Source organism: Cetorhinus maximus, chromosome 7, assembly GCF_964194155.1.
Source record: "Cetorhinus maximus chromosome 7, sCetMax3.hap1.1, whole genome shotgun sequence".
NCBI classification, from domain to species: Eukaryota; Metazoa; Chordata; class Chondrichthyes; order Lamniformes; family Cetorhinidae; genus Cetorhinus; species Cetorhinus maximus.
In genome coordinates this window covers 82,051,105-82,187,739 of record NC_135885.1, presented here as the reverse complement: position 1 = coordinate 82,187,739, position 136,635 = coordinate 82,051,105, and the positions used below count along the sequence as shown (strand labels likewise).

General features: G+C 41.0%; 1 protein-coding gene and 1 non-coding gene across 4 annotated transcripts; both read right to left on the bottom strand.

The window, feature by feature from the left end:
* Positions 1 to 15,671: 15,671 nt before the first annotated feature.
* On the bottom strand, positions 15,672 to 130,997 carry cep295 (centrosomal protein 295). Of its 3 annotated transcripts, none has more exons than XM_078545766.1 (30): positions 130,887 to 130,997; positions 119,085 to 119,203; positions 116,825 to 117,025; positions 113,067 to 113,191; positions 110,958 to 111,051; positions 109,050 to 109,163; positions 104,969 to 105,109; positions 104,353 to 104,536; positions 101,472 to 101,648; positions 86,060 to 86,323; positions 84,865 to 84,971; positions 82,604 to 82,903; positions 79,253 to 79,353; positions 69,275 to 70,343; positions 59,590 to 59,815; positions 58,616 to 58,795; positions 57,365 to 57,595; positions 55,686 to 55,804; positions 54,365 to 54,421; positions 51,020 to 51,161; positions 49,260 to 49,502; positions 47,948 to 48,105; positions 40,955 to 41,126; positions 34,911 to 35,599; positions 32,440 to 32,595; positions 26,072 to 26,195; positions 24,237 to 24,425; positions 23,984 to 24,146; positions 19,590 to 19,689; positions 15,672 to 16,293 (listed from the first exon to the last, which is right to left on the bottom strand). In XM_078545766.1, the coding sequence occupies exons 2-30, from the start codon at positions 119,190 to 119,192 to the stop codon at positions 16,252 to 16,254; spliced, it is 5,976 nt and encodes a 1,991-aa protein (XP_078401892.1). In that variant the 5' UTR covers positions 119,193 to 119,203; positions 130,887 to 130,997; the 3' UTR covers positions 15,672 to 16,251. The 3 variants fall into 3 exon arrangements, with proteins under 3 accessions (XP_078401892.1, XP_078401894.1, XP_078401893.1); XM_078545768.1 differs by lacking the exon at positions 54,365 to 54,421 and adding an exon at positions 127,813 to 127,935 and having other exon boundaries at positions 24,041 to 24,146; positions 130,887 to 130,991; XM_078545767.1 differs by lacking the exon at positions 130,887 to 130,997 and adding an exon at positions 117,711 to 117,768 and having other exon boundaries at positions 119,085 to 119,206.
* On the bottom strand, positions 55,100 to 55,167 carry LOC144683150 (small nucleolar RNA U2-19). Its single transcript, XR_013577194.1, has one exon. It is a non-coding gene; the product is annotated as a small nucleolar RNA U2-19 (small nucleolar RNA).
* Positions 130,998 to 136,635: the final 5,638 nt, after the last annotated feature.

Genomic DNA, 136,635 nt, shown 5'->3' with positions numbered 1-136,635 from the left:
ACATGGTTCATCTCTGACACTTCCCTTCCCTTCTTTGACCTCTCTGTCTCAATTTCTGGTGATAGACTGTCCACCAATATTCATTACAAGCCTACCGACTCCCACAGCTACCTCGACTACAGCTCCTCACACCCCGATTCCTGTAAGGACTCCATTCCATTCTCTCAGTTCCTTCACCTCCATCGCATCAGTTCTGATGATGCCACTTTCAAAAACAGTTCCTCTGACATGTCTTCCTTCTTCCTTAACCAGGTGTTCCACCCACGGTGGTTGACAGGGCCCTCAACCGTGTCCGGCCCATCTCCCGCGCATCTGCCCTCACACCTTCCTCTCCCTCCCAGAACCATGATAGGGACCCCCTTGTCCTCACTTATCACCCCACCAGCCTCCGCACTCAAAGGATCATCCTCCGCCACTTCCGCCAACTCCAGCATGATGCCCCTACCAAACACATCTTCCGTTCACCCCCCCAGCAGCATTCTGCAGGGATCGTTCCTTCCGGGAAACCCTGGTCCACTCCTCCATCACTCCCTACACCTCAACCCCCTCCTACGGCACCTTCCCATGCAACCGCAGAAGGTGCAACACCTGCCTCTTTCCTTCCCCCCTCCTCACCGTCCAAGGGCCCATACACCCCTTTCAAGTGAAGCCGCATTTCACTTGCACTTCCCTCAATTTAGTCTACTGCATTCGCTGCTCCCAATGCGGTTTCCTCTACATTGGAGAGACCAAACGCAGACTGGGTGACTGCTTTGCGGAACACCTTCGGTCTGTCCGCAAGCATGACCCAGACCTCCCTGTCGCTTGCCATTTCAACCCTCCACCCTGCTCTCATGCCCATATGTCCGTCCTTGGCCTGCTGCATTGTTCCAGTGAAGCTCAACGCAAACTGGAGGAACAGCACCTCATCTTCCGACTAGGCACTTTACAGCCTTCCGGACTGAGTATTGAGTTCAACAAATTTAGATTATGAACTCTCTCCTTCATCCCCACCCCCTTTCCAATCCCCCTTTTTTCCAATAATTTATATAGATTTTTCTTTTCCCACCTATTTCCATTATTTTTAAATGTATTTCCATCCATTGTTTTATCTCTACCTTTTAGCCTATTTCGATCCCCCCCACCAAACTAGGGCTATCTGTACCTTGCTCGTCCTGCTTTCTACCCTTAATGTCACCTATTAGCACATTCCTTAGATAACATCACCACCTTCAACACCTTTTGTCTATGACATCTTTTAGCTATCTCCACCTATCACTGGCCCTCTATCCCGCTCTTCTTGTCCCACCCCCACCGTAAACCACCTTATATTTCATCTCTTTTCTATTTTTCCTTCCTTCTGTTGAAGAGTCATATGGACTTGAAACGTTAACTGTGTTCCTCTCTGCAGATGCTGTTAGACCTGCTGAATTTTTCCAGGTATTTTTATTTTTGTTCTCCATTTTCTGAAGTAGGCTTTCAGAAATCATAGATCTTGAATGAGTGTTTTCTCAATGTCCTGAAGTTCATTAACCTGGAAAGCCAGGGCCACGCCATGAGCATATGCAAAGATCCATGACTTTGTGGATGGGAGGTAACTGATATACATGTTGAAGAGATTGATCCCTGCTGGAGCCTGTTGTTGGTTATCTGTGAGAGGTTGATTTGATACCCAATGTGAACACCGAATGGTCGGCTGCTGAGGGAACTCGGAGGGAATGTGAACAAGCCAACTTCACATCAGGGAACCCAGTGAATGTGAACAAACCAACTCAATATCAGGGAACCCTGTGAATGTGAATTAAACCACTCTAACACCAGCAAAATCAGTGAATAAGAATGAAATAGTCATTTGGTAGTACAGAACTTGAGTATTGCTGAAAGAAGAGACATGTCAAAGCTTTTCTTCTTGCACTCATCAGGGCACTTTGCTAGAATACCAATACAAGGGGAAAACAAGAAGTTATACTGTATGAGAAGAAAGTGCTGATTGGTTGGCAAGTGGGGAGGGCACAAAGAGGTTGCAAAGAGATATAAACAGGTTAAGTGAGTGGGCAACAAAATGGCAGATGGGGTTATTCATTTTGGTCGTAAGAACAGAAAAGCAAAATATTTTTTAAAAGGTGTGAAACTTGTAAATGCTGATGTTCAGAGAGACATTAGTGTGCTCATACAAGGAATGCAGAAAGTTAGCATGCAGGTACTGCAAGCAATTAGGAAGGCAATTGGCATGTTGGCTTTTATTGCAAAGAAATTGGGAGTATTGGCATAAAGAAGTCTTGCTACAATTGTACAGGGATGTGGTGAGACCACGCAGAATACTGGGTGCAATTTTGGTCTCCATATTTAAGGAAGAATATGTTTGCATTGAAGGTGGTACAGCGAATGTTCACTGGGATGAGGTGGTTGTCTTATGTTGATAGCTGAATAAATTGGGTCTATATTCTCTGGAGTTTAGAAGAATGAGAGGCAATCTCATTGAAATGTGCAAGATTCTGAAGGAGCTTGATAGGGTTGAAGGTGAGAATTTGTTTCTGCTGGTTGAGAAATTTAAAACACAGGGGCGCAGTCTCAGGATAAGGAGCCAATCATTTAGGACTGAGATGAGGAGAAATTACTTCACTCAAAGGGTTGTGAATCTTTGGGACTCTGTACCCCAGAGGGTTGTGGATGCTCTATCATTGAATACATTTAAGGTTGAGGTAGACAGATCACTGGTCTCTCAGGGAATCAAGGTATAAGGGGAGTGAGTGGGAAAGTGGAGTTCAAGATCAGCCATGATTGTATTGAATGGTGAAGGCTTGAGCTGCCATATGGCCTACTCCTGCTCCTATTTCTTGTGTTTGCACTGTGATTATGTGGTTCAAGAACTTAGTGTTATTGTCCAGGAAGCTTCTCAAAGTCCTATACATCAATCTTCACCTTCAAGTGTTCCTTCACTCACACCTTTGCATGCATTGATTCCACAGAAAGCTTCACTTTAAGTATTTTTGTTTCTTCCATCCAACCATCCTCCCCCATTATGGTCTGCATAATGACACTTGATTTGGATTGCACCTAGTGTCAGGCAGCCTCTGTAATACACATAGCAAGGCAAAGCATGAGGAAAGATCTGCCTGGGCCATTACTGGCAGCCTTGTCAGAACTACATTGCAAATGCCATCATTCACAGTCTCCCTGCCCTGCATTAGTCCATAGATAGCTACCTGAGGGACAGCAAACAAGTGATTAAGAGCAGTGTGGCCAATAGAATCTGTGGCATTGGAGGTGAGTTTTTTAGGGGGCGGGGGTGTGGGGAGGTGTGTGAAGCAACAGGACTCAGATTCCACATGTCAACTTTTAAGGAGAATGCTTGCAGAGCATTCTGTATGGGTGGTCTCTTAAAACATTGTGCAGATGGTAGGTTATGTGCAAGAATTCAAGGCCAGCATTCACTCCCAAATGGACATGCTGCAGGTCACTCAAGCATGTAGCAGCCCCAGGCTGACTCAAAGCAAACACTCTTATTTGTTAAGGTAGGTAGAACTGCCTTTGTATAGCACCTTACATGTCCCCAGCATGTCCCTAAACACTTCACAGCCTATGAAGTACTTTTGAAGTATAGTCACTGTTTTAATGTCAGAAAACACAGCAGCCAATTTGCAGAGAGCAAAGATTCACAAATACCAATGAGATAAATGACCAGATAATCTGTTTTAGTGATGTTGTTTATAGACTAAGGGCCAGATTTTCATGCCTCCATCTATGTCAGAATGGTGGAGGGTGAGATTCAAAACTGATGGAAGGGACCTGATTCCAGGATTCCTGCCCCCATTCCCAGAAAGTGGGATGTTTAAGGATGCTGGCTAAGGTGCGGGTGGTGAGCCTGCCACAACACTCCAGCCCTTGCCGGCTCCATTTCGGGGTGGGGTGGGGGCAGTGCATTTTGGATCCACTGCTACTTCCATGGATTCAGGCCCATTGTCAGGGGCTCAGAAGAGTTGTGAAACATGGAGAAAGCCTAGTCTGGAGTTGGGAACCTTTTGACAAGTAAGTTCAAAAGATGCTGACAACCTCCCAGCATAATGTAATGATGTATGCTAAGTTAAATATGTTTTAATACAGTAATTAATGATAGGTCTTTGTTTGAAAAAGGTAAGTGCCCATTAAATTGACCAGAATTATGAAAGTTTTCAGATGCATTAGATTACTTCACCCACAGATAAAGTGCTCTTCTGCATTCAACAGTATTGAGATTAAGACTTCAATGTTTCACTTGGACCATGTGATCTAATCTTTTCTTTGATTGACATTCTAGGCATCTGTTGCACCTCTGAGATAGATGAACAGATGACTGTCTTCTTTTGATTGACACTCTAGCTGTCTGTTACATTTTGTGAAGAAATGCAACAGATCTGTTTCACTACTTCACAGGTTTTAATGTATTCAGCTCTGGAGGTTTTGTTGTTACAGCTGTCCAATGGAATCACTTTGAATGCTTGGCTGAGCTCCAAACCCCACTAGTGGATTCAGTTGAGCAGGAGTTGTTAATGAAGCTGTCAAAGGTAATATGAGCTTTGTTTATTTTGCCAATTTTATTAGCACTTAAGAGGATTAAGTTTTCTTTCCAAGTGGAATTTGAATGGCTGCACATTTGTTTAACAGTTTTATGAGCTCCTAAGAGGACCAGGGTTTCTTGAAGAAGTTTTTGAATGGCTGTTTGTTTATTTTGACAGTTTCATGAGCATCTCAAAGCCATCCCAATGTTATTGTAGGAATCATAAATTCTGTCTGTGGTGGATACTGGGTAAATGAGCATTGTGTATATGAGGAGGCATGGGGGTATATAGGGGGCATGGGGAATATAGAAGGGGTATGGGGGATATAAGGGGGGGATGGGAGGTGCGTGGCAGTGCTGGTTGAGGGCTAGGGTGCTTAACAATCATGTACAGAACTGGACCAAAGTCCCAGTGAACCAAGGGGACCTTTTAACCTGCCTACCTTAGCATCTGCTCGCCTCTGTTCCCACTTTGGGCCTGTTTATGGAGGTGGTAGCTCCGACTCCAGTCCATCCCCACAATAAAAATAGTGTGGGCGGAAACTACTAGTCAGGAGTTGGGATTGTGATATTGGAAAATGACCTGACTCACGCTTCCCACCTCAAGGGTGAAAATCTGCTCTTAAATATTGGCCAGCACAACTGGAGAACTCCAATGTTATTCCATTAATGCCATGGTATTTTAATGACCAACTGAGAAAGAAGTCCAGTTCCCAGTTTAGTATCCCATCTTAAAGACAGCATCTCAGACAATGTAGCACTCCTCCAGTACTGCATTGAAGTGTCAGCTGAAATTACATGTTAATTTCGAGTGAAGCTTGAACCAACTCAAAGATAAGTGTGTCACTGCTGGGCCAAGACTGACAGAACTACCTTCTGCCATACATAGTCAGACTGCTGCCATGCAGGCCTGAAATGTTAGATTGGAAAGAGTCATCTATTCTAGCTTCTAATGGTTGCAGGCCATTGCTTATCTGATTGTTATCATTAGGCCTGCTTTTCCACTGATCAATGGCTATTTGGAGAAAGTTCTTAAAACTAGTGCGATTGTATACTACACTCATGAAACAATAGGGAGGTCTTGTAACGCAATGGTAGTGTCCCTACTTCTTGGCCAGAGGCTTTGGTTCGAGTCCCACTTCAGAACTTGATGGCTAGGGCAGGTGCATTCATAACCTGGCCAAACAGGTTGATCATTAGCCAGTAAATCCTTCCAATATACCTGATGGCAGATCGTGAGAGCAGGAGTGTTCCCTGGTCAGCCAAACTGCAGAAGGCAATGGCAAACCACTGCAGTTGCCAAGCATAATCATGGAGCAATCCAATGAAAGTCCACGTTTGCCAACGTCATCTGAGGGCATGGTATGAAGAGGAGGAAGAGGAGGACTCATGAAACTGCTGTATCTCAGGAGAATAGTACATCCACCAGCCCTTCAGGTGCCTAGACAAGTGACAGGAAAAAGGGAGAGCCAGGATGTTTATGCAACAGCACAAGAATTGCAGGCTGCAGCTGGTTAATTCCAGAGCTTAGCTACCAATAGACAAAGGCCTCCCTAGTGCTAAGAGATTTCTATTAGAACACGAAACTAGGCAGCTCATGCACAGCTAGCATTCAGATTAGTACCTAGGAATACCGGATGAAGAGTTCCAGTATCATGTACTGGTATCTAATAGAAGAATAATGGTAAGAGGCATTTGGCACACAGAGCACAGTAAGTAAAAGTTACGCATACAGTGAAATTACATGTGCAAATGCTGTTTTGGCAAGGGTTGGAGGGTGGCTTCAGTGAGATGAAAGGCATAGGAGCAGAGTTCATTCACGTGCTTGGGCATCACAGGATTTATATGACACATAGCTATTGCTACTTCTTTCCAGAGTATACAAATTCATCCAGGAGCTATGCTTGCAGGATCTACACTTTACTCGGAAAGCCATGAGTTGTGACATGTGCTACTACATAACCAGAAGTCATTGCAAAATGACTGACATCTGGAAGCATAGGGTCAGGCTTGCAAATGAACGGAGGTGTCCTGTAAAGTGATTACACAGTCTGCATTTGGTGTCCCAAATGTAGAGCAGACCACATTGAGCAGCAAATAAAGTGTACTAAATTGAAAGAAGTACACGTAAATCGCCGTTTCACCAAGAAAGAGTGTTCAGGGCCTTGGACGGTGAGGAGAGAGAGGGTAAAAGAGCAGGTGTTGCTGTTAGGGTGGAAGGTAAGTTTAAAGGGAACCCTATTCTGGCTCTGCAAGGCAAGGGATAGGGTTAGAGCAGGCGTGCAACAAATGGGACAGACACACTCGAGGGCCCTGTCGACCATGGTGGGGGGAATGCTCAGCTGAAGAGAAAGGAAGACTTGTCAGAAGCATTGCTATGGAAGGGTGTATCATCAGAATGAATACGATGGAGATGGAGAGACTGCAAAAATAGAATGGAGGCCTTACAGGTAACAGGGTGTGAGGAAGCGTAGTCAGGCTAGCTGTGGGAGTTAGTGGGCTTAGTCAATATTTGTTGATAGCCTGTCTCCATTTCTGGGGACAGGCTGAGAAGTCAAGGAAGGGAAGAGAAGAGTCTAAGGTGGACCATGTGAAGGTGAGAGAAGGGTAAAAATTCAAAGCAAAGTTGATGGACTTTTCCAGTTCAGGGCAAGAGCAGGAAGCGGCACCAATACAGTATTCGATGCACTGGAAAAAAAGGTGAGGTATGGGGCCTGAGTGGGACTGGAACAAACAATGTTCCATATATCCCACAAAAAGACAAGCATAATTCAGACCCATGCAGGTACCCATAGCAACACCTTTTTATTTAGAGGAAGTAAGTGGAGTTAAAGGATAAGTTGTTCACTGTGAGAACCAAGTTCATCCAAGTGGAGGAGGGTAGTGGTGGATGGAGGCCATCCTAGTGGGAGATGGAGGTGTAGAATGATTGGGTATCCATGGTGAAGAGGAGATGGTTAGGGCCAGGAAATTGGAAACTCTTAAAATGATGGAGGGCACCGGAAGAGGCATGAATGTCAGTGAGAGAAGACCGAACTAGGAGAGAAAATGTAGTCAAGATAGGAAGAAATAAAGTCAGTGGGGCAGCGGTAAGCTGAAACAAGAGGTCTACCAGGGCAGTCCCGTTTGTGAATCTGGGAAAGGAGGTAGAAGCGGGCTGTTCAGGGTTGGGAGCCATGGAGGAAATGTCTCCAGATGATATGAGGTCAGTGACAGTCCTAGAAGCAATAGCTTGATTTTCAGTGAAGGGGTCAAGGTCCATGGGCAGTTGGGAGGAAGTATCAGAGTTGGCACTCTGTCTCTCTACACGATAAAAGTCAGTTCATCAGACAATAACAGCTCCACCCTTGTCAGCAGGTTTGCTAACTTTAGGGTTGGATCTGAGAAGCAGAGTGCAGTAGGTTTAGAGGGAGATAGAGTGAGTGAAGGGGGTGGAAAAATTGTGAATACCGATGTCAGCTGGCAGTTTTCAATGAAAAGATCAATGAGAGTAAGAGACCAAAAGGAGGGGTCCGTGTGGAGGGTGAATATTTGAGATGGGTAAAAAGGTCTGCTCTTCAGGAGGGGGTGGGTGACGGGGGTCAAAGTAGTGGGTGTGGAGGAAATGGAAGAGCTCAGCATCATGTCAAGCTCAAAATTCATTAAGGTGGGAACACAAGGGGATGAAACTGAGATTTTTGTTAAGGACATATTGTTCAGGGTCAGGGAAGAGAAGGTTAGAGGTTATTGTGAATCCACAGCAAGGGGTGAGATTAGAAGAAGGGATGGGGTCAGGCAGAAGTGAAAGGGAAAAAGATCTAAAGGGATGTTGGTACCAATAAACTTTTGAAGCTCACAATCTTTCATATCTGAAAGGAAAAATTGTACTGTTGATGCAGTGGATGAGGCAAAGGATGAAATGAAACTGCAGGCCAGGACAGCTTTGAGACAGTGAGATGGTAATGCTGACAGAGGTTGAAAGTATGCATGTGGTGGCACATGGCATTGAGTGTGGATGTTAGAATGCCTTGAGAACGTTGATTCAAAGAATGCAGAATATCTAGGAGATACCTGTAATCATGGGTAGTTCCCAAACATGAAGGTTGAAATTTTTGTTCAAATCCAAGTAGAATAAGTCCGAGCCAGAGACAGTTGCTGAGGCAGGAGATGTGGCTGCAAAAGCAAATTTTAATAGATAGCTGAGCAAACACATGAGAAATAGAAAGCAAAAGGTGATGAAGATAAAAGGTGAACAGAAATCTCATTGGAGAGAAGAGCAGAACTTCTTCAAGGTGGGAATACCTGGAGGACAAATGGCAGTGAATTAAACACAAATACAACATACTGCCACTGCAGGAAATCTGAAATAAAAACAGAAAATGCTCAATAGGTCAGGCAGCAACTGTGGAGTGAGAAAGTGTTAACATTCCAGATCAATAACCTTTCATCAGGAGAGGTAAAAGTTATTAATGTAATAGGATTAAATGCAAGTAAAATGGGGGAGAGTAGGAAATGAAAAAAGGAAAGGGCTACCACCCCGCCACCCCTCATGATCCGTCTGCTTCTGCCCCCACCAAAATCAGACCCTCTAGATCTACTTGCTCTCAGCTCAGCTTGGTTGTGGCATTGTGTTGCTGTAGGAGTTCATGTCAGACAGGCCTCTGGCCTGTCAATTAGGCTGGATGTGGGCAGGAAACTACAAAAAAAATGATTGAAAGATGTCCTGCAGTTAAAAATTGCAGGATGTTCGGGAAACAATACCTGTGGGTTTACAATCCTCAAATCAAAGACGCATGGAGTCATTATGGCATAGAAAGCCTTTTAGCCCATTTAGTACATGCCGGCTATTTGTAGAGCAATCCAGTCAGTCGCATTGCCCCGCTCTATCACCGTAGCCCTGCAAGTTTATTTCACTCAAGTACCCAACTAGTTTCCTTTTGAAATCTTTGATTGCCTCCACGTCCACCACACTCATAGATAGCAATTTCCTGTTCATTACCACTCACTGCGTTAAAAAGACTTTCCTCACATCCTCCCTGTATCACTTGCCCAAAGCTTACCCCTGAAAGAAATGTGCCTCCAATCTAAAATCCAGACCAAAGCTATAGAGGTAGTCACAATGGAGTTCTCAATGTGTCCTCTGTAGAATAGGCGAGTGGACAAACAAATGCAAGTCTCGCTGCAGAAGACAGAAAGGCGGACGATGAAGTAGTATTCAGTATGTAAGGTCCCCTTACTTGAGGAAGGATGTAGTTGCACTGGAGGCAGTTCAGAGGAGGTTCACTAGATTGATTCGAGAGATGTGGGGCTTGTCTTATGAGGAAAGATTGAGCAGTTTAGGCCTATAGTCGCTAGAGTTTAGAAGGATGAAAGGAGATCTAATAGAGATATATAAGATGCTAAAGGGGATAGACAAAGTAGATGTGGAGTGGTTGTTTCCCCTTCTGGGGCATTCTAGAATGAGAGGCCATAGTTTTGGGTAAGGGGTGGTAGATTTAAATCAGAGATGAGGAGAAATTACTTTTCTCAAAAGGTCATGAATCTGTGGAATTCACTACCTCAGAGTGCAGTGGATGCCGGGACGCTGAATAAATTTGAGGAGATAGACAGATTTTTAATTAGTAATGGGTTGAAAGGTTTTGGGGAGAGAGAGGGCAGGAAATTGGAGTTGAGGCCAAAATGAGATCAGCCATGATCGTAATGAATGGCAGGGCAGGCTCGAGGGGCTGAATTGCCTACTCCTGCTCCTAGTTCTTATGTTATGGACATGGATGGTTCCCTCTTAGCCCACCGTTCAACTGATCGCAGATAGATGTGTTTGAAAAGGAAAGTGTGTTTTAATCCCCTGAGTGTTGTGACTCCCAAGAACAGACAAAAAGACACGTTTTCTCATAAGTTAAAAAAGTGAAGAATACATGTTTATTTTCTTAACACCTGAACATATTTGCAACAGCAGCCATTCACAAGCGCGCACACACAAGAAAAGATAACTACAAAAGAGGCAGCATGTACTTAGGTTTTTAAAACATCCAAAAAATCACTGTTGTACTTGAGTCTTTCGAGATGGAAGCTTGAAATGTTGCAGGCTGGGTAATTCCCTTTGGTTCACTGAAGAAATGGAGGTTGAAAGTTTCTGGTGATGTATTCATAGTGGTTTACTACTTGCAGCAGCAGGTTTCTGGCTTTGTTCCATTCGAGCTTCTGTTGCAAAGATCTGACGTGGTTCTTCAAATCAGTAGGTAAAATGGCTAGCTCCACTTCTCTGCCTGTTAGTGGACTTTAGGTAGGGTCCTTCCTTTGCTGGGTAGGATCCCTTCCCTCTGACTCTGTCTTCCAGACTGACTGATAGCAGGCTGCTCTCAAAATGTGCATTAATAAAAGTTCCTGACCACAAGCTGGTTTCTGTCAGGTGACCATAGTATCTGTTTTCCCATTGTCCACACAAATGGTTCCTGATGACTTGAGTATTGACAGACAAAAGGGTTTGAGTTTCAGCCATTTGTGTATCCATGTGATTGGATGAGGAGAACTCATTCTTTATGTGGAATTCCATTCTGCAGCCAATAAGTTTGTGGGGTCATTGTGCACTAGTTTCCGTAGGTATTTGGACAAAAGCAGCTGTTAAATCCACAGGAAAGATCTTTTGCATTTTAATGCACTCTCAAATGGCCCAAAATGGTAGTTTATATTTTAATGTCCTGACCAGACAAATGGGCTAACTTCCAGCCTTGGGTAGTTTCATGTACATTGGCAGACAAGGAAGGTCACCTGACCTCTCAACTATATCTTGTTTCAATGCAGATTGCCCATACTCCATGTTTTTAAAAGCAGTGTCCATTTTTCCATAGGTTTGTGGGTATAACTGCAAGGGTGTGATAAATAAATCCTAAGGCAGATATTTATTTTAACGGACTCACACGAAGCGGAGAGGTCAGTAGTGGATCAGGAACCCATTTGATCTGTCAGCTCTAACTCAGCCACTGCATTGACATTTGCAACCAGAAAGGATGAGCAGTATGACATGGCAAATCTGTCAAATGAAGGAATTCTAGTTAAAGGATCCTGCAGAAGTCAGAATGGTTGAACTGTTACATTGATTCCTGTGGCTTCAGCAATCACAGGAATGGAAAGGAGACATAGGAACATAGGTGGGTTAGGAGTAGGCCATTCGGCCCTTTAAGCGTGCTCCACCATTTAACTGGATAATAGCTGATCATCTACTTCAACTATTTTTTCACATTATCCTATCATCCCTTGATGTCATTGGTATTTGGAAATCTATCGACCTCTGCTTGGAACATACTCAATGACTGAGCCTCCACAATCCCCTGGGATAGAGAATTGAAAAGATTTACCACCCTCTGGACTGAAGAAATTCCTCCTCAGCTCAGCCCTAAATGGCCTATCCCTTAATCTGAGACAGTGTCCTGTGGCTCTAGACCCCCACAGCCAAGGGAACATCCTGCATCTAAACTGTCGAGCCCTGTAACAATTTTACACACTTCAATGAGGCCACCTCTCATTCTTCTAAATATTAGAGAATACAGACCCAGTTTCCTCAGTGTCTCCTCATAAGACAATCTGCCAGTATATGGCCAGTTTTTCCTACCTTAGGTAAGGAGACCAAAACTGCACACAATACTCCATGTGTGGTCTTACCAAGGCTCTATACAACTGCAGCAAGGCTTCCTTACTCTTGTACTCAAATCCCTTTGCAATAAAGGCTAACATACCATTTGCCATCCTAATTCCTTGCTGAAACTACATGTTAGCTTTCAGTGACTCATGAATAAGTACACCCAAATCTCTTTGGACATCAACACTTCTCACTTTGCCCCATTCAAAAAATACTCTGCATTTCTGTTTTTTCTACCAAAGTGGATAACTTCATATTTTTCCATATTGTATTCCATCTGCCATGTTGTTGCCCACTTACTTGGTCTGCCTAAATCACTTTGCATCCTTCTCACAACTCATTCCCATCAAGTTGTGCCCTCAGCAAACTTGGAAATATTACATTTGGTGCCCACATCCAAATGATTGATATAGATTGAATAGCTGGGGCCCAAGCACTGATCCTTGTGGTACTCTCCATTAGTCACAGCCTGCCAACCTGAGAATGATCCATTTATCCCTGCTGTTTTCTGTCTGTTAACCAATCTTCAATCCATGCCAGTACATTTCCCCCACTTCCATGAGCTCTAATATTGTTTACTAACCTCCTGTGGGTGACCTTATCCAAAGCCTTCTGAAAATCCGAATACACCAGATCCACTGGTTCTCCCTTATCTATTCTGCTCGTAACATTCTCAAAGAACTCCAACAGGTTTGTCAAAATTGATTTCCCTTTCATAAATCTATGTTGACCCTGCCAATCTCATCACTATTTAAGTGTCCAGTTATCACATTCTTCACAATAGATTCTAGCATTTTCCCTACTACTGATGACAGGCTAACACGTTTGTAGTTCCCTCTTCTTAATTAGTAGGGTTACATTTGCTATCTTCCAATCTGCAAGGCACCATTCCAGAATCTATACACTTTTGAAAGATGACCTGGGAATGTTGGCCCCGGTATTTGAGGGACTGATTTTTGCCAAGTACAGGAGGAAAAGGCCAGCCTCTCAAGGATGAAAGTGGCTGAGGGAGTAAGCAGCAGGAGTGTGGTCCCTTGAACCCAGGAACAATGCCCAAAGAAATTAAAGGGCTTCAGGAGGGCAGGAAAGGTGAGTGGCATAACTCTTTCAGGGGCCAACACCCACACCATTCACAACACACCTTGCAGCTCCACATATTCCTCCCTCTTGAGGCATTTCCTCACATTCCCACCTAAATAGCCAACATTCACATTCACCCTAAAATTTGAGGTATGGGTGTAAAATAGTACAAAGTCAGTTTCTCAAAATGTTGCCCTTCACACAACCCATTTCTCAGACTTATAGCTCTATTTTCTTTCCTTGCAGGAGTACAGAACTCCAAGGAGAGTACAGAGCTTCCTTTTTGGCCACTGTCAATATATGCCCACCTGGTTCACTGAGGAAGAGGTCTTGTTCCAGGGCCGTGTCCTAGGCCTAACCATCTTCAGCTGCTTTATTAATGACTTTCCTTCCAACAGATTCAGAAGTGGGGATGTTTGCTGATGATTGCAAAGTGTTAAGTACCACTCATAACTTCTCAGTTAATGAAGCAGCTGGTGTCCATATGCAGTAGGATCTGGACAATATTCAGGATTGGGCTGATAAGTGGCAAGTAACATTTGCGCTGACCATATCCAATAAGAGAGAATGTAACCATCTCCCATTAATGGCATTAACATTGCTGAACCTGCCACCATCAACATCCTGGGACTGACCATTGACCAGAAACTTAACTGAGCTAGCCATATAAATACTGTGGCTACGAGGTCAGGTCAGAGGCTGCGAATTCTGTGGTGAATAACTCACCTCCTGAGTCCCCAAAGCCAGTCCAAAATCTACAAGGCTCCAGTGATAAGTGTGATGGAGAGCTTTCCACTTGCCTGGATGAGTGCAGCTACTGCACCCAAGAAGCTTGACACCATCCAGGACAAAGCAGCCATCCACCACCTTAAACATTCACTTACTGCAACACTGCAAAGTGGCTACGGTGTATCATCTACAAGAAGCACTGCAGAAACTTGCCAAGTCTCCTTAAACAGCACCTTCCACAACATCCACCATCTAGAAGGGCAGCAGATGCATCAGAACACCACTGCCTGCATGCTCCCCTCCAAGTCACAGCATCATAACTTGGAACTATAATCGCTGTTCCTTGACTATTGCTGGGTCAACATCCTGGAACTCCCTAACATAATACTGTGGGTGTACTACACTAGATGGAATACAGTGCTTTAAGTTGGCTCACCAGCACCTTCTCAAGAGAAATTAGGGATGGACAATGAATGCTAGCTTTGCCAAAGATGCTTATATTGCATGAACAAATAAAATAGCTGCAGACGTCATCAGTGACTTGCTGTGAAAGTCTGAGCATCCTGAGTCACAGGTTCTCACACATATCCAGAGTGCTCATCTTCTACCTGTAGATCCCATGTTAGAAGCCTCGTTTCCTTCAAGTTGGATCTCTGTGCCCAACCCCTCTATCCTATGGAACAATATGTGCCTGAGAAGGCAGTTGGTGTTGCTCTTGGTGCTTTTGCTCCTCTCCTTCCTCAAAGGCATAAGGTAGAACTGCATAGCTATTCCCATGCCATGTTGAAGGCCAAGAGCAGAAAAGTGTAGATCAAGGTGACTGAAGTCTAAGATGGGTGGGAACTGACTTCCAAATAGTTGGAAATCACCTACCAAGCAATAAGAGCACACTTTTCAAAAGTTCTGTGAGCACCAACCTATCACGTAGGCATGGCTGCAGCTATTCAGTTTTGTTGTTCAAAGACCTCCCAACATGTCAGTTTCACAGAAGCAGCATTCCCTGCTGTGCTCCTGCCTGGTTAACCTGGCTAGTTCCACACAGCTCAAGAGGCCTGTGTAGCAGATCTTAAATCGAAAATGCTGGGTACGTCTTCAATTAATTACTTACATGGCAGCTCCAGAGGTTCCCAATCATTTGCAAACCGACCTGAGGTAAATTCGGAACTGAGCAGATCATGTTGAGTTCCTGACCTGCTGCCTGTAGCTTAGCCTGCCTCCCCTTGATTGTTGATCATTACTTAACAATGAGTCAGCCATTTTCAGATATATTGTATTATTAATTTATTTTTAATTATAAAAAGGTGGTATATTTTTGCAGAAGGCAAAAGCAAACCACTGCAGTACTTTGCCAAGCTTAATCATGAATAATCCAATGGAAGTCCATGGTCGTTAATGTCCTCTTGGGGCATGGTTCCTGAAGAAGTGTATTTTTAGAAGGAATACACATTTGAAATTAAGGATCTCAACCAGAAGGTTGGTCTTTTCTAAATTTTTTATTCTTTCACAGGATGTGGGCGTTGCTAGGAAGGACAGCATTTGTTGCCTATCCTTAATTGCCCTGGAGCTGAATGGCTTGCTAGGCCATTTCAGAGGGCAGTTAAGAGTCAACCACATTGCTGAGGTTGTCACAGTTATTCCACAAATATTCTAAGTGCAGCCAAAAGCTTTTAAAATTAGAACCACTGGTGTCATTTTTTAAAATCTCTAAACTAATCTAAAGCAGTCAGGCAATCCAGCACAAATGCTAGTTTTATTTGTGGCATATTATCTAAGAATTAGTATGTTTGGACACACTGTACAAATTCACAATGTAGTATTTGATATTAGGTATGATTTCTCCTATTTGCATTATTACACCAGAATGCTAACCAATAGTTGGTACAATGGAAAAGCTTCCATGTAAAAAACTAATAATATTGTGGATGAGGTACAAACTTGAACAAAAGATAACATTTATTGAGTGATTCAATTGAAGAAACTAATTTTCCAATTTGTATATAGTGATAAGTATTTTTATAAAAATTGTATTAATTTAGCCTATAAAATGGATAAATATGAAATTTATTTTATAAATTCTTACTAATATAATAAAACTAATACAAAATTTACAAAAAAATGAGAAACCATCTAAAATTCTAATCACCATTTACAGATATCTTCATCGGATGGAGCTTAAAATAAAAAATTACAAATAAGGTATTTATAATAAAATAGCATTAAACAACAGACCACTCAGAGAAGTTTATACATTAATACAAATATTTGGATAAGGTTGTAGGCTGTTCTTGATTGATTCATAGATCGTACAGCATCACTGGTGCATTTTTTTAGCTCTTAGTTTTTCCAAAGTTTTCTAGGGGAAAACAGAAACACAGCTTTCAGTAGTTTCATACATAAGTTTAAAAACTGGCCCTAGTAATCACAGTGAATGCACGTTAAATGTTTTGAAAGACTATTCCACCACATGATGAACCTGTATCGAACATGTATTTTATGTATTCCTTTAGTGTGACCAAAAGATATATCTGATTAACAGATGGGAGGTATTGATGTAACCTCATATGTACCTTGACTCATTGGCAAAGATACTATTAAGCTTTACAAAATCATTAGGTATGCATGGAAGGAGGAAGCATTTTACCCTTACTGCTGTGCTAGAAATTTCACAATTTGTTAAATGCATTAACTACAGCCAAAAGTGAGTTGAGGTGAGAGATCAAGGCAACATTTGACTGACCATCAAGGAACTGCTCGCCGACGTGTAAAATGATGCGGGATGACGTCGGGTGGAGCTCCTGACGTCACCCCGCGTCATTTCCATTTTCGGGTCGGCAGGGCTGCAGCTGAGTCAGCTGTGCGCCTGCCGATCTGTCAACGGCCTTTGAGGCCATTAATAAAACAATTTAGGTAATTGACAGAGCTGCCCGTCCAAGCTTAGGGTTGGCAGGCAGGCTGGGAGCCCGGGCGGGCTTAAGAAAAAGCATGAAACCTCATCCACGCGCAGGATAAGGTTTCATGAGGGTTTTAAAATATTTAATAAAGGTTTGGGTTAAAGTGATGGGCATGTCCCAACTCATATGAGTGTCACATGAGGGGACATGTCAGGGAAATTTTTAAAAAATATTTACCTTACAAGTTTTAATTCCGAGTTGATCTCCCTGAGGCAGCACTTAGCCTCAGGGAGATCAGTGCGCTCTTTTGCGCGCATGCACGAAAGAGCGCACTCCGTGCTGAGGGAATCCCACCCCACCCCCACACAGAGAGCACATAGCGCTTCCTGGCGGATGTCACGCTGGGCGGGCCTTAATTGGCCCGCCCACTTAAAATGGCAGTACACCCCCAATTGGGGGGCACCAATCGGAGACGCGCATGCCCGCTCCTACACTTCCCCGCCCAACGGGGGTGAAAATTTTTCCCTATATCACCATTCCTTCAACATTGCTGGGTCAAAATCCTGGAACTCCTTTCCAATAGCACTGTTGGTGTACCTATACCAGATGGACTGCAGCAATTCAAAAGAGCAGCTCACACCACCTTCTGGAGGGCAATTAGAGATGGGCAATAAATGCTCGCAATGTCAGTGATGTTCACATCCCATGAAAGAATAAAAAAAGTAACAGGTTGTTCAGCTGCCGCAAGATGAGAAACTGTCCATACTCACAATAGGGGCCACAGGACTATGGGCAGAATCTTACAGTTCCTGCCATTAGGTTTTCAGGTGGGGGGCCGTGCAATTCTGCTGGTGTCCTTGCTACCACCTACCCTTCCAATCTCGCAGCAATTTAATGGATTGGAGGGGGAGGGGGGGGGGAGGCCTTCACCCCAATTGAGGCTCTGGTAGCCACTTAAAGGCTGCTTCCTGCCTAACCGCAACTTTTAGGCCGGGGGGGGGGGTGGATGGGAAAGCCCAGTAGGTTTGCTTGGGCTCGCGTGGGAAGCGAGGTGGTTGGGGTGACACCTCCCTAATGGGCCCACTTTCCCGATCAGAGGGCCCCTACCAAGGTCTGCCCCCACCCTCCCCCAGGTGTACCCTCTCACCCTAGCCTTTGCAATCTGGCCCCGGTCTCCACAGAGTATTAACTGGCTGGGAGGCAGCCATCAGCAGCAGGAAACCCTGTCATCAGAAAAAGTAAAACCCAGGCAGAGTAGAAGCTGAGAGAGCAAGAGAGGCGCCACAAATGGGGTGGAGGCTTCTTTCAAAAGACACCTTCCAAATGGACACAAACTCTACCCAGAATGGCACAGGTAATAAATATTTTCGGTTCTTTACTGTAAGCTACTGCCACTGTTGACTCTTGTGTGTAAAACCTAAGAAAATACTGCTGTACCATACTGAAGTCTCGTCAATCATTGGGAAAGGGTAAAAAAAATCCAACATTTTTCATCAAAAAACATCAGAATTTTTTCGCAATTACTGTTTTCTTAGATTTCCCCATGTCAGACACCATCCTTGGTTGATAGAAAGGGAATATGTGTTTTGTTTCCAGGCCTCTGCTCATGATGTTCTATAAATGACTATTATCAAGTGCATGATAATATGAAGGGAAATTCGAGCTAATTATTTTTCTCCGTGGTGAACTACTGGTTAAATTCAAGTTTCTCCAAAATGCCATAGATTAAAGTTGGATAACTCACTGGGAAGATCAGGGCAAGTAGGGTAGAAATTGGTTTGGGTCTGATTTAGAGGCTGAAGGGTTGATGGATATTAGTCCTAGAGTCTCATCAGTATTCTCAGCATGATCTCATGAAAAACTTTTTCATCCAGAGGGTGGTGGGCGTCTGGAATTCGCTGCCTTTATTGGTGGTTGAGGCTGAAACACAACTCATTTAAAAGGTACCTGGATCTGTATCTGAAGTGCTGTAACCTGCAAGGCTACGGACCAGGTGTTAGGAAGTGGGATTAAAATGAGCGGCTAGTTTCTTTATCCTCTTTTTGGCTGGTGCAGAATGGCCTCTTTTTGCACCATAACTTTTCTATGGTTCTATCTAGTAGCGTTGGTCATGCCTCCATCGGAAGCTCAACTGCTGACTTCTCCAACAGCAGGCTTTGGGAAGTCCTGCAAGGGCTGGATTGGAATGGATGGGCGACTGCAACTCAGGAAGTTACAGGAGCACTCATGTTTGTCCTGGCTCCACAAGAACATTAAATAAAAAAAACTTATTTTTCATTGACCACCACCAGGCCACTCAGCGGTAACTAATCTCACAAGGGGTCCATCAACAGGTGTTAGTCCCTGATTTACATAGAACACCTAAAGAAAGAACCCCATAAATTTAGCAATGGGACAAATGCTTGTGCAGATTGAGCTACTGCTACTAACTTGGTATGCTCTGCGCCTGAATATCGGGCTAAACGCAAACCAATTTCTAATTTGTGCAGCTACATTACAGCTCTGTTGTTTGCCATTATTAAAAGTACTATTCACCTATAAATAAGTACTATAGTTATTCAAGAGAATGGAATTAAGCCACATAACCTCTACCTAGCATAAGCAATTATTCAAAGAAAAGCACACCAACCTTGTCATTGGTCTTTAAAACTAAAATATGAGGCCGGGAAAGCAAGGAAGCAGCAGGCAGATTATCCTTCCTAAAATTTATTTGGATTCCTCCTACGTCATTTCCCAGAAATGCAGACTGAACATTTACCTTTTGGAATTCTTTTGCTTTCTCACGATTTCTGGCACATACTATTTGTCTGGTCACCTCCTTTTTCCTGTTTTTCACCTCATCAAGCTGGCTGTAGAGACTGCAAAGTATGAATAATATGCTAATACAAGGGAATTAATAAGTACCAGCACAGAGCAGATATGGAGACATTAATTAAAATTAGTTTAAACAAGGTATCAACTAGATTCTAAAAAAGGGAATAGAACTTAGATGGATCATGGATGAGCAGCTGACACTAGTTGCTTGCAATTGCTGCACTATGTGGGAACTTCAGGACACTTCATGTACCTTGGGTGACCAGGCGTGCAGGAAGTGTCTCCAGCTTGAGCTCAGAATTTCCGAGCCTGAGGGGCAGCTAGAGTCACAGTGGAGCATCAGGGAGGATGAGAGTTTCTGGATTGTACGTTCCAGAGGCAGAGAGATCAGGATAGTAGATGGGTGGTCATCTGGAAGAAAAGGTAGAGGCTGGAAGTTCAAGAATCTTCTGGGTGTGTGACACTCTCAAACAGGTACTCAGCAAAGGAGACTGCTGGGAGTGACAATACCTTGAAGGAGTGCAGCCTAGACCATAGCACCAATGAGCAAGGAAATGCAAAAATGGGAAGAGCAAAGAAAGGAAATGCACTTGTTATAGAAGATTCCATAGTTATGGGATCAAGCTGGTGCTTCCGTAACCGTTATCGTGAATCTCACATGGTGTGCTGCCTCCCTGGTGCCAGGATAAAGGACACCACAGAGAGGGTGAAGAATATTCTGCAGGGAAAAAGGGAGTGAGCCAGAAGTTGTGATGCACTTCGGTACCAATAACAGAAAGAGAGCAGGTATTGAGGTCTTGCGGTCAAGACTTTTAGCAGCCAAGGAGCAAGTTAAATAGTAGGACCTCAAAGAAGGTAGCAACCTCTGGATTACTCCCAGTGCCACACGCTAGTGAAAGTAAAAATAATAGGAAGATAGGGAGAATCAATGCATAGCTCGGAGCATGGTGCAGAAGGGACAGGACATTGAGAACTGCTCTGAGGCAGGAAGCGCCTATTCAAAAGGAACAAGTTGCACCTCAACAGGACTGGGACCAATGTGCTCACAGCAAAGTTCACTAGCTTGGGTTTAAACTAATTTGGTAGGGAAATGGGAACCAACACAGAAGTAGAAAAGAGGAATAAGGTGCATAAAGGAGTGATTGTTATGGATAGTACTGGGGAAGAAACTAACAGTATGTTACATAGGAGCAGACTAAGAAGAAATACAAAGACAGGTTTACAACGTATGTAAATGCACAAAGTATGGTGATCAAGACTGGTGAGCTACAAGCATAACTAGCCATGTGGAAAAATGATAAAAGAGCTCTCTCTAGAGAGCGAGCGAGAGAGAGATAGATAGAGAAGCAAATCTGCAGGGAAATGAGAGATGTGCAAGAGCTACAGTACAGAGTGGTGATACTGGGGACTTTATTACCCAACTACGTACTGGGATAATGTTAGAGTTCTCTTTGGAGTAAAGGAAATTGAGAGGGGATTTGATCGAGGTGTATAAGATTATGACATGTTTAGATGAGGTAGGTAAAAATCTGTTCCCATTCACTGATTGTACAAGGACTAAAGGATACGGATCTAAATTTTGGGCAAGTAATGCGGGCGGTGGGGGTTATATGAGGAAGAACAACTTCTTACACAGTGAGAGTTAAAGACCTGGAACTCTCTGCACCTATGTGGGCGATGGAAGTGGAAACAAAGAAATTCAAAATGACATTGGATGGGCACTTGAGCGAAATAAACTTAAACGCTGCAGGGGAATGGGACTGATTGGATTGCTCTAGAGTGCTGGCAAGAATTTGATGGGTCAAATGGTCTTCTGTGCTGTAACAACTCTACGGGCAGGGTTTTCAACTCGGCGTGCGGATGCGCGCTTGGCACGCACAAGTGTGAAATAGCGGCGAGCCCATTAACAGCCAACCAGCGTGAAATCGCGGGCGGCGGACCATTGCACAGCCGCTCCCGGGCCTGCCTGCTGTGCCTGCCCGACAAGGGGAAAATCCTACCCTGTGACTCTGATAAAAAGAGACTAACAATCCAGGTACAGAACTTAGTTTCCCAAACATTTAAAATGAATTCATGAAACTAGTTGAGCAACTAGGGATCCTTTTTGTGAACCATAGTATTAAAGCGTTAATATGAAAGTTACTAAGGTGCATGATTTTTTTGTACTTGTAATTAACAACAGCAAAATCAGAAGTGGTATTGGCATTTTTAACCTGGTTACAGTGATTAAGATCAAATTTCTCATTTCCACCTCATTCAAACACAAACGCCAAGGAGTTATGCTTGGGATTTTCAGAAAACCTAATTAAGTCTACCTACATTTATTCCTTTACATAGTGGTATTGAAGGTACCTAAGAAAACAACTTGCAAAGCAGGCAGGTTTGGGCCAGGTTCAAAGTAAAAAACATAAAAATCAGCAACTGGGGTGGTGCAGGAAAGAGGCGGCAGTGGTAGGGGGTGAAGTTAGACCATGAGGGGGTAAGTGAGGCTGCAAGCGAGAGAACAGTTTTAAACCTATCAACAAAGGAATACTCAGCTAGCTGGGAGCTGAAAAACTTGAAGTCACCGAGTTAATTAAATCCTTGCAAATGAATGTGGAGTCTCTAGCTTAAGGCTGCATAAATTCAGGAGTTAGTGCCATTGCATTGGGGAAAAAGTACTAGATGCTATAGTAGTGAACACTTAACTGGATAATTTAATACTGAACAGTTTTATTTCATTAAAAAGATTTGCATTTATATGTTATCACATCTCAAAGCATTTCACAAACTGAATTACTTGAGGTACAGTGACCGTATTAGAGACAAACATGCAAACATTTTGCATATACTAAGATCCCACGCAGTAATGAACAACTTGTATTTTTGTAATGCGTTTTATGATCTCCATACATCCTAAAGTACTTTACAGTAAATGAAATGCTTCAGAAGTGTAGTCATTGCTGTAATGAGGGAAATGTAACATGGTAAATAATCAATTTAGGGGAGTCTAGGACTAGGAAAAATAATCTGAAAATTAGTACCAAATCTTTCAGGAGTGAAATTAGGTAACACTTCTACATACAAAAGTGGTAGAAGTTTGGAACTCTCCTCCGCAAACACCAGCTAATGCTTGATCAATATTGATGGTAGTTCAATATCAATGCTAGATTAATTGTTAAATTTAAATCGGAGATTGAGATCTGAGATGCAGTGAACAAGGATAGCAACTTTTAACTAAAATCTTTTGGCTTTTTTCACATGCACAGCTGTGTTTAGGGCGATGGGTCAGTTATTTTGGGGAAAAAACTTTTGTTGCTAACTTATACTTGCGCTAATTTAAATAGTGATGTCTAGGAAATTCATGGTTTCCTTGTGTGTTGTAGTTTTACATTTAATGGAGGGGTGATTGTTGAGGATATTGTGAATTCTTCTAATTCTTCTTCCGTGCAAGTCCAAATACCCAACATGTCAATACAAATACAGAAGGTAATGTTACTACGTGACATCACCTAGTAAAAGAGAATAAAAAAGTAGCCCTTGAGAAAATCTGAAGAAGATCCCTTGGGGGAAAAAAAACCCTGATTCTAAAAGGCCCTTGATATGATAGTACAAGATAGACCAATGAATCAGGTCAAAGCATGTCAAGTCAGGCAACATACAGCAGAAAGGATAACTAGCTGGCTGAAAGACAGAAAGCAGAGAGTAAAAGACGATCTATCCAGAGTGGCAGATGGTGGGAAGCAGGGTTCCACAAAGATCATTTCTGGATATGTTGTTGTTTTTCCTTTGGAATGAAAAGCAATTATTTCTAAAGTTGCAGATGACGCCAAATTGGAGGGATCGTCAACTCTAAGGAGCATTGCAATAAGTTACAAGAATACATTAATAAGCTTTCAGAATCTGCATATATTGACATACAAATCTCAAAAGAGATAAGTGAGGCAATCACTGCCTTGGCTCTAAGCTCTGGAATTCCCTGCTTAATCCTCAGTCTCTCTCTACTGCTCTCTCCTTTAAAGTGCCCCTTAAAACCTATCTCTTTGACCATCTGCTATAAGATCTCACACAGCTTGGTGTCAAATTTTGTTCAGTAATGTTCTTGTGAAGCTTCTTGGGATAGTTTACTACATTAAAAGATGCTATGGCAATGCAATTTGTTGTTGACATACTGATGAAACATCTAGTCACCCTTCAGATTTGGTTTTTGGTTATTCAGTTGTGGTTTAGATTTATGTATATGGCTAAACTTCAATATGCAATCTAATCTAAATTTATTAAAATAACAATGGGGCACAGAAAAGTATGTACTAACTTCAATTGTGATCACGTTTGCTATTATTTTTAAGTACATCATACCTATAATGTAAGGGAGTTAAATGGTTTAACAGAATTCTACATCCACTTCTACCATACCGAAATGTTCTTTGTCGCATCTCTACTTCTACAGCCTTTCTGTCTTCGGGAGTAGAGACTTTCACTTCCCCCACCATCTTCAACTGGGCTGTTACTGACGATGATGCTGACGAGTACAGGAAAATGAGTGAGATTAAGACTGTATGTCAACTCGTTTTTGAGCAAATAATGAAAAAAGGTACAGGACAATTCTTACCAAACAAAGTCTGTTCTTGTTTTAAAGGCATTGATTTATTGCGTAGTTCATTAGAGTTCACTACTCCAGATTTTTCCTTTCTTTTCATGTCCTCCACTCGTTTTGCAGAATTTGCAAGAAATTTATGTTTTTTCTTCAGAATTGCTTCGTTCAAAACCTTAGCAGGTGATTCAAACTCAAATATCATAACTGGAAATAAAAATTTGGTGAAAGTATTTAATAAAAATTCTCTCTATCCTGAAACAAGAATCAGGTTGTTGTGAGCTATTGTAACAGAGGGATTGACCCACTTAAAATAAATAGTTAAATCCCGTTAAAACTGTGGACAAATTGTGGAATTTCATGTGAAAATGTCCACTATTGAAAATAAATTGTTTAAACTTCTGTTACAAGTTAATTTTGCACTATAATTTCAAGGACTTTTAAATGATTGCACAGATGATTTCCATGGCTCCACCATTGCTTCTGCTAGCCTTCAACTTCCCTTGCCTCATCTCTATTTTACGAACGCTACTATAACAAATGCTCTTTTGAACTTTCCTCTCCTGTTCCTCGGCTTGAAATATGAAATCCTTTCTCTCATCACAGGTGCCTGTTTTATTTCAGATTTCCAACATCCATGGTATTTTACTTTGCTATACATTTGAAGTAAATATCAGAAGGATAAGAGGGGAGTTGAGGAGGAATATTTTCACTCAGAGGGTGATGGGATCTGGAACTCACTGCCTTAAAGAGTGGTAAAGGCAGAAACACACACTGCATTTAAAAGAACAGTTAAGGTAACCACTTGGGGCAGAATTTTGCCGATGGCGAGCAGGGGGCGGGGCCCGCTTGCCGACGTGTAAAATGATGCCGGATGACGTGGGCGGAACCCCCGACGTCACCCCGCCCCATTTAAAATTTTCAGGAAGGCAGGGGCGCAGCAAAATCAGCTGCGGGCCCACCAACCTGTCAATGGCCACTTAAGGCGATTGACAGGATCATTTAACCATTTAAAGGACCTGCCCGTCCAACCTTAAGGTTGGCGGGCCAGCCAGGAGCCCCAGCGGCAAATAGAGAAAACATGAAACCTCATCCAGCAACGGGATGAGGTTTCATGTAGGGTTTTAAAAATTGTAATAAAGTTGTTCTGTAAATTATGAACATGTCCCAACATAAGGAATTTTTCTTTTCTCTATTTTTAATAGTTTTAAAAGTTGAAGCGGTCTCCCTGAGGCTGTACTTAGCCTCAGGGAGATGTGCGCTCTTGTGTACAGGCACGAAAGAGCCCACTGTCGATTTTAGGGATCCCCCCCCCGCTGCACAGGGAACGCATAGCGCTTCCCGGCGGACGTCATGCTGGGCGGGCCTTAATTGGCCCGTCCACGTAAAATGGCGGCGCGGCCTGCTTTGCTGGCGGCGATCGGCTCAGCGCCCGCCGGCGATTGGGTCGGGCCTGCCCGCCCGACAGGCAGAAAATTCTGCCCTTGAGGTTTTCGTAACATACAGGGCTGCAGATCAAAAACTGGGGTTGGGATTAGACTGATAACTTTTATAGCTGGCATGGAGATGATGGGCTGAGTGGCCTTCCTCTGTGTTGTAAATCTTTCAATGTTTCTAATTAAACATTTAGTTTTTCATGTAATTCATCCCATTGATGAGTTTATTACTTCCTGTTACCACCAATAGGCAGAAAGCAAACAACCTTTCTAAAGTCATTTGCTATCAGCAAAAAGAAAAATGTACAACATAAAACTTTATTTAGAAGAAACAATGCAATGAATCAATTGTACAAGCTAAACATTAAAAAGTGTCAGCATTTTCAACATTAGCATTCTTAAGTTATTTTTTCATACCTGCTGGACACTTTTGAAATGAAGATTCTTCGTTATTTACTTTGTGATTTGCAACTGTTAAGTTGTGCAAGGTAGAAATTCTGTGATCTGTGGTATTAGACTTTGATGGCTGCAACCCACTTGACTATGTAAAAAGATGGAATACTTATTATTCTATATGACTTACAAAAACAAAAATATTAGGAAACAAACAAGTTATAACTCAGTTGGAACACCACAGTTGAAATGGATTCTCTAACACCTGGGGGAGATGGTGGCATAGTGGTAATATCGGATATTATCATTAGCATTGCCAAAAATATTACAAGACATTACCTGCTCTTGCCTTGTTTCAATTTCATTGTTTCAATTCAAACTACAAAAACGGATGTATTCCAAAGCACTATGTAAAGATATAAAATTATCCTCTGGAATTTCAGATGCACATTAACAAATAGTTGTGTGTTTCATAAGTGAATGGATATTTGTAGAGATACAATAAGTTTCAAATACTGGCTTAAACCAGCTTTTGAACTAGAGATTTGAGGTTTGGATTTGCTCTATTTACGCCTCTTTTAATTCATCCAAATGAAGATGAACACCACTGTTGAAATGGATTCTCCAGCACTTTCAGGCTTTGCACATCAACAGCCATACTAGGGCTATGTTCAGGCATATTCAGCCCCCCATCCCCACCCCGTTTCTTCCCCCTCCCTTTTGTTTTTTTCAATAATTTATATAGATTTTTCTTTTCCCACCTATTTCCATTATTTTTAAATCTACAACTGTAATACCTTGTCAGCCTTTCCACCCCACCCCCACTAGAGCTGTACCTTGAGTGTCCTGCCATCCATTCTTAATTAGCACATTTTCTTAAATAATATCACCACCTTCAACACCCCTTTGTTCCTTTTGTCTGTGACATCTTTTGATTATCTGCTCCTATCACTGCTTACTTGTCCCTACAACCACCCCCCCCTCAATTTTTCTCCCCCCTCCACCTTAAACCAGCTTATATTTCACCCCTCTCCTAACTATACTCAGTTCTGCTGAAGGGTCATGAGGACTCGAAACGTCAACTCTTTTTTTCTTCTCCGACGATGCTGCCAGACCTGCTGAGTTTTTCCAGGTAATTCTGTTTTTGTTTCAGCCTTTATAATCTACTTATACATATAGGGCAGAATTTTCTGCCTGTCAGGCAGGTGGGCCCAACCCAATCTCTGGCGGGCAGGGAGTCGATCCCCGCTGGAGAAGCGGGCCCCGCCGCCATGTTAATAAATTTCACAAAAACTTTAATAAACTTTTTTAAAACCTTCATGAAACCTCATCCCGCCGGTGGATGAGGTTTCATGTTTTTTTTCAGAAGCCCGCCGGGGCTCCTGGCCTGCCTGCCAACCTTAAGGTTGGACGGGCAGGTCCTTTAATTGTTTTAATCGTGTCAATGGCCTCAATTGGCCATTGACAGGTCAGCAGGCGGACAGCTGATCGCGCTATGCCCCTGCCTTCCTGAAGGTTCCGCCCCCCCCGATGTCATCCCGCGTCGGCGAGCAGGCCCCGCCCCCTGCTCGCCGATGGAAAAATTCAGCCCATAGTTAGAGAGTAAAAGGAGACTGAGTGTCATAAAAACTAAAGCATATGTGCAAAGATATTCAGCGTGTGGAAATTAGCACTCAAACTTTGAGTGAAAAATAAAATCAGGGTTTTGTTTGGAGTGACAAAATAGATAAATAGATAAGGAAGAAGGATGCCAATTTTAGTGGCATTTTAATGTTTAGCTTCATTCCTGCTGACAAGACAATATAGTCAATTTGATAAGAGATCAGGAGATATAAAAAGGAATATCACATCGCCTGGGACTCTAGTACAGACTCCGTAATTGTGGGAAGGAAATAGAAGAGAAAATTTGCACACAAATAGGAATAATAAAATTATCTTTCCAGAAGATTTTAATTACTTACTCAAAGAAAATTGAATGGAGTTCTTAAACCACCTGCAAGACTCCTTCCTTAAGCACTACAAAGGACAGATGCCTTGCTATATCCAGTTATCAAAAACTAATTAGATCAGGTACATGATTTAGGAACAGGGGGCTTGATCTACCATATAAGCAGATCATGGTTGACCTGCACCTCAACTTGACTTTCCTGTCTTTGCTCCATAGCCCTTAATGCCCCTAACTAACACAAATCTATCGATCTGTCTTGAAAGCTCCAATATCAGTGAGCATCTCAAGATTAGAGCTGCTAAAATTATATGCTTAAAAAAAAGGTACAAACAGAAATAAAAAGATACAAAAACCAAGGGCACTAGATTGGGAAAGGGTAAATTTTAGGAAGCTGAGGAGGGAATTTGCTGAAGTGGAGTGGAAAGTGAAATTGGTGCACAGGGCTGTTGATCAGCAATGGGATATTAAACGGGAAATAAAAGCCTGAGCTCAATCCGTCCACTTCCTGTTTTAATGGAGATGTGCAGGGCACTGGCAATCTACTCACTCCCAAGAGACACATCACTCATTTAAGTATTCAAATGAGGCTGTATACCTCAAATTTTTTTTCCTCTGTCCCAGCCTTGATGTTGTCTCGCCAGGTTTCCTGGGCCCAGATAACATTCCCTGGTAATGATGTATTCTACATGTTTTATAGAACCGTGGCTTACATTATACCTGAATTTCAACAGCTTGTAGATAACTACAATGCAAACAAATGTTAATTCAAAAGTGCAACAACATTAAGTTATTCATGTCTGAATATTTAGGTTCACTAGCATGCAACATATCAAGAACAATCACATGGTGCCTATTACTTCTAATATTTTTCCTTATGATTTATTATAGTCCTGGTCAGACTAATAACCCAGCAACTTTATAAAAAGGGTTTTGTAAAGGAAGCATCTCAGAACCTGATCTGCTGATGTAAAGCAGTGGAAGGAATGCATTGCCTCACATGTTGCGAGGCATTGAAGAGAGAAGATGATAATGGATTACATTTTTTAAATTTTAAAAAGAAACCTTTCTTCTGGTTCTTGCCTAGATATCATGTCATTTTTTAAAATCTTGATGCATTAACTATACTATTGATAGATACTTTTAATTTCTGGAATCTAATGAAGGAAGGTACCATACCATGCAGTGCTTTTTATAATTCACAAGTTACTTGGCAGCACATTCACCCAAAATTCAAGTTACATAATTCTTCACTTCCCAACACACTGGCCAGGATTTTCCCATCGGCGGTTTGGGGGCGGGGCCGGCTCACCGAGGGGAAAATGACACGGGATGACGTCGGGAGGAATCCTGCAGGAAGGCAGGCAGACAGCGAAATCAGATGTCCGTCCACCGAACTGTCAATGGCCAATTAAGGCCATTGACAGGCTAATTAACCTTGTTAAAGACCCTGCCCGTCCAAGCTTAAGGCTGGGGGGCAGGCCAGGAGCCCCAGCAGGATCCAGATTATTCATGAAACTTCATCCACTGGCGGGATGAAGTTTCATGTCCGTTTTTAAAAAACTTAATAAACTTTGTGTTTCTTATTAACATGTCCCATCTCGTGTGACATTGTCACATGAGGGGGACATGGTAATAATTTTAATATTTCTCTATTTTTTGACTTTTCTTACCTGTCAGTAAACTCCGAGACAGCACTTTGCCTCAGGGAGCAGTGGGCTCTTTGACAGGTGGGGAATCCCTCCAGCCCCCGCACAGGAAGCGCTATGCCCCGTTTCGGCAGCGGAGTTCGGCTGCTTGCCCGCTGCCGAGCCAGTGGGACCCGCCCGCCATCCGAGGGCAAAATTCTGCCCACTAGTTGTATTGGTCACCTTATTTAAGGAAGGATGTAAATGTGTTCAAAGGTTTACCAGACTAATACCTGGAATGGGTGGGTTGTCTTATGAGGAAAGAATGGACAGGCCAGACTATCAGCTGGAGTTTAGAAGAGTAAGAGGCGATTTAATTGAAACATGAGATCCTGAGAGGTCTTGACAGGGTGGATGTGAAGAGGATGTTTCCTCTTGTGGAAAAATCTAGAACTAGGGGTCACTGTTTAAAAATAAGGGGTCACCCATTTAAAACAGAGATGAGGCGAAATTTTTTCACTCAGAGGGTCGCAAGTCTTTGGAACTCTCTTCCTGAAAAGGTGGTGGAAGCAGAGTCTTTGAATATTTTTAAGGCGGGTTGGATAGATTCTTAGTAAGCCGGGGGTGATAGGTTAGCAGGGGTAGATGGGACGCAGATTTCAGGTTACAATCAGAGCAGCCATGATCTTATTAAATGGTGGAGCAGACTCGAGGGGCTGAATGGCCTACTCCTGCTGCTTGTTCGTACGTGACCTTTGATCTTTCATAGCCTAAAAGTGACACTTTTTAGGTCAGCTCTCAGCTGTAATTCAATATCTAGAAAAAGACATTTTCTGACAATAAGTGGAAATTACTCAAAACATCTTAATTCTAGCAAAGGATAGTGGCGTTACTGCATACAGCCTAATGTGCTCCAAAGCAGAGCTGAAACCATTGCACAAACCTAAACATGGAATCAGAAAAGCTTCAAAATTCCACAAGGTCAATTATTTAAAAAGCAGTTTGGGGATTCTAAATCAGAACAATAAATAAATGGTTGTAATACAAAATCGGCTAATTTTAAAAAAAAGCCAAGTTTGAACACAAATATTCAAGGGTCAAAAAGTTCTGTACATAAACAAATTAATTGTTGCATTTCACAAGAATGGAAATATTTATTCAAACAACATTATTGGGCTCCAGAAGAACTATTTTTTCAACAAAATAATAAAACCAATTGTGGCTTTGTTTCTCATGTGGTGTATCATCTGATTAATTTTCTTAAATGCAGTAGCCCAAGGCTAGTACACCCCATTCAAACATTAGATAATTTTTTTGTCTTTAAATAAAAACAAAAATTAAATGCACTGCAATAATTCACCATGGCTTCTAAGACAGCACCTTACAAACCCACGACTGCTACCATCTGGGCAAGGGCAGCAGACACATGGGAACACCACCACCTGGAAGTTCCCCTCCAAGTCACTTACCATCCTGACTTGGAAATACATCACCATTCCTTCACTGTTGCTGGGTCAAAATCCTGGAACTCCCTTCCTAACAGCACTGTGGATATGCCTACACCACTTGGACTGCAGCGGTTCAAGAAGGCAGCTCAACACCACCTTCTCAAGGGCAATTAGGGATGGGCAATAAATGCTGGACTAGCCAGCGACACCCACATCAGATGAATAAAAAACATCTAAAATATTTGCATCTGATGAAAAAATGGAGACCACATAGATGTATAGAGAGTAATATTACATTGAGTAATATTGCAGTTGTACACCATGGTTATGTGCATTTATGGCAGTTGAGATTATGGGTAATTGAATCATCTTTAAGCATTGAAGGGATTGACTTTGATTCGCTATTGTCGAAGTTTCATAAAAATTTCATTGTAGTTATCGAGCAAAATGCCTTTCTCATCTTCAACTTTGCAATAGTTTAGTGGACAGTCACTAAAAATCCTTTTGCCCCATAATGTTTCTTTATTCAATTTTAGAAATTAATACTTGATACAGCATCTTTTCAACTTCAATCATATTCAGTCATAGATTAGGTACTGCTAGCGTTGTAATATTTTGCTGTATTTCTAAATTTCCAACTCTGTGGGAAAGCACTGTTTTCAACTCTGCTTTCATCCACATACTTCCAACAAACCATCAAGGACAGGGGAAAAATGAACTTGCATCGAATAATTTTGTGGTGTGTACAGTATTGCTCCAGTGTACTGTACCAGCTCTAAATAATATGCATTGCAAGTTTAATAATTTTCTAGCAGTGACGTAAGGGCAGAGATGCATAACCAAAACAAACAAACCTTCCCAGTAAAAATGTAGGGTATAGCACCTTCAGTACACTTGGAAATTATAATCATAAATATCGCATACATGTCAATTTCCAATGACCATCAACTGGCAAGGTATATTTAGTACATAACATGTATCCCAAATATGCAAAAAAAGCCTCTTAACACTCTTAAAAAAAAAAAATTAGTAATGCAGATACAGTTATGTTTGTCTCTCATGGTTATATATGAGCTGCATTTTCTTTTAAAAACTGCATATAGGTATCAGACTTTACTGAATTTTAGTTAGTTACTTGGCCAATTGAGCAATACAGTCATTTAGGGCTACATTCATCATGGAGTTTGACAGCAAAAGTTATTATGAGCTGTCAAACTGTCGTGCATAAAATTGTAGTCTCAAAGTTAGTTATATCTATTAACATTATAAGTTGACCCGTGCAGCTGAATTTTGCTTACGGGTAGGGAATACAAGACAATTTGTAGATCAAAGGTGTGAAGCCAAAGGAATAATGCTTATTTGACATTTCACCTGAGAAAAAGCTTGGAATTCATTCAGTTCATTTTTAGTTGTCAGATTTTCAATTGGAAACTCCTTTCCTAGTTCATCATCTACTAAAGTTGAATCATTCAACGTCAACTGGGTCAGTTCAGGTTCTTCCAGGATCCCAACATCTGGCTCAATCTCCTAAAATGAAATTTATAAAATGGACCATTAGAACTCCCTGACATCAGTTGCATATATATATATATATATAATGAAGGAAAAATCCCAAGAACATGGCTGATAAAAATGAACTACATTCAATGCCACAATCAGGCTTCCTAATATTACAACAATAAAATATTATAAAACATTTCCTTGACAGCAGTGCTGTTGAAGCATTGCTCAAGAATGACTGAACTGTGCCCCCAGGAGATTAGTGTTTTTGAATGCTTAAGTTTTATAATTAACAATTCTTCAATTAAAAATCATTACCATTGTAAGTCCTGCTCTGCCAAATTTGTAGATATTTGTACATATGACTGTTTGATATTCAATGTATTTTGCCAGTCATGAATTGTGGTCCGCTTATTTTAAAATAATACTTTTAGAACAAGTAAGTAATATTTATGTAAAAGGAAAACACATTCACAACGACAGCCAAAAATAGCTTGTATATAAACAGTCGCTTCTATAGCAGAAACATTTAAAGAAAAATCTAAGGGGAACAGAAAAGCACAATTTCTCCCACAATACTTTTTCCTCCCTCTACCCAGATCTCTCTACTTTAAACCTCACTCCCAAAATAGTTTAATGGGCAAATATAAAGAGGAAGAAAGCCATTGGAAAGGATTTAACATTTTTCTTATTGTTTGGTTATTGTTATTTCAGCAGTAGTTTGTAAACTTGAAAGCTAGGCCCAAAAGGAGGGTTTTAAAAGTAAAAATAAAGATTTTCTTTAAAAAGTTAGGAAATCCTATACATAAATAAGTTGCAAGTTTGAAAGGGGCAATATTGCCTGTTCTTTTTTTCTCTCTCACATTCCCTCTCTGTCACAGACACAGCCAGAGTCACTTTACCTGCACCGGATCTGCCGTCATCTTGGCTTCCCTTTCTCGTCTCTCCCATACTCCTGCAATAACAATTTCCTCTCCCTCCTGCCCTTGCTGTTCCTCCAATCATACATTCTGTCTCTGGAGGAGCAGCAGGATCAGGGGAGAAGGAACATGTGACTGGAGAAGCTGCAGCAGTCAGCATGGGAGAGACAGAAGTTGTGACTGGAGGAGCAGCTCCTCATTTTCTGTCCCTCACAGTCACTGCTCCTCCAATCAAGCTCTGCATTATTTTCCCATTCTCAAAAAGATTCCTGTGCCTGCGATTGTTCAGCCCCAGATCATGGAGGAGCCATAATGTAAAGTAATATTGTGACTTCTCTTGAATTTTTTGCCTGCCCTGCCTTTACTTTGTTATGGGCTATGTATGATGTTACGGGCAAATTCGCTCGCCGTCCTGTGTATTTTGAATCTTGTTTGGCAGGCACTGACAGCACAGGATCAGGACCATTCAGTCCCTCAAGCCTGCTCCATCATTCAATTAGATTATGGTTCATCTGCATATCAACTTCTGTTTCCTCTTGATACTCATACTTCATGAAAAAAAAGTGATATGTGACAGGATCACTCAACTGAAATTAAGGGAACAATGTGATCCCTTAGAGAAAATAATGATTGTGTTCTTTTGTTTGAAATAGTACAAAAATTATTGTGTCAGAGACATGTACCACACACACATACATACATATATGCATACACACACGTGCTATATCACAACTGTGATATGCAACATCTTAAATTTGTTAAAACTATAAAATATATTGGTAACATTTCGTTCATTACTAATATAGGCAAAGTTATAAATTCAATTCCTTTAATTGCAGTAAAGTTTAACTTAACATTAAAACTGAAACATGCATCTGAAAGATTGGGGAAAAAATCTGAACTTCAAATTTGGTAGGATGGTGTTATAATGGAGGGGATGATCCAGTGAGTTATCATATTTTTAAAAATTTTCTGTGACCTGGGTTCATACTTCACTCAGGACAATGATATCAAAGTATCCTCTTTGCTGGTATGAATAAGCTGGGCAGTATTGATCCAGTTCCTATTGGCCACGAGCCCACAGCACAGAAGTGGCATAGCAGGCAATCTCATTCAGAGCACAACTATAACTGGCTCTGGAAATACAAAGTAAAAAATCTTGGTGCAATAGGAATGGAGATACATTCTTGAGACAACGGAGGAGCTTTACTTTGCTGCAGTTTGACAGTTTGCCTAAGTGACAAAATGTAATGGGTTATAAAACTGCCAATTCTTTCAACAGAAAGAAATATTTTGCCATAATAAAAATACACCAACTTGCTATAAATAAAATGGTTTATACAATGGAATCAACTTAATCAATTCTTTGTTCACAGGCACAACCATTGATTTTTGAACCAAATATATACATTAAAAACATACCCACACTGGCATAATACTCTGCCACGTGTAAACTTTTGATGTAAGGGTTGAAGATCGAGGCTGATCCTCTTCAGCCTCAAATTCAAGTTTATTTCCCAGTATAGCAGCAGTTTCTTCTCTTGCATGAGGTAACTGCTCAGAATGCATCATGTGATTCTGCTCTGAAACATGTTGCACTTCACTGCCAGTGCAATACTGCTCCTCCGGTAACATTAACTTAAAGGGTTCAATAGGTAGATCATTCACCTCATTCGAATTTATCTTCTTGGTAAATGTGATGACCTGTGAAGTTATGCACTCACAATCCTCCAGCTGTCTTCCATTTTGATCAGAAATATAATGGTCACCATTGTTTACTGAACTCAATGTTGCATTTAGCTGGATGAACGAACCAAAATGCTCCTGTGAGGTTTCTCTATCATCTCCTTGCAAATTTTCATTTGCTAAGTCAGAACAAGTTGATTGGCCTGCGGATTCCAGTGTCCGTGAACCAGCAGCCACAGTTCCTGGTCTAATAAGGTGAGGTGGAGGAAGGTATTCACTGTTTATTGAAGGTGCTTCATTATTAAATCCATGTTCTGAAGTTCTGTCAAATGTTAGACTTACGCCAGAATTGTCCGTGTCCAAACTGCACTTACTTGGAGAAATTTCCAGTTGAAGTTGTTGAAAATATTTCAACTCACCGTCTTCTACAAAATAGAATCATCTTTAGACACATAATACACAGCACATTTTCAGCATACTATATCCTTGCTATTGTACACCAAAGCATTTGTTTTGTCTACTGTATTTGCTAAAACTAAATTTTAATATATGCTACATAGATTTATGAAATAATTCAATGAAGCACTTCCTGGTTTCAGTTACTAAAAGGGTGAATTATTAAGACAATTTACTCCTTAGACAGGTGAATGGAATACAGATAGTTTGAAGAGTGCTAAGTTTCAAAATGAATCAAATTAACTGATGAGGAAAATGGCACTTAAATACTGCTAAAATTTGGTGAAACATTTATATTTTCAACAAAGACTTATATTAGTCAACAAAAAAAAACAATAAAGGCAATAATGGTCCATTTTTGTCTGTCTGGATTGTTTTGATTAGTCAGTTTAAGGGGTTTGTCTAGGACTCGAGAGTGTGATGCACCTATGGCTGTTGGTGGCAGCGATGGCTGGGTGGGGTGGTTAGTGGAGAACAAAAACAGTAGAAGGTAGGGGAGCCCAACAAAGATACCCTGGCTGGAGAGATTGTTACTGTGAGGGATGGAAGGAATGGGATGGGAATGGTATGACAGGGGAAAGATGGAATGATATGGGGGAGGGAGGGAATGGCATAGGAGTTGTGGATAAAATGATGGAATTAATGAAGTGTGGCAAAATGGCAGGGACAATTATTTGATACAAGTTATTTGAAAGCTATTCGATGTGCCAAAACAGAAAATTCATTAGATTTGAATGAAAAAGTTTTAGAAAAAGCTATCAGCATTTATTCCATAGGCAAAGGGGATGTTAACAGTTTATACCTTCCTGAGTTTCTATACAGTTCAACTCCAATGGGCATGCCACCACACAAAGTTAAGACACAAGGAAGGAGCAGTTATCAGGCTGCTATGAAACTTGAATCCTAAACAAGGACTGTGTCATGCAACATGATTGGTAGTTAGGAAGCAGTTTTACACACGTTACACATTCTGCTATTTTGCTTTCAGACAGCGCTGACCTTTATTCTGCTATTTGCATCTACTCTGGACCAATGCTTTGTTCCTTTACTGTCACCATTCCCAATCTATGCTTTTTGTTCTATGACATCTTTGTAATTTAAACTCCTCTGCCCTCGAACCTATCCCTGGCATTTCCTTTTTGCTCCACCTGACCCTTCCCCTTTTTCAAGAGCATAAAACCCATCACATTTCTGTCTCGCTTCAGTTCCAAAGAAGTCCAATTGGACTCAAAACATTACCGCTGTTCTTTTCTCCGCAGATGCTGCCAGATCCACTGAGTTTCTTCAGCACTTATTTGTTTTTATTATCATTTTGTTGATGTTTGAGAGTAGACTGATTGGCAGTAATTGGTCAGATTGGATTTCCCCTGCTTTTTGTGGACCTAGGAAATTATCCAACATATCATGTAAATGCCAACATTGTAGCTTTACTGAGTGCTTCCGGGTGCGCGCCATGCTGGGCGGGCCTTAATTGGCCCACCCACATAAAATGGCAGCATGCAGCCGATCGCGGGCGGCGATCGGTTGTGCGCCCACTCCCGCCCATTGTGCTTGTGGTATGGATAGTTCTGGAGTACAAGTCTTCAGCACCACAGCCAAATGTTCCTCATGGCCTTTGCTGTACCCAGTCTGCTCAGCAATTTCTTGATGTCACAGAGTGAATCAAATTGGCTGAAGACTGGCTTCTGTGATAGTAGGGAATCTCAAGAGGAGGCCAAGATGGATCTTCCACTTGGGACTTCTGGTTGAAGGTTGCTGGAAATGCTTCAACCTTGTTTTTTCCCCCCACCATCATCGAGGATGTTTATGGAGCCTCCTCCTCCTGTTAGTTGTTTAATTGTCCACCACTGATCACAACTGGATGTGGCAGGACTGAGGGCTTTGATCTGATCGACTGATTATTGATCACTTAGATTAATAGTATGCTGCCTCTGCTGTTTAGCATGAGTCTATGTCCTGTGTTGTAGTTTCATCAGGTTGGTATTTTTTAGGTATACAAAGGAGAGAATTTTCTCCCCATCAGGTGTGCTGGGTAGGAGCGGGCGCACAACTGATCGTCTGCGCGCTGCCATTTTATGTGGGCGGGCCAATTAAGGCCCGCATGGCACGCACCCAGAAGTGCTCAGCACTATCTGTGCGGGTGGGGGGGGGAGGAGGAAGAGTTGGGGCCTGTGCACTTTCATGCATGCGTGCAAAAGGGCGCAGAAATCTTCGAGGCACGGAGCTGCCTCAGAGAGATTAGTTTGATTGTGAAAACTTTAAAGAGGAATAAAAAAAATTATTCAGATATGTCCCCTCATGTGACTGTCACATGAGCTGGGACATGTCAATGAATTTTAATAAAAACGTTTATTAAAGTTATAAACCCTTCATGAAACCTCATTCCACCCATGGACAAGGTTCCATGAAAAATGCGAAGGCTGCCTGGGCTCTTCGTCTGCTCGCTAACCTTAAGGTTGGGCGGGCAGCCCAGAGAACTACTTCAATTAGTTGATTAATGGTCTTAATAGGCCTTTGACAGTTCCGAAGTGCCGAACTGAAGATCGGAAGGATGTGCAGTGACATCGGGATGCACGCCCGATGCCACCATGCATCATTTTGTGTGTCGGCGTGTGGGGTGCGCCCCGCACGCTGACCAGAAGATTCTGCCCAAAGGTGCTGCTCGTGACTTGCTCTTCTACACTCCACACTGAACCAGTGTTTATCCCCTGGCTTTATCAGTAATGTTAGTGTGAGGGATATGTTGGGTCACAAGGTTAGAGTTTGTGCTGAAATACAATTCTGTTGCTGTTGGCCTACAGCGCCTCATGATTGCCCAGTTTTGAGCAGTTAGATCTGTTCTGAATCTATCCCATTTAGAATGGCGCTACTACCGCACAACACAATGGTGGTTGGGGGGGGTCCTCAGCGTGAAGTTGGGACATTGTCTCTGCAAGGACGATATGGTGGTTACTAAAATGGATAGATGGATCAACAAAAGATAGACTGGCGAGGATGGGGTCAAGCAGACGTTTCCCTCTTGTCGGTGTTCTCACCTCCTGTTATGGGCCCAGTTGGGTAACTATGTCTTTCAGAACTTGGACAGCTCAATCAGTTGTGGTGCTACTAAGTCACTTTTAGTGATGGACATTGAAGTCTCCCACCCAGAGTACATTCTGTGTCCTCATCAACCTCAGCGCTTCTTCCAAGTGGTGTTCAATATGGAGCAATACTGCTGATTATTAGCTGAGGGAGGGCAGTAGGTAGTAATCAGTAAAATGTTTGCTGGTCAGTGTTTGACCTGATACCATGAGACTTCATGAAGTCCACAGTAAATGTTGAAGACTCCTAGGGCCATGCCCTCATGACTGTATACCACTGTGCAGCCACCTCTGGTGTGTCTGTCTGTCAGTGGAACATGCCATACCGAGGGATGGTGATGGAGGGGTTTGGGACATGGATGAAACTATATCAGGCTGTTGCTTGGCTACTCTGTGGGATAGCTCTCCCAATTCCAGAAAGTGAGAAAAATTTTGCAGGGTCAGCTGGGCTGGGTGTGTCTTTGCCGTGCCAAGTGCCTAGTGCTGGATTGTCTATCTGGTTTAATTCTTAGGCTTTTTCGCAGCAGTTTAATACAATTGAGTGGCTTGTTAGGACATTTCAGAAGTAACTTATGAGTCAACCACATTGCTGCGGGTTTGCAGTTGCATATAGGCAAAACCAAGACCAGGTAAGGACAGCAGGCTTCTTTCTGTAAAGGATATTACTGAACCAGGTGGATTTCACAACGGTCCAATAATTTCATGGTCACCACTACTGATCCAAGGTTTTTTTAAATTCCAGAATTTAGTCCCCAGCTGTCATGGTGGGATTTGAGCTCATGCTTTTGAATCACCAATCCAGTTGTCTGGATTGCTAGCATAGTAACATAACATAACATACCATACCCAATTGTAATCACAATCTTACAGCACATAAGGGGGTTATAATCTCCATTATGCCAATGCCATTTACAATGTGCTTTTTACATTTAAAGTAGAGATCCCCAAAAAGTGGAGTCTAAATAGAAAATCACAATCTAAGTGTATCACTTCATCATTTTCTTTTGTTCCTGAATCCCTTTGGGCTTGTCTACATATTTTACAACTACACAGGCACGAACTGTATGTTGCTACTGCTGTAAGATAATCAATACAAACTATTCAGACTTTCAATGGAAGTGCAGCACTGGCAGATAAAAGTCTGCTGCTTTGAATTTTTTTTGTAAATTTGAGTGCAGAAAAAAAATTCATACCCATTCCTAACTTTTCAATGGAGCCAAATTCATATATTTATCTTTATTGCTTTTGTGGTTTTAATGCTTGGGAAACAGACTACTATTTAAACTCATATACTATCACTTGATATTAATGCTTTTGGTGAAACAGTGTTGACAACTACCAAATTTAGTTTTACTACCAGGGTTTCTTGAAATAGCTCTAATAATCAGTGGCTCAGTAAGTAGTCAGAGTACTTACATTGCAGTTGCATATAATAAACTGAATAGATACTGAACCAGTTCTAACAGCTTGCCAGATCAAGGATGCAACATCATGGAATTTGCATCATACATTTAGTGAGCCAGTATAGGAGTCAAGATCACGAGGCTAAAAATGGGATCTGCACTACACTCAGAATTAAGAGTATAGGGGAAATCATATAATCTAATGATGGTAGGATGACTGGACATTTGCCATTAACGATATATTTCAGTGAATACCATAGTATTCTAGGCTTCAATGTGCAGAAGCACAGGTCAGGAATCATCATTTGCCTCGCTGTAAGTGAGATAGCCCAGATACATTGCAAGAGTACCCATCTTAAAACTACTGGAATTTTCTGGATTTAGGATAAACTGAGCATTATTCTCCATGCATTCTTTATCCAAATATACACAGCCAAACTTCAACTGTTGATACCTGTGGTAACTATTTAATAGGGCAATTAGGTTTGGGATGTGATTCGTTATTGTACGCTTACCAGCAATTTTTTATTAGCACAGATCTGTATACAAAGTCTGAGCTATTTTGGTTGCACTAAATAGGTAAGTGTAGAAATTTCCAGAATTTGGTGCAGTCTGTTGCACTGCATCAATTCATTTGCCTATTATGTATGTACATATAACCATTGTTTTTGTATTCAAAAGGATTGTAGGGCTGAAAATTTGATGCAAAACATTTCCCCAACTATTTAACATCTTCTGGACCATTTTACATAACAGTATTAAGGTATACCCTGTGGGCATATTAAATACTACATTGGAAAGAATTGGTGTGTTTTCCCCCTATTATCAGACAGACACTTACCAACATTATAATCCTGCTGAATACATTCTTCCTTTTGATCTATATTGTAAGCTGTTCTTTCATGGTCAGGAGTGGATACAATGCTGTCAGTGAAGGACTTGATCTTTGAGCATGCGGCTGGGTTAGAATGCTGATCTTTCGTGGTGCTGTCAGTATCAAGCATATTTGAATTCTGTAACAATTTAAAAGAAATGTTACCTCAGAGTTCTTTCCATTTTTCCCCTGAATGAGGCATTTTAATGTACCTTAGGGAAGCTGAAGCATCAATAGTGTTGTTATGTTTTGAGATTAGAAAAACAGGAACATCTGACCTTTCTCACTTCAAAACTGCATGAATAAAACAGGTCACACTAATGGAAGCTTCAGCCAATTATAATCATGCAACCTCGGAAGGAAGATAAAGGTTGGACAAAGACAATCCTACCATGTAGGTAACCATTTGAACTTTCAACATTCCTTACACACCTTAGGGAAATGACAAGCAGTGAAATCAGGAAGGTGGTCCTTGCAGGTCTTACAGACAGCTAGCTGTCTGTAAAGCAAGTTGCAACATCCTTTAAATTAAAGGAACTTGTACAGTTATCGTTACATTCATACCAATTCAAATAACCTTAAATAATCCTCTATGCTCTTCAGTGGTAGCCATTTCAAAATAGTTTCCCCACTCAGGTTTTGCCTATAGAGTCCATGTTCCATGAGCCAATCCTTATGTTTTATTTTTGAACCTCTTCAGTTGGACATTTCCAGCTCAGCTGCAAGTTTTCTAGAGTGGATTCCGTAGCCTCAATATCAAGTTGCAACATGATCAATGCAGGATTGACAGGATTACTTCCTTTAAACAGCCACTGCACATCTTATAAAACTTAACAGAGATTTGTTTTTTGATGATCAAATATCAGATTGATCCCTTTCCTGATTAAAAAGGTGCAGCTAAATGTTTTATTTATTTATGCAAATAGTCGTTTGGTAGTAAAGAACTTGAGTGCTGCTGAAAAAAGAAACATGTCAAAGCTTTTCGTTTTGCACTCATCAGGACACCACAAGAATACCAATACAAGGGGAAAACAACAATTTATACTGTATGTGAAGAGAGTGCTGGTAGGTTGGCAAGTGGACTCTGCTTGGTAGAGGAGTTGCATGGAGAATGCACCAGTGATGGTGACTGACAGTTAACTGCCAAACATTGTTTGAAATTTAAACAGGCAGCTTGACCCTGATTAGTCAAGGCATTGCCCTGAGGAATGAGTCAGCGAATGGCTGTCACTTAATTTGTTTAACTGAAACAGGTGCAACGTGTGCACGTTCTGTCTACAAAGAACAGGACTCTGTAATAATATATGTAGCTTCCAGTGCACATAAATGCTGCCACACTGCGAGCCTGACTGACAAACTTTCAATTGGTTGTCAGCGTAATTCTTAGCATAAGGATTATTTAGTAAATGTTGTCCAATTGCGGACTCACCTCTTAACACCCTCCTCACCGCTCACATTCCCACCAAGTTTCGTGTCGTCAGTAAACTTAGAAATATTACATTTGGTTCCCTCATCCAAATCATTGATATATTGTGAATAACTGGGTCCCAAGCACTTATTCCTGTGGTATCCCACAAGTCACTGCCTGCCACTCTGCAAAAGACCCATTTATTTCTAATCTGTTTCCTGTTTGCTAACCAATTCTCAATCCACGCCAATATATTATCCCAATCCCATGTGCTTTAATTTTGAACACTAACCTCTTTTATCAAAATATCACATATTTCAGGAATTCCTTCCCCTCTTCATCCTTTACGCTGCTATCCTGTTTACAATCGGAATAATCAAACGCCTCCATTATCATTAGTTTGCAGCTCTTGTATTTTTCTGTAATTTATCTTCAAATTTGCTCCTCTATCTCCTTCAAACTATTTGGCTGCCTACAGTGTACACCCAGTAGCATTATAGCTCCTCTATTGTTCTTTAACCAAAGAGAATTTTTGACCCCTCAACTACATCACCTCTTTCCAGTACTATAATAGTTTCTTTGATTAATACTGCCACACCATATCCTCATTTATCCTTTTCTGAATGCTTTGTAACCAGGAACATTAAGTTTCTAATCTTCACTTTCTTTGAGCCAGGTGTCTGCTATTCCACAATGGCATGATCTCACGAGGTGACCCGTACCTGCAGCTTACCAACAACAATACACGCATTTATGCATATGCGCTCCAAACTCATCTTAGACTGCCCTGCATCTGTACCCTGTCTGACCCTTCCTATTTCTGAACCACTCATCAGTGCTATTCATCTCTCCTAGCATGCTGCACCCCTTTTCCCTCCCATTTAATGCTTTAACCTAGTGCTCTTCCACTACCAAATTAGTTTAAACCCTTACCCATAGCATCTGTTAACCTCCCTCAAGGACACTGGGCCCAGCTCTGCTGAGGTGCAACCCATCCACCTGGAATACGTCCTCCTGCCCCAGGAATCTAAAGCCTTCCCTTCTACATCATTTTTATAGTATTGACATAACCTGTTTGATCTTACTACCTCAATACTCAGTAGCACATGCACTGGGAATGATCCCTTTTAAATCCTTCTTTATGACTTCCTAGCTTCTGAAACTCTGACTGTAGGGCCTTAACCCTTTTCCTGCCCACGTCATTGGATCACACATTGACCACAATTTCTAGCTGTTCCCTATGCCTTCAAATGCTCTGTCCCCTTTCAGTGATGTCCTTTACCGTATAAGAGTCTCATATTGGTGGTTGTATAAACATTAGCTATCCCCTGACCATCTAATCCCTTATGATCACTGCATTTCTACAGAAACCATTTGCAGTACCATGGATGTGCTCTAGACTGCACTTGAAGTGCTGCCACCCTCAGCAGCACTGAGCATTTAAAGCCAGTGTAACAGCACCTCTTCTCCCAGTGCATTCCTGCATTGCCTGTCTCTTCCTAACCTGCAAGGGAGTTATTCCCATTGTCCTGGCCAATATTTATCCCTCAATCATCATCACAAAAACAGATTATCTGGTCACACTGTTGTTTGTGGGAGTTTGCTGTGTGTAAAGTTGGCTGCTATGTTTCCTGCATTACAACTGTAACTACACTTCAAAAAGTACTTTATTGGCTATAAAGCACTTTGGGGCATCCGGTGACCATGAAAAGTTCGAAATAAAAGCAAAACTTTCTTTCACGTAAAGATGCCGTTAATGTTGGCATCCTCTACTTAATTTTGAGTTTATCCCTTTGGATCTAATTAATTACTAATGATTTACATATTTACAACAACTTTCATTTATAAAGTGCCTTTAGCCTAATAAAACATCCAAGGCACTTCACAGGAGCATTAGAAAACAAGCTACGACACCAAGCCACTTAAGGAGATATTAGGTCAGGTGACCAAATATTTGGTCAAAGAGATAGCTCTTAAGGAGTGCCTTAAAGCAAGAAAGTGAGGTAGTGAGCTTGGGGCCTGGCAATCGAGGCATGGCCACCAATGGTGGAGCAGCTAATGCACAAGAGGCCATAATTAGAGCAACAAAAATATCATGGAGGGTTGTGGGGATGGAAGAGATTACAGGGTTAGGGAGGGACAATGTTATGGAGGGATTTGAAAGCAAGGGTGAGAATTTTAAAATTAAGACATTTCTCGACCAGGAACCAATTTCAGTCAGCAAGCACAGGCTTGATAGGAAAATGGAACTTGAGGAGAGTTAAGGCACAGGCAGCAGTACTTAGATGACCTCAAGTGCACATGAGTTGAAAGTGGAGACCAGCCAGGAGTGTACTGAAATAGTCAAATTTAGAGGTGATGAAGGCATGGATGAGGATTTCATCAGATGAGTTGAGACAGGGGCGAAATCATTGAAAGTTAGAGGTGAAAAGAGACAGCCAGAGTGACGGCACAAATAAGAGGTCAGAAGTTCATCTCAGGATCAAATGTGACACCAAGGTTGCGAACAAATTGGTTTAATCTCAGTCTATGTCAGGGACAGGGACAGAATCAATAGTTAGGAAACAGAGTTTGGAGCTGATGACATCCGTGCGGTGGCCTCAGACTGCAGCAGAGTGACGCTATAATGAGGCTCATGCAGCTGCTTGCAACTTGGTGGAGCAAACCATCGGGATGATGAAGATGCGGATCCAGTGCCTGAACCGGTCTGGTGGAGCCCTGCAATACAGTCCGCAGAGGGTGTCACGCATCGTCGCCGTATGCTGCACCCTTTACAACCTAGCGCTGCAACAAGGTGAGGAGCTGGCTGAGGAGGAGATGGAGGAACTGCATGTCTCCTCCAATGAGGACCGACACTGGTGGGGATAAGGGTGAGGGGTCCTCGGTGATATCGACGGGCATGAGGGTTTCGGACTGGCTAGATGAGGCAGGTGCACTCGGGAGGCCCTCATAGCTGCCAGATTTGTGGAGGATGATGACGACACCTCAGCCCTTCAAGAGCTGGTGCACAGCATCACTGGTCGCAGGTGCTGGTGTAATGGGGGCCAGCCCCAGCTTAAAAGGTGCTGTGAGCACACAGAGTATGAGAGAACTCTGTGGTGCATACCCACTACATTCTGGCAGCAATGACCAGCACTCCGAGGTGCAGGCATCAGTAATGTTTCCAGGAAGTGAGAGGCTGGACCATCACTGTGGTCTAAAGGCTGCACAGAACACAGGGAAGAGGCCCTGGACTGAGAGACCTGCCTTTTATTTTGTGCAAAATGGTTTCACATCTGAGTGACAAGAACACTGCTCATCAGAACAAGGAGCCATAGGTAGGGAGACATTCTTGGGAGTTTATTGACAATAGTGAACATTATGTACAAGTGATTAACACTCGTGGCCAGGCTGTGCAACTAATTCTTCTCAACTGTCCTCACCCTGCTGCTATGTCTTGGTGCTCCCTGGGCATCCTCAGCAGCCTGCTAACTGTGATACCCTGTCAGTGATGATTTTGGTGGGCGTCCTCTGGAGGGCCGAGACTTGGAGGGCCCCGGCCTGCTTTCAGGGTCCTGCTGTGTAGCAGTGGCACCCTCCCTCGACCTGTGAAGCTGAATCTGTGGAGGTCACAGGAAACGGGGAGGCAGCTGGGCTGGTCACTGCCAGAGTCACCTGGGTGGATGGCCTAGGAGCGTGCACCTGCTGATCCTCCTCCCTGTGGGTGCTGGAGGGCCCCTGGCTGACTCCATGCGCAGAAGGAGTAGCTGGAGTGAGATCGAGCTGCACAGCACCCCTCTCGCACACACTATTGGAGGCCAACTATGGCATCAGTGATGGAGTTAAGCCTGCGCAGCAGTGCAGGAGTGATGTCCTGGACCAAGGTCTCCATGGCAGCCACCATCCTGCCAGTGTTGACCTCGGTGCATTGCAATGCCAGCGCTTTCACCTCAGCCTGAAGTTGGACGGACTCCTCCCTTCCTGATGTTCCCGAGCTTGCCTTTGCAGCTTCAGCAACTGTGCCAGACCAAGTCCAGAAGCTTGTCATTTGACTCAGACTCAGCAACGTTCTGGCCTCCAGCAGTCCTCCGAGTGCCTGGGACCTGGGAAGTCCCTGCCTACGCCTGCTGTGGAACAGAAAGTGCGATGTGCTCACCAGATTGTGATCCCGAGGATACTTTAAAGCTAGGTCCCACTGAGGTGTGTGTCTCTGCGCTAGTGGAGGATGTGGGTGAGTGCTGCGACGGGGCTTCAGGGAGGGTGCCTTCAGATTCCTCTTCGGAGGTTTCTTCGGAGCTTGATTGGAGGCTCTGGGTCGTGGACTCCATCTGCTGCTTCCCAGGTGTGCCTGCAAAAGCATGGGGAGATAATTAGTGCATGGCAGTGGCCTGTGAAAGAGGGCACATCACTCTTGGCATGGTTGTCTGATGGATGTTGCACTGCTGGATCCTCACTTGTAGAGCAGCACCGACCTCACCATTAGCACAGGACCAGTCCCAGTCGTCGCCAGCCAGCTGGATAGCTCTGATTTCAAATTCTGTGAGAACTTTGAATCCCTCCATCTGTCTGTGACCTTCCCCTCCTGTTGTGTGCCAGTTTGTCCTGCATGGACAGAGATGGGGAGTGTGTATCAGGATGCCTGCCAGGCCAGATGGTAAGTATGCCTGGCCTGTGTGGGTAGTCAGTGGTCCCATGGACGGGATGAGGACAATGATGGTGTGTGAGAAAGAGAGAATGGTGATATCCCTCGCACTGACAGTGAGGGAGGGCCCTGTGGGTGTGTGATGGGTTTGAGTGACAGGGGGAGTTGGGAGTGACGAAAAGAAAGAGTGACTTACCCTGGCAGAACGGAGATGATCATTCATCCTTTTGCGGCACTGGGTGGCTGTCCTCTTCTGAAGGGCGTTGATTCTGACCACCTCTGCCACCGCCTCCCAAGCCGGGTTGGTGACATTGCTACCCATTCTGCAGCCAGAGCGGGAGTACAGCACATCCCGGCGGGCTTTATGGCATCTAGCAGTGACTCGAGGAAACAGTCGTTGATGCAAGGGGCTGCAGTCTTTTTGCCTTTGCAGGCCATGTCTCTCAGTAAGCAGTGGTGAGCTGGTGGCGATGAGCACTTTGCTGGTGGCTGCCTTTTAAAGATAGCAGCCGGCGTGATGTAACAGTGGGGTGATGGCGAGTGGGCGAATAAGAGCCTGCCCGCCATGGAAACGGCGTATTTTGAGGGAGTGAATATATAATGAGGCGGGCTCGGGAAGTTACGGCGTGAAAACCCGCTATTTTCATTGGCGGGTGGGACTCCATTTTACCCATCCGCTACCACACTTAGTGCAATTTTGTGAAAATTCAGCCCTAAATATTATACAATTTTTAATAGTAACTGATATGTTCTTCTCTTTGCCCATAACTTTGAAGTTAAGGCTGCTAGTTGATTACATCTCTAGAATCCAATTGATTTGCTTTAACATAATCTACAATTTTTAATCATTTATTTTGGTTTGACTACAAAGCACTATCTGCATATATCAAGGTCAGTGACTTAGCATTAGAATCAAACATTGTCTTAGCACCTTGCTAGAAGTAGGAGATAATGAAGAATCTGAAATGCTGAAATTAGGTCTGGACTCCAAAGGCTGGAATTCTGGATCTGAATCCTGTTGGGAAGGCTGCAGTTGTAGATAGAAATTAGGGACTCCTTGGTCTGAAATGTTATGACCAGTTGTAGACTCTGAAACAAATAGGAAAAATTAAGCATGCTTATACATACAATTGAAATACAACAGCATAATTTTCAACGTTAAGTGCAGTACTGAAGAAAATGAACTATCATAAAAGTGAATGAGTGCATATGGGTTCACTAAAAATTAAACTAGGCTGCCCTTTTGACTCAGCAAATTTATCCAATGAGTAGATAATCCATAAAAATAGAGAAAGACCCACCACACAACAGGCCTCAGTGTCCCAAATAAAGTGCAGGGTGGGTGGAGGAGGAAAGAGGGTGAGAAAGAGTGTGAGGGAAATAAAGTAGTTGCTCCCTAAAGTACATTCACATTAAGTGACAGCTAGGTTGGAATAGCATGGAACGCTCACACTGGGGGCTCACATTTGGCCCGAAAGCATCCAGAAAACGTAAGTCCACAAAAAGACCTTCAAGTTAAGCATTACTGGTGGCAGCATGGTGAGCGGCAGGAAAACTGCCAACAAATGGAAGGCTATACAGCATGTCTTTCCCAGTTTAAACTTTTATTTTTCCTCTCTGTTCAAAAACACCTTAATTTTGGGTGCAACAACGTGCATTCTGCATTATGTTGTGGTAGCAATCCTGACAAAAAACCTACTCTGCATTGCTTTAGTTAATGAACCAAAAATTGCAGACCAACGAATGCCACCTGGTGTTAGACTTATCTGTTCAATGTTTATAATATTTTGCTCTGCAAGTTGCTGGAAGTGCAAGAGAAAAATGCAGTGATGACAGAGATAGGTGCTGCAGTGGGTATCAAATTGACAAAGTGTACCGCTTAGAGATGCAAAGTATTATATGTTGGGTTTGAGAGTGATGGAAGGTTCAGGAGAAAAGGTTGGGTAAACTTATATGTATATATAGGACAAGCCATGAGTATTACTTTAAAGTACGGTAATAAAGCACAACCCCAAACCTTCAACTTAAATTAGTATAAAATATTAAATGATATTTGATGTGAGTGAAAATACTTAGGATAATCTTCCAAGTGGGGTAATATAGGCAGAAAAGTACAGTTAGGTGTTCAACAAAAAAGCCCAGATACTATAATGGAAAAGTTAGATATGGATAAACTTTGGGTTAAAATTACATTTACTTGTCTTTGACTATTATGATAGTTTAAAAAAATTAAAATGACTTACCTTGGTACTTTCCACTTGAATCCAGTAATTGATTTAGATTTCTAGTATACTTCTCTATTACCTGCTGAGTTTTGCTTCCAATAGGAATACATTCCTCTAACTTGGGGAAACAATGATTTGTGTCTTGACTCTCAACTGTATCCTGGTTTACAGGAAATGAAGATAGTGAACTTGATGTACTAACAGACGATGTAGCAGTCCACTGTCCACTAGTAATGTCATGAATGGCATAGGGATTATCACCTGTTAAAAATAAAGCTAAGTTAATAAGTACAATACATTAATCACTGCAGGATTTGTACTGAAGGTACAACAAACACTTTGCATTACAATAGCTACAACTGGACATGAAAAAAGGTTTGAAAAATCACTGTCTCTTGCCAATGCAATTCAGCTGCCGATACCAGTGTGCGCATAGACACTGGTCCATGCATGCGTAGAAATCCGCTGCACCCTGCCTGCCAGTATCCTCTGCATGAGTCAATCTTATGGATTTCCTCCATCCGGCCGGTGGGACAACATAACAAGGATCCAGAACCGACATCAATTTCAGAGAAATTAATCCCCTGCACGGACACAAACTATTCCCCCCAACTCCTCAAAAGAGTCTGGGCTGTGTGTCGGGTGGGGAAGGCCCCAGTAAAGACTGCAGCCAAGGAGCAGTGAGGTTAATGTTGTGGCTGGAGGGAACAGTGGGTCAAGGGGCAGAGCAAGATTGGGTCAACGATGGGGAGCTCACGGAGGACGGGGTTCACAGGTCTGCTTTATAGCCATCAGGGTCGATCTCTTTTTACAATTTTCTGAGCTGCCTTCTACAAACAAAACGTGAATTTATTTAGCATTATACATTGAAGCTGAAACAATGGACTATGTTGGGGTCACATGCAATTACATTATAGTAGATCAACATTCCTGTAACAGTTAATATTACATTATATGGCCAACTTATTTCTATTCCCAAATTTTATACAAGAAGTTGCTTCACATTGGCAGGAGTCAAAATTCAGTCAAAGAGGTCCATGCTTTCTGGTTTCTGGCCCATAACCCCGCCCCATGCTCCTAAACCCCACCCAGTTTATACCGGGACCTTACAGTTCATCAGCTGGAATGTGCCAGTCTGTTTATAAAGCCTACTGGTGTTTCCTCTGGTAACAATGAAATATTTTACCCAGTCACAGGGTGTCACTGAAACACTAACTCCCAGTTCAAACAACTTGGAGTTCATACACAGAATTCTCCCCCTATATCCAGTACCCAGTACTAATTAAATCACTAGATAGGGATCTTGGTCTTAAAAGTCCCAATTACATTGAGAACACTTTTGTAAGTTCCCCTCTGTTTTTTCTGAAACACCAAAAGGGCATTTTTAAAAACGTATTTAAACTTTGCCAACCACAAAGAGCATGCTGAAAGCCACGCTGCCTAAAATACAGCCGTGATTATTTGAGCAGCGCCATCTTTGCTCCTGGCCGCTGCCTACTCTGTCACTTGCTATGACAACGGAGTTAAACACTAGAACTGCGCATGCATGGCATGGACAACAAATGCAGCCTTTAAAAGTACTCATTCTTCCTTCACTTCTTCCCTTAGCAATGTAAAGATTGAAGTTTGATTATGCAGAGCTGAGTTCTGAGTCTGCATTTAAAATTGTTTGTACAACAATTGCATTTATATGGCACCTATATTATAGAAAAATATTCCATGGTGCATCACAGAAGTGTCACCAGGCAGTGAAATAAACAGAAACGAATATTACAAACCTGAACTGATGGGACCAATATCTATTTGTTCACTTGAAGACAAACTCCCAGTGGACAGCGTTGTGGAAGATATTTGATCTGCCTCGGGGGCTTTTTGAGCATGAAAGCCAAATGCATTACTGGACCAAGAGTAAGGAAGTACCTACGGCGTATAAAGATTTTATATATAAAGAGTGAAATCCAACAACAGAACTTAAAGCACAATCAGTTCATTTAAAAATGGAAAATCCCCCTGTATAGTTTATTGTATAGCTGTGAATAGTTTAGTTCCAAATACTCCTCAGCAACACGTTTTAAGCAAAACAAAATGCTTATCACCTGCACGAATAGTTGTTGAAACAGCCTGAGAGAGGTCAGACATTTTGGATGTCGGTCCCACTTCAGGCACTCAATAATTACAGAGGTGATCATTGTGTATCCTGGAACTGTAATGGGAGCAGACATAAGATTGGAATTAGAGGCCAACCTAGAATGGTACTACAACAGAAAGTTTCCAAAATGAGCATGGGATGGTAGTGGATTCTTTTCCAGCTGTTAGATGATTCTTGGTTAACCCCAACTACAGCAAATAGAATTGCTCTGGGATACATATAGGCTCTTCCCATAACAGAGCAGAGTTTGGCTAAGGAGAGAAAAAGATCCAAAACAGCAGTGTTCAGTGAGTTTATTGCAACAACTTGAATGATAGAATCTTCTTAAGGTATGGAAAGGTGCCTCAAAGAAGTGTGCATAAAAGATAAGCCAAACTGTGGCACATTGAACAGGCGAGCAAACATTTTGACAGTATCAAATATAAAGTTTTCTCCCCTACTAAAGTACTGTGAACAGAAATTTCTCTATTCAAGTATATTAAATGTCAAACTACATGTTCTAGGGTGCAGTTAAAATTGCAGACAGCAATTCATTCATATTTAATCATTTTCATGGACAAATTTCAAAAGGCCATTAAACAGCCAAGATTAGGTTAAGAACTGAGATACTGGAAACATTGAAATTTAATTTTGAACCGATGTATTCAATAGGCAGCAAGCTTGAGTACTTTATTACTGAGCTTAATGCTGCACATTTTTGAGAAGCTGTCTTTAAATTATTTAATTTGTTAGCTACACTAGCCTTCATTAGAATTACTTAACATCTCTACAGCGCTGCTTCATTCAGCAATAAAAACATGAAATGCTGGAAAAACTCAGGTCTGGCAGCATCTGTGGAGAGAGAAACAGAGTTAAAGTTTCAAGACTATGACTCTTCTTCGCCACTTCATTCAGCATTGTGAATCTCTGCAATCCAAACTACCCAGAGAGTTAAATTACTGATTATGTGGCAAATATCTAAATGATGCATTCCACTGGCATGTCAATAATAACAGTATTGCAAAAGTACTCATTTAAATGTTGAGGCCAAGTTGAATATTTGGGTACACATGATTATGTATACTCATATTTAAAATGCTTGTTATAAAGATGTGTTACATAAAATATTAATTTATAAAATCATCAGGTGGACATATATTACTCTATAATGAAATCGGATAGACCTGCATATGTATTGAATTTTCTTTTGTAAAGGACACTGGCTACCGCAGCTACTGCGTTGCGTTTGCAAAGGATGCAAGTTGCTTTTTATGGAGACACAGAGGGCGAGATTTTCTGGCCCCACCCGCCGCTGGGATTGTCCAGCCCCGTCACGAGTCAATGGACTTTTGGCTGGGCCACTGAGTCTCCCATGGAGGTTCCCGCCACAATGGCACTGGAAAACTCTGGCCAGAGTCTACGGAGCTCTGAGAGGTTATGTGATCCAGCTCCTGGGTGAAAAGATACTGGATTTAAAATAGTGAGAGAGAGCGAGAGAGCACTGCAGGGGCAATAGCCTTATCCCATCGGTTTACTTTCTGAAACCTCTCCCATCATAGCTGATCTGTTTGTGATTTGAGAAACCACCAGAAGAGCTCATTGCTGCAAACAGAGTTTTGAAAGGAGAATTCCAAAATCAACCAGCCACAACTACAGACCGACTGTGGAAAGGGACCCTTCAGCTGTAAACAAGCCCCTGGGCTATCCATGAATAATTATTTTCTGACTTTACTTGTTACTTGGCCAAGCTTCTGAGATTGGATGCTCTGCTGAGTTTTATTTCTTTTCTACATGCTTGGTGGGGGATGGGGTGGCAGTGCATGCATGCGTGTTGCTTTTGCAATAGTAGGTAGCTGGATTTTTTTGTACAATGCAAACCTTTCATTAATATTTTCTGCATCTTTATCCGAGTGATTCTTAGCAATAAAACTTACTGTTAGCTTAAGGAACCTGGCTGACTTAATTCTTGCACCGAGCTATACAAAGTTAAATATATATTAAACTGGCACTCTCACCTCCCTTTTAAATTCAAACTCTTTTTATAACCAACTCAAGAGTGGGACAAAGAGAGGAGTCAGTTCACCCGTTAGCCTGGTCGTAACATACTAGATATTAATTTCAATAACCAAGTTAAATGACTTATGGTCAAAGGTTAAAGATTGAAATATACTTGAAGGTTAAGTTGATATCTCGGCATTTAAAGTTAAATAGAGTTTAAATTTCTGTGTTTCCTACTTTACTGATCCTGAAACAACAACTTATATTTATATCGCGCATTTAACTTAATGAAATGTCCCAAGGCACTTCACAGGTGTATGATAAAACAAAGTATGACACTGAAACGCTTAAGGAGTTATTAGGTTGTTTTAGGAAGTGTCTTAAAGGAAGAACGTGAGGTTTAGGGAAGAGAGGTGTAGAGAGGATACTCCAGAGCTTAGGGTTGAGGCAACTGAAGACACTGCCACCAACGGTGGAGCAATTAAAATTGAGATACACAAGAGGCCAAAATTAGAGCAGCACAGATATGTCGGAGGATTGTTGGACTGGAGGACATTACAGAGATAAGGAGTGGTGAGGCCATGGAGGGATTTGAAAACAAGGTTGAGAATTTTAAAAATCAAGGCGTTGCTTGACCAGGAGCCAATGTAGGAAAGTGAGCCCAGGGATGATGGGAGAATGGGGCTTGGTCTGAGTTAAGACACAGACAGCAGAGTTTTGGGTGGCTTCAAGTTGAGAGAGGTTAGAATGAGTATGATTATAATGAGAATGAGGATAGACACCAATAATTGCTGACCAGTGTATTAGAATAATTGTCTATCACACTGCTGATTATGTACTGAATTTCAGAGCAAAACTTTACTCAAAATGTTATAGAATTATGTGGAAGAATTGAATACTGAGCCAGAAATACACTGACCACTACTTAAAAACTAAAGCTTCTTGCAACTGTGTAACTTTCTACAACATTTATTTTTAAATTACAAAATAATCTGACCTTGAAGCCCCTTTCTTCATACTTGTGAGCAATAGGTTTGTCATGCAGAGGCTGCAACTAAAAAATTAGAAGCTGAAGATATTATCTCATCCACATATTTTAATCATCAAAGAGCATTATTTCAAAGACTGAAAAATCCTTTGAAGAGCACTAAATTGGCAAATAACAGTTGTTCTGACTCAGTGTAAATGGGAGGAATGGTTTTAAAATATTTAATTTTTAAAATGGAGCATGTATGGAATACTGGAGCATTAAACACAGTCAAGTACCTTGGACAACTGCACTAGTTCACAGAAATGAGACATGCTGTCATACAAAGTATTTAAGAACTTTGTTCAGTTCAAGTTGTAGTGAGCATCACTAAAAATATTTTTTACAATCAGCGCGAATATATTTACATAACTGCACAACACAGAACTGTTAGAATGTCATGCAAGAAATAGCCATTTGCACATGCATACAAAAGCAATCAGTACGTACACACAAAATACTGAGCTCAGTTCAAGTGTAGTGAACATCATGGAAAGCATTTTAAAAATCAGTATGAACATATTTGCATCATTGCTCAGTACAAAACATACTAACAATCTCAGATGAAATACCTGTTTGCACATGCACACACACACAAAAACTGTATTCAGTGAGCGCACACACACACACAATTGCATTCAACACACACACACACACACACACACACACACTACACCACACACACACACACACATGCTTCTCTGGTCTGAGCACTAATCATTCACTATTTAGATCAAATAGTGATCAGATTTGGCTATTTTTCATCACTGACCCACTGAATAAACCAGTAGATCTCAGAAGAGACTCAGAGTGAAATGGAGTAAAACAAAGTTATATCTGTAACAAAGGTATCTCCCTTTTTTATTTTAAAAAGATCATAAAATGCTTTTTTTGTGTGCTTAGACTTCCCTGGAGATCATAACTCAATGTAACATTCTTCTACTTTTTATCAAGCTCAGTGGCACAATGAATTACCTTTGGGTCAGCTATAACATGGGTCAAATACAAAATGAAGCAAAGATCAAAAATAAATATTTCATTATTGCATTTAAAATATAGATCCCGGTGTTACCATCTTTAGTAAGTGGTACAAATTAATAATTCCTTAGACTATGGCTTATGCTATGAATTGTTTAATAATTTATTATTTAGTAAATGCGTAAGTGAACAGAAACACATACTTGGTAGTAACTACATATGCATCAAGTTAGAAAGAATGATACAGCAAGTAAACAGAACAAACACCAGCCTCGATAATAATGATGTTGTTCATAGTATAATTACTACTTACTTGGCTAGTTGTGCTACATATTGATGAAGGTAGGCCAGGGTTCTCAAGCATAGTTCTTCCAACATCAGCAGAATATCTTGGCAAACTTGAAATGGGTGCTGAAGGGCCTGTAGAGAAGCCTAATTTTAGATAAAAGAGAATTAATACTAATAATACAATACTTCTTGGTCTCTGGAATTCATTGCTTCCACAGATTAATGTAACATTTTATCTGCTCTATCACAACCTTATCTATATAATTTCTCCCATTCCCAGATCCAAGATTTTTTAATAAATGACTATGTTTATTACTCTATGGGACATGAAAATCCCTTTAAATCTAAAATTTTGCCTTGGGGTTATTAATTTCACAACTCTCAGTCCTGTATTCCTCTTGTTTTGCTACTTATTTTAATAGTCAGTTTTAATATAGCAGATATTTTAAGTTTATAGCTTCTTGGATATGTAGACATACCTGTGAACGTGGGTCATTTGAAAATTACATAACTAGGTTAGAGAATATTTTTGGTATAATAAAGACAGGACTTACAGAATATAAGGCTTCTACCAAACAATTAGTTCTCATTTTTTCAGAATATATTTAAAGGACCCAAATTTTATAAATTAACATTTAAATTTCTGCACAGTTGTGGTAACATGGACACAGTAATATATTTTAAACTAAACGAACTGCACATCTTTGGAATTAACTTGGGGCATGTCATGAAGCTATTAATGTATATAATATTACTGGAAATTTTTTTTTTAAAAATAGAGGTTTAGTCTGTGTGTGTGTGTGTTAATTGGATTAAAGCCAGCTCACCTGGGTGCTTTGATGTATTTTAGTTTGGAGATGTAAACAGAGGTAGAGGTACATTTGCATTTTGTTGAATAGAGCATTCAGGAGTGGGAGTGAAATCTTGCACCTAGCTAGGAGACACCAAGCAATATGTTTATATTACTAATAAAATTGGTACTATGAAAGGGGTTTTATTGTTAGAGGAGAAGTTCAAAGGGCCTGGTGATACAATGAAAATTTATATTCAAGGGGAGTGCTGGGTATAACCGGAGGGGAGTCTGTGTGTGCAGAGCAGATGCATGTAACATCAAAGCAGCTGTAAGCTTACAACTGTCTGCAAAGGAAATTTTGAATTTGTAAGGTGAAAATGCTTTGCCTGGTGTCTGCTTAAAGTCTATGGGTTGTTGTTGCCTTAGTGGAGATTAATTTGGGAATTTATTAAAAAGTTATGATAGTAGTAATTTGTAGCCGTGTGTGTGTGTTTAATACCTTGTTGTAAATTAATAAATGTCTCATTTAGTTTGATATAAAAACCTCTTGAGAACTGGTGGTCTTATTCCCGAGTTTAGAGCTGCAGCTCAGCCATACCAATTGAAAATATAGGTTATGACCGCTGTTTTTGAAGTTTCCTTCTGGGATTTTAAAAAACAGCCTTTTCCAACTGCTGTGTCATAACAGGGCAGGAAGGGCAAAGAGAAAGCAAATGCTAGGATATTACCACCAGTCGCTTAACTATCACGTTTGTTGGGAATATTCTTAAATAATTTGCTGCATTTTTAATATTTGAGGAGAACCCCAAATTACATCCACTCTAACAACAGAAAAGTCCAAGGTATTGGAATCTAAATCATATCAAGTCTTTAATATTTAACATATACTTATGCACACTTTTTTTTTTTACCTTGTCCTGAAAGACTGCCAGTCTCAAGTTTCAGCTTCTCCCTCCAAGTCATTCTGCCTGTTTGAATGGATTCTCCAGCGCTACTTGCAACACTAGAACTTTGCTGGCTGCTGCTGCTTGTTGACACTCTGGACAAGTCTATTTCAGAGGAACAAGATGAATCCACCCTACTTGACATTAATTCTCTGGCTTCTGACCAACAGCAGTTATTTGAAAATGCATTCCTGTTAACTGACATAAAACAGGTTGCCTCAATTAAAGGTTATAACTTAACTGCCTACTAATCACAAAAAGTATCACCTATGCAAGAATTAGATATTTTTTAAGCATCAAATGTTTTGTGAAAATAAGTTTTCACTGCAAATGTTTTCTACAATACTGGTTTTCCATTACTTCACATCTTTGTAGCAAAGTTTCCATTAGAATAATTCTAAATATTCTGTTTTTGGTTAAACAACATGATTCTTTAAACGGCTTTCTGATCAAAAATATTCTTTGCCATCTGCCAAAATTGCATGTGCTGTGTTGTATATGAATGTGGCTTGATGTGGCTTTTCTACCAACAGAGTTGGTAAATTTGTAACAATTCAAAAAAAAATCCAGGATGGGCTTCTCAACTTCCATTCAAAACCTAAATGAAATTAGCTGAGCTAAGGTGTTGCCTGTTCAAAGTCAGCCATTTTCAGTTTTGGGCCTTATCAGCATAATTTGATCAAGCTGCCAAGTGCTCAAATGAGTGCTAGTAGGTAGCTGGCCAAAGCAGGGCATACTGCACTCATTTATTGTGACCAGGGTCCTATAATTGGCCATATGCAAGTAGTCATTAATCTGTTTTGTGCAGGCATAGGGTGCATCTGAAAACTGCATCAGGTGGGCACTGGGCATCCAAGGTGACTTGGCTGCCCCAGCTGGCCTGCAGCTGAAAATTGCCACCTGTAGTTTTCCAGTTTGTTAGATTTGTTTTAGCTAGATTTCTCCCCGAATATGAAATATACGCTACATGTGTAAAGCAGGGAGGGGTGGCGTGTAGAAAAGGGAAAACTGGTGAGCAATCAATCCCATACTACTTAGTAGCACAATCAGGGATTTGACTATAGGTTATGTTCCAGCTTTTCCCTCTTAGTGGAGGAATGTCTCTAGAATTGGGGAGTGGGTCTAAAGCTGGAAAAAAATATAAGTATTTAGAAAAAAAAAACTTTTGCTTCATTAGAGAGGGAGAAAAAAAAAGAAACTGGAAAGGAAAAAAGTTACCAAACATAGACAGTCTGTCACTCTTAGGGGATTCCACTTCTTGAATTGCACTTAATTCGTGCTGTTCAATTAGTCCAAAAAGTCCCAACCTGGTCTTGGTTACAGGTGGCTTCGAAGGCCTCCAATGTTGACCCTCTTTTGTGAAAACTTCAATATTTGGAGATTCTGAGGAATGACTTCCTTTGAAAGGAGAAAAATATACAATAAAATATTTTCCAAATTTTTTTGAATTATTTAGTTGGTTTGTCAACAAAGTAGGGATTTGCTATTGTACATGACAACATACAGATTTGGTTACAAATGTTGACATAGGCAGTTTCAATGTTTATTGTTGACATAAAAATGACAAAAATAATGACACAAGAAGATGGTATGTGGACAAAAAGTTAACATATACAAGATTATGAATAGTGCTGATATTTTATAAAACCAAGCATCGAAATAAGATAGATTATTTCACATATGTAGCAGTCTTCCATGTCAGAGTCGAGAAAACACTCCAGCATGGAAAACTGCTACATGTAATTCAAACATTTGATATTGGAACAGGTCTAAACCAGAGAAATGTCTATTTGAAAGAGATACTTGTGACTTGAAACTAATGCTAAAGTAGTTTTAGAGTTATTGACACTTAACAATTGGTTATGATTTATGTGGACAAGAAAATAATTTTCAGTGGAAAGGTACATACTTGGTTCATATATGTTTCATTGTGTGCTTCATTTCCTGGCTAATGCCACATCATATTTTAAACCAGGTGATAATACCACCTGTCAACTTGTCTTTTCCCTCAATAAGGCCAGCATACTGCTGGTGGAGTGAAGTGCCAAATAACTATATACAATGATTCTCCACAAAAAGCTCAATAGGTAGTACTTACAGAAAAACTTGCAACTTATTTATGCCTTTCTTCTACTAAATAATTTTAATCACACAGAATTAAAATAATTATCAAAATTTATGGCTAAAATTACCAGCTTGAATCGATTTGGAATCATAGCACCATGAAGGATTTAATGCTCCATTTATTTGAGCTGCTGGCTCCGGATTTTTAAGCTGATCTTCATTTTTTAACTGGAGATTCTCCTTAGTTGATCCAGTATTCAAGCCCTCCAAGGTTCGCAGCACAGATGAAAGAGGACCAAATTGCTCAACATTTCCACTTCCAGATGTTGTTTTATGCAGCAGCGAGTGTCCAGGCTAGAATAACATTTAAGAGATATGTTCTACCCAACATACTTTTACCATCTTGATGCATTTTTTGTGCTTTTAGACAGCAGAATTAACGTTCATATTTAAATGTCTAAATATACAAAACACTGATACTGCACTGGTTGAAAAACATTCCAGATTGATAGGATGTGACCAGGGGCATATGCATTTAAAGCTTAAGACTATAATTATAGTTTCCAGTGTAACATTGTGCTTTGGATATTAACAGGAGTGGTTGCATAGAGACAGAGTTTCGGATGGGAAACCCAGAGGTCTGGGTTTCCTCACACATTGTGGCACTTAACTCCACAGCGTGTGTCTTTTGTACTTGACACTTTCCACACCTGGAAGTCAGCCTGATTGATAGGCTAGGCTTCCAGTTGGATAGGGAGGACTCAGTGCAGGTTGCTGTAACAGGTAGATCTGATTCTCGACCCCTAGAGATTTTGATTGGGAAAGGTGGAAACTGAACAGGACAGGGAATGCTCCTCTCAACTGACAAGTAGTATTGTAAAGGCTCTTAGCTTCTACCTGGAAGCTGGTCTCGTCTCCCTTCAGCTACCACATTTCCCAAAGTCTGGGAAATCCTGCCAGCCATTGTTTAACCTGCTTTACAGATTCATTAGAGGCTGCCAACTTCCTTAAAATATTAAAATTATCAACCCACCTGCTGGGAGTGGGTTAACTACCTGTCTGCCCTTTATCCCACCTCCATTAAACTCACACGTGAATGGGTTGGACGTGGGTATCAGTTTTTTAAAAAAACTAACATCTGATCCCAACTGACATGCTTTTAAACTATTTTTAAAATTCTTCATGGGATGTAGGTGACTCAGGCAAGCATTTATTACCCTCGAGGTGGTGCAGTCTGTTTAGCAAAGTACACTCGGTGCCATTAGGGAGCTCCAGGATTTTGATCCAGTGACAGTGAAGGAATGGCTATACATTTCCAAGTCAGGATGATGTGAGACTTGGAGGGGAACAGGTGTTCCCATGTGTCTGCTGCCCTTATTTTTTGAGGCAGAAGTCGTCACAGATTTGGAAGTGAGAGAAACCTTGGCGAGTTGCTACAGTGCATCATGCTAAGGGCACACAAAGCACCAATAGAGGGGGACTGGAGGTTAAGGTGGAGGATGGGGTGGACTAAGGAGGCGTGAAATTATGTTCGTACATTTGGTGGAAGGAGGAGCAAGGGATTTTGTATGTGTGTCGGAGGGTCAGAGCCCAAATGTCGGGGGGGGGGGGGGGTGCACACATAGCGTTGTGTTCTTATCACCTGAATGAGTTCAGCCAACTGGTGCGTGGGTTTAAATCAGAAAGTGCACAATCCATCAACTGCATTATGGAGATAATGGTTCAGAACTACGTTCCACCCAGGTGGCATATGAGGGCAATGGGACACAGTGTTATCACCAGTGCGAGCCAGTATAGGCTCAACAATGACACGTGGTGTCCCGCTCAGGACCCGGCCTTCTGTTTTAAGCCCCTGCTGGAAGTTCATATTTCACAGAAAAGGATAATTCTTATCTGGGATCATACCTCGATGAGCTTCACAGTAGGCAATGCCCTTCTAAGCCTCCAAAAATACATAGCCCACTTTGGATATGATACCCCGCCACTGCCCGAGCATCTCTCAAAATTGGTGAAGGAGGTGGAAGAGTCTCAAAAGCGCTATTATACTCTTGAACAGAGAAACAGAGACACGGGGAATGAGTTCAGGGAAATAGCCTCCCCACCTTGTGGGGTTTTTGGTTTCAATATTGAAATTCCCTCCTGGATTTGAGTTGCTTCACACGTGCAAATGATTGTACAATTGATTATGAATTGTATGTGTTAAGATTGTCATGCAAGCTGAAACGAAAGTACTATTTGTCAGCCGAGAGGAACATTCCCTGTCCTGTTCAGTTTCTGCCTTTCCCAATCAAAGTCTCTAGGGATTGAGAATCAGACCTACCTGTTACAGCAACCTGCACTGAGTCCTCCCTATCCAACTGGAAGCCAAGCCTATCAATCAGGCTGACTTCCAGGTGTGGAAAACAAAAGGAAAAACACTGGCGAATGGTTAAGATGGGGTTTGGTAATAGATTCTAATGTATAGACAGTGATTTGGCTGAGACTCGCAATTCCCGTAACATGGCAGAAGATTTCATCGGAGGTAATATTTCTAGTATTCGAGATGTTAAAGGGGGAGATGTGGGATCGGAATCCCATCCAGCTAGACGTAATGAAATATGAAAACCCCCAAAAACCACAGAGAAGTACTGTAAATGAATGCCAAAACTCAACACAAAACACAGAGGCTGGCTATACGGTAAGGGGTTAATTTCAAACATTCCAAAATCACAAAGTAACTGACACAATTAAAGGACTAGAAATGGGGATGTTATCACAATTGTGCAAGGTAACTGCTTCTGCCTGATGTAGTTAAAGGACTGAATCATATACAATGGGACAAGACAGCTACCATCACATATCCCAATTAAGAAAATGGGAATGCCATTAGCATAGTGGCCCCAGACTATGGCCATTACATAGCAACATTCACTCCTACCAACACTAAAGATAAATAGAAATGTGGTGAAATAAGCTGTTTAAGGGGGGAGATTGCCAATCTTTCCTTTGCCTCCACCTATCACTGGCTCTCTATCCAGCTCCACCTATCCCACCCCCCCTTAAACAGCTTATATTTCACCACATTTCTATTTATCTTTAGTTTTGATGAAGAGTCATATGGACTCGAAACGTTAACTCTATCTTCCTCTCCGAGATGCTGTCAGACCTGCTGAGTTTTTCCAGCAATTTTTGTTTTTGTTTCAGATTTCCAGCAACCACAGTATTTTGCTTTTTTCACTCCTATCAGGGAAGGAAAAAAATATTGACATGCCCATCGTCTTTGGACTCAGAGATATCTCACCTGGGTGGAGTCCATTGTTTTTGGTGATGGAAGTAACAATAGCATGAAGCAAGTCTGTCCGGACCAGGGCATGTAACAGACTAAAAGGGTTGAAAGGTGCTAAGCACTGACCATCCAGCAAGACGGCCTCAGGAAACATGTTTATGATATTCCGATAAGAGCCATCATAAAAAAGGACAAGAGTTTCGAAGAGTTTGGCGCTGCTGTTGGAAGAAGGGTCAGGGCTAGTCACCTTGACTCAGGGCCTATAAATCAACACAGGGCAGACCAGCTATGTTGAGGATTGTAAGTGGTTTCAGCCAAACTGTAGTGAGATTGGTCTGAGGTTTTGTGGACTGCAGTCATGAAGGAGGGTCAGGAACGGTCAAACTGACTTACGGACCTACAATTCACACTGGAAAGGACCAACTGCATGGGAGGATTGTAATTATCAGCCAAATCAGAGGGGTATTGGGGTTGAGGTATTAAATAAATTTAAGTGTAACAACCAAATCCTGGGGGAGATTTGGGTTTGAACTGAGGAAGGTTTGGGCAGAAATGTGGGGTTTTGCCTGTGGCTTTTAAGTAGCGACTTTCTAATAAGTCGTAGTGATTTTGTCTATTTAAGTAGAAGTAGAGGTTAAATCGCGGAGGGATTTAAACAGGCCTAGCCAATTACATGTTGTGTATTGTCAATTACACTAATTTAGAGCTCTTTGTATTAGGGTGTTAGGAGTTTTAAAAATAAACAGCAAGTCTGTGGCTGAGCCAAACCCAGTTTCTGTGTAATGTTGTCCTTTGTAAAAATCCTAAAGTCAAGAACCATCTGTAAGGGGAAACAGGAGCATGAACCTCTTAGTGCCAGACAAGTGAGCTGCTTTGTTCTGGATGATACAAAACCTCTTCTGTTGTTAGAGCTGCATTCATCCAGGCAAGTTGAGTATATTCCATCAGGCTCCTGACTTGTGCTTGTAAATGGTGGAAAGGATTTGGGGTGTCACAAAGCAAGTCATTTACCACTGAATACACAGCCTCTAAGAAGCTCAGTCACAGTATTTAACGTGTACAGTAGCATAGTGGCGTTGCTGGACTGGCAATCCAGAAGCTTGGGCTAATGATCTGGAGACTCAAATTCAAATTCCACCATGGCAGCCAAGGAATTTCACTTCAGTTAAATAAATAACAATCTAGAATAAAACATTAGCATCAGGAATGCTGACCATGAAACTACCCGTTTGTTGTAAAAATACATCTAGTTCACTAATGCCTTTTGGTCAAGGAAAGCATCTGCTCTTACCCTGTCTGGCTGCTATGTGACTCCAGAACAACAACAGTATGGTTAGCTCATTTAACTGCTCTGTGAAATCACTTAGCAAGCAGGTTGCATCAAACTACTACAAGAAACAAGAATTAAAAGAATGGACCACCTAGAGTCAACCTAAGCACTGGACATGACAAAGGCACAACCAGCCCAATTGACCCTGCAAAACCCTCCTCAGTAAAATCTGGGAACTTATACCAATACTGGCAGAGCTGTCCAACATGACCAGTCAAAGCAACAGCCAATGTTCCAGTCTCTTCCGTCACTGCCTTGAGAGGTTGCTGTATAGTGACATACAATCTTCAATATGGACTCTAAGCCTCATGCAATCTCATAGCATCAGGCCAAACATGGGCAAGGGAGCCAGTTGATTGCCACCCACCACCCACCTTCAGCTAATGAATCAGTACCCCTTCATGTCGAACACTACTTGGAAAAAACACTGAGGGTAGCAAAGGCTAGTCACAATTTTTGATTAAGAGACATGGGTGTTGCTGGCAAGGCCAGTATTTACTGCCTATCCCTTATTGTCCTTTGGAAAGTTGTTGTGAACCTCCTTCTGGAACCGCTAGTCCATGTGCTGTTAGGTAGAGCTCCAGGACATTGACCCAACGCCTTTTGTCTTTGACCCTTTGCCAGGGCCAAAGTGCAAACATATGAGTTAAGAGGAGTAGGCCACTCAGCCCTTTGAGCCTGCTCCGCCATTCAATAAGATCATTGATGACACAGCTGAAGATGGTTGTGCTTAAGACACTGCCCTGAGGATCCTCTGTAATGTTGTCTTGGGCTGAAGTATTGGCCTCAACAACCACAAGCATCTATTTGTGCTAGGTATGACCCCAACCAGTGGAGAGTTTTCTCCCTGATTCCCACTGACTTCTGTTTATAGTACGCCTTGGGGTCACACTCCGTCAAATGCTGACCCAATATCAATGGGCAGTCACACTCACCTCGGGTTGGGCCTAGGACACTACCCTGAGGAACACCTGCAGTGATGTCCTGTGGCTGAGCTGATGGTCCTCCAAAAAACATACCATCTTCCTTTATGCTAGGTGTGACCTCCAACAGTGGAAAATTTTCTACCTGATTCGCAATGATTTCAATTTTACAAGGGTTCCTTGATATCACACTCAGTCAAATGCTGCTTTGATGTCCAGGGCAGTCACTCTCATCTCACCTCAGAAATTCAGCTCCTTCGTACATACGAATTAGGAGCAGAAGTAGGCCATTCAGCCCCTCGAGCCTGCTCTGCCATTAAGGTCATGGCTGATCTGTTTGTGTTGAGTTCTACATTCCCAACTCCCCCCGATAACCTTTAATTCCTTTGCCTAACAAGAATCTATCTACCTGTGCCTTAAAAATATTCAATGACCCCGCTTCTACCGCAGAGTTCCAAAGTTGCACAACCCTCAGAAAAAAATTCTCACCTGTCCTATAAGGGTGACCCCTAATTTTAAAAGAGTGTCCCCTAGCTCTGGACTCATCCACAAAAGAAAACATCTTTTCCACGTCCACCTTGTCAAGACCATTCAGGATCTTATATACTTCGATCAAGTCACCCCTCAGTCCAAACTCCAGTGGAAACAAGCCCAGCCTGTCCAATTTATGCTCATAAGACAACCCGCTCATTCCAGGTGTCAATCTAGTAAATCTCCTCTGAACCACTTCCAATGCATTTACATATTTCTTTAAATAAGGAGACCAAAATTGCACACAGTATTCAACATGTGGTCACACCAATGCCCTGTATAACTGAACTTTTATGTTCAATTCCTTTCGTAATAAAGGATAGCATTCCATTAGCCCTCTTGATTACATGTTGTACCTGCATACCAACTTTTTGCACACCTCCACCTCGGTGATCCTTCTGCAACTCAGAATTCTGCAGTCGTTCTCCATATAAGTAATACTCTGCTTTTTTATTCTTCCTGCCAAAGTGAACAACTTCACATTTTCCCACATTATACTCCATTTGCCAGATTTTTGCCCTCTCACTCAACCTATCTATATCCATCTGCAAACTCCTTGTCTTCTTCACATCATTTTTTCCTATCTATCTTTGTGTCATCTGGAAATTTAGCTATCATCCCTTCGCTCCCCCTGATCCAAGTCATTGATGTAAGTTGTAAAAAGTTGAGGCCACAGTACACACCCGTGAGACCCCACTAGTCCCATCCTGCCAATCAGACAAAAACCCATTTATGCATACTCTTCATTTTCTGCCAGCCAGCCAATCTTCTATCCAGGCTAATATGTTACCCCCTACATCATGAGCTTTTATTTTCCACAATAACCTTTGATATGGCACCTTATCAAATGCCTTCTGGAAATCCAAGTACAGTATGTCTACAGGCTCCCTTTATCCACAGCGCATGTTACTCCATCAAAGAGCTCCAATAAATTGGTTAACTAGGAAATCCTATTTCAAAAAACCATGGTGAGTCTTCCCGATTACCTTGTGTTTTTCTAAGTGCCCAGGTATAACCACCTTAATGACCGATTCTAACACCTTCCCTACTATTAACTCTCATTCTCACTCTCCAGAGAACCAATACTCACTTTAGCTCACGTTTCCTGTTTAAATACTTGTAGAAACTCTTGCTATCCGTTTTTACATTTCTAACTAACTTGCTCTCATACTCTAATTTATTTCTCCCGATTAACCTTAAAGTTATTCTTTACCGTTCTTTATATTCTGACCAATCATCTGACCTGACACTCATCTTTGTGCAGTTATATGCTTTTTCCTCAAAGTTTGATGCTTTCTCTAACTTCTTTACTTAACCACAGATAGTGGGTCCTTCCTTTAGAATTGTTCTTTGTGGTAGGAATGTACTGATTCTGAGTATTCTGAAATATTCCCTTAAACGTCTGCCACTGCTTCTCTATTGAGCTATCCCCTAGCCTAGTACCCTAGTTCACTTCAGCTAGCTAAGCTTTCATGCCCACAGTTACCCTTATTTAGGTTTAAAATACTAGTCTTAGACCCACTCTTCTCCCTTTCATACTGGATGTAAAATTCAATCATATTATGGTCATTGCTACCTAGTGGTGCCTTTATCCTGAGGTTGTTAATTAATCCTGTCACATTACACCATACCAAGACTAATATAACCTGCTCTCTGGTTGGTTCCAGAACTTGCTGCTCTAAGAAACTATCTCAAAAGCATTCTATGAACTTATCATTCAGGCTACTACTGCCAATCTGATTTTTCCAGTTTGTGTATATTAAAGTCACCCATGATTATTGCCGTCCCTTTATCACAAGCATCCAATATTTCTTCTTGTACACTTTGTCCTACATTGTGATTATTGTTAGGGGGCCTGTAGACCATTCCCACTAGTGACTTCTTTCCCCCACTATTCCTCATCTCTACCCAAACCGATTCGACAACCTGATCTCCCGAACCAAGGCCATCTCTGAGAATTGCACAAATGCCATCCTTGATTAACAGTGCTACCCCTCTACCTTTACCTAGCTTCCTATTCTCTTGAAGGTCATTTACCCCTCAATATTCAAGACACAACCCTCATCATCCTGCAGCCACGCCTCCATAATGGTCAGCAAATCACATTTATTTATTTCAATGTGCATTATCAATTGTTTACTTTGTTATGAATGCTACGCACATTCAGATACAGAGCCTTTAGTTTTGTCTTTTTGCTATCTTTGTAACATCTAGTCTTGATTCTTGATGCATTCTTAGGTTCTTTTCTCTGTCCCTTCCTGCCATTCTATGGCCCTCATTTCCCATATTACTATTCTCCTCCCTTACCTTGTCTCTGCTCTTTGATATACCACATCTTTCCACATTTGATCCCTTCTCCCCACTATTTAGTTTAAAACCCACTCTATTTCCCTAGTTAAGTGGTTCGCAAGAACACTGGTCACAGCACGGTTCAGACATAGACCGTCCCAACGGTACAGCCCCCAGTTTCCCCAGTACTGGTGCCAGTGCCCCACAACCCGGAACTTCTCCCACACCAGTCTTTGAGCCACATGTTCATCTCTCTAATTTTATGCACCCTATGCCAATTTGCACGCAGTTCAGGTAATAATCCAGAGATAATAACCTTTGAGGTTCTGTGTTTCAATTTAGTACCTAGCTCCTCACACTCTCTATGCAGAACCTCTTTCCAAGTTCTATCTATGTCGTTGGTATCTACAAAGACTACAACAACCGGATCCTCCCTCTCCCACATCAAGTTCCTCTCCAGGCCCGAGCAGATTTCCTGAACCCTGGCAACAGGCACGCAACACAACCGTCCGGACGCTCGCTGTTTGCTGCAGGGAAGTGTCAAAGCCCCCCCACTATACTGTCCTCTACTACCACTACATTCCTTTTTGCTCCTCCCACTTGAATGGCTTCCTATACAGTGCCATGGTCAGTTTGCTCATCCACCCTGCAGCCCCTGCTCTCATCCAAACAAGCTGAAAGAACCTCAAACCTATTGAACAATTGCAGAGGCTCACACCCCTGCCCTCTGGGTCCCCTTACCTGCCTCACTCGCAATCATACCCTCCTGTCTCTGACTGCTAACAAAGCGGAAGACCCTATCCTAAGTGGTGCGGATGCCTCCTGGCACAAAGCATCCAAGTAACTATCCCCCTTCATGATGTGTTGCAGAGTCTGCAGCTCAGCTGCCAGCTCAATGACTCTGAGCTGAAGTTCCTCAAGCTGCAAACACTTACTGTAGACGTGTTTGCGCTGGATCACAATGTTATCCAAGAGCTCCCACATGCTGCGGCCTTGACACATCACCTGTCCTGCCATCCTTGATGATTTTTAAATAATTACTTAATTATATCACTTACTTATGTTGCTTTTTATGTATTTTATTGACTTTATCAATTTGTATACTATTTTAAACCTTAGGAATAGAATAGACCTTAGCCACTCACCAGATACTCACCAAACAGCTAGTTCCTTTCCCTGTAGTAGAGCAAAAACCAATTCCTACAGGGTGAGAAAGATAGAAAAAGGAAACAAACACCTCCTTCCCCCCCATTCACCAAACTCCCCCTGTCACCAAACTCCAAGTCTACACGCAGTTTCCTCAGTTGCATTCATTTGCCGAGGCTGCACTAAAGAGGCCTGTATTTATGAGGTCTAGAGTCAAGTGGTTCTTGCAATGATAAAATGAAACTTTTACACTAAAGTCATCCTTTTCTACTTTATAATATATTACTGCACATGCAAAAATAAGAGCCCCTAGATATATGTACCGTTACCTGATTTTCAATAAAATTCTTCTCCAGGGCGTTGCACTGTTGTTGCATCGGTTCCTTCAGTTGGCTTTGCCTGTGGATGAACTCCTCTTGTAACTTGTGTGTTGCAGCAAGGTCCTCCCTCTGTCTATACAGTTGTTGCTGCAATTCTTTCAAATGTTCTTGTTGAACCCAAATACCTACTGGTGAAGCACGCAATCTCTCTTGATCCCTCAAAGTTTCAGTATGCTTTGTGAAAGTTGTGGAAAGCATTGAGTGTTTCAAAGCTCCCCCTGAAATTTCTGATGTTCCCAGCTGTTCTCCTTGGGGCTTTGATTGATCCAGCAACATCTCCATTAACCTTACTTGTGTCAGCCCTTGCTGTGGCTCAACTATAGCCGAAGTCCGAATGCAAGGTTCTGAAACTTCTGGACCATTCACTTCAAGTACACTGTAGGGCATTACATGTCTTTTAGATTTTGGTGAATCACGTGGACTATTGCTTACATTGTATACAGCAGACTGGTTTTGATTAATATAGTCAGGGGCTTTAGAACCACTTAATCCATCTTCAGGTATTCTGGCTATTTGTTGTTGTGCCATTGTATTCTCAGCAATGGCAGCACGCTGCTGGGAGGTTTTGAGCAATGCTGAATCCAACACAATATGATTTTTAAAAAGTCGATGTCTTGGTAAAAAGATAGAGGCATTTTCGGAACTCTCGGGTAAGCAAATGGTGCGACCTGGTGCTTGTATCGCTGGATTGATTTGTGTTTGACCAGTGTTCGTGCATGGTAATTCTGGTGGTTGTAAGTGAACAAATGGCACTGTCATGGGTTGCCTCTGATTCAGAGTTCTAGATTGATTCATAAAATCAGGATATTGAGCACTAGGAACAAAAGTCTGTTCAGGCTTGTTAATGGATGTATCAACCTTGAGTTCAAGTCCAGCACATTTATCATGATGGCTTATCTGAGGTACCAAGTGCTGCTCAGCTAAGTGCTTTGTTATAGTAGAAACAGGGGACCATCCTTTTTTCAACTGATACTCCTCTAATTGCTTCCTGATTTCTTCCACTGATTTTTTATGCAACCTTAAAATAAAACATAGCAAAAAGACTTACTACAGGTCATTTTCTTCAATAGCAGAAAAGTCATAAATGGCAACAACTAATATGTAAATCTACTATTCTTAAAAGAAAATAAAGGAAATACCCTTATAGAATGTACTACCACATTAAAAGCTGAAGTATTTAAAAATAAACAGTTAATTTATCAAAGCAAAATCTCGTATCGCAAATTTTACTGAATGGTCTCGAATTCTCTCAAGCTAACCAATCAGCATTGAGGTCTTGACCACCAATACTCCATTTGTTTAGGTTGATTCAACATTATAAAACATATAAAAAGTGTTCTCTTTTTCCCTTTCCCCATCCCTCTGTTGTCCCGCCTCCAATTGCTGAATATTTACTTCAGCTTCTACTCAGATTGAGAGAAATTCCAGATTCAAAGTAGGTCTGGAATCTATAACATATGGATCACAGAACAGCTATAAAATGTTATAGCACACAAATAACTATATGACCCATTTTGTGTGTGCTGGTTCTTCACTGGTCCATTCCAAAACTAATCCTATTATTCTCTCAAACACATTGCATCTTTCTCTTCTTCAAATGTTTATCTACTCTTCCATTAAGAGATGCAATGGTTTCTTCCTCAATTAATCAGCGTGCGAAATCATTCCATGCTTCAACTCTAAGGAAATCTCTTCCAACCAGCCCTCACTCTAAGCGAGGCTCTGAAATTGTTAACTGCATCTTCTGTGTGGAAAGCAGTGGCATCAGGTCAAAGCACTTTCCAATTTGGAAAACCTATTGGACCTCCTCTCAGTTTTCTCTACATCAGTGGTTATATCTCAAGTTCCTCTTCAAACTATGGTTTCTCATCCATGCTGGTAAATATACTGTCAACTCTACACCCAGATCTTTTGATCAGCAGAAATGCTGGGTGCTGACCAGAAGTGGGTGAATGGTCAGGTCGGCTTGGAGGTGGGGAGGCGGTAGTCGAGTCAGGTCAGGGGTCGGTTGTGGTGCTCAGTTCAGCTACATCGGTTAATCGCGGAGTTACACCAAAGATTAAACTATGCAACCAATTCCAGGGTAAGTATCCTAATAAGTCCTGCATATCTGGCCTAAGTCTCTGACCCAGAGCTCAGGGCTGAAGACGTTTGTGGCTTCTCCAGGGCAGCGCAAATCAGCCCATCAAAGGTTAAGCTTCCTGGGCAATTAGAGCACATGGGTGCATGCCAGGACTTTCACAAGGTCCTAATGCATAAGACAGACTTAAGTTCAGATTCCGCTGCTCTGGACATCAGAAGATTTAGGCCTATGACTTTAAAGTAGTTTCTACAATTGTACATATTATTCTAACCATTGTCTTATACGGATTTACCATGACCTCTTTGTTCTTGTATGACATACCTCTACATAATTTTTTTAATGCTTTTATCCAACTCCATTCATTCTTTCAAAATCAATTATGTTTCTGTTATTGAAATGCAACAAATATTTAAATGAACGTTAAAATAAGCAAGACTGTGCCCACATGTTCAAAAAGGTCATAAAAACAGGCCAGGGCTACATTCTTTGTAAGCGGGATTGAGAGTCCCAGATGGTATGCTGTCTACAAGTTGAAAGGGTGTAGGTCATTTCAAACTAGCTTGAATAATATTGGACAGAAAGAGGAAGGATCACTTGTGGTGATCAGTGTTGGGAACAATATTGGGAAAAATACCAGAAACTGGGGGCTAAATTAAACAACAGGGCCACAATGATTGTAATCTATGGATTATCAGAGCCACATGCAATTGGCATAGTTTCAGGAGGTGAAGACATGGCTGAAGGAGTGTCGTGGGAAAGAGAAGCTGAACTTCCTGGGACACCAGCACCAATATTAGGCCAGGAAGGAACTGTACCATTGGGACAGGCTCTAACTGAACTGGGCTGAGACCAGGGTCCTAGCAGAAAAGATAAATAGGGTGATCACAAGAATTTTGGATTCATAACTCAGGTTGCGGAGGGCTCAGGTAGGAAAGGTAGTATAGGGAATAGCTCAGAAATAAAGGAAAGGGAAGACAGTAAATAACAGCCAGAAATTGTGCTTTAGACACGACGGGTAAAGAGAAAACTAAAAGGTGTAAAGTAATTAAATCAGGAAAGAGGAATAAGTGGTGGAGTAAATATAGCAAGAGGACAGGTTACAGTGCGTGGTCCAAACAAGCATTCTTTCGACAAACACAGGGAACATATGGGACAAACTGAATGAATTGCAAGTTCAAATTCAACTTGGGAGGCTATGTCATGGTAGCCATTACTGAGATATGGCTGCAAAATGGTCTGGACTGGAAATTAATTATACTAAGTAATAAGATTGACCAAAAAGATAGGGAAAACGGTCGGGGGGAGGAGTAGTCTTAGTGATTAAGTATGAAAGCACATAAATGATAAGAAAGGATATAACAAGAGGGAAACAAGTAGTGGAGGAGACTTATTACATAGAATTAAGAACTAGAAAAAGGCTTTAAGATTGTAGTGGGAGTCGTGTATAGGCCCCGTGCTGGCAGCTGTAGCTTGTTTAAATGCAGAGAATAGGCTAGCATGCAGCAAAAAAGTGTTTTTAATAGAGAATTTTAATTTTCCATATAGATTGAAATAAGCAGACTGTCAGAAAAGGTGGTGAATTTTGAGTGTATCCAGGATAGCTTTCTACAACAATTATGTCCTAAAGCTAACAAGTGGGCAAGCAATATTAGATTTAGTAATGAGCAGTGAGCCAGATTTAGTAATTAACAGCATAAAAGTGCATGACCAGTTATTTGAAAGTAATCATAACATGGTAGAGTTCAATGTGGTATTTGAAAAGGAGAAATGTGAAACAGCTATTAAGATTCTAGTTTCAGGTAAAGCTTACTTCAATGGGATGAGACAAAAACAGACCACAGTAAGCTTGGCAAATCGATTAATGAGTAATATGACTTCAGATCAGTGGAAGGTGCTCAAAAAAGATTTAATGTGCAACAAGAGCTGTACTTGCTAAAAAAAGAGAGCCATGGGAAATTAAGGGTAAGTGACAATATAAATCTAAAGAAAGACATAGAAAAAAAAATGCAAAAAATAGCACACATCTTCGCGAATAAGCAATACAAAGAACTGCAAAGGGTGACAAAACAGAGAGCTATGGAAAGGGAATATGAAAAGAAATATGAAAATCATTGCAAAAATTTTTTTACAATTATATTCCAAAAAACAGTGAGATCAGGAGCACAGTTAATAGTGATACTGTCAATGAAAAAAGGAAATGACATACGAATAATTATTCTGTGTCAGTATTTACAGTGGAGGAGAAGGCAACATGCCAGACATCTCAAGTAAATTAATATCCAATCAGGGACAGGGACACATCAAAATTAACGTAAACAAAGTAACAGCGTTGAAGCAAATAATGGCACTAAATAGTGACAATCCTTAGGGTCAGATGGTTTCCATCTTGGGTTTAAAAGGAAGTAGATAAGAACATTGCAGATGCCTTAACTCTTCCAAAGTTCACTTCATTGAGCAACTGTTCTTTTTGACTGGAAAACTGCATGTGACTTATGTAAGGAAGGGGATAGGCGGGACACTAGGAAATTCAATACCAGTTAGCATAACATCATTTGTCAGGAATTTGACAGATTCTGTAATTCAGGATAGAGCAACTGAACACCTCAAAATATATCTTAGCAGATCAGGGAGAGCCAGGGTGAACTTGTAAAGGCTAGGTCATGCCCAATGAGCCTGACTTGACTTTTTCTTTTGAAGAAGTGTAGAATAGTGGGCAGGGGAACGTCTATGGATGTTAGTTGTATGGACTTCCAAAAGGCATTTGAATCTTTCATTAGAGGCTGTTAGCTGAAGTTCAAGTTCAGGACACTGAAGAGAAACTAATGACCTGGTTAGAAACCTGATTGAATGGCAGGTGACAGACAGTCGGGATAATGGGCAGGTAGACTAATTGGCAGGGTTTGACTAGAGATGTTCCACACGAATCAGTGTTGGGGACGATTCACCATACTTATTAACAACTTAGATGATGGGATAGAAAGACACACATCCAAATTTGATGGCAAAAATAGGTAGCATTGTAAGCCATATACATGGAAACATAAAAGTGCATAAAGATATGTAATAGATTAAACAAACGGGCAAAATTGTGGCAATGGATTTCAATGTAGGCAAATGATAAGTATTCACATTGTTCGGACAGAATACTCATTAAATAATAAAAACGTGGAAACATTGGAGGTCCAAAGAGACTTTGGGGTCCAGGTACACAGGTCATTGAAATGTCATGACTAGGTACAGAAAATCATCAAAAAAGCTAATAGAACACTGACCTATATATCTAGACAATTAGAATACCAGAGGGTATAAGTCATGCTTCAGCTATACAAAGCCCTGGCTGGACCACACGTAGGAGTGCAGTGAGCAGTTTTGGACACCGCTCCTTAGGAAGGATATAGTGACCTTGGAAGGAGTGCAGAGTAAGTTTATCAGAATGATGCCTGGTCTCCCAGGGCTAAATTATGAGGAGGGATTACACAAACTAAAGCTGTATTCCCTGGAATTAAGATGATTATGGGGTCATTTGGTTGAAGGATTCAAGATTTTAAGTGCAACAGTTTGGGTAGATAGAGACACACTACTTCCACTGTTTGGTGAATCTAAGACTAGAGTATTTGGCTTAAAAATTAGAGCCAGGCCTTTCAGAAGTCAAGTTAGGAAACACTGAGGGCGGTACGGGCACGTTTGGCGGCATGAGCAGGAAATATGGCAAGGCGGCCAAAAATACTTTGCAATCATCCGCACTGCCCATCAATGGTGAACCGCGTTTCCCACCATTGGGAACTTCATTGTAATGCGTCTGCAGATCATTAAAAGCTCAGCTCACCGGAATCATCCCACGATGCGAGATCATCCGAGCATGCCGACATGTTTCACAACAGCATATATAAGGGTGCATCTGGCGCGCTGCACTTGAGGGGAACTCTGAGGTGAGTGTACAGTAATGTTGTGCAGCACTCACGAGGGTCGCCTGTTGGACTTCAAAGAAGAGGCGCTGTGCATTCAGGTGAGGGTGCTGGCAAGTTGTTTTTTCCTAGCTGGCTGACAATACAGTGCTGGGACAAGGACTGCCCTGCGGTTGAGGCAACTTCTGGGGGGGACAAGGGCTGCGCTGTGGTCGATGGTAGCGCACAAGCATGTGCAGGGAGGAAAGTGGCCATGCATTAGGGAAGCCTGGTATAGAGCGACCATTCCTCTGCAGCTGAGACAATTCAGGTGCAGCAACATTGACGTGCTTGAAGTTGGGCTTCTAGCTTATCTACCCACTCGAGCAACGCAGAGGCATGAAATTCCCACCCAGTGCTCCAAAGCTTTTCAACACCTGGGCATAAATTGCAAACTAATGAGCATTTCAGTGGACTGCAGAACAGACAACTGCGCATGTTGCGCAATTTCCTTGCTAAAGCTGGCCATGGAGCAGTCACTGGTGGAGGCACTCACAGCCCCTTGTAATGTCGTCACTCCAGTTTGGACCAGTCGGCCTCATGGTTCAAGCTAACAGCACAGCTTTGCAGTGCAGGTTAGGAGGATGCCTGCGCCTGAGCTGAGCGCACAGCATGCAGTCCAGTGGACTAAGCTGCCACCAATCAGTCAGGAGGAGTGGGGCGGAGTCTCAGGCAGCCATGCACCACACTAAACTCTGGTCATCCAAGTGGTGGCCAGCACTCGCCGGGATGCATTAAGGGGCCTTCAGACTTGACCAAGAAAGGTTCTTAGTACACCCAAGCTAACCCATGTGTCTCTCTCTTTCATCCTGTAGGAGTACAACATCAGGCACATGGTGCCAGGTGACCTAGCAGTGTGCCTCGTGGCTTAGAGAGCAGAGACGAAAGAGAAAAAAAAGTGACGGAGGCGCCTGGCTGGGCAGAGGGAGGAGCAGCGTCCTCAGGAAGAAGGGGCAGCTGGAGCTCCCGCGCATGCTGCTCCAGAGGCTCGTCATCAGACTCGGGCTCAGCAGGTTTCCGGCCTCCAGCAATCCTCTGAGTGCCGGATACCTGGGCAGTCCCTGCTGCTGCCTGCTATGGATCAGACAATGCAATGTGTCCACCAGATTGTGATCCCGAGGCTACTCTAAAGCTAGGTCCCACCGAGGTGTGTGCTCTGCGCTGGAGGAGATGTGGGTGAGCTCTGTGATGGGCCTTCAATGAGCAGATAATCTGTTTTTTGTGATACTGATTGAGGGAGAAATATTGGCCAGGACACCATGGATAACTCCCCAGCTCTTCTTAGAAATATTGCCATGGGATCGTTTACATCCACCTAAACAGGCAGATGGGGCCACTGTTTAAGGTCTTATCTGAACGATGGCACCTCCCAACAGTGCATTTCTGCCTCAGGACTGCACTGGAATTTGAGCCTCGATTTTTGTGCCCAAGCGCTGGAGTAGGACTTGCACCCAAACCCTGTGATTCTGAGGCAAGTGCTACCAACTAAGCCACAGCTGACGTGTATGAAGAATACAGATAATGAATGGGGTAAAATTTAATAGGAAGAATGTATTGGGAAAGTTGGCTATGCTTAAGAGTGGTTAAGTCGCCTGGTCTGAACGGCTTGCATTCCAGGTTAAGGGAAGTGGGCGTGGAGGTCACAGAAGGGCTTGCCACAATCTCCCAATCTTCTCTAGGTATAGCAATGATGACAGAGGATTGGAGGGTGGGAAATGTGACATCTTCATTCAAGAAAGGATCCAAGAACATTCCTAGTAGCTACAGGATGGTCAGTTTAACATCAGGGTGGATAAGGCTTTAGAAACAGTAATCAAGGGGGGGATAAAAAAACTCAACAGGCACTTGGAGAGATTTGAATGAATTACGGATAGCCAGCATGAATTTTTAAAAGGCAGATCATGCTTGACTAAACTAACTAAAATTTTTTGTGGAAGTAACAGAGAAGGTTGATGAAGGGAAAGCAATGGGTATTGCATGTATGGATTTTAAGAAAGCATTTGACAAAGTGCCACATTAAAGGCAGGTTAACAAAATTGAGGCTCATGGAATAGAAGGGCCAGCACAGTTTATAGGCTCAAGGATAGAAAACAGCGAATCATGGCAAATCGTTTTTTTTCAGACTGGAGGATGGTAGACAATGATGTTCCCCCAAGGGTCAGTGCTAGAATCACTGATTTCCTCATCTATATAAATAACTTGGATATTGGAACATGGCAGTGTGGCAAACAATAAGGATGATATCAATCAACTGTAACAGAACATAAATAGACCAGCAGAATGGGCAGACAAGTAGCAGATGGAATTTAATAAAGAGAAGTGTGAGGTGATGCACATTGACAGGAGGGTTAGAGAGGCAATACAGAGTTAACGGCATAGTTCTATAAAGTGTACAGGGACAGGAGGACCTTACATCTTTGAAGGTGGTAGGTCATATTGAGAGCAGTTAGCAAAGCAAATGAAATAATGGGCTTCATAAATAGAGGTTTTAAGTACAAAAGCAAGGACGTTATGCTGAACCTTTATAAAGCTCTGGTTAGGTCACAGCTAGGGCATCGCAATCGATTCTGGCCACTACATTTCAGGAACGACGCAAGGATGTAGAGGAGATTAACCAGAATGGTTCCAGGGACAAGGGATGTTAGCTGCAAGGTTTGGTTGGGGAAGTTGAAGTTTTTCTAATTGGAGCAAAAGAGGTTGAGAGGAGATTTGGTAGAGTTTGATAGAATTGTACAAGATTATGACTAGTTTAGATAAGGCAAAGAAAAGTTGTTTCCATTAGCTGATTGTACACGAACTAGAGGAGACAGATTTAAGGTTTAGCAAAGAGATGCGCAGGTGTGTGAGGAAGAACTTTTTGATGTAGTAATTTGGAAATCATTGCCTAAGAGGACAGTGGAAGCAGAGATGGTGAATGATTTCAAAGGAAATTGGATGGGCACATGAGCAAATAGAGGGACAGAGAAGGGGAATGGAACTGATTTTATTGCTTTACAAAGTCAACATGAACTTGATGGACCAAATGGCCTCTGTGCGCTGTAATGACTTCATGATTTATACATGCAGAGGTGGTAGAAGAGTACTCTTCTACAAATAGCGGTTGATGCAGGTCAATTGTTAACTTTAAATCTGAGATTAACAATTTATGTTAACTGAACGTAGCGAGATAAAGGGCAAAGGCAAATGGAGCTAGGTCACAGATCAGAGTGGCAGACCAGGCCTGTTCCAATTTTTTCCTGTGCTCTTTTTTGTATTTGTCTACTTTCTTAAAAGCTGGCTGAGTACTTATTTTAAACAAACAAATGACTAAGCTGCAGAAATGCCAAGCCCACCGTCTCAAAATCAAGAAACAAACTCTTTTTTCAAAAGAAGAAATTTGCTACAAAAACCATGCGTTTTTTCCAAAACGTAAATCAATACAGGTCCAAGCCATTCAAAGTTTGCCAAGGACTTCTCCGTTGTAATGGCGCTGCCTCTAAGTTTAGGTACCGCACAGAAGAGAAATCACTCAGATTTTGGAATGCCTGTGAAAATTCTGAGAATTCAGAACTCTCTCACAAGATTGACTTAATTGTACTGAGAAATTATATCGCCTGCAACAATGTTGATAGTTGGTATGTATGGGGTTGTTGCAGTTTCATGTCCGTAACTGCATTGCCCCAAAACATACAGTACATCAAATCAGCATTACATAGATTGTTGCATGAGAAAACTTTCTGTAGACATTTGCATTAAAACACAGATTTAAATAATTTCATCAGTAAACACAATCTACGATTACGAGCCAAAATATATAGCTTACACTCATCTTTTCAAAGTTCTAAAAAATGCATGTTTCACACTAAGTAATGAATAACTAAGGGTTTCTGCAAGTCAGGAAATAAGCAACTGAACTCTTGCCTGTTTTGTTCAATAAGATGTTGCTGATACTGATGAATTGTACGCATATGTTCATCTGCTGGCGCCAGTTCGTTTGATACAAGAAGCCTGCAATGCTTAATCTGTGGAGAATACAAAATAAACCAAATGATCTGTTTTTGAAAAAAAAATTCAAGTTCTTGTCCTTTGTAATGCACAGATGAATGCATTGGACACCTATTTAACAAAAAGCTAAAATTTTGTTTATACCCTGTATACCCATGAAGCATGCTATTATGGAGCAAGAAGTACTTTATAATAAAGAGTGTAGTAACTAATGGCTTAGGTAGAAATGATGATATATTAAAATCTCCAGACATGTATTAGCAAATGGTGTTCAAAATACTTCATTAATTTTCTTTTCCATACAAAGAGCTGATTCAGGTCCTAGTTAAAAACAGAAGCTTTTGCACTTCACATCATATGTAATAATTATCAAGGGACTTATAAAGGAATCTCTATCTTCATTAAACACTGTCCCATTGAATCACATATTACATCTCTCCAAAGAATAGCAATTTCATGGAAAGCAGATTATATAAAGGCAATAATTAATAATAAAAGATATGACTACAGTTATTTGCCTAAAAAGCCAGCAGAATGAGAAATTAGTTTTACTGAATGCTAATCAGATCAGGACATCAATTCTATACAGCACTGCAATAGAAACTTAAGTATTGCATGAAATGATCAGAAGCAATTTATACTTTCTGGTAATCAACTTGAAATGTTATTAGAGCCTGTTAATACACCAAGGCATCTTATTCAAGGAAATGAAAAAGCAAAAGATAGAACAAAGCTGCCCAATGCTTTCAGCTAAACATGTGCAACTGATCCGTGATGTCCGTAAAGCAAATAGCATGTGTGGGGTGTGGGAAAATCTTTGATATCTGTTGAGCATGAAAACATACTGACTGGCTTATGTCTCAAGTTTTCCACTATATTTTGCTAAATAAAAGGCAGTCAATTAACCACTAGTAACAACTACCTCAGAGAGCAAAGAATAAGATTTTGATCTATTACTGCCATTTGAGTCAACATTGGGATACATTGCCCACTCCCCCAATTAGAAGGGCATCTGATTCACTCTGCTTCTTTCAAGAACCACATTGCAACTGGATATGACGCAAAGAAACATATGGCTGGATTTCATGGGGCACTGTGGTCTCCCCACCCTGGTTAAAAAGTCGCAGGGGGTGGGGTAAGAAGCCCATCCATGTCCCAGTCGCTGCCCCGCACCAATTTAATGCTAATAAGGCGAGACTTCCACCCCTTTCTCAGGAGGAAGTTCTGCCCTAAAGGACTGCTGGCCAACTGGATGGCCGACAGCTGTGCGGCAGCACAAGCCAGTGCTGGGATTACAGGCAGCCTCACCATGTTGAGGAGTGCAAGTCTGGGGTTGGGGGTCTTGGTGAGGGGTGTTTGGGAGGAATGGGGGGGAGGCAGGGTTCAAGAGGCCAGAGAGAGAATTAAAAGAGGGTGACCATTGGGAGTAGGGAGGGTGCCTCTGCTGGCAGGTGCAGCAGATGCATGGGAACTCCATCAGTAGCAAGTTCCCCTCCAAACCACACACCATCACCGTTCCTTCACTGTCACTTGGTCAAAATTCTAGAACTCCCTCCCTAACAGCACTGTGGGTATACCTACACCACATGGACTGCAGTGGTTCAAGAAGGCGACTCATCACCAACTTCTCAAGAAATGGAGAATAAAAATGGTGGCCTAGCCGGTGATTACCCTCGTCTACCTTATCACACCTACTTAAAAAATTCAAACAAGTTAGTCAGGTACGACATCTCCTCAACAAATTCATGTTGCGTGCCTTGGATTGCGTGTCTTTCTAAATGATAATTTATACTGTCTTAGATTTTTCCCCCCAATAATTTGCCCACCAGGAAAGTTCGGCTGACTGGCCTGAAATTACTCGGTCTACCCTTGTTCCCTTTTTAAACAATGATACAATGTTAGCTGTCCTTCAATCCTCTGGCACCATGTCTGTAGCCAGAGCAGATTTTAAAAATTCATCAGAGCCTCTGCTGTCTTCTCCTTTGTTTCTCTGAACAGCCAGGGATAAATCATCATGCTTGGATGAAATGTATCTACTTTCAGAGATGTTAAACCCCTTTGTCTGGTCTTTGAGCTAACAACCAGACAATCCCCCAGGGCCAACTTTTTGTAGTGTTCACAAATATTCTGAACCTCTGTCAATTTTTTATCCCTTCAAAACATCTAGGCGAAAATAATGCAGATCTTTTAAATCTGTGAAAGTATTCTTTCCACACCACATCCAATACACTGATAACTACAAGGCTGATTATGCCTACTTCCATCCTCATGGAGGATGCTGCTTTCCAATTTGTTTGCATATTCCAGCCTAGAACATTGGAGATATAAAATCATACCTTGCATGTACAGGGATAGTGCTTTTTAGGCAGAACTAATTTGCATTATCTGCATGGGAGCTTGCATAACCTACTAAATCAACCACACTAAATTAGATTCTGCAGCTCTCTTCCTCTCAAAATGCTTAATTACCCAAACTCCAAGAAAAATAGAGTAGATTGTTGTACAAAATAAGACATCCCTATTTATACAGGAACATTGTGTACCCTCATTTCTTCTCCAGGACCACCCCCCCCACCGCACCCCATCTTGATTTTAGTCTGTTCTCACTCTTGAATGCCTTCCCCACCTCAGTCCCTGGCACATATTCCTTTACTGTGGGATTCTATTACTTACCCTTTTTTAAACGTTATTGGTATATGCAAGCTAGGAGCCAATATGTATGTACAAGGTCAGAGGATAAGGTAGATGCCTGAAAGATGTTGCAACTATATATAATGGAGACATACAAGCCACCATGTACAGCATATGTATCAGCCAGAAGCACAGTGAAGAAGTCATCAGCTAGGAGGGGTCCAAAGTGTTCAAGGTATGCTTGCCTTGACATGGAGTCATTTCTGAGAGAGCCACATTGTGTGAAGTAACTTCATTTTCTTAAAGCACAAAGTCTTTATTCTTTTTAAGCAGGGAAAAGCATTCCAAAAGAATTCTATAAAAGCAAACTAATTAGAATCTTTCACCTGTGATGCCACATCTCATCCTTTCATTCTTTTTCGATAGCCAAAATAAATTGCTGGTAACATACTAAACAGAATCAGCATGATCAGCTATTATTACTTGCATTCAGTGATAAGTATACAAAATGCTATATTAAAAAAGAGTCAAGTTTGCTCTCCTCATCCTTTTTATAATGCAATCATTTATGACAAAATAAAAACCTGCATTAACAGTCAAAATTTAAAGCCTGCAACAGAAATCCAATTCACTTACTTCAGTATTCACATTTGGGTGCCCTATATCCTTATTTGCAGTTTGAGGTCTCCAAGTACCTTGTTCATTCACAGTGTTATTTTTCCTTTCCTCCCGACATCCCAAACAGTCATCTCCTTTCCCATGCTTCTGCTGTGACTGTTTTTCAAAATCACTACTCAGTCTCACTTGCATTTGAGTTTCTTCCCCTTGCTGCAGTAACCGAGCTTTCTGTAAATGGGCTTCTAGATTCCGTTTCTGCTGTTCAGATTGCCAGATCAAAGCCAATTGTTGCTGCTTCTGTTGTTCTAATTCATGCAACTAATGAAAAAACAAAAGTGGAGACAGGTAATGCATCAGGGGTACAATGATACCTAATTCTAATGAAGGAAGGGCTGGATGGCACAACAGGTTAGAACTGGGACTCAGCCCATCACTTTTCTATTAGTCTGAGGTTTGGATATATGGAAAGAACTTTATTGTATCTTAACTATACTGTAACATACTTGATGTTGACAATGCAATTACTGGAGAAAATGCTCTCTTCACCACACAAGATGAGCACAAATTCCAGCCTCATATCCCACCAAAAACTTTTCTTCTTAATTAGAATATTTGCACTCCAGTATCTTTATTCCAGCATCTTTCAGATAGTACAGGAGTACAACCTGGGGGACCATGAGGATAAATCATTGAGAATGAAGGCCCTTCCAATGTTAAGGCATTAATCTTACACTAAACTACATTAAAAAAAGGCATTTCTCCTGAATTACCAAATTAACAAAGTAGAAAAAAAAATGAAACAATAATCAGCATTTATATAGCATCTTCAATATAGTAAAATGTCCCAGAGTGCTTCATAGGAGTATTATCGAACAAAATTTGATAATGAGTCACATGGTGAGATATTGGGACATCTCTGACCAAGCTTTTGGTCACCTCTGTATTAAGAAGCAACTTGAAAAGGAAAAATGGGAGCTATGTAGACAGATATGTTTGGATGGAATTCCAGAGCTTTGGATATAGGCAGCTGAAGGCATAGCCAAAAAGGTAGCTTGAAGGAAACTCGAAGAAATATCAGAAGGTTATAGTTCCGCTGGGAGGTTACAGAGAAAAGCCGACCATGGAGGGATTTGAACACAAGGATGAGAATAATGGTGATATTTTTGAAATACAGATGGAGCTTTCATTTCAAGAATTAAGACAATGCCAAGAAAGCAACGTCCCTTTGATGAAGTGATAGTTCCACTGGTGCTATTTTAGCATACAACAGGGGATTTATACTAGCCAAAATCTTTCCAGAGAGATAACAGGCCACCTCATGAATGTGATAGATAAAATTAGAGCTTGGTGAGGGAGAGAAAATCATTCAGTGAATCCTGTACATTTGTGCATGGCCACAGGGACCTCAGAAGGTAAAAGTACAAAGCTAGAAAAAAAGTCAAGTGATTTGAACCAGGAAGATAGGTAGATGGTGGAGCCACAGTAACTGGTAGAAGTTCTGTGTCTACCCATCGCTAGTAACAAAACCACCCAGAGAGAAACCCAGCCTAAAATATTTACTTTCAGCTTCGTTTTTTTCCAAATTTTCAGTAGATTTCCAGTGTAGTTAAGTGCCAAAGATTCATCCAAATGATTAATTCACCACGGCAGCTGGTGGAATTTAAATTCAATTAATTAAATCTGGAATATAAAAGATAGTCTCGATAATGATGGCCATGATAACTATCACTGATTGTCATTAAAAACCCTTCTGGTTCACTAATGTCCTTTAGGGAAGGAAATCTGCCATCCTTACTCAGCAGGTATACGTATGACTCCAGACTCATAGCAACATGATTAACACTTGACTGCCATCTGAAATGGCTGAGTAAGCCACTCAGTTCAGAGCAATTAAGGATGGGCAACAAATGCTGATCCTGCCAGTGACGCCCAAATCCTAACAAAGAAATTTTTAAAATGGGAACTACACAAAATTTCCCAAATTAAGAAGAATAATGTGTATTGAACTCAGGACTAAAATCGTGCCTATTCCCATATCAAAATACCCATTTTTCCAAAATACCCACAAAAATCATACTAATTTATCAGAAACTGGACACAAGTTAATTTAAAATAGAAAGTACAGTGGGCATGCTGCAGTGCTAACCTGCACTTTGTAGCAGGCCAGTAAGGTAAGGTATTAACTATCTTTGTGGGTAGGAGTGTTAGCACAAAGTAAACATACAAAAAAAATGTCTGTAACTTAGCCGATGTTTTTTTTTGAGTTTCCACAAACATACTTGTTTCCTTCTGTCTGTGTCAGATCTAATTCTACTTGCTTGCTCCTTCGGATGACATAAGGTAGCACTTCCGGCCATTATGGTACTTTCAGAAACTTCATTTTGCTCTAGAAAAGCACAACACCATGCATTATGCTTCACAAATATATGTCATTCATTATATAATTGATATATAGCATAAGGCATTTAATTCCCATCAAATCCACAATGCCTCAAATTAAGTTTGTTTTAAATTCAACCCAACATTTTATAGGAACATACAGATTAGGAGCAGGCACTTCAAGAGTGAGGGTGGGGAGGCGACAGAGAGAGAGGGTGAGAGAGTGGGTGAGCACGTGCGCACGCGCGCGTGCATGCCTAGCTCGCTCCCAGCCTCAGAAATCTCACTCAACCTCATCCCCACACACCAACTGATATTCACACCCACTCAAATAACAAGTGAGGGTGAGTGAATGAACACCCTCAGACTTGGAATGAGCCGGACACACACATATAGACCCTCTCTCACGAATGGTCACCTTTATTAATTACTTCTTTTTTTCAATTATCAATTTATTGCTTTGACATTGCTTTATTTTTGCTCAGCAATTTGTTTCTCTTCATCATACCTCATCTCTTGTTTTGAAATTCACATATCTTTCTGAAATTTGCTCATTGGCTCCTTGATTGAGAAAATAATGGAAATGTGCCCCCCTACCCCCACACAAAAAGGTTGGACAAGCCTGATGTAGGTTATAAATAGTTGAGGCCCCAACACCAATTCCTGTGGCACTCCACTAGTTATAGCTTGCCAACCTGAAAAAGACCCATTTATCCTGAGCCTCTGCTTTTCGTTAGCTAACCAATCCTCTATCCATGCTAATATGTTATCCACCTACACCATGAGCCCTTACTTTGTGTCATAACCTTTGTTGTGACACCTTATCAAGTGCCTTCTGGAAATCCAATTACACCAAATCTAACTGTTCCCCTTTATGCACGATGTTTCCTCAAAGAACTCTAATAAATTAGTCAAATATGATTTTCCTTTCCATAAAACCATGTTGACTCTGCCTGATTGCGTTAATATTTTCTAAGTGATATTAAAATAAGATTTCTGAAAAAGCAACAATACAAATCTTAGATTTAGAATTAGTTTGAATGAATGCGCAGTCTAAAAAGGACGTCAGAATTGAACATTCATTATAGGACTTACGTTTATTGGCATCAACTAGCACTGACTGCAATTCTCGATTCTCCTCGCTTACATTGTTGTTGGCTGTGGATTTTGTCAAAGTTCTTTGCTCACTTTCTTCACTGGTGATAGAACCTGACTCAATGGTCATATCTTTGTTTACACCCTCTGGTTCAGGTTTTGAAGTACAATGTTCCCTTTGTGTCCTTATCTTGGTAAATAGTTTCTTTAAGGCAGCCTTAGATGGGCTTGCAGAGGTTTGACTGGATGCTACCAACTGTGGAACTTCACAGTAGCAGAAAATGGTAAAATTAGTTAAAATGTGCAAACTTTTTTTAATCTCTACGCCATTCTACTAATTGTTTCACCAAAATGAAAATTAAACAAAAATATCCTCAAAATTTGATGATCTACAGAGAATAAAACATGAATACAAACATATGAATCATTCAAGTTAGTACATTAGTGGTATTATACAACATGTAGTACCATAGAGAGTAACAATTGAAATTATAGGGTTAAAGAAATGCCTTCAAACCCAACAAACCCATCCCTTTTTGACAGATTACACCCATCATTATATGCTCTCTCATATCACTGGATCCCTTCCACTTTCAACAATACATCCAATTTTCTCCAGAACCCAACTTGTATTATTTAATTCAGTGGTCATCCCTGGCACTTACTCAAAAACATTTCATCCTCTATTTTACTTAACTGCTCTTTTGTTCCCTGTATTAAACCTTTTGGGACATAGGAACAGGAGTAGGCCATTCAGCCTGTCGTGCCTGCACTGCCATTCAATACAATCATGGCTGATCATCCACTTCAATGCCTTTTTCCCCACACTATCACCATATCCCTTTATGTCATTGGTATTTAAAAATGTCAATCTCTGCTTTAAACATATTCAATGACTGAGCTCCCATAGCCCTCTGAGGTAGAAAATTCCAAAGATTCACAACCCCTGAGTTAAAAAAAAACTCATCTCAGTCCTATTTGGCTTCTCCCTTACCTTGAAATTGTGTCCCCTGGCTGTAGACTCCTCAACCAGGGGGAACATCCTACCTGCATCTACCCTGTGTATTCCTTTAAGTATTTGGTAAGTTTTATGAGATCACTTCTCATTCTTTGAAACTGTAGAGAACACAGGCCCAGTTTCTCCAATCTCTCTTCGTAGGGCAGGTCTGCCACCCTGGGAACAAGTCTGGTGAGCCTTGGTTGCACTCCTTCTATGGCAATAATATCCTTCTTAAGGTAAGGGGACCAAAACTGCAGAGAGTACTCCAGGTGCGGTCTAACCAAGGTTCTATATAATTGAAGCTGGACTTCGCTACTCCTGTACTCAAATCCTCTTCCAATAAAGGCTAACATAGCATTACCCTTCCTAATTTCTTGCTACACCTGCATGTTAGCCTTCAGTGACCTATTGACAAGGTCACCAAGGTCCCTTTGTACATCTACACTTTTTAATCTCTTACTATTTAAGAAATACTCTGCACCTATCAAAGTGGATAACCTCATATCTTTCCACATTATATTTCATCTGCCACGTTCTTGCTCACTCACTAAGTCTGTCTAAATCCTCTTTGTTGCTTTGCATCTCCCTCACAACACACATTCCCACCTAGCTTTGTGTCATCCATGAACTTGGAAATATTACATTTGGTCCCCACATCCAAATCATTGATATACATGGTGAATGGCTGGGGCTCAAGTACTGATCTCTGCGGTACCCCATTAGTCACAGCCTGCCAATGACCTGTTTATTCCTACTGTTTTCTCTGCCTGTTAGCCAATCCTTAATCCATGCCAGTATATTACCTCCTATCCCATGTGCTTTAATTTTGCTAACCAACCTCCTGCAGGGGATTTTATCGAAAGCCTTCTGAAAATCTGAGTATGTTACGTCCATCAACTCTCCTTTTATCAATTCTGTTAGTAACATCCTCAAAAAACTCCAACAGGTTCATCAAACATGACTTTCCATTTATAAATCCATGTTGACTATGTCCAATCAGGTCATTATTATCCAAGTGTCAGTTTATCACATCCTTTACTATAGATTCTAGCTTTTTCCTTACTACTGATATAAGGCTAACAAGTCTGTAGTTTCCCGGTTTCTCTCTCCCTTCCTTCTTAAATAGTGGTGTGACATTTGCTACCTTCCAATCTGCAGGAACCTTTCCAGATCTATAGAATTTTGGAAAATGATCACCAATGCATCCACTATCGCCACAGTAACCTCTTTCAACCTTCTGGGATGTACAATATCAGGTCCCAGGGACTTATCAACCTTCAGTCCTATTAATTTCTTCAACACAACTTTCTTATTAATACTAATTTCCTTCAATTCCTCATTCTCCCTAGTCCCTTGGATCTCCAATTCTGGGAGATTTCTTGTATTTTCCTTAGTGAAAACAGGCTCAAAGTAATCATTTAGCTTCTCTGCCATTTCTGTTCCCCATTATGAATTCTCCTGACTCTGTCTGTAATGGATCCACATTTGTCTTAGCCAAAGGTTTCCTTTTTACGCACCTATAGAAGCTTGTAAAGTCTGTTTTTATGTTTTTTGCTAGTTTATATTCATATTCTATTCTCCCTTTATCAGTTTCTTGGTCCTCCTTTGCTGTATTCGAAAATGCTTCAAACCTTCAGGTTTATTACTATTTCTGGCACCTTTATAGGCCCTTTCTTTTAATCTTATACAATCCCTAAATTCCTTTGTTGGCCACGGTTGACTGACTTTTCTTTTTGGGTTTTTGTGCCTTGAAGCAATGTATAATTCCTGTAAACTATGTAACTGTTCTTTTAAAATTATCCACTGCCTATGTGCCACCATATCTTTCAATGTATTTTCCTAATCCACCTCAGTCAATTTGCCCCTCATACCATCATAATTTCCTTTGTTCAGACTTACACCCTGGCTTCAGATTGAACTACCTCACTTTCAAACATAATGTAAAATTCTATCATATTACGGTCACTCATCCCTAAAGGTTCTTTTACGGAAAGATTAATTAGTCCTTTTTCGTTACAAAATATTAGGTCTAAAACAGCCTGTTCTCTAGTCGGTCCCTCAACATATTGTTCTAGAAAACCATCCCTAACACTTCAGAAACTTGTCATCCACATTACTGCTGATTAGGTTAACCCAGTCTATATGCAAATTGAAGTCATCCATGATCCTGTAATGCCCATGCATATGCTTCTCTAATGTGCTGGTTAATACCATGTCTCACACTACCACTATTGTTTGGTGGCCTATATACAATCCTACCAATGTTTGCTGCCTCTTGCTGTTTCTTAGCTCCACCCAAACAGATTCCACATCTTGTTCTTCCTATGAGATCCTCCCTTACTAATGTACTGATCCCATCCCTTATTAGCAGCGTGACACCACTTCCTTTTCCTTTCTGCCTGTCCTTCCTAAATATTGAATACCATCAAATATTCTGTCCCCAGTCTTGGTCACCCTGTAGCCATGTTTACGTAATGGCAATTAGATCATACCCATTTACCTCTATTTGTGTCTTTAAAGCATTTACCTTGTTGCGAAAGCTGAGTGCATTCAGGTAGAATGCCCTCAACTTTGTCTTTTTGACACTATTCAACATTCTAAACTTAGTTGATGGTTTCCTTCATTTCTCCTGCCTTCTAATTTCACTTGCCACTTGCCTACTTCCCATTACCAGGATTGCTTCCAATTTGAGCTACCCCTCAGGTTCCCATCCCCCTAACCTTCCCAACAGCACCAGCAAAACCTCCCTTTGAGGATATTGGTTCCAATCCTGTTAAGGTGTAACCCATCCAGCTTGTACAGGTCCCACCTGCCCAAGAACTGGGCCCAATGCTTTAGAGGTCTCATGCCCTCCCCTTACACCACATCTCCAGCCATGTATTCAAATCGATCAATCCTACTATTCTTATGCTCACCAGCACGTGGCACTGGGAGTAATCCTGAGATTACTGCTATTGAGGTCCTGCTTTTTAATTTCCTTCCTAACTCCCTAAAATCTGCTTTCAGGACCTCATCCCTCTTCCTTCTTGTGTCACTGGTACCAATGTGGACCACAACCTCTGGCTGTTCACCCTCCCATAGGAGCAAGTCCCACAGCTGCTCTATGACATCCTTGACCCTTGCACCAGGGTGGGCCTATGCATCATTTAAATTGTGTTGTATTAATTGCTTGTAATCATGTAACTGTGCTTTTACTTCTTTCATATTAATGAATGTAAGTTGTTTGTGGAGCCCTATGGGCAGAGTTTGTTTCATGATGGTGAGAAGATGGAGCTACAGAGAAGGGGAGCTACGCAGAAGGGTTTTTGACTGAAGGCATCACTGAGGCTCATATTGAACATATAAAAATAAAGACAGTTTCAACTAAACAGACACCCAGATACCTCAGGGCAGGTACCCGAGGTGGCGGTTTGCCACAGACACTTGATCTACAGAAAATGAACGAGACAATGGCCACTCAGGAATGTGTGAATGACCTTCTTCCTGCCCCAAGATACTGTGATCACACCCATTGTTGGCATGCACCTGGAGACACCCCCTCTGCTGAGGGCAGGATATGATCATGTGGGAGTGGTCCTGGATGGCCAGGGTGGGGTTAATAATCCAAATGGATGGTCCACTTTAAGCTATTGCCTTAAATGCCAAGGGCCAGGGTCAGGAATGGGTATAAAGAAACAGCTCTCAAGGACATTGTTACTGCAGTCAGTAAAGTGGTTTAGTCAGCCATTCTGAAGTCACGCTGGGAGATCTGTTGAAGGACTGACCACCTGAGGCAGAACCTAGCTCGCGGGATTCCTAAACAACCAGTCCCATTGTATGTACTATTGCTTCAAGATTTAATTAATAAAAGGTGCTCCACATTCAGGGAAATAGTATTCAAGTTGTTGTGTGCCATCGATATCAAGAGTAGAGACAAGAGCCTTTAGACCAGAGAGATGGTCTTACACCAAGAAGGCAACACCATCCTGGAGTCACATTTACTGCCACAGAAATGCCTGTCCAATCCCCTGACTACAGAATCCCCTATCACTATTGCTCTTCCACTCTTCTTTCTCTCCTCCTGTGCAGCTGAGCCACCCGTGGTGCTACAGACCTGGCTCAGGCTGCACTCCCCTGAGGAACCATCAGCCTCACCAGTATGCAAAATGGAGAACTGATTAGCAAGCAAGATAGACAGACTTAGGGCACTTCTGTACTACCTGCCTGGCCTCTTAGACCACCTGCTGGTCACCCATTCCCTCTCTGCCTGTACACTCCTAACCTGTGGTGTGACCACCTCTCTAAATGTGCTATCAATGTAGTTCTTTGCCTCACGCATGCAAAACAGTGATTCCTTCCGCTGCTTGAGTTCCAAAACCAGGAGTGCAAACTTCTGCAGCCGGTGACACTGCCTACAAATGAGTTTGTCTATGACACATGGTGCATCCATGGCTTCGCACATACTGCAGGATGTACATTCCACTCGGCATGCCACTTATGACATAATGAATTAAAATAGATTTCTCTTGGGAGTATCCTGCACTGTTAAAATTAATGATTCAAAACATTGTGCACTCAAATCTGCTTAAATTTCTGATATGCATATCTCTACAACATGAACACCAGTTTATAAAATTTACTTGACCCCAAATGTTCCACATATCATTGAAACGGTTACTTTAATGGGTTCTGGGAAAACCGTGAGAATCCATAGGAATATAGTCAAAATGTTTTATGTAGATGGTGCCACACATATCAAGTACTTGCACTGTAATAAAATAAGCAGGATCTGCTCATTTGCACCAGTTTGTTTTGGCTTGAAGTCAACCTCACATAAACATTCCAAACAATACCCTTACACAACCCAGTTTGGGAGACTTGTGAAGAACCAAGTTAAGGTCCAAATAGGACCCTGAGAAAGGTCAAAATGGATACAATTTCTAAACAGCTTCAGATAGGATTATCTGTTGATGCCCTACACTGCACTAAATACAAATGGATAATGAAAGACAAAATGTCCAAACAAGAACAAGTCCAAACGAAGTTTTAAGCCACTGCTTAATAGATGCGCCAAAACATACAGGGCATCACATGACATTGAACTAATGAACTTAGGAGTACAGTATTGCACAATTTTTTTTCAATTTTGTTATAGAGCTATATTTTCAGGCAGTCATGGAAACTTCATGGACATTCAAAAGTGGTGGGCAGGACCCTATTCAGAAGTCCCACCCCCATTTCTCAACAGATCCAATTTTCCCCAGTAGGGGAAACGGGGTGGGTTGTGACTCACATGAGACGAAACCCGAACTCAGCAGGGCCATTTGAATTCAATAAAGAGTTCAAACAGATCCAATTTTCACTGGAGCAAGGGTCTTAATGAGCAGCGTGGGAGTCACGAACGTTTAGAGTATACAAATTCTCATGAAGGGTAAGTAAGGTCTGCTGAACTGTCAAGCTGTGAAGTTACTTAAATCCCCAACCCTTTAATTTTTTTTAAAAAAATCGGCCCCTGTGTCAGTAGGGGTTGCAAAAAAAGTGTTCTATCAGTTCCCCAATGGCTATCATTACGTCATTCTTAATGCTTGGCTACTTTCCGCAACCTACAATTATCTCAGCAGGGAGTTCACAATTTGATTGACAGCTCAGAGGTTATTACAGGATTAGCTCTATTTGATATGGGGTTATGAATACAGATTTGTTAGTTTGCTTTTTTAAATAAGGGATCAAGTATTTAAAGGGATTCAAAAGTTTTGAACGGGTGCGTCTTTTTAAAAAAAAATAAATTGAAGGCTGTAATAGATATTTAGACCTTTATTTTATTTCATCTCAACATGGCTCCAGAGGTTTGCCTATGGTGGATACAGTGTGGGTTAGCATGGAGGGTGGGAGGAAAAAGAGGGATGGGTGGGACCATAAATTGCCATTAAGTTTGCATGGGTCTATAAGTTGCCATGGGGATAGCTGGGAGGTCATGGGGAACAGGCAAGGAGGTGATGGAGTGAGGGCTAAGGGCCTAAAATTTAGGAAAACAACTGGGACGAAGTCCCAGAAACCAAGGCCAGCCTTTTAAACAGCCCATCTCAGCACTTGCCAACGCCTGTAGCAGCCTCCGATCTCCATCTGGGGTTGGTGGGTCTGACTCGTCTGACTCCCCAGAGTGAAAACCTGGCGGGACAACTGCAGCAGTCAAATGAACTCTCTTTCCTTAACATACTAATTATGAAAACTGCCAGGGGGTTCTCTACCATAGTGTACCGCAAGCATACTTTCACTGGACAATAGGCGCATTGGGATTCTTACAGTTCCACACACTACAAGGTTGGCCTTATCAGCAACCTCGTAAATAAAGCCCAAGCCATTTGCTCACCATGCTTGGTGCTGAAATAGGGTGCAAAAAAGCCATCCTGTGGGATAATGGCTACTCCGGTCAGATCATTTTACGTTATATATCACGCAAACACATGAATGGACCCATGGCCATCGCTTTTGGCCCTGAAAAGTGCCCAGTCTACCTCAGATTACCCTGGAAGGGCAAGGTGTCTCAAAATATTTGAGCAACAGGTGACACTAGCTTATTCACACTGCTACTATGCAGTAGCAATACAAGCAGTATTCATCACTAACAGGATGCTACTGTCAAACCAAACAGACATTCTGCCTATCACACAAATGAACAATGTGGTGTATGAATTTCAGTGCCAGTGTGATGCTAGGTATGTACGTCGTACGTCTCAAAGGCTGGTGGATTGCATAAACAGCATGTCCCTTCCACTGTTCACAGTGGGCAAGCCAGTGTTTGTAAAACTCAAAACAATGTCCAACATTAGGTGTGATTCTGTGATTGGGCAAAATTTGCTAAGTAATCCTCAGCATGCCAAGAATTACGCTGACAACCAATTTAAGATAGTCAGTTGGACTCGCAGTGTGGCGCATTTGCATGAACTGGAAGCTACATATATTAGTGCATAGGGCCCTGTTCTTTGCAGGCAGGAAGAACATGTACACACATTGTGCGCATTTCAGCTAAACAAAATAAGTGACGTCCATTTGCTGGTTCATTCCACAGGGCAGTGTCTTGACCAGAGTCAAGCTGCCTGGTTTAAATTTCAAACAATGCTGGACAGTTAACTGCCAGTCACCATCAACTTGTGCATTCTTCATGGCAATCTCATGGCAGGGGGATATGATCGTGTAGTGGTCATGTTACTGGACTGGTAATCTAGAGGCACAGGCCAAAGTTCTGAGGCAGAGGTTTAAATCCTACCATGGCAGATGGTAGGACTTAAATTCAATTAATAAATCTGGAATTGAAAGCTAATTCCAGTAATGGTGACCATGAAGCTATCATTGATTATTGCAAAGACCCATCTGGTTCATTAATGTCTTTTAGGGAAGGGAATCTGCCATCCTTACCTGGTCTGCCCTACATGTGACTCCAGATCCACAACAATGTGGTTGACTCTTAAATGCCCTCTGAAATATTCAGTTCAAGGGCAATTAGGGATGGGCAACAAAAGCTGGCTTTGCCAACGACACCCACATCCCATGAAAGAAAAAAGGAAGCAAACAAGCTGCACGTCAGATCTTTCATTTTCTAAGGTTTTGTCATCTGTGAGGGATGCGAAGGACACTCTTTTTAGGAGGGTTTTTTCCCCCATTCTCAGGCTGCAGGTGTCACTGGCAAGGCACATGTTTCAAACTTAAACTATTATGGTGGGATTTGAACTCATGTACTCTATTATTAGCCCAGGACTCATGTTTACTAGGTCAGTAACAACCACTGCATTACCCATACCCCATGTATTCTAAATTGCAAATCAGAAAATGCAACGAGCAAATGACAGGAGGCCTTTCAAATAATCTAAATGCCCAAGGACATAAATAGTCAAACTGAGTGGTTGAGGCAAAGCTTTTCATCTTTTAAATGAAAATTCAATCAATATTTGAAGAAGAGGAACAGACAAGCCAATGGGGAGAATAGACCCAGTGGGATTATCTTGATTATTCTAGCAGATATGATGGGTCAAATACTTACCTCCTGCACTGTGAACATCTATGGATGTTTGCAACAATTATTTTCAGTACGTAGCCATAAAGAAACAAGGGACAACAGTAGTTCTGGTCTACACAAGATTCAGAGGAAGAGTTTGGGGATCAATCGAGCCAATAAAATTAGGCTTAGGAGTAGTTCATGTTAAACACATTGAAAATCTGTTTTAAACTAAAGACCCAGTTACCAAATAATTCCTCATTACAAGAAATTCCTTTCTTTGATCATTGGTATGCAGATGTGGATGCAATCTAGAAAGCAAGACTACTTGTATTCAATGGATGCCTCATTAGTGCAACCATAGTAACTTGGCAAAATCATTAAGTACTAACAGTTTTAATGAGTCTAATTATTCTTATTCTGCAGTTCTCTAGCATGTTTACCAACAAACAAAATGGGCTGCCGATGCCTCCCTCACCCCCCCACCCTCTGCAAAATGGGAAATAGATCAGGGTGGCCGGGTAGGCCACAGACAAGTCACACACTGCGTTTTATAACTCCCTCCTCCACACACCTTCATACCCACCAGTGGGGGACCATGAAATTCTGCCCCAGATTTTGTTTGGCTTGCCAAGCTAGATACCTTGTTATGAACATAGGAAATAAGATGCAGTTGTCCCATAATTATGAAAATTATCAAAGTCAAATTACCCAAGCCATGATATTATGCTTAGGCAACAAATAAAGTGTCATCAATTCTTTCATATCTATTTTGCAGTGTTGGTTGCAACACTGAACAAACTTAGCTGGTTACTAAAACTGATGTCATTTATTGGAGGGTGCCAAAAGGTAAACTGTAGAATGTGATGTGTATATTTTTATATTTGTGTTTTTTGATTATATTCTGTGTAGGTAAGGGTAGACTGTGTCTGTGTGTGTCCAGGGTTAATCAAAGTGAGGTTGTTGGAGTTGGATTGTCTATAGGATTTAAGTGATGAAAGTTATCTTCTGCATTTTGTAATGAGGCCTTATGGTGGGTGTTAACCTTACAAGGCCAGAGTAGAGCTGAAATTAGCATTTGGTAATCAGTTTTGAAATTGATTTGTAGCTGTTGAATTTCAAAAAAGAGTCTCAATGGTAAAAAGAACATTTGTATTTTGAGGGGATGAATAAACATGAAGCAGGTGAAAGAGGAGTAAAATAGGAACATGAAAGGTTTTGATATTTGGGAACCTGAGGTTTCAAAAAGATATTTAAAGACAATGGACAGCTAAGATGAAAGGGGTGGAAAGGTATTTATGAAAACAGGGTTTCAGCTGTAGTAGTTACTGTGAGGGAGTCCCACTGAAAGCCAACTCCTGTGTTTTGGAGTGCGCTGAAAAGCTGTGAAAGCCATTTAATTGGAGAAAGCAACTCAGTTTTGGGCCAGGAGAATATTTGTCCCGAGAAAGTGTTTTAAATCTCCCTTTGGAAAAACAACATAGGCGTGGATTTGTTCTGGGAAGTTGTAGATTGTACATCTGTTTAAAAAGTGAAAGTAATTTCTTGGTTTGGGTAATAGTTCCTGAATTCTATGGCTAAGAATCTATCAGGGCTGTTGCCAAGAAAGATAGTTTTAAAGCGTACCTTTGATAAAGCGTTTTGGAGGTTATTTTTGTAAGTTTTTTTCTGTGTACCTTTTATCTTGTATGTTTAAGTTTTATTTTTTTCTCTTTTTCTTTTAATTCTTCAAATTTAAAAAGTTATCACTAGAGTCCTGTGCTTTTGTGTTCAGTAGATTTCCCGCCTCATTTCTATGATACAGAGAAAAGAAAAATTATGATCAGCCTAGACAGATTTCAATCCGAGATCTGACTTGCTCAGCATTAACATGGGCTGTGGTCATAACAACAGATATCAACTGGAGTATAAAATTCCATTTTGTCCTCAAGCCTTCAATATGTGAATTGCCTATTTTTGATATATGTTCTGTCTGTATTTCTACTGGTGGTCTGGAGAGTGGTCAGTTAAACCAAAACTGCAAAGATTTATTTTGTACAGTTGCTCTGAAGTGGACAGCCTAGTATATCTTTCTTCCTAACCAGCAGTACCTCTGGCTCCAGGAAAACTTGGAAAATAGGATATAAAACACTTGATAGGCAAGGTTAAATTTGTTGAATGTATCCTACCCGTCTAGAGAGGCTGGACACTTATGATGTGATGAGTACAAAAAACATGTGCCATCACCTTTCTGCAATGTCGTGCATATTTTCCAATTTGGTGTTCAACACTTGTTTCCCCCTTAAGCTATCTGGTATTTTGTTAAAGTTGGGTGGATGTTTTGCTTTGCCAGCCCCCTTTTATTGACAATTTCAAATGAGTCACAATGCAATTTCCACTTTTTCAAAAATCAGGTCACCATAACTTAAACCTCCTGACACCTATTTAATATACTGTAAATCTTTCCTACGTATAAGTGATTAGTTCAAAAAATAGTGGCACTTATATAGCAGTATGCTCAGCTTCAACTAAACATTATTTGCTCTTTCTTACTGCAGTCAAACATCAGGCTGGCAATTTCATACATATCTTCAGAATAAGTTTTCAATCTTTTCCCTAATCAATACACTTTGGTTCTGTATACTTGTCCATATTCCTGTATTGTTGCTCCAGTAACCAGAATCATCCAAAGCCTTTGAATCAAAATTCTCATTCTTTGTATCACCAACTAATTTGGCATAATCCGATAGCGATGGGTCTCTTCAGACTTTGACTATTTCTAGCTTTCCACTGATTAGTAAGTACTTTGTTTTATCATTCACAGAATAATAGAATCTTTACAGTGCTAGCGGCCATTCAGCCCACCGAGTCTGCACTAGCTCGCTGAAAGAGCGATCTACCTAATTCCACTCCCTTGCCTTATCCCCGTAACCTTGCATATTCTCTCTTTTCAGATATAAACGCAATTCCTTTTTGAATACCTCAGTCAAACCTGCCTCCACCACCCTTTCATGAAGTTTGTTCCAGACTCCAACCACCCTCTGGGTGAAAATATTTTTTCTCAGATCAGTTCTACTCCTTTGGCCCATTATTTTGAATCTGTGCCCCCTAGTTCTTGATGTACTCGAGGGGGAACAGTTTCTCACTATTTACCCTGTCCATGCCCCTCAGGATCTTGAATACCTCTATCAAGTCTCCTCTCAGCCTTCTTTTCACCAAGGAAAACAGACCCAACCCCTCCAACTATCCTCGTAGCTACAGTTGTTTATCCCTAAATCATTCCTGCGAATCTCCTCTGTACTCTCTCCAATGCCTTCACATCCTTCCTCAAGTATAGCACCCAGAACTGGACGCAATACTCCAGATGAGGCCTAACTAGGGTCTTATACAAGTTTAACATGACCTCTTTACTCTTGTACTCAATGCCCCTATTAATAAAACCTAGGATACCATATGCTTTATTAACTGCTCTCTCGACATGCCCTGCCATCTTCAAATGACCTATGTACATATAAACCGAGGTCCCTTCATTCCTGCACCTCCTTTAGAGCTTCTCCCTTTATTTTATAGTCTCTCCACATTCTTCCTGCCAAAATGAATCACCTCACTTATCTGCATTGAACTTCATCTGCCATTTGTCTGCCCAATCCACCAATATGTCTATGTTCTTTTGAAGTTCAAAACTATCCTCATCACAGCTGACAATGCTTCCAATCTTCGTATCGTCTGCAAATTTTGAAATCATGCCCTGCACACCAGTCTAGATCATTAATATACATCAAGAAGAGCAAGAGTCCCAACACTGACCCCTGGAGAACTCCGCTACAGACCTTCCTCCAACCTGAAGAACAACCATTTATCACTACATTTTTAGACCTAAAGTGTCCAATTTGCTTTTATTGAAATCCATTTGTCACAATTTTTCCCATTCACTTTACCTATAGCTCTTTGTAATTTTATGTTTCCATCTATACTGCTGCCTATCTTTCTATCATCAGCAAATGTGAAATGTGGCTTTCTATCCCATCATGTCATTAATAAATATGGTGAATCGTTGAATCCCCAGCAGATACTTGCAGAATGCCTCTAGTCACATCCTGCCAATTAGAGTACCTGTCCATTACCCCTGTCTCCTACTGTTCAGCCAATTTCTTAACCAGCTCAATAATTTGCTTTTAATATCATGAACTTTAACTTTAGCTAACAGTCACTTATGAGACTTAATCAAATGCCTTCTTGAAGCCCATTTAAATAAAATTCATAGACATTCCCCTATCCACTGCTTTAGTCAACGCTTCTAAAAAAAGTCAGACTCATCAGTCATTTAGCCTTTACAAGTTCATGTTGGCTCTTCCTTGATCAGCTGAGAGTTTAAGATATTTAGTCACCCTATCCTCAATTAGGCACTCTGGCAATTTCTGACAACAGAGGTCAGGCCAGTTGGTATAATTCCCTGCTTTTCTTCTCTCACCCTTAAATAGCAGAATGACACGCATAATTTTGCAATCTAAAGGAACTTTTCTCAAAATCCAGTGAAGTTCAGGTATCACTTTTTAGTTATCAAGTGACCCACATTGCTCCTCACCACCCATTTTTCTCTTAACAATTGTACAAATGCTGCTTTGGTTTTTATAGCCATTAAGTTTCTTTTCACACTCCCTTTTTTGTAGTTCTATGTTTTGTCAACATCTTTGTATCATTCTCATTTGCAAGGATCTGTTCTATTTTTAGCACTTCTGTATCCTATTCTTCTAGTTTTATGCTGCCCTTACCTCTTAAGTCATCCATAGCTGTTTTCTTTATGACAAGTGGAGCTCTTGCTCCTTAGGCGTATAAACTGGTTTAGTGTTATGCTAAATCCATTAATGAACATCTCGCACTGATCTTCTGTCTTTAAACCATTAACAGGCCTGCTCAGTTTACTGTGGATAGTCTATCTCATTCCACTGAACCATCCTTCCATGAACCTAGAATCTTGATAGCTGTTTCATGTTTCTCCCTTTCAAACAGTACAATGAATTTGATCATATTATGATCGTTATCAGGTAAATGTTCACATACCGTTAGGCTGTTAACTAAATCTGGCTCATTGCTCATTACTAAATTTAATATGGCCTGCCCCTTTTATTACATAATGTTCAACTAGACAACTATCTTTCTCATATTTCCCAACCTATATGAAAGTTAAAATTCCCCATTAAAGCCACTTTGCTTTTGCTACACTATGATCTAATCGCTGCATTTATGCAATCTCCCAATTCACAGCTGCTACTAGAGACCCTATACACAATCCCCCCTACCTGCTTACCAGATTATATCCTCTCATCATTGAAGTGACTTCACCCTTAACCACCAAGGCTACTCCTCCTTTACCATTTTCCTTTTCTTCCCTGTAGGCCTTATATAGCCTGGTATATTTACTTTCCAGTCTTGACTGTCTTGCAAGCATGTCTCAATTATACTACCATGTCAAATGCCTTTCTGCTGGGACCCTAGTCCTAGCCTGGTTCAGGTGGAGTTGATCCCAACAGTACAGTTCCTTCCTTTTCCAATACCAGTGGGTGTTGCATGAAGCCCCTCTTTTTCACACCACAGCTTCAGCCACATGCTCACCTTCCTATTCCTACACCAGTTTGACCATGACTTGGGTAATAATTTAAGGGTTACAAACCCTTGCGCTCCAGTCCTTTAAATTTAGCTCCTGATGCCTGGCACTCTCCGAACAGGACCTCTTGCCTACCTCCTCCAAATGTGATCTATGCTGGGATCAACAACGAATGAACCTTTACTCTGTCAATTTCCATTCAAGATGTCCTTCACCCTAGCACCAGGCAAACAACTGTCAATCCTGCTTACAAAAGCACGCTATCCATTCCCATAATTATTGAATGCTCTACACCTAGCACATTACACTTCCCCTCCTCCACCCACCTTTGGACAGCCTTATGCTCCAAAGTGCCACTGTTTGCATTCTGGCTGACCTTCAGTCTTTATCCTTATCCATAAAGGTACAAGTATATCATACATATTGGATACGATCAGTTTCTGCAGATTCTTGTTCTTCATCTCACCTGGTTTCCCCTTACACTGTATACCATCAGTCATGCCAACCCCATTCTAAGCCTGCATCACTCCAAAAAGTGTAACTGAAGTCTGGAGAAAAAAAAACTGTCCAGTAACTGTTCCCCCTTCCTTTGTGTCAAGAGTGTCACCAACTCACAATCAAGCTCAATTACTCTGAGCTGCAGTGATTTGAGATGCAGACATTGGCTGCAGATATATGTTAGCTCTGAACAGTTTCGCTCCCCACAAACTCTAACATTCTTCAATCCAGAAACACAACCTGCTTCATCATATTTTAATCTAGGTTACTAACTAAATTTATTTCAAAATAACTATTAGCTCATCTGCTCTAAATATACTACATTATACAGGGAAATATTTTTAAAGGATTCTGTTACCTTGGGTTTTACCCAAGTGCAGTATCGCTGGCTCTCCCTGGCTACCCTTATCATGTTGCTCGTCCTTTTGAAATGCCTCTGGCTCCACAGAAAGGTCTAAATCTTCATCTTGTGTCCCAACAGATGGGGCTGGTAAAGGTTCAGGCTCGAGTCGCAGTATCATGTCACCTCTGATCTCTGGGTGGGGTGGGGGGAGCGGAAGTCAACAAAATGATTACAAAGAATATTAGTAGCTCGACAGTAAAATATTACCACTTTCACTTGCAGTCAGATACCAGGCTCAAACATAATGGGCACGATGTCTCTTGCATAAGAAGAAAATACATAAGCTACTAAAACCGAAAGATCCTTTAAGCTAAAAACATGGCCCTGCAGTTGTCACTGAAATTTGACAAGGAAACAACATAATACATTAAATAATGGGCACAGAATCATAGTCTGAATTTTGGCACCATGGTCCCCGAGCTCCCCACCCCCGGCTAAAAATGTCAGGCAGGAACCTACGCATGATCCTGATGGCTGCCTCGCAACAACTTAATGGTTGCAACAGCATTAGTTATTTCATGGTAAGACTTGCGCCCCTTTCTTAAGAGCAAGTCCCACCTTAGAGTTCGAGCTGTAATCCCAGCAGCACCACTCGGAGCAACTGCTGGGACTATGGGCAGCCACCAATGCTGAGGAACCTGGAGTGACAGCAAGTCCAGGGTTGTGGGATCACAGAGAGGGGGGAAGTGAGTGGGTGAGGGGAGGCTGGGTTCAAGAGCCAGGTAGGGGTGCCTCTGGTTCACTGAGGGGGACCCCCAAAGGAGGTCATCCACTACCCCTCACTTGCCTGACACCAGCCTGCGCAGCTAAAGCTACTGAGCTTCCCACATAGCGTGGGTCTCCCCCCGCCATGGGTAAAATACCAGCAGGGGAGGGATGAGGCCCTCAACTGGCCATTAATTTGCTACTTAAGGGCCTCAATAAGCCTAAGGACAGGCAGGCCGTCTGACACCTCCCCATCCCCCAACAAAATTTCAGACCCGGTGGGGGCGAGCAGGTTGATGGCGGAAGGCCACCGACTATGTTTTATGTGGCACCTCCACAACTCCTCCCTTCAAACCTGCCAGCAGGGAAGTGTAGAATACAGGCCAGAGTGTCACAGGAGGCAGCTATTCAGCTCACCAAGTCTTTGTAGATCATTAGTTATACCATCCCCCAACTTTATCCCTGTAGTCCTGCATGTTTATTTCCCTTAAGAGCCCATCCAATTTCATTCAAAATCATAAATTGTCTCCACTTGCATATGAAAAGTTTCTAAGCAAGAAAAGATTTAAGAATTGTAACCTCACCAACAAATGATTCATTTCTCCCTAAATAACCTTGAACACATGTAACATCATTAAAAACTGAACTTATTTCATATCCATTATATTTCATGTGACTGGACAAAATTAAATATAATGTCCCCAGTTTATGTAGTTATGTTTAGCTCTGTTTCAAAAAGGGCTTTGGAAAGCAATAGTAGCTTTTGAAGTCAATACTGAAAGATAGTTCCCGATATTCATATTAGATATCTCAGAAGATTCTATTCCAAGGCACTCTAATATCAGCAGTACCAAAGCTTAATTTGTAGTCAGGAATCATGTTCACAATAATCAATTTAAAAAAAAGAAAATTTCATACTATCATCTTTGACCAGAGCATTTGTAAAACATTATCTCTACAAGGCTGTACAGCTGAATTCAATAACGCAAGGAAAGATATGGATATTTTGATCATAATTGTCCATCAAAACAAATTGAAAGGGGAGAAAAATGCAAAAGCTTTGCGTGGCAACTCTAGACACATCTGAGTCATTATACTAGTAAATAAATCTCTCCAGGAGGTTGTAATAATTTCATAAAAGAATGACTAGCGAAGAGTCACATATTAGATCATCTTCTAGTGCCATTCTCTGAGATACACAATTTCAGTTTTTGGCAGACTTAGGATTGGTAATGGGATATGCACTCATACTTGCCTAACATTTTTGGTGAAAGGTCTAAGCAGTTTAAGGTCAGACCTTAATTGCATGGAATTTGCAAGCTGCACATACTGAACTAGGACTCAACAAAGGCACCTCATTGTTGAAGAAGGTTTGGCAGTAAGTCCAATGACTCTTCCATGGAACTCAACTTGAAGTTGGTAGAGCAGCAAGAGTCACTGACCAGTAAAATGAATCACAAAAAATGAATCAGTTATTCTATTTTGGCACATAGCCCTGCATCTTATTTCACTTAACAGAAAATGTCCCATAGGGAAAGAAAGCTTTCCTTCCCTGGTCTGGCCAATGATTGACTCTGCAGCAGCCTAGTAAGACACCCAATTATCAAGCTTGAATGGCAATAAATACTAGGGTTACTAGTGCTGCCCACATGCAGAGGAAGATTTTTTTTTTAAAAAACAGTTCAGGTGCTTCAGTAATAAATGTTTCAAATTATTCAAATCTTTTAGTGGTACTACACGCTCAAAATTTCTCAAATCACAAGGGTTCAACTCCACTGTAGCATAAGTTCATATAACCAAACTGAATAGCACTCTACAAGTATTAAATCACCACCCTGATGGATAGTTGCTATCTCTCCCTTTCCGGTGAAAGTTTTTACCTGTAAGACTAATAGCTGTCAAACAGATCTTAATACTAAGTCTGTAGCTTTCAATTGCACTGTTCAGATTTTTAAATCTTTGTTTTCCCATTTATAGTGCACTGAAATGTTTGTGCATACATTAAAAAGTGTTTCCAGAACTACATTTCACAACATCTTACCACTCAATTCCCAATAACCCAAGTTTCTGAAAAACGTTTAGCATTATAACAACCTTCAAACCAACTAAAAGCTTGTACTCTTGATCTTACTTTTATCACCAGCATACATATCTTCAAAGGCAAATTCCATCTCTCTCTGTCGATCCTCTTTTACTTCCACACGTCTATATGGTGGCTCAAACAATTGGGGCGGCATTTGAGCCACAGCCTTCCTTCTACGTGTCAGATCAGCTTGCTGCATTTGTTCCAGTTCCTTCACCAGTTTCTCTCTATCCTGGAGGTAGAGGTGAAAAGATATTTTAAAAATGTACATTACACATTTACTCTTTACCAAGGATTATAGCAACAGTAACTTGAGGTACATTAGTATCTTGCTTCAATCCCTACTCTTAACAGTGGTGCTTTAACTGGAATTTCTTTGATTGCAATAAACAGCAGATATAATAATAAAATAGCACTCCACCCAAACTGCTATACCTGTACAGCACGTATTTTGGTTTAATGTGGCCAATTAGGTCACAAATCTAAGAAAAATGAGAAATATATTAAACTCGGTTTTAAAAACTTATTAGAACCACAACATAAATACCGCACGTCCATACCAGTGTGCCATACCACTGTAGCGAATTGTTTTTCTTTAAATTAATACTGTATTGTATTATCCACCTTTTGAATACTTTGAGTTTATGGGTATTACCGTTAGTACCTGTATCAAATGAACCATTTGGAGAGCATGACTGCCTCGCAATCTAGCTTTCTCCAACTGCTCCCGCCTCTCCATCTCAGCTTCCTGCTGCAATTCCTCCAAACGCTTTGCTTCTACTTCAGCAGTCATTCGAGCACTAGCCTATTGAAAGGGACAGCTTTTATAGATAAAAATCAAACACTGTACAGTAAATCTGTGAAGACAATTGCGAAAGACCAAGTTTTAGAGTATCCAGTGGTAAATTATGTCCCCTAATCTATTTAAAGATTTAATTAATATTGTACATGCTATATTAAATAGGTGGCTCAGTAACTTAGAAGCATCACCCATTAAATTCAAAAGAAAATATTAAGAATTCTTTTCACTGCCAAATACTTCTATAAGTTTGAAATGTAACATTGTGACATCTACAGCTTATATATGTTTTAAAAACAAAAAAGTGTTCCCGAAGCCCAATTACTATTTACTTTTATTCTATTAAACCTTTTTGGTGTCCAGCACAAATAGAGCTTGGCCCTTGGCAGATGGTTCAGAAATTGAGAAACCAAGAGGGTTCTGATTAGGTTACTGTAATTGTGCTAAGAATTACACATAGCAACCAATTTAAGATTATCAGCTGAACTCAGTGTAGCTCACTTACATCTGCTAGAAGACACATATATTCACACAGGGCCCTGTCCTTTGCAAACAAAAAGAACATGTCCACGCATTGCACCATTTCAACGAAACAAAAGCTTGGGGGACAGCCATTCCCTGGTTCATTCCCCATGTCAGCGCCTTGATCAGAAACGACCTGCCTAGTTTGAATTTAAACAAAAGCTTGGCAGTTAACTGTTCCCTCGTGTGTTCTCCATAGCAATGCCTCAACCAGAGTCCACTTGCCAACCAATCAGCACCCTCATCTCATGCAGTATAAACTGTTGTTCCCTTTGAGACTTGGTATTCTTGCAACTGTCCTGATAAGTGCAAGATGAAAAGCTTTCACAGCAACTCTCTTATCAGCAATGCTCAAGTTCTGTACTACCAAGTAATTATTAGTTAGTGTGTTCCCACCTAATGCAACTTCTAAAAAGTTATTTCACTTTATTTCCCAAAAATCTAATCCTCAGTTTATAATATGTACTACAATGTCACAAAGTCAAATGGATTTCAAAAAGGTTCAAGAGAAACTTCCAGCTTTGCACTTGCTTTTTTTCCCATATCAGCATCAAACCACAGGTTCTCCCAAAACCATAGTTACAAGAAACACATGGGCGAATTAGTAACCATTGTAGGAGTCACAGTGCAAGCATTAACGGGGTATCAGGAATGCTACATGGGCCTAGGTTACACAGGGGAGAACACAGAACTGGCAAAGACACAATGAGCACATAAACCTTTCACCCTTGCCCTACCAACATAAGAAAAAGTGAACCAAACAAACAGGACCATAGTTTCCAACAGGGAGATGCCCAGTTTAGATAGCAGCTATTCAAGGCAAAGGGGAAGCTAGAAATGCATGGATGGTAACTGTCAAACAAATGAACCTTCAAACAACTGTCTGACCATGTCATGTGGCTTCAAGGATGCAACAGTCAAAGTGACTGCATAATTGGGTCTTGTGCCATGTAAAAGTAGTGCAAAGGAAAGAACACCCCAATTGGATCCCGGACAATAGAAAAGGAATACATACAACAGGTTAACTGTTAGTGGTTCTTTATTTAGAGTGGTTGAATGGCAGTATCCTATACTGTGTTAGACATGTTAGTTTACGTTAGTGACTGTAAGACTAGTAAGCCTGGGATGGGAAGGAGGGGGCACATGGAAGAGGTAGCTCTCGTAAATGAAAAAAGCCCAAATATAAACAAAAGTAGGAAAGGATGTCATACAACAGACTAAACTAAGGGAGGACATAAATACCCAGGGAATATACAGAGTTATAGAACAAGAGGGAAAAGGATGGTTAAAATAAAGTGCAAGAAGAATTGCTTTTAAAACTACAAGTTAAATTGTTTGTGGAGTAATGTACAATGCCCATAATGAAAAAGAGAAACTGGAGGCGATAACATTTGGCAAAAAGCTAGATAGCATAGGGGTTACTGAGGCATGGCTGTAGAAAAATCAGACTGGAAATTAAACATTGTAGGATATAACATAATTAGAAATAACAAAGGGGGAAAAAGGAGAAAAAAGAGAGGTAGATTATCTGTACTTATAATGGAATTCAAAATAGGATAATACATGGAGAAAAGTCATTTCGAGAGGTTGAGAATGAAACTTGGGAAAATAAAATGAACAACAATACTGGCAAACAATGATGTAGAACAGCAATAGGAAATATTTAAAATGGTGTTCAGCAGAGTTCAGGGAAATACACTGTGCTTAAAAACACACTAAACATTATGAGACATCATTAATGAATAAAAGCACAAGGGAAAAACTGAAGGCAAGGTAAGAGGCATAGACTAAGTGCAAGGACAGCATGACAAGGGAGAATACAAACAGATTAGGAAAGAAAAGGGAATAAAACAGGTCAGAACAGATTGTATCCATGCATGTTAAAAGAAATGAGACAGCAGAGTCTCTATTATAGCAATCTAATATTTTACTAGAAAAAAAATGTACATTGCCAAGAACTGGAACCTATCTAACACTATAATTATATTTAAGAAAGCAGAAACAGAACATGTCAGGAAAATTTAATATCAGTGGTGAGAAAATATTGGAATTTTGGCTAAAGAAGAAAATAGAAAGACATTGAGAAACTAGAAATATGGTTAAAAAGTTAGCATGGATTTCAAAAGGGAGCATCTTGCTTGACTAAAATTGCTGAATTCTTTGAAACGGTAATAAGAGAGCAGAAAAGGATAATATAGTAGATGTAATACATCTAGATTTCCAAAAGACCTTGGTTAAGGTGCCCCATAACAGACTAATGAATTAAGAGCATGTGGAGTCAGGGGGCAAGTAACAGAATGGCTAGCTAGTTGACTGCAAGACAGGATGCAGAGAATAAGAGGTAAAGGGTAGCTATTCAGAGTGGCAAATGGTGGAAGTGGTATTACAGAAGGGAGAGTACAGAGACTACTGTGGTTCACAATTTATAATAACAATTTGAAATTTTTAAATCAAAGATATAAATTTCTAAATTTGCAGCTACACCAAATTTTTGGGGGGGGGGGGGGTGGCGAGGGATGATTGGACGATGGCAAATTGCCAAATGACATTAATATGCTTGCAGAATGGGCATATAATTGGCCAAAAAGTTCCACACAAATACCTGAGAGATATGACATTTATGTTAGAAAAATAAGAGGTCACATATTACTTGGAAAATACAAATCTAATTGGGGTGGAGGAACAAAGCAATCTAGACATACGAATACACAAATCACTTTAAAGTTGTGGCACAGGTCATAAAGCCGTAAGAAAAGCAAACAAAGCACTTGGGTTTACAATTCTATCCTTCTAGAAACCAAGTGGAGAAGTTGTCCCAAACATATCAAAACTTGGTTAGAGTATAACTTGGCGTACAGTGTGCAGTTCTGCTCAACACATAATAAAAGGAATATAGCCGTATTGGAAATGTGTAAAAAATTTAAAAGGATAATATCAGGAATGTGAAGTTATACCCATCAGAAAAGGATGAACATGCTAGGTTATTTTCTCTTGCAAAGAAAATATTCAGGGGTGACCTAACAGATTTTTTAAATTATGAAAGGTTTTGACAGCATAGACAGAGGGAGTGTTTTCACTTGTGGGGAAGAGCAAATCTAGAAGTCATTAATGTAAGTCAGTTACTAAGGAGTTAAATAGGAAATTCAGAACAAACTTCACCTAGAAAAAAAGTGTGGTGATGATGTGTAACTTGCTACCACAGGGGGTGGTTCAGACGATTATATTGATGCATTTATAGGCTAGATGAGTATTTCAAGGTGAAGGGAATAGAGGGTTATGATGGGAGTTAAATGAGGAAGAATGGGAGGAGGAGGCTCAAATATAGCATAAGCATCAGAGTGGACTGGTTGGGCTGAGTGGTTGATTTATGTGCTATATATTCTATGTAACCAAACTATTAACTGTATTCAAATCATTCAGGTACCTGTTTTGTGTTAATTTCTTTGTCCACATAAGGCTCAGGCAGATGGTAGTGTGTCACAGAGAAGCTGTCACTATCATACATCTTCACTGCTGGATATTTTCGAACTTCAAGGTCCTACAATTTTAAAGAAGTTATAAAATTGTTCCCAGACAGTAATGATACATAATTGTAATTGGATTTTTTTTTAAAAAAACACATGCATTAGATTATTGACATTTACTTCACTTTTAAAAAGTGTGGAGCAAACTCATTTTAACTTTTACAATATCAGGTGCATATAGTTCCAAACAATCTTTTGACTAGCAGCAAATTCAGGGCAATTCTCATAATCCCATGCCAACTACCTTCAGGTTTTCAGCTCAAGCAGGCAAAAATTTGGGAGGAAAGACATAGTAGTAGTGAAACTAACATCAGGGGTACTTTAAAAAGACATTGCAATCTTAACCCTAAAATTTAAACACCCTACCTGCACTCATTTGGCCACCCCTTCTATCCCAATTCTCTTTTTCCTAGTTTCCATTTTTATTCTCCAGTATGCCCCCTCGCTTTATCCAAATTTAAATTTTTAAACTTGACTTGTAAAAATCTGTTATTGTTATGCAGAAATCATATCCCTAGGGTGATGGTAGTGTTTGTTGCAGCTTCAGAGCTTGTTTACCAATAAATGCCCAAGAGTACCAAGGATAAGAGGCCCTCTAATAAAATACCATAGTAAATATTTCAGATGATATTTGGAAAAATTCATAAACTGCTGTTTCCTATTTGAAGAAATTAGATTGCCCATGCCCCAACAAACAAGGCAAAAAAATTAAAATAGTTACCCTAACACTTGAAGCAACAAAGCATTTAACCAATTGAGAGGAATTCTGTTCATTTTTCAATAGGGAGGCAGGGGGGCAAAACTGCATTCATATCATGCGGAGGATAAAAGAAAAAAAGGGTCAGAGAAAAATTATTTAAACCTTATTACACCATAAGTTGACCTGAGCATCTCCAAAGCTATTGGTTGTTTACTTTTGTCAACTTCAGAACAAGGAAAGCAGACTAAAAAAAAATGCTTGCATTTTTAATTCCGTTCTATTTATAAACCAACAAATATTATTTACACCATGGGGCAAGGTCTTCCGGTCGGCGAGAGGGGGTGGAGCCTGCTCGCCAACGCGTAAAATGACACAGTATGACAATCGGGTGGAACTCCAATCGGGTGGAACTCCCGGCATCACCCCACGTCATTTCCATTTTCAGGTTGGCGGATGTGCAGCCGAGTCAGCTGTGTGCCAGCCGATCTGTCAACGGCTTATTGAGGTCATTGAAAAACTAATTAAGGTCGTTAATGGAGCCCTGGCGGGCTTCTGAAAAAGCATGAAACCTCATCCACTGGCAGGATGAGGTTTCATGAGGGTACTTAAATTTTTAAGAAAGGTTTCAATAAAATTTATGGACATGTCCCAACTCATGTGAGTGTCACATGAGGGGACATGGCAGGGAAAATTTTTAAACATGTTTATTGAAAGTTTTAAATCGAAGCTGATCTCCCCGAAGCAGCACTTAGCTTCAGGGAGATCTGTGTGCTCTTTCGCCGATTGGAGGTGCGCCTGCCCGTGCCCGCACTTCCCTCCCAATGGGGGGGAAAGTTTTTCCCATGAGATTTTGTCATTTTTGTTTACAGGTATAATAGCATTCTACTGCAAATCTACTGGTGACTAGGCTTGTCATTTTCTGGACTTTCAATTGAAAAAAGTTATCTTTATTATAAGAGGGTTGCATTATAAGTTTTAATTTTCTAACTTTGATTGATAATTGGATGCAAATAATTCTGATTGCAAGGGGCTAGGGAAGGATATCAAATTGGAATGCAAATCCAAATTAAACAAGAAACTAGACATTGAACTTCATAACAGCACTTACAGCAAAGGGGTTTGGTGGAGGCGGTGGAAGATGTGCAATCCTTGTAGCTCTTTTTTTCTCAATGAGTAGCGCTTTTTTGCGAGTTTTAATATACCTGCATGATGTGGAAAAATATTAAATCTTTAAAAATGCAAACGCACTAGTAAAAAGCACCTTTGAAAATACAGCAAAATAATTTGTCAAGTTTAAATTCCCTGTTAAAGCACAGTTTTAACTAATTTTTTTTTAATACATGTTGCTGATTTTAATTTATTTTTCATCACATACTACAGTATGTTGTTTTCTCTTCTAACTTAGATGTACTGCAACATCACAAAATTACCACAAAGTGCATCAAAAGCACTGGACCACATGCTGTACCTTGGGATAGAAGACAAATATGATCCCAGGTGACAAGCTTCATTATCCTGTAGGCATGAGCTAGGCATAGGCCAAGAATTTATCAATCAGGAGAAAGGAAAAGTTGTTTCTAGTTAACTGTTTTAATGTAACAATGCAAGATTTGCATACCAAGATTTGGCATATGACTAGAAATGACCAAGAAAAATATATTGCATAGAAAAACATTTAATCTTATTTTTAAAAATGCACAGTTCAAAATTCACAAGTTTAATTGGTTATTTAGAACCATAGAAAAGTTACAGCACAGAAGGAGGCCATTTGGCCCATCTTGTCCGTGCCAGCCCAAGGACACCCAGGTGCCCTCTCTAATCCCACCTTCCTGCACCTGGCCCATAGCCCTGCAGATTACAGCACTTAAGGTGCAGATCCAGGTACTTTTTAAAAGAGTTGAAAGTTCCTGCCTCTACCACCAATTTGGGCAGCGAATTCCAGACACCCACTACCCTCTGCGTAAAACAGTTCTTCCTCATGTCCCCCCTACACCTTCTGCCACTTATCTTGAATCTATGTCCCCTGGTTCTAGAATTCTCCATCAAGGGAAACAATTTTATCCTGTCCATTCTATCTATTCCCCTCATAATTTTGTACACCTCAATCAAGTCACCTCTCAGCCTTCTTTGTTCCAGGGAAAAATAACCCCAAGCTATCCAATCTCTCCTCGTAGCTACACTTTTCTAACCCTGGCAACATTGTAAACCTCCTCTGCACTCTCCAGAGCTATTACGTCCTTCCTGTAATGTGGTGACCAGAACTGCACACAATACTCCAGTTGTGGCCTCACCAATATTTTATACAAATCCAACATTATATCCTTACTTTTATATTCTATACCTCTGCCAATGAAGGAGAGCATTCCATAAGCCATCTTTACAACATTGTCTACTTGAACTGCTGCCTTCAGGGATCTGTGTACTTGTATGCCAAGATCTCTCACTTCATCTGCCCCTCTTAGTATATTCCCATTTATTTTGTAATCCATGTAACTGTTTGACCTCCCTAAATGTATGACCTCACACTTCTCTATGTTAAAATCCATCTGCCACTTTACCACCCACTCCACCAACCCATCTATATCGTTTTGGAGATTATGGCTATCCTCTACGTTATCCACTACTCAGTCAATCTTTGTGCCATCTGCAAATTTCCCAATCGTGCCCCCCACGTTCACATCCAAATTGTTAATATATAACACAAACAGCAAGGGTCCCAACACCGAGCCCTGTGGAATACCACTTGAGACAACTTTCCATTTGCAAGGGCATCCATCGACCATTACCCTTTGTTTCCTGTTACAAAGCCAACCTTTTATCCAGTTTGCCACATTACCCTGAACCCCATGAGCTTTTACTTTCCTGACCAATCTGCCATGTGAGACCTTGTCAAATGCCTTGCTAAAATCCATGTATACAACATCCACTGCACTACCTTCATCAACCCTTCTTGTCACTTTGTCAAAGAATTCAATTTGTGAGGCAAGACCTTCCTTTGACAAATCCATGCTGACCATCCCTGACTAGTCCATGCCTTTCCACATAACAGTTAATCCTACCTCTCAGGATTGATTCTACTAATTTGCTCACCAAATTACATGTTAGAGGAGCAAAACAAAAACTGAAGAGACTACAGAAAAATGTTGGACAAATAAAAAAGGATAAGCTTTAATATGCAGTAACAACATATCAAACAAATACAAGAACAATGGCAAACCTATTTTGGACTTCGAGGTCTTTATCCCTTTGCTGCTTCAACTCCCTTAGCGCTTCTCTGTGCCTTTTCTCAGCTTTCTCTGTGTTGATAGATGCCTGTTGTGATTGAGCTTTCAAATCTGGTTCCTGTGAACGAGACACACACACACACACACACACACACACACACACACACACACACACACACACACACACACACACACACACACACACACACACACACACACACACAGTCAATGCTGTTGACTGATATTGAGAAAGAAACCAATTTTATGCAAAAGAATCACATATTTTACTAGCTTTGTTGTTCAAATTCAGCAGTTAAAAAAAGACCTGCAAATGTAGCTGACAGGCAATGTCTGTGGAAAGTCAACAAAACCATAAGGCTTTAACTACTGACAACTAAAATAGCCATGAATAATTCTAATCTGGAGGGCTGTGCTCAACCAACTGAAATAAGTATGTTTTGCAGCAAAGCATCTTCTGTAATCTTGGTACTTTGATGTGAATCTCTCATATGTAGCTTTTAGTAAACAACCAGTTTTTGATTATGTCCAAGAACTCACTCATGGCATACAGACAACATAGTATTAATAAAAATACTTCCCAGCCATCTAATTGCAATGAAGAGTAGCTAGCAACTCTTAGTCACTTGGGGGAGGCTGAAAAGTTACGGAAATGCACAAAGATGTTTGGTCCCACAAGCAGGGTGGGTTACTGAGAAAGGGACATTGGTGATCATCAAAATCACCCGAGGAGAGAACGGCTATATGGAGAGTGGGAAGAAGTGAAGCACAGCACAGAAACAAGGCAGCATAAGAGGTTCCATAATCCCGGGACTAGACAGGCACTTCTATAGGCGTAGTTCAGTGCCAACTATGTGTAGTTTCCCAAATAGAAGGATGATGGACCTAATGAAGCAGTCGCAAAAGATTTGGGGATAACAACTGGAATCACAATACATGTTAGGGCCAAAGGCATAAGTAGTAATAGAAGAGATGTCCTACAGAGGATGTTTCCAAAAGCAAGGGATGGATTAAAGAGTGAGGCCATCTATTAAGGAAGATTGAACAGGCCAGAGTTCTTTTCTCTAGGAATAAAAAAGACTGAAGGATAATCAGATAGATGTCTTTATGCCTCCCTTTTCATAATTCTAGAGAATCTTTTCCACTTGTGGGGAGAGCCAAAACTAGGGGCCATAAATATTAGATCGATAGTCGCCAATAAATCCAGTAGGGAATTCAGGAGAAACTTCTTTACCCAGAGCTGTTAGAATGTAAAACTTGCTATCACAAGCAGATGAGGTGACTGGCATAGTTGAATTTAAGAGGAAGTTGCATGAACATGAGGGAGGAAGGATATGTTGACGGGGTGAGAGGAGGTTCATGGAACTTTTAGGCCAAATGACCCATTTCGGGTGCTGTAAATTTTATGCTATGTCATGTCAGAATTACATCTATACTCAACAAGACAGAAATAGCAAGATTGTGCAGATGGTTAACAAATGGCTAGAGTGATGGCATAGGAAACTGTTTAGATTCCTTAGACATTGGGGCCAGTCTGAGGACCAGACAAGCGTTGTCAGAATGGACTGGAACCAATGTTCATGCCAATACCAATCCTTGCTATGGGACAGGACTTAAAACCAGTAGACATGACATGTAGAACATGCAGAACAATGACACAGATCAAGAGATCTAGAATTGGAGAGAGAACAAATTAGGATAGTAAAGAATTTGTCAAAGAAAGAGGTTTTCCAGTTTTAAAAAAATGAGCAATACTGCAGACAGATTTGATTTGTATTATGGATAAATGCACAAAGTATTCTGAAGAAAATTGATGAACTCCAAGCACAAATCACCGTGCAGTGATGTCATATATTAGCACTAATAAAAACATGTTTTATGTTAAGGCAAGACTGGGATATGAACACTGTTGGTTACAAAACATTCAGGAGGCCAGTGTATGAGACAAAAAGAGGTTGTAGCATTAACCAAAAATTCTAGTATTACTCTGCAATGCAAAGGTGATATAGAAGGATATTTTAAAAAATTGTCACTCTAAGAGTTCATTATAAACAACTGAACAGTGGGGTGGAGGCAGATATAGAGGTAAATACACAGATGCTTCAAATGTCTCTAAATCTGCCTTCCAGACTATGTGGTAAAGAAGGAAGCCCTGATTTTAAGGCTAGAGAAACAACCAGGAAACAGTGATCATTACAATAAAAATTTAACAAAAAGCCAAAAAGGACTGGGAATAACAATTAATATACCCAAAAGGGAAAGATTTTTTTGATAGATAAAAAGGAAACCAGCCCAAAAATTAGCAGTCATAACAGTGGATAAAAACAGAAAACTAAAATATGATTAAAATATGGATGAGAAAGAATACTACAAGTACTTTAATGAGTAGGAAATTAATATTAAAATCATACTAGAGACAAGAAACCTAGGGAAAATAAAACAATAGAAAATATTACTGGGGGTGTGGGGGGGCAAGGTTTTTAAAAAGCCTTCAAGTGAAGTTAAAAAAGAGAAAACGTAAAGGATCTATAGGCATGTAAAAGATTTTAAAAGAAGAGCAAGAGCAAATTAAATAAAAAAAGGAAATCTTTTGATGGAGAACCAAGTAATGGCAGGAGCAACAAATTGTGAAAACAAGGATACCAAATGTGTGATAGTGGGAAATATACAAGGTGAGGTGGTGGAGCAATTCGATAGGTTGGCTGTAGTAGTGAAGAAGTTGGTGAAACTCAAAGTGGAAATAGCACCAGGCCCTGGTGGCTTACATTCTAGAATGACAATTAAGGAAGGATAAAGAGAAAATAGTGGAGGCTTAGACAACAATCATTGGCAACCCTGTGTCTTCCAAAGTTGTTCAATGTGACTTCGGTTCAAGAAAAGAGAAAGGGATAAAACAAATACCTCTGGACCAGTCAACCTAACTTTAGCAGTTGGTAGGCCTGTTAAATATGGAATGAAATTAATAGTCATTTAGAAAGGGAAGTTAATTAAGGGCTGCCAGCAAGAATTTGTAAAATGAAAACGGTTGAATGTAGCAGCATGGATAGGAAAAAATGGCTTTTAAAAAAGTAATATTCAATGAGTATGCAATAAATGTGCAGTTAAGGCAGGCCAGGTCATAGACAAAGTCTTTGTGGTGGGATTAGGACAAGGTAAAATCATTTTGGAGCCAACAAACAAGCAACCAGGTTCAGGTATGTTTTGGAGAGTGGGTGGATCCTGGAACAAAATGTACACATGGAAATGCTGGGTGAAGATCGAATTACAATCACCTGCAATGTGCTGTCAAATAGCAAATACTATGAATTTAAGTAACAAATTACAGGGCAGTGTTGGCAAAATCCTGGGAGCTCATCACCTGACCAGATATGAGTCAGTGAATGATGGCTTGCATAGTGAAACAAAAGTGGTTAGAATAAATACTTTGAAGCTATGTTACAGTTCAGGTTTCTCCCCATGCCCACATCCCCACCCCCAATTTTCTCATATTCACAGCTAGACTAAAGTTTCCATAAGCAAATCTTATGAGCCAAAAACCTGTAAGTTCTCTGCTGTATAAGGATTAATGTGCTCTGGTTTAACAATTCATTTCGAATTGCAGTAAATTGCTTTTTGGACGACATGCACTCACAGTAGTCAGAAAGCGGAAAAAATTAACATGTCATCTGACCAATGTGTTCAGACTACTTGGGTCACATTTATTTACAGATGGAAGGCGATATCATTTACTCACATTTTCTTTAGCTTGTCTATGCCCCTCACCCACTTCCTTTAAACTACAGATATACAGCTTTTCTAGACTCTTCGCTTTCTCCACTTGTGCCATCTGCCATTCAGCCTTCAACTCATTTGCCAGTTGTTCAAGTTGTTGATTACGACGATGCTTTACTTCCTCTCGGATCTGCACAGCAATAGAACGCTCCTGTTCTCTGACCTGAACATAACCAGTGGAGTTAAGAGAAATGGTCTCAGCCTTGGCTACCATACATCCTTTTTGTGCAGTTTTTAATATCTATAGTTAAGATTTCACATTATTCCAATTTGCAGAAAATTATGAAACAGTGGTATACAGTAAGCCTCCATTTAATGTTGCCCGTCTAATGTTGTCTCACATTAATGGTCAGTTAAAGGGCCCCGTTTTGTCGTTTAACATTTCCTGCCAGACTGACATAGGACTGTGTGACCTGATCGATGCCATTTTGGAGCAGCCTCTCCCTGATTCACTCTCGCACTGCTGACCCTCCGGGCTCACAGCCTCATCCACTCCCGATGATCCTTGCTCTCACCACTTCCCTTTCCTGAACCTTTTCTGTGAGCACAGGCTCTGGAGATGAGTGGCAAGAGGCAGGAGGAGCAGCTTTGACTTGCAGGAGGCAAGTTCTCTTCAAGTGGGTTTGTGATCAGTTTCACCCCTTTTTGATCAGAAATCTCCCTCTCCAACCCGTCTGGCTTTTAAAACGTCTGGGAGCAGCTTCCACATCCATAGCACTGATGGTGGCAGAGTAAGGGAGGCTGCTGCCCCACTGCTTTTAACATGGTGGAGAGGAGTCATGTCCTGAACATATTCAATCCATTGAGTAAACTGACTCATTATCATGGATCTGTTACAGATAGAGTACCTCAAATCCGGCATCCTCGGGAACGAGTTTGTGCCGGATTTCGGAACTTGCCAGTTTTCTGAAAAACAGTTGGAGTCCCTTAATCCGTTGCCTCCTGCAAGTTGAAGCTGGTCCTTCTGTCTCTTGTCACTCATTTCTAGAGCCTGCAACAAGGGTTCAGGAGAGGGAAAAAGGCAAGCAGGAGAGTAAGGGAGCAGGAGATTCAGTGAGAGGAAAGATTGGCAAGAGGGTGGGTTAGGCAGCAGGAGAGGCTGCGAGCCTGGAGGGTAAGCAGTGAGAGGATGATCTCCGGAGCTGGAGAGGTCGCAAGTTTGAGAATTGGCGAGACAGTGAGTCAGGGAGTGACAGAAGCTGCAAACCAGAGGATCGGCGAGAGAAAGGATCCGCAACGACCAGGAGGGTCAGAGACCAGGATGTGTGGTGAGCAGGATGTACTGCAAGTAGAAAGTTACCATATTTCTTTTATATTTAAGTTTATTTTTAAAAGTTGTTTCATTTATCAATATAAATTTAACAACATAAAATATTAAAACTTAAAGGGTACAAAGCTTTAATTTTTTTTTCTGATGAGGAAGGTCCTACAGATCTAGCTGCAGCTTTTACATTGCTTTTAATGGGAAAATGTGATTTGCTTGAAGTCGTTTCACTTAAAGTCGTGGGATGGAGCTACAAGTTTAAGTGAGGGCTTACTGAGGTCCTTATAAGCTCTAATGTACTGGATACGTGGGGAGAAAAAAAAACTTACAATTACATATCACCTTTCACTTCTTGAGGATTTCCCAAAGCTCCTCACAACTGATTAACTATCTTTGAAGTGTAGTTACAACTGTCGCAACCTTTTACCCTAAATTCCACAATTATCAATCTTATGTTACCAGGCACGAACCTTATGCTGAGCAACTTTGTACAAGAAACCAAATTAAATGTAGCTCCCAGTGAACAAAGAGCAGGATGGTCACCAGTCATACATTTTGAATATGGGCATTAAAGTCATTTATGACTGCCAATTTAAAAAACTTGGGTGTTTGTTTTTATTTTATCAAAAACAGGGAGAAAAACTGAGAAAACTTAAGAGCTCAAAACAACAGAAAACATTTTTATTTTAGACACTACTAAAATGCACTATAAAAAGGGGTCTAAGTGTGCTACAATGCAAGTTTCTGCAAAAGCCTGTCAAAGCCACTATAAAACAGACTCCTAAAATGTATATTTAAAAGTAGCATATCACCAGTAAAGTAGGATAAAACATACATCTTAATACAGATTTTGTTTCATTGGATTGAGACACCATGCTGTAGAATTCCACACATTCGCCTTTTGAGTTAAAATAAAAGAATGACTTCTAACAAATAAGAAGTGCTTTGCTGACCATACCTGTTTTATTCTTAACCTTCGCCTCCTCTCGTGCTCTTCTTTTATCAAAAGTGCTTCTTCATTTGGACTAAGACGAAGGCCACTCAACTTGACCACTTTTCTTTTCATCCTTCCTGTGTCTGTAGGAAAAACAATTTAGAAACAAGATTCCTTAAAAATCAATAATTGCAGGTTTATATTCACCATCTTCCAATTGGAGATTACTGCTTTAATACTTCAATATGAAACAGTGAATCAGCTGCTTTAAACTTAAATGACATCAAGTCACAACCTAGGGCAACCAACCCCCACTTCCAGGAACCAAGGATTCACTTCCCTTCCAATGCACCTATCCCGGTGCAAAGCTCCCAAGTTCTCATCATTCAGGACTTGAAATCATCTAAAATGGCCACATCCCACCCTGCAATCTACACATGATCAGAAAACCTGGTCAAACTGGTCTCATTTGACTTCATGAACCCATGGTTTACACAATCTTAAAAATGGATGGGATGAGAAGAAAACTAGATGCCGACCACCAACTATTCACTGTGCTAAACAAATACCAATACATACATATCTTGAACTGACACCAGGAGTATACGTCTTTCACAATGATTCTACTTTGCCTAAGTAAACATTATCCCAGCACATGACCTATGACTAACGCTGGATTCCTTCCTTTTATTTCCCATTTCCTATCAGGTTTTTATTTTTAATGTAGGCAGACCTATTTGAGTTCCCTCCTCCCATCCTCACCCCCAAGTCCATCTGCATGTGTATATTCGCTGCCACTCCAGATCCAAGCCCATCACTCTATTTACAATTTTGCTCTTTCTTAACTTTTCTCTTGACTCACTACTCTACTTCCAGGTGTTCTACCCACCCAATTCCTTACCTCAATCTTCATGCTCTCTTGTTGCCATCTCAGGCTGGACTCCCTCTTAGATAAGCATACAGCTTCCCTCTGTACCTCTCTAGGCATCCTCCAAAGGGCTTGAGGCATTCGGCGCTGGCTCATTAAGAGCAGCAACCCCAATTGCCCCATCCCACTCTCATCAGCCTTCCCACCCAGTTCATCCAAAAGGTGGGTGACCAAATCTCCTTCTTGACCAACTCTTTCCCGTAACTGCTGATCCTGTGGACTCTGCCAGTGGATTAGCTCTCACCAACCCTCTACACATATCCCTCTAGAATGTCCCTTCACATGTGAACAAGGCCTTGCCATCAACGAACTTACTGTGGGTGATTACATTGACATTATGGCCTTAATAGAAACCTGGTGAAGGGGTAATGACCCCTTTCCCCTTAATGAAGTCTCCTTACCTGCCTACATCTTCCACCACTTTCCCAGTCATAACCACCACAATGGCAGTGTGACACTTATCACTGGATCTTGGTCTGACCCCACTCTTCCTGCACTTTGCCCCCTTTGAGCATCTCAACGTTCCATCCCTCCCAGCTCTCATTCAAAACTATTAAGAGTGTCAGGGGGTCACAGTACTTCCGGTCTCAGGATGCTCACTCACTCACCCACTGTGCGAGTTTGTGTTGATGTGAGGGTGAGTCTGTCACACACCCCTTTTACCCAGGCCCAGCATGTCTCCCCACATCCACCACCACCTACAAGACCCCCATGAGCCTATCAGCCTATCAGTAGCAAATGTGGGTGAGCAACAGCCTGTGATTGGAGGAGCAGCTCCTTGCTGAATCTTCCACTCCACTTACCCGTCTTACTGGCATTTTGAACAGTGGTTCCAAGGGCCACATGGAGGGGCTTCAAAGGTCGCATTCGACCCACGGGCTAGACAAACCTTTTCTATACCATCCTCCCAGGTACAATATAAATTTTCACACTGCTTTTCTCTCATTCTCCGCAACAAACAATTTTGCATCCTGTGATTTCAACCTCTATCCCAACTCATCACACTCGCCCTTCTCTGGATTTCATTACCCACCCATCCTCCCTCCATGTAAACTCCCAAACCCATATTCACAGCCACCCTCTTGATCTCGTCATCTCATGTTGCCGTTAGCATCAAATCATAGATAAGGCCATCTCTCTGATTACTTCCATGTATCACTCTGCCCTCATATCTCCCTTCCACACTCCAACATGGCCCTTTTATTTTTTGCAGGGGTGGGTACAGAAAGAATAGCCCCCAATTCATTTACAACTGCGTTTCCGAGATTCTAACTACCTATTCTTTGTGCCACTGTTTATCACATTTCAGCTGCTGCTGATTTGCTCAACTACACCCTAATCTCCACTTTTGATATCTTAATTCCTATAAAACCATGACACTCTCTCACCCTGACTGTTCTTCTGGTACAACCCTCATCTTCACTCCCTTAAGTTCAAGGGATGCAGACCTGAAAGGTTATGGCAGACAACTGGTTTAACACAACTGGTTTAACCATCCATCAACCAGCAATATCTGGCTGGATCATATAAAGCATTATCAGGTCCTGTTCTCTTCTGCTAAAATCGCTCATTATTCTAGGATCATGTTGGAATGAAAAGATAGCCCCCAGTTTCTTTTCTCTACTGCAAACCATCTTCATCAACCCTTCTCCCTGTCTCCTGCACCCTCACCAACAATAAGTGCAAGGAGCTCATGACTTCTTCATCATTTAAGATCGAGACTAATTAGCAGTCTTTTTATTCCACTGGCCCAATGGATTAAACTTTTGCTAAGGTTCCCTCCAGCCCTAGCCCTGAGCTTGCATCTTTCTCTAGTTTCTTTCGGATCTCATCCTGCCCAGGACAGCCATCTCTTGCTCCCTCAGCCCTATTCACAATAAAGTGCTGGCCACCCAGCTTTGCCTCCCGGTTCCCATTTAGCAATTATTGTTAGCAGTTCTCTCCCTTCAGGTGTTTAGAACTGCTATCATCATCCATTTCCTGAAAAAAGATTTTTGACCTCACATTCCTTGCAAACTACTGCCCCATCTCCAACCTCCTTTTCCTCTCCAAAAGTTTTTGAACGTGTTGGCGCTTCTCAAATCCATGCCCATCATTACCAAAATCCTTCCAATCAGATTTTTGCCCAGTCACAAAGTCAAAATAAAAAATGCCATCCTATGAAACTGTGAGAAAACTAATCTTTCCCCCTTTGTTCTTCTCAACTTATCTGCAGCCTTTGACACCATTAACCACACTAGCTTTCGCCAACACCTTTCCACCGTCATCCAGTTGGGTGGGACTGTGCGCTGACCTGATTTCATTCTTATCTACCTAATCAAAGGCAGAGAATCGTTTGCAATGGCTTCTTTACCTGATCCTGCAACTCTGATGTCCCAAGGATCAATCCTTGGCCCCACCTATTTCTCACCTACATGCTATGATTCAGTGATACCATCCAGAAGCACAGCATTAGTTTTCACATATACACTGATGACACCCAGCTCTGCCTTGCCACCACCTCTTTTGATTTCTCCACTGTTGCTAAATTACCACATTCCTAATCCAATATCTACACTGGATAAGCAGAAATTTCATTCAATTAAACATTAGCTTCATCTGCCCAATATTTTTGGTGCCCGCTTCAAACTCCTTTCCCAGCTACCAACTCCATCCTTCTCCCTGTCTGAGATTAAGCCTGTCTGTTTGCAACCTTGGTGTCACATTTGACCCCAAGTTGAGCTTCCAACCACATATTAGCACTAGCCTCACTATTTCCACCTCTATAACATCACCAGACTTCCCCCGCTGTCTCAACTCATCTGTTGCTGAAAGCCTCATTCATGCATTTGTTACCTCTAGACTCAACTATCATAAGTCTTTTGGCAGGTTTCTGTAAACTTGAAGTACCAAAACTTTGCTGCTGGTGTGTTAACATGCACCAAGTCTTGTTCACCTATCACCTTTACGTTCTCTGACCTATATTAGCTCCTGGTCAAGCAATGTCTTTGAGTTTAAAATTCTCATTCTTGTTTTCAAATCCCTTTATAGCCTCACGCCTCCATCTCTGTAATCTCCTCCAGCCCCACAACTCTCAAAGCTATCCGCACTCATCTAATTCTGGTCTATTTCCATTTTAATAACAACCATTGGTGGCGGTGCCTTCAATTGACTCAGCACCAATTTCCTCCCTTCACCTCCACACCTTGCTTTCCTCCTGAAAACATGTGTTTTGGCCAAACATTTTGGTCATCTGATCCAAATCCTTTTGGGATTTGGTGTTATTTTGTTTTATAACGCTCCTGTGAAGCATCTTAGGATGTTTGTTATGTTAAAGGTGCCATACGAATATAAGTTGTTGTGGTGGTTAGTTGCTCTGCCTAGTACTAAGAAGATGGAAAAATAAAATGATTATAAAAGATGTGAAGAAAGCCAACCAAATAATATGAGACTCAACTTGTAGCAGATAAGTACAGAACTCAGGATAGAAGATTAAATTGTGATGAATACAATCCATGTTGGACAAAAGAATATAAAAGACCTTGAGCTCTCCAAAAGCATGACTTACAATTATTAGACAAACTTGAATATAATTACTATTGTAACATGTTCTCTTAGATCATCTGGGATAGTACTACGAGCCCTCAGGAACATTACTAAGTCCCAGTAGGTTGTTCCATTATCTTGCGATGGTTCCAGTGTTCTTTTCGCCATCTCTCCTTTCCTTCCAAGTACTAGAGATTAATGCTGCTTTTATTTTTGTCTTTCAAATCAGATACAGCAGTTCAGCACCCATGAAACCTGCATTTATGCCATCATATCTGGTTACCATTCAACTGAAAACAGACTCAAACACAGGTATTTGATCATAAAGTCTTGCGGAAACTAGAATCAATTAACAGACCCCAGAAATCCACTTGAAAGATCAATATAAAAGGTCCTTTACTAGTCCTAGAAACAATTCATCCTTGCTTTATCTAGAGATTATACATTCATACAACAAAAACCTTGGGCCAACATGCAAGTTCTGTCGATTACTTCCAGCTTCAGTTCAACCTATCTTCTAAGTTAAGAACATGCTGGAAGTTGCACAGGTGAAAGGGTTCAGTCTGTTTTTCCTCATATCTTCAGTGATGTCTGAGATACAAGTGTGATTGCAGCACATACAGTTGACCTTGTTTTAGTCACAATTGAATTTTTTAAAAAACACACTTCTCACCTTCCTAGTCCATTTTGTTTTTATATAACACGGGCAAGTTGAACACTGCAAATCAGTATTCTTGGCCAGCTGCATTAAGACCCTCACTTTGCAGGCTGCCCATAGTGAGCCTACAGTGTCTGACACTATCTATCATGTCATTCCAGCTGATGTGAAGAACCGCCATGTAGATTAGCCGTTGCAACCTCCAGAGACTGCTGACTTTTAAAAATTAAATTAGAACTTATAGTTAATAGCTGAAAGGCTGACAAGACAAGATTTCACATTTTAAAGACTTAAACTATAATTAATAAACAAACAAAGCACTATTAACTAAACACTAGTTTTGTAGGGAGTTTGTACAGAACCACAATCCCCCTTATACTTCAAACAACCAAAATAAAACTTCACAGGAATATTTTACACTGTCCTTTAAGAAAACATTCAATTTTCACAGACTCAGTCCAGTGAGTCTTAGCTCCCAAGGGTTTACTTCCATTCTTTTCCTCTCTCAGCCTGGTAGTTCTTAAACCCCAGGACTGTCCTTCACAATGAGGGCTTTTTCCTGTTGATTCCTCCTTTTAGCTAAAGCTAGGCAAATCTTCCAATCTTGTTTAAATTCTCATGAAATTGGTCTTTTCAATCAAAACACGAGTTCCCACCTGCATTGTGCTGTGAACCTTAAGAGACTTTCAGCTTCTAGCTGCTCTCTCTCTCTCTGATCCTGAGCCCTGTGTCTGGGAGTTTCAGGGATATTTTCCTTCCCCTCCCAAAGCCCATTTCCATGGCCACATGAATCACATGGGCCTTGCATCCAGGTAGAGATGCTGATTAGCTATTCATAGAGCCCAACTCTCGTCTTGGAAATAATTGTACGATTTAAAGCACAACTGCTTACAACCCAATATTCTCAATAACTTCCTGGGACTTGAGGATGAGCAATAAATGCTGACCTAGCCAGCAACACACACATTCCCTGAAAGAATTTTTAAAAAAAATCTTTGGAGTCTAACCACTAAGCAAAAATGCTGCTACTATTGTCTCCAAGAGTGAACACAGTGTACCTTCTTCCCAACAAAACAATTTAGGCCTCTCTTAATCTTTAACAGCCATGCAGCAGACCTGTTGTCAGACAGACTTTAGAACAAGTCACATGACCCCCTTTCTTACCCTCAATTTAAGACAATCCCAAAACATAAAACCTTATAAACCTCATATTTATAACAGTGGACTACAGTAATTTTAACAGAAAAAAGTATAACACTACAATTTAATCTCAACTTTGACTACACAAGTTTCATTCGTGTATAAGAACATAAGAAATAGGAGCAGTAGGCCCTTTAGCCTCTCCAAGTCTGTTTAAGATCATGACCTCAACTCCACTTTCCTACCTGTCCCCCATTAACCTTGATTCCCCTGTAGTTCAAAAATCTGTTTAACTTAGCCTCGAATATATTCAATGACCCAGCCTCCACTGAGGTAGAAAGTTCCAAAGATTCACTAACCTCAGAGGAAATTCCTCCTCATCTCGGTCTTAAATGGGAGACCAGTTATTCTGAAATTATGCCCCTCATTCTAGATTCCCCCATTGAGGGGAAACATGCTCTCAGTATCTATGTTATCAAGTCTCTCATATGTTTCAATAAGATCACCTCTCATTCTTCTAAAATCCAATGAGCATAGGCCCAACCTGCTCAACTTTTCCTCCTAAAGCAACTCCTTCATCCCAGAAATAAAGCTATTGAACCTTCAAATAAACTGCCTCCAATGCAGTATATCTCTCCTGAAACAAAGACACCAAAACTGTACACAGTACCCTAGATGTGGTCTCACCACACCTTGTACAGTTATAAGACTTCCCTACTTTATACTCAATCAGGGTTAATATTCCATTTGCCTTCCTAATTACTTGCTGTAACTACATGCTAACTTTTTGCATTGAGAAACTCTCCACCACTTGACTTACAACTCACTGTTACCTATTATGCTATATACTTAATAATAAATCACCTAACTTTTTATTTCATGTAGTCACTATTGAAAAATCTCACGAAGGAAATTAAGTCAATGGTGCAATCACATGCTATAAATAACGGACGTGCAAAAATACAGCCACGTAAAAGTAAACCCAACCAGATTTCTAAATCACATCCCTGCTGACACCGCAAATGCACACATGGTGCGCCAGGTTAGAGTATGGGATTGCAGTTGCAGAGATATAGACCTCAATGTTAACAATGAGAAGCAAAGAGTGCAAAGGAGCCCAGTGGGGAGCAAAAAACACAGTAAGGCTAGGGACCTGGAAATATGGCCAGGAACGAGATCAGGTTGTCAGAGGACCAGAGAATTGCAAATATTACACCTTTGTTTAAAAAGGGTCTATGGGTAAGACCAGCAAGTACAGGCCAGTCAGTTTAACCTCAGTGGTGGAAAGCCATCGCGATATTTTGTTCAGCAGACGCGTGCCAGAGTCGGCTGCGTGCCCGCCGAAATGTAAAAGGCCTATTAAGGCCATTAAGATATTAATTGAAGTACTTGTGAACGCTGCCCATCCAACATTAAGGTTGGCGGGCAGATGAAAAGCCCAAGCGGCCTTCGCATTTTTTAGAAAACCTCATCCACAAGCGGGATGAGTTTTCCTAAAGCTTTTATTAAGTAAATAAATTTTCATAAATATAAAAACATGTCCCAACTCATGTGACACAGTCGCATGAGGGGACATGTTTAAATAAATTTTTATACCGTTTATTTAATGATTTTTCTATCAATTCAATCTCTCAGAGGCATCCACGTGCTACAGGGAAATTGTTGCGCTCTTTTGAGCGCATGCCCCGACTCTCCCCGCCCACACAGGTAGCGCCGAGTGCTACTGGTTGTGTCTTATGCTGGGCGGGCCTTAATTGGCCCGCCCGCGTAAAATGGCAGCGCGGAGCCGATCGCAGACGGCGGTTGGCTCCACGCCTGCCCCCGCCTGCCATATGAAAAATTCTGCCCCACGTATAAGTAAGCCTGGGCAGTAGATTTTAATTTAACTTGACCGATTTTAGGACAATTTCAGGTTACTTTGTTAGCTTACTAAAGTGAATGTAAGATGCCATTTTGTACTGTTACAAAAACTAGACTTACATTGGTATTAAGGGCAGAGGTCAGGAACTTCAAATCCAGGCTGACCTCGGAGCTTTTGCACATGTGTTGACCAGGAGGGGGCTGCACACGTGCAGATTGGCATTGTTATGTTCGCTGCACCCAGCACACCTGTATATAAGAAAAATGGCACGAAAACCCACATCAGGTTGACTGGGAGCGGAGTGCCATGGAAGGCTAGGATGCCAGGCAGGTGACAGGGAGAGGCCAAAAGAAGATTCCAGAGAGGGGTCAGGTATGGGAAAAGGTCCCAGTTCAGTTAAAAAGAAAGAAACAGAGAAACAGGAAAGGGACTGTGGGGAACAAACTGTAAGTGATGAAGGCAGCTGAAAGTTGGGCCGTTGTTGATGCCGACTGAGTTTGGTAATTGACGAGAGCTGAAGAGAGGCCCTGAAGAGCCAAGAAGGCAGTTGAAGGTTGGTGGCCCCTTTGGAGCAGTATTCTTCTGCTCAGCAGAGCCAAACAGCTAAGCTGTGCTTATGAGTTGGTGATTCGGTACATACGTGGGAATCCAGGGGAACAGAAGCTCGGGAGACGAGGTTGAAATCCTGTGGGTGAGGCTGTCATTGATGCCCTCTAAGCTGGCGGACTCACGGCAAGATCTTCAAAGGTGAAGACCGGAATCCCTATTGAGAGAGACAGAGTTACAGTGAAAATGGTTGACTCTGTTTTACTGACATCCGGTGGGTTGTTGAGAAATCTGTGGACTCTGTCTTAGTTGTATCTGCTGTTTATTGTGTAGTGTGGTGTGTTCGACCACATTTGCTTGTTAATTCACATGTACCTCATTTTTACCCTGAATATTAGAGTATAAGAAAGATATTGTAAATTGTTCCATCTTTCTAACCTTGTAAAGTTTACTCATTTGTTCAAAACCCATGGAATTTTGTGGCTTTGTTCTATTAGCAAGTGTCTTGAATCTCAAACTTTGCCCATTTAAAGAAAATGTCATTGGTCCCTAACCAGATCTTGCCAAAAAGTGTCTGATCAAGAATCATAATAGCACTAGCTGGGCCAAAGAAGCCATTTTGTAATCTGTATAATTATACAACCTACGAGACAACAGAAACTGAACAACAATTACTGTACAATTAGTAACCAGCCAGAAACAGGTGATGGAATAAGTAGTGTTCCATATTATGATTGAAGAATAGGTAATTAATCAAGTAGTTATTAAGGCTGGAAACATTAATGCTTCCAAGTTTAAAAGTATTAATTTGCTGCTGGGGAGCAGCCAGATACCCCTGGGCATAAATCTCCATTTTGTTCTTGGCAGCATGGAATAGGTGTGAATGGGGATTTGTACAAGTTAGGTAAGGGTGAGAGCGAGCACGCGACACCCCCATGGAACCCACAATTCTACCTGGATTGATCCACAATTTAAATTATAAAAGTCTGTCGTCTGTTGATAAGTATACATTTTTCCTTTTAAAAATAAACCTCTTCTACAATTTATTATCCAGAGTTCTGCTCTTGCCTTAATTGGTTAGTCTAGTCAGAACCAGTTATAGAAGACAAGGTCAGATAACAAGTGTCCTGTAAAAGTTTATACATGGAATGAAAGGGTCGGTTGCAGCATGGATACAAAGTTGGTTGAGTGACAGGAAACAGAGCATGTAGTGCTGAACGACTGGAGAGCAGCATATAGCAGGGTTCACTAGGTGTTCAGTATTAGGACATCTGTTTTTCATGATCAGCATTTATGCCCTAGGCTTGGGAATGCAGGGCATAATATCAAAATCTGCAGATGACACAGAACGGAAAAGTATAGTGAACTGTGAGGAGGATAGTGATGGACTCAAGGATAGAGCCTGATGGAATGGGTGGATTTATGGCAGATTAAATTTATTGCAGATTAAATTTATTGCAGATTAAATTTATTGCAGATTAAATTTATTGCAGATTAAATTTATTGCAGAGGTGTGAAGTGATACATTTTGATAGAAGAAAGCATTCTGCTAGGAAGAAAGAAGAGCAATATTAAACAAAGGGTACAATTCTAAAGAGGGTGAAGTAGCAGATGGACCTAGGGGTATATGTACACAAATTATTGAAGGGGGCAGGGTGAGAAAGTGGTTAATAAGGCATAGGGGTTTCTTGGCTTTATAATTAGAGGCATAAAATACAAGAGTCCAAGGTTATGGCGAACCTTTATAAAACACTAGTTCAACCCCAACTGGAGTATTGTATCCAATTCATCACACTTTAGGAAGGATGTGAAAGCCTTGAAGAGAGTGCAGGAAAGGTTTATAAGTATGGTTCCAAGGACGAGGGAATTCAGGCACACCGATAGATTGGAGAACCTGGGATTGTTCTCCTTAGAGGAAGCTCACATATGTTTTGATAGGTGTTCAAAATCATGAGTGATCTGGACAGAGTTGATAGAACCACAGAAAAGTTACAGCACAGAAGGAGCTCAACGTGTCTGCACCAGCCAAAAGCCAAGAGAAACTGGCCACTTATTTTTAACCCCACTTTCCAGCACCTGGTCGGTAGCCTTGCAGGTTACAACACTTCAGGTGCAGATCCAGGTATCTTTAAAATAAGTTGAGCATTTCAGCTTCAACCGCAAATTTAGGTAGTGAATTCCAGATGCCCACCACCCTCTGGATGAAAACGTTTTTCCTCATGTCATCTCTATTCCTTCTACTTTAAATCTACATCAAGTATAGGGAGAGCCTGTTCCTGTTGACAGAAGGATCAAGAACCAGGGAACACAGACTTGAGATGAATGGCAAATGAACCATAGGCAACACAAGAAAAATTGTTTTTTTTTGACACATAAGTGGTTCAGATCTAGAATGCACTGCCTGAAAGTGTGCACCCGCAGATTGTGGTTGTCTACAGGGAATGAGAGAAGAGGAAAGATTTGTAGGACTATGAGGAAAAGGAAGGGGAGTGGGACAGGCTGAGTTGCTCTTGCAAAGAGCTGTCACAGGTACAATGGGCCAAAAGGCCTCCCTTCTGTGCTCCAAAAATTCTATGATTTCATAAAAATGAAATAGTGGACATTTGTATTCAAAAGTGACCAACCTACCAACTGTATTCGGGAAAATTCTAAGTGTGCAGATGTAGGTTACCAAAATAACAAGGGACATTTATACAATTCAGTTCGACATTTTGGATCAAATTTAGAGGAGTTCATTCTGTGGCTTTTAGATCAACAACTTGATTTCAGTTTGTCCCTGAAAATTTAACTTTGCCACATTTTAAAACATTTGCTTGGGAAGCTCTCAAATAATTTGGGGCCGAAACTAAATCGCAAATCAGCACAACCCCAGGGTTAGCCAGCTGCTGTGCACGTGTAAACTTCAGGCAATAACCTGTTTACAAAAGGATCATCTTCAACTGAGCATCGCGGCTTGGGGACATTTTTTCTCATAAATCGCGTAAAATAGCATCACAGACACACGATCGGCGCTGGATGAGAAACATTCCGGCTCTTTAATCCGGCAACACAGCTGAATGTAAAAGCTTCACCTGAAACTCGACCTGCAACACAAAAAAATTAGCCGGACGGTTTGACAGGAGCCTGCCCTTCATCAGCCCAGTAGCGGGGCCGCCGTTGTGAACCCACCTGGACAACAGGCCTCACGCTCACTCCCCGATAACCGTTAGCCGATAGCGAGAAGCCGACATTTAATAACGAACTGCGCATTGTGACATCACTTCCGCGATTCAAACCGAGCGCCAACCAACCTCGAGTCGGCGCGAGTGGAGGAATGGATTGATTCCAGGTCATATACGACAGAGAGAGAGAGAGAGAGAGAGACTCCAGATCGCATACCACACAGAGAGAGGGAGAATCCAGATCATATACCGCGGAGAGAGAGTACAGATCATGTACCACAGAGGGAGAATCCAGATCATATACAACAAAGAGACAAATCCAAATCAAAGATGACAGGCAATGCATATCACAGAGGGACAATTTGGATCACTAGGAGAGACAATCGAATAGTAGAGGGAGACAATCCAGATCACAGAGTTGGACAATCTGGATTACAGAGAGAGCAAGAAACCAGATCACAGACCACAGAGAGACAATCCAGATCACAGAGAGAGAGAGAGAGACAATCCAAATCATAGATCAGAGAGTCAATCCATCCAGATCACAGGCAACCGTGGCAATCCGGATCATAGACCACAAAGTACAGAAACAATCCAGATCGTAGATCACAGAATACAGAAACAATCCAGATCATAGATCACAAAAAAAATCCATATCACTGACAAGAGAGGAAATGCAGATCATGATCCAGGTTGTCACAAGGAGCACCTGTTAACCTCAGCTGGAAATTTGTGCACAGTTGCATTAAACTAATCACAATGTCTTCCAGAGCTCAAAATTTCTTCAGTTTAAATGGACATGGACGTGCAAACATGATAGCACACTGTGTTTTTACCCAGTGACAGGACTTCTCAAGATTCAAGAAGTATTAAATGGCATTTTGTTAGCCATTGGTGTCATTTTCATTAATTGCTTGAAAAAAGTTAGCATTAAAAGATGGAGCTCTTTCAATGTGACACAAAAACAAAATATTGCAGATGCTGGAAATTTGAAATAAAATCAGAAAATGCTGGTAATACGCATCAGGTCATCAGACAGCATTTGTAGATGGAACAGAGTTAACGTTTCAGATTAATGACCCTACATTAGAAGTTCTGATGAAAGGTCATCAACCTGAAACACTAACTCTGTTTTCACAGATGCTATTTTTAAAGAGGTTATGTTTTTTAATTGATTTTATTTTAGAAGTTATTTCATTTACAAATATAAAAATTTGGCAATACAGTATTTCAATTTACAAGGTATAATGTTTTAATTTTTTTTCCTGAGGAGAAGGGTCCCACAGAACCTAACTACAGTTTTTACATTATTTGTAAGGTAAAAATCTGATTTACTTAACATTGTTCGCTTAAAGTTGTACTTTTCAGAAATGTGACTGTTAAAGCAAGGACATAATCTAAAGAACAGCAAAGAATGACAAAAAAATTAATGAGGGAAAAATTAGAGTATGAGAGAAAGCTAGCTAGAAATATAAAGATGGATAATAAGACTTCCTATAGATACTTAAATAAGAGTTAATAAAGTGAGTGTTGGTCCTATAGAAAGTGAGTCTGGGGAATTAATAATGGAAAATAAGGAGATGGCAGATGGTTTGAACAGGTATTTTGCATCTGTCTTCACGATAGAGGATACAAGTTATATCCCAGAAATAGCTATAAATCAGGAACTGGAAGGGAGGGAGGGACTCAGGAAAATTAAAATCGCTAGGGAAGTGGTAGTTAGCAAACTGTTACAGCTGTGGGCTGACAAATCTCTGATTCCTGATAGACTTCATCCTATGGCCTTAAAAGAAGTGGCTAATGAGATAGTTGATGCATTGGTTTTAATTTTCCAAAATTCCCTGGATTCCGGGAAGATGCCATTAGATTGAAAATAGCAAATGTAACTCCTTTATTCAAAAAGGGAGACAGAAAGCAGGAAATTACAGGCCAGTTAGTTTAACATCTGTCAAAGGGAAAATGTTGGAAGCTATTATTAAAGATGTTATGGCAGGGCACTTGGAAAATTCAAGGCAATCAGGCAGAGTCAGCATGGTTTTGTGAAGGGAAAAACATGTTTAACCAATGTTTTGGAGTTCTTTGAAAGAGTCACATGTGCTGTGGATAAAGGGGAACCAGTGGATGTACTTAGATTTCCAGAAGTCATTTGATAAGTGCCACATCAAAGTTTATTGCGGAAAATAGAAGCTCATGATGTAGGGGTAAGATATTGGCATGGATAGAAGACTGACTAACTAAAGGAAACAGAGGATAGCCATAAATGGGTCTTTTTCTGGTTGACAGGATGTAACTAGTGGGTGCCACAAGGATCAGTGCTGTGCACTCAACTTTTTACAATTTATATTAATGACTTGGATGAAGGGATCAAAGGCATGGTTGCTAAATTTGCTGATGATACAAAGATAGGTAGGAAAGTAAGTTGCAAAGAGGATTTAAGGAGGCTGCAAAGGGACATAGATAGGTTAGTTGAGTGGGCAAAGATCTGGCAAATGGAGTATGATGTGGGAAAATGTGAAATGGTCCATTTTGGCTGGAAGAATAAAAAAGAAGCATATTATCTAAATGGTGGGAAATTACAGAGCTCCGATGTTCAGAGGGATCTGGATATCCGAGTATGAATTGCAAAAGGTTAGTATGCAGGCACAGCAAGTAATTAGGAAAGCTAATAGAACGTCATTGTTTATTGCAAAGGGAATTGAATACAAAAGTAGGGGGGTTATACTTCAGTTGTACAGGTCAGTGGTGAGACCATATCTGGAATACTGTGTACACTATAGGTCTCCTTATTTAAGGAAGGATGTAAATGCATTAGAAGCAGTTCAGAGAAAGTTTACTAAACTAATACCTGGAATGGGCATGTTATCTTATGAGGAAAGATTGGATAGGCTAGGCTTATATCCACTGGAGTTTAGAAGAGTAAGAGACAACTTGCTTGAAACATATAAGATCCTGAGGGGTCTTGACAGGGTTGATGTAAAGAGGATGTTTCCTTTTGTGGGAGAATCTAGAACTAGGGGTCACTGTTTAAAAATAAGGGGTCGCCCATTTAAGACAAAGATGAGAAAACATTTTTCTCTCAGAGGGCAATGAATCTTTGGAACTTCCTTCCTCATGTTTTTAAGGCAGGAGTAGATAGATTCTTGCTAAACAAGGGGGTGAAGGGTTACCGGGGGTAGGCAGGAGGTTACAGTTAGATCAGCCATGATCTCACTGAATGGCAGAGCTTGCTCGAAGGGCCGAGTGGTCTACCTCTGCTCCTAAATTGTATGTTCATATGTACTACAGCTGATAGGTCACAGCCCTTCATGGTCACCTTGTTTTGAGTTGCTTGATCTGTACTGAATATCCTACTTGGCACGGTGATAGTATTGCATGCTATGATGAAATGTGTCCACATGTGATGGCAGAACTTGTACTAATTGGTGATCAATAATGCCAGTGCTGCCGTATATAGACACATCTGTGACAGTTAGATTGATGTGGACGAAGTCAACAAGGATATTGGTTCTCCCAATACCTGCAACAATTGGCAGCTATATTCTTCAAGACTCAGACAGCTCCGTCAGTAGTGGTGCTACTGAGTCACTCTTGTTGATGGACATTGAAGTTCACCCACCCAGAGTACATTAGGTGCCTTTGCTATCCTTAGTGTTACTTCTAATTGGCATTCAACATGAGGACCATTGATTCAGCAGCTGAAGGATGATGGTAGGTGATAAGAAGCAGGATGTTTCCTTGATCTCACTTGCCATGAAGTCATGAAACTTCATGCTATCCAGACTCCACAGGCTAGTTTTCTTTGACTGTATTCCAATATGCCACCAGCTTTCAATGGGATAGAACACACCTAGGGATGATGATGAGGGAGGCAGGGTGTTGGCTGTTAAGTATGATTTGATGAATATGTCTATATCAGGCTGTTGCTTTACTAGTCTGTGGGATAGCTCTCCCAACTTTGGTACTATTCCCCAGGTGTTCATGCAAAGGACTTTACAGGGCCGACTGAGCAGGGTGTGCCATTAATTATGTCCTGATTCATGTCTAGTAGTCCATTTATTTTGATGATTGACTTTTTTGTCTAGATTTCTGATACTTGCTAGGCTACTTCAGAGAGTAATTATAAGTCAACAATACTGGAGTGGGACAGAGTCAATCTAAATCTATTATGTTTCTTACCTTGAAGGGCATTAGTAAACCAGTTAGGTTTTTATGACAGTCATAACTTCCACTGATACCAGCTTTTTATTTCTAGATGTTTTTAAAAAGTGAATTAAAATCCTCAAACTGCTGTGGTGTAATTTGAACTCACATTCTACTTAGTTTATTAGTTCAGAGCCTTGGATTACTCGTCTAGTCACATAATCGCTTTGCTACCATAGCCCACATGGTAAATTACTCAAATGAATCTGATAGCTATTTCTTCTTCTGATTGGACCAATCAAGCCCAGTGTCATCAACCCAAATCAAAATACCTTAACAAAAATGGCCCCTTTTTTAAAGGGCACAGACAATAAATACCCAATTACAAATAACATCTTGGAAACTTAATAAGTTAAATTGTTAATATTGTTTTAATAACCATAACAACTTATACTTATATATTGCCTTTAACATAATTAAACATCTCAAGATGCTTCCCAGGAGCATTTAAAACAAAATATGACACTAAGATACATAAGGGGGTATTAGGTCAGATGGCCAAAAGTTTGGTCAAAGAGGAAGGTTTTGAGCTGAATCTTAGAGGAGGAAAGCAAGGTGGAGAGGCAGAGAGATGTAGGGAGGGAATTCCAAAGCTTGGATCCTAGGCAAGCGAAGACACAGTCACCGATGATAGAGTGATTAAAATTGGGGATGCTGATGAGGCCAGAATTAGGTGAATGCAGACATCTCGGAAGGTTATGGGGCTGGAGGAGATTACAGAGATAGGGAGGGGCAATGCCATATAAAGATTTGAAAATAAGAATGTGAATTTTAAAATCAAGGTGGTGTTTGAGCGGGAGCCAAAGTAGGTCAGCGAGCACAGAGGTGATAAGGGAACAGGACTTGATGTGAGTTAAGAAATGGACAGCAGAGTTTTGTGATCTCAAGTTTATGGAGGGTAGAATGTGGGAAACCAGCCAGAAGTGCCCTGAAGTAGTCAAGTATAGAGTTAAAAGAAAGGCATGAATGAAGGTTTTAGCAGCAGATGAACTGAGACAGGAGTGAAGTTGTATGTTGTTGTGGAGGTGAAAATTTGCAGTCACAGTGATGAGTATGAGGTTGGAAATTCATTTCAGGGTCAAATGTGACACCAAGGTTGCAATCAGACTGCCTTAATCTCAGACTATTTTCAGGGAGAGAGTGTTAGCTAAGGAATAGAGTTTGGAGCAGGTACTGAAAACGATGGATTTGGTCATCCCAATATTTGGAGGAAGTTTCTACTTAACCAATACTAGATTTTGGATAAACAGCCTGATAGATTAACAACAGTGGAGGAGCTGAGAGATGTGATGTCATCAACATACATGTGAAAACTAAATTTGTACCTTTGGATGATTGGCAGCATGTAGAGGAGAAATAACGTTAGCTTAATCCCTATTATATATCTTTCAGCATGGAACATTACTGTTAGAAAAAGTCTGAATTGTAACTAATTAATAATACCCTGTAACATTCACTAAATAATAATATTTAATTGGATAGGAATTATTGACTTATACACCAATTTGATCATTATTGAGAGATGGATCTTATGCTTGGCTTTCAGACAGAAATAT

Bases quoted from the DNA above. Each gene is read 5' to 3' on its own strand.
- cep295 (XM_078545766.1), bottom strand. From the start codon at position 119,192: ATGAAAAGAAAAGTGGTCAAGTTGAGTGGCCTTCGTCTTAGTCCAAAT. The intron at 84,972-86,059 runs GTAAGTCCTATA...GTGCTTTTCTAG, and splicing joins GCTAGTTGATGCCAATAAAC to AGCAAAATGAAGTTTCTGAA. The intron at 58,796-59,589 runs GTAATTTTAGCC...CTCCTTTCAAAG, and splicing joins TTCCAAATCGATTCAAGCTG to GAAGTCATTCCTCAGAATCT.